Source organism: Rhopalosiphum padi, chromosome 3 (genome assembly GCF_020882245.1).
Source record: "Rhopalosiphum padi isolate XX-2018 chromosome 3, ASM2088224v1, whole genome shotgun sequence".
NCBI lineage: Eukaryota > Metazoa > Arthropoda > Insecta > Hemiptera > Aphididae > Rhopalosiphum > Rhopalosiphum padi.
The window spans coordinates 81,946,567-82,082,294 of NC_083599.1; the positions used below are offsets into that span (position 1 = coordinate 81,946,567).

At 30.3% G+C, this 135,728-nt stretch overlaps 15 protein-coding genes, 1 long non-coding RNA gene and 1 pseudogene across 16 annotated transcripts; 9 read left to right on the top strand and 8 right to left on the bottom strand.

Moving 5' to 3' along the window:
• Positions 1 to 9,305: 9,305 nt before the first annotated feature.
• Positions 9,306 to 17,094, bottom strand: LOC132926213 (putative nuclease HARBI1). The gene is given in 5 exon segments (XM_060990554.1): positions 9,306 to 9,805; positions 9,808 to 10,150; positions 11,259 to 11,299; positions 11,302 to 11,390; positions 17,027 to 17,094. Coding segments are annotated over 5 exon segments (1,041 nt in total).
• Positions 17,095 to 19,867: 2,773 nt separating this feature from the next.
• Positions 19,868 to 20,945, top strand: LOC132927643 (uncharacterized). The gene is made up of 4 exons (XM_060992223.1): positions 19,868 to 20,036; positions 20,089 to 20,193; positions 20,265 to 20,757; positions 20,819 to 20,945. The coding sequence occupies exons 1-4, from the start codon at positions 19,868 to 19,870 to the stop codon at positions 20,943 to 20,945; spliced, it is 894 nt and encodes a 297-aa protein (XP_060848206.1).
• A 3,251-nt stretch (positions 20,946 to 24,196) lies between these two features.
• On the top strand, positions 24,197 to 25,009 carry LOC132926215 (uncharacterized). Its single transcript, XM_060990555.1, has 2 exons — positions 24,197 to 24,287; positions 24,348 to 25,009. Exons 1-2 carry the CDS (start codon positions 24,197 to 24,199, stop codon positions 25,007 to 25,009), a joined length of 753 nt encoding a protein of 250 aa, XP_060846538.1.
• A 1,171-nt stretch (positions 25,010 to 26,180) lies between these two features.
• LOC132926216 (uncharacterized) lies at positions 26,181 to 27,431 on the top strand. Its single transcript, XM_060990556.1, has 2 exons — positions 26,181 to 26,367; positions 26,470 to 27,431. Exons 1-2 carry the CDS (start codon positions 26,181 to 26,183, stop codon positions 27,429 to 27,431), a joined length of 1,149 nt encoding a protein of 382 aa, XP_060846539.1.
• Positions 27,432 to 28,205: 774 nt separating this feature from the next.
• Positions 28,206 to 28,953, bottom strand: LOC132927645 (uncharacterized). The gene has a single exon (XM_060992224.1). It carries the CDS (start codon positions 28,951 to 28,953, stop codon positions 28,225 to 28,227), a length of 729 nt encoding a protein of 242 aa, XP_060848207.1. The 3' UTR covers positions 28,206 to 28,224.
• Positions 28,954 to 29,832: 879 nt separating this feature from the next.
• LOC132926217 (uncharacterized) lies at positions 29,833 to 30,578 on the bottom strand (annotated as a pseudogene).
• Positions 30,579 to 38,112: 7,534 nt separating this feature from the next.
• Positions 38,113 to 38,934, top strand: LOC132926218 (uncharacterized). Its single transcript, XM_060990558.1, has one exon. It carries the CDS (start codon positions 38,113 to 38,115, stop codon positions 38,932 to 38,934), a length of 822 nt encoding a protein of 273 aa, XP_060846541.1.
• A 4,611-nt stretch (positions 38,935 to 43,545) lies between these two features.
• LOC132926219 (protein FAM200A-like) lies at positions 43,546 to 46,595 on the top strand. Its single transcript, XM_060990559.1, has 3 exons — positions 43,546 to 44,653; positions 44,764 to 45,264; positions 45,892 to 46,595. The coding sequence occupies exons 1-3, from the start codon at positions 43,546 to 43,548 to the stop codon at positions 46,593 to 46,595; spliced, it is 2,313 nt and encodes a 770-aa protein (XP_060846542.1).
• A 2,936-nt stretch (positions 46,596 to 49,531) lies between these two features.
• Positions 49,532 to 51,340, bottom strand: LOC132926220 (general transcription factor II-I repeat domain-containing protein 2A-like). The gene has a single exon (XM_060990560.1). The coding sequence runs from the start codon at positions 51,338 to 51,340 to the stop codon at positions 49,532 to 49,534; it is 1,809 nt and encodes a 602-aa protein (XP_060846543.1).
• A 2,548-nt stretch (positions 51,341 to 53,888) lies between these two features.
• LOC132926221 (zinc finger MYM-type protein 1-like) lies at positions 53,889 to 56,226 on the bottom strand. The gene is made up of 3 exons (XM_060990561.1): positions 56,163 to 56,226; positions 55,971 to 56,102; positions 53,889 to 55,429 (listed from the first exon to the last, which is right to left on the bottom strand). The coding sequence occupies exons 1-3, from the start codon at positions 56,224 to 56,226 to the stop codon at positions 53,889 to 53,891; spliced, it is 1,737 nt and encodes a 578-aa protein (XP_060846544.1).
• Positions 56,227 to 57,511: 1,285 nt separating this feature from the next.
• LOC132926222 (uncharacterized) lies at positions 57,512 to 58,920 on the top strand. The gene is made up of 4 exons (XM_060990562.1): positions 57,512 to 57,713; positions 57,800 to 58,057; positions 58,136 to 58,398; positions 58,537 to 58,920. Exons 1-4 carry the CDS (start codon positions 57,512 to 57,514, stop codon positions 58,918 to 58,920), a joined length of 1,107 nt encoding a protein of 368 aa, XP_060846545.1.
• A 16,914-nt stretch (positions 58,921 to 75,834) lies between these two features.
• Positions 75,835 to 78,711, top strand: LOC132926223 (general transcription factor II-I repeat domain-containing protein 2A-like). Its single transcript, XM_060990563.1, has 6 exons — positions 75,835 to 76,022; positions 76,961 to 77,067; positions 77,137 to 77,290; positions 77,404 to 77,729; positions 77,780 to 78,119; positions 78,183 to 78,711. The coding sequence occupies exons 1-6, from the start codon at positions 75,835 to 75,837 to the stop codon at positions 78,709 to 78,711; spliced, it is 1,644 nt and encodes a 547-aa protein (XP_060846546.1).
• Positions 78,712 to 81,085: 2,374 nt separating this feature from the next.
• On the top strand, positions 81,086 to 81,640 carry LOC132924127 (uncharacterized). The gene is made up of 2 exons (XM_060988241.1): positions 81,086 to 81,292; positions 81,533 to 81,640. The coding sequence occupies exons 1-2, from the start codon at positions 81,086 to 81,088 to the stop codon at positions 81,638 to 81,640; spliced, it is 315 nt and encodes a 104-aa protein (XP_060844224.1).
• A 5,308-nt stretch (positions 81,641 to 86,948) lies between these two features.
• On the bottom strand, positions 86,949 to 89,477 carry LOC132924647 (uncharacterized). The gene is made up of 3 exons (XR_009661355.1): positions 88,503 to 89,477; positions 88,148 to 88,272; positions 86,949 to 87,272 (listed from the first exon to the last, which is right to left on the bottom strand). It is a non-coding gene; the product is annotated as an uncharacterized LOC132924647 (long non-coding RNA).
• Positions 89,478 to 92,510: 3,033 nt separating this feature from the next.
• LOC132926224 (uncharacterized) lies at positions 92,511 to 93,630 on the bottom strand. The gene is made up of 4 exons (XM_060990564.1): positions 93,608 to 93,630; positions 93,191 to 93,488; positions 92,764 to 93,074; positions 92,511 to 92,706 (listed from the first exon to the last, which is right to left on the bottom strand). Exons 1-4 carry the CDS (start codon positions 93,628 to 93,630, stop codon positions 92,511 to 92,513), a joined length of 828 nt encoding a protein of 275 aa, XP_060846547.1.
• A 16,191-nt stretch (positions 93,631 to 109,821) lies between these two features.
• LOC132926226 (zinc finger MYM-type protein 1-like) lies at positions 109,822 to 113,081 on the bottom strand. The gene is made up of 7 exons (XM_060990565.1): positions 112,757 to 113,081; positions 111,633 to 111,876; positions 111,518 to 111,555; positions 110,949 to 111,448; positions 110,736 to 110,856; positions 109,964 to 110,295; positions 109,822 to 109,863 (listed from the first exon to the last, which is right to left on the bottom strand). The coding sequence occupies exons 1-7, from the start codon at positions 113,079 to 113,081 to the stop codon at positions 109,822 to 109,824; spliced, it is 1,602 nt and encodes a 533-aa protein (XP_060846548.1).
• An 18,338-nt stretch (positions 113,082 to 131,419) lies between these two features.
• Positions 131,420 to 133,054, top strand: LOC132926227 (uncharacterized). Its single transcript, XM_060990567.1, has one exon. The coding sequence runs from the start codon at positions 131,420 to 131,422 to the stop codon at positions 133,052 to 133,054; it is 1,635 nt and encodes a 544-aa protein (XP_060846550.1).
• The last annotated feature ends 2,674 nt before the right edge of the window (positions 133,055 to 135,728 follow it).

Consider the following 135,728-nt stretch of genomic DNA (forward strand, 5'->3'; position numbering starts at 1 on the left):
TATGCCCAAAGCACCTATCACAGGGCAGAAAACTATGCCCGGGCTCAGGATATCTGTGAATAATTGATTTGATAGAAAAAGTTGGAGTGTTGACCACAGCAGATAGGTATTGAAATAGTGTTTTATTTTTATTCTGTGCACTGCAGTTATCAGAAAATAAATATAATGTTTTTATTCTTGGACTTAGTATGTTTTTGAAATAGTGATGTAAAAAACTTATCACTTCATTCTGTCCTTTTTTTAGCCGTTGATTCATTGTACATATAAAAATGAGATTTGCCTGTACCCGCCGAATGTATACAAAAGTTATATGACCAAAGTTGCCTTTTATAAAAGACATCTCCTGATGGGATGTGTGGGAGTGGCATGTTCTGTTGAAAATCGAAGCTTAAAACATCAATAATTGAATCATTTTGTTTGGCTTCAGCTGATAACTGTTTTAAATAAGTGTAAAATACTTCTGCTTTCCGCAAATGAATTTGTTTTTCTACTTCAAGATTAGCTTTTTCTTCTTCGTTGTTTTCACTGTTAATAATTTTTTTCAAATTATCACAGGTTTGACAAGTGTCAGATCTGGGAGTGCCAAATGATATGTTAAAATTTCTATTGAAATAATTAGCAAAATAGTTGTATTTCAATTTAGGTTTAACTTGTTCACCATTTTCACTGTTTGAAAATGCATATACATCAGGTTCATATTTTTCCAAATACATTCTATATAATTTGGCAACTGAAAGTTCAGGAGACATATATCTTACATTATTATTGTCAGATCTACTGTAATGAGATTGTCTCTTAGGAAATGAATTATTAAGTTTATTATTAATAAACGTATCTAATTGGAAACATATATTGTCAGGTATTTTATTTGGTCGACTGTGATGCTTACCACGTTTATCCACTGGGCTGGGAACATTATTTTTCAAATTGTTTATAATTCTTTCTACTCTAGATTTTCCAACTCCTAAAAGAGAACAAAACGCCTTCTCGCACACTTGGATAATTTCTAAACCAATTTTTATCTCATATTTTACAGAACACGTTTTACTTGATCGACTACCATCTCTTTTCCTTTGACGAATAACAGGGTTGACCCTAATTAATCCAGCCAAATATGTATCTTGTTTATTCTTATCACCTATATTATTAAATGTTACAAGTAAGTTGGTTTTTTGGTCATCCAATACATTAGTGAAACATTCTTTATTACAGTGACAGTCAGGGCCTGTAGTTCTAGGTGAAACAATTTTGTCACGCAAAGAATTATGTACAATACCATCAGACTTACTCTTTTTTGTAATATTACGTTTCCAATTTGATTTATTATTTATTCTTTTCTTACCTTTACAAATAGATATAGGTGGTTCATCTTCACTGGATTCTGATATAATATTAACTGATCCTGAGGGTGTCGTTGGAAGTAGTTCAAAATTATCATCTGGATCAGAATCAAAAGCCAGTATGCCTCCGAGTTCGTCATTTTCAATAATTATGTAATCTGGATCTTGAATGTCATCATCAAATGATGAGTCAGAAAAAGATTCATCATATTCAAGTTGTTTTGCTATATTATCACAGTTCATTTTGAAAAATAATATAACTATAAAGAAAATAAATAACACTATGCCCGTTACAGCAACTAAATAAAAGTAAAAACAATACATTAACATTAACATTTTATAATCAGTCATATTATTTACGACTAGAAGTAGAAACAAAATTCCAAATACTAACAATTAATTATATAGTAGGTAATATTTTATTATAATAATAATTATTATTATAAATGATAATGAGGAAAATATGACTACTATCTACTAACTATATTATACTATTTTTCAGTGTAGCCAACAGTTCTGCGCAAAAACCAGACAAGTCCGGACTTATCAGGTTCTTGCTCATAATATCTTAAACCAGACAAGTCCATTTACTCAATAACTCCGTAGATAATCATTGGACATGTCTTGTTGTTGCACACAATTGTAAAGAAAAAAAATCTGTTTATGATAACATCAAAAAGTGACATTTGAAAAAAAGTGGACTTGTCTCGTTGTTGCACGGAGCCCTTCAATTCTAACGTTTAAATTACTATTTTTCATTTAACCGTTCGCAAGTTATAGCTGCTCAAAGTTGGGTGGTTTGAGGTTTTTAGGTGTTAGTCCCAAAGGTTATTACGGCTGTGAGACATTGATTAGAACACAATTATTAATTGCAAAGACCAGTAGTTCAAATTATAAATCGTTATCGTTCGACCAAAGGTACTAATATCGTTTTAGTTTAATTTATACCTCCTACTACCTACATGAATACAGAATACGAACTATGGACTATCGTGGACTATGGCACTATATCCGTAATATCAAAGATTATGATTAATAATAGGTTTGTTCCAACACACGATAAAACTATCATCGAACTGCCGGGAGCATGCGCAGTAGAATTTTTCCGTTCCAACTCGTCTGAAACGCAAACTCAAACTGTCAGATGGTTGTTCCAACACGTTATTAGACCAGTTGTGTGACTGGTTATTGACAGTCAAAACGATCCGCGGATTTTGACCGGACTGGGAGTCCGAGACACTGTTATCATACATTTATTTATTTATTATTTGTTATCAATTCGGTTATTTGTATCAGTCGTTCGCATTTGAATTTTAATTATTATAATTTTTTAGTTAAAATACTAATCTAACAATCAATGAATCAAACAATGTCGATGTTAATCATCAGAAAAGTGTAACTAAACATGAATTGTCATCCACTACAACCAGTGCAAAAACATCAAACTCTACTACAGTGATTAGTGATTACTAACGAAAGTATCACGGTTGACAGTAAGTTAATATCTATTATTTTATATTTATTTTATTATATAGTTAATTATTCGTACCTAAATAGTTTTTTTTCATTTGTCAGATACCTATATCCACAAGTTTAATAATCAAATGTTATCAACTTATATAGTTTAAATGAACAAATGTGGATAATTGGAGTGGGTAATCAAACAGGTTTTTAATTTTATCTAAATGAGGAATAGGGATAATGGTTGTTGCTTGTTAACTAAAATGTATATATTTTAATGTTAATAAAATAAATGAAATGTTCATGTATATATTGTAGTAATCATACAAATTCAATGCAAGGGGTAAATTATGAAGTGTTAGTGTTGGTTTTTTTGTCAGTCAAGCAATTTTATACCAAGTATCTGGAAATGATTAAAATACACAGTTTGGTGAAGTTTGGTTATTTTATATTCATAAACATTGATGTAAATAGTAATTAATTATTATTACAAAATAGTAATTAATAGTAATTAACTCATGTTTCAACAAAGGGTAGGTTAGGCTTTTCTTTTTCTTATTTTTGCCCACATAATATGTAATATATTAGTGTTACGATTTAATGTGTATACAATTTTTTTTTAGATACACAGACACAGAGCTCCTTGACCACTCATTCAAGTTTAAAATTTATACGTTAGAACACAATTTTAAAAATGGAAGGTATGTTATACATAGTTTTAGATTCTGTACATTACGTTTTGAACGTTTGAATGTTTTTTTATTTATCTTAAGAAATACATTTTTTTTAAGTATACATTTTCAATTTCAGAGTTAAATGAATTTATAGTAATGGCATCTGGGGTCACCACTGCTATCCAAGAAGAATGTAGGTGGAGTATACATAATTCCAAGACATTGATAGATTTATACGGTAAATATAGGGAAAAAGTTGGAACAATGAAAATTAGAAGTTTAAAACAAATGTGGGCAATAATTTCCGACGAAATGAGTCAAACATATAAAATGAAAATTAATCCAAATAACTGTGAAAATCGATGGCGCGTTTTGGAAAGAAATTATAAAAAGTATGCCGAAAACAAAAATAGTACAGGACAAGGAAAGAAATATTTTGAATTCAGCGAAGAAATGGACCAGATATTTGCACATAAAAAAAATGTCCACCCTGAAATTTTACTATCCTCTGAGGAGGTTCATGATGTTCTTAATTTTTCCGAACAAGATGTTTGTCCAACTCAAGGACCTTCTGGTCCATCAACCTCAAAAAAGAACACAAATGAAAACATTATTATTTATCAAGAAGAAGTTACTAAAAAAAAAAAATTAAGAAAGAAAATTAGCACAATTGAAAAAATTAGACAAGATAGATTAAATTACCAACAAAAAAGATTAGAAATAGAAAATGAAAAATTACAACTACTTAAAAATAGGAATGAGCTCATTAAGGAAAGGAATGTGATATTGCAATCACAATGTTGTTTTTTTTTTTTTTTTTTATTAAATGAATATTTACAATCTGTATACATATAATACAATAAGTAAATTTGAGAAAAAAAAACTTAAACGAAAAAAAAAAAACAAAAAAGAACATGAAGGCTTGAGAGAAGGAGGCGTCCAGTGACACCACTTCAAAATGTCATTAAATCATCAGTTTAATAGATCTCTGGGCCAACGTCGTTTTAAACGACGTAGCGGATTGATAGGGTTAGTTAAAGAACGGAGATTGGAGATAAGTGGATTTTGATGGTTAATTATGGCTGTGTGAAGTTTTTTGTAAGATTGAGAGGCTAGTTCAGGAAGAGTTGGGATTTGCAGGTCAATATGAAGGGATTGATTGCTGACGAACCAAGGGGCACCTGTGATGATGCGTAAGCTTATAGACTGGAAGGATTGGAGTATGTTAATATTTGACTTTTTAGCTGCACCCCAAATTTGTATGCCGTAAGTCATGGCTGGTCTTATAACTTGTTTATATATTAGAATTTTGGTCTTAAGTGGAATTTTGGAGCGTAATAGATTTCTAAGAGAATGAAGACGTAAATTTAAGGATTTGCGTTTGATTTTTATATGGTTTGATCAATTGAGTTTTTTGTCAAGATGGATACCTAGATATTTAACATTGTCTTGTTGAGGGATTATGTTGTTGTTGATAGATAGGGGATGACTGTTAATAGAGCGTAGAGTGAAGGTTATGTGGCTAGATTTGGATTCCTCAATTTTTATTCTCCAAAGGCGGAACCAGTTTTGGAGTTGTATCAGATGATCCTGGAGTTGTTTGGAGGATTGATCGGGGTCTGAGTGGGAGGAGATTATAGCAGTGTCATCAGCGAATGTGGCAATAAAAGTGTCGTTAGAGTGAGGTATATCCGAGGTGAAGATGTTATAGAGAGTAGGAGCTAAGATGCTACCTTGAGGTATACCTGCAGTGATATGATGTGAATTTGATATATCATCTAAATAGCGGACCGCAAAAGTGCGACTGGTTAGGAAGGACTTAAGTATAAGAAACAAAGGAGCCGGAAGGAAGCGGAGTTTGTAAAGAAGTCCGTCTGACCACGCTCGGTCAAACGCCTGTGCAACGTCGAGGAAAACAGCTTCACAGTGATTTTTTGTTTCGAGAGAAGAGGAGATAATATCAGTTATTCTATGCACTTGGTGTAGAGTAGAGTGTTTGTTTTTGAAGCCGAATTGCGTATTAGGGATTATATTAAAATAATTAATAATTGGGTAGATTCTTTTAAGGAGAACTTTTTCAAGGATTTTAGAGAGGGTAGGAAGGAGACTAATAGGTCGATATGAGGAGGGAGATTCTGGAGGTTTTCCAGGTTTATGAATTAGTATTATAATGGAATGTTTCCAGGTTGATGGGAAGTATGATAGACGTAGTATGGAGTTGTATATGTAAGTAAGAAAAATTATTGCTTTTTTAGGAAGGTTTTTGATTATTTGGTTAGTGATGACATCGTGACCAGGAGATTTGTTTTTTGGTAGTTTATTGATTATGAATAGAATTTCTGAAGGGGATGTATGCTTAGCTGGAAAGGCCATGGGGAGAGAGGTGTCTAAAGATTGTTTTATATGATCAGTGTGTTCTAATATATTTATATCTGGATGCGGAGAAAAGTTATTTGCAAGATGAGTAGCAAAGAGATTGGCTTTATCTATATTAGATATAGCAAATGAGTTATCAGGATTACGTAGAGGAGGAGCAATGTTTTTTTCCTTAAGAAGATTTTTGGTTGCCTTCCATAATGATTTGTTTGAGTTTGTAATTGATTTAATGTAGTTATGATAAGAGTTAGAATTATGTTTCCTTAGAAGATTCTTCAGATTACAAGTAAGTTGGTTGTATGTAGTTTTATCGCTCGGAAGATGAGTTCTTTGCCATTTGGAACGAGCTCGGCGTTTCTCCGTAATTAAGTTGCGTAAGTATTGTGGAAGGTTACCGTATTTATTAGTGTTTAAGTGAGTAGGAGAAGAGGAACTAAGGGCGGAGTTTTGAATAATGTTTGTAAGGGAGTGAACAGCTGCATCTATTTCAGAGTGATCTTTTAAGGACACATTAAGTGATATTTGGGCTTCGACAGTTTTACTGAAGAGATTCCAATTAATTTTTCCTGGAGTAATAGTCGGGTATGTAGTTTTGTCCACATAATGGTCGTTTAGGCATAATAGTACAGGGGTGTGATCCGATGATAGATCGGTTGAGTTAGTTATTGAATAATTTATGTGATTTGGTAAATTAGTTAAGAAGAATTCTAATGTGTCAGGTAGTCGATTTTGATGCGTTGGCCAATACGTTGGATTTGGGGGTGAAATAAATTTAAGACTTTTGTTTACAGAAATGTTGTAGAGGATTCTGCCTCTAGTGTTGATAATTCTGGATCCCCAGGCAGTGTGTTTGGAGTTAAAATCGCCACCTATTAAAAAGGTGTTTCCTAAAGAGGATAAATAATTTGTAAAATCGTGAGTGGTTAATTTGGAAGATGGTGGGCAGTATACCGATGATATGGTAGTTGGTATATGGTTAATTTGTATAGCTATATTGGTTGCTTGTATGGAGGTACTTTGAAAGGAGGGCAATATAAAATGTTTTATATCGGATTTTATAAGAATGGCAGAGCCTGCGTGAGCGGTTTTGTCCGGATGATCACAGTGATATGTTTGATAACCAGGTATTTTGAAGGAAGCGTTAGGTGTTAGGTGAGCTTCGCTGATTAGGATTAAGTCTAAGTTCAAGGTGTGTAGAAGGGCTTTAAGCTCATTTTTTTGGTGAATTAGACCATTTGCATTCCATAAAAAAAGGGTGATGCGACGTTGAATATTATTTGAATTATACGTCATTGCTTTTTGACAGAAGTTTATTGATAACTGTGGTAAGAAGAGAGATTAACGGATTTATTAAATTTTTGAGATCGTCAAGGAAGGAAGAGATTTTGAGTGAGAGGTCATCAGTATTATGAGTGGAAGAGGGAGGAGGAGAGAAGCCGTTATCTTTTGTCACTTGAGAATAAGAAGTATTATGATGATAGAGTGAGTTTGAAGTGGTGTTTACAGTATCGAGGGACACGTTTTTAACAGGGAGTTTTTGATTCGGAGGACCAGAATGTTGAGATGTCTTGAGACGATGCAGTTGAGAAGATTGGATTTCCTTGTGTTTAGGGCATCCCCTATAATTAGCTGGATGGTAACCTTTGCATAGGGCACATTCGGGTGGTAGATTTGTAGGTTTTTGACAGGTTTCTGAAAGGTGTTGCTCCCCACAGCGGACACAGTTAGGAGAATGGTTACAATAAGATTTTGTATGGCCATATTCTTGGCAGCGAAGACACTGGACAATATGACGTTTTACGCGTGGTTCTTCTATTTTAATTTTTGAATAGCATAAAAATTCGATTTTAAAAACTTCTTTATTATTGTCGGCCTGCTCCAGGTCTATAAAAAATAGAGGGAGAGGGCGCTTAGTGATATACTGGAGAACATTGGTTATGTTTCTGACGGTGTGGCCGTGGGAGAGTAATTCTTGTTCGATGTCTGAAGTACATGTTGTGTGGTGTAGGTTTCTAACGACTATTCTATAGGCTCTTTCTTGTTTTGGCTGATAAGTGTGGAAGTCGGCTTTACTGTCTTTAAGAAACTTGATTACATTTCTATAAGAAGTTGGAGTGCTGGTTGATAGTTTGAGTCCATTAGTAGAACTTTTACAGGTAAAAGCTTCACCATTAGTGACCGAATGAATGGTTGAGCAGAAGGACTTGAAGTCGTTTACTAAACGAATATATATTGGGGGTGGAAGTTTTGGAACTGGGTGGGTATCGTCCATTGTGACATCGGGAACAGACACTGTTGGATTGGAGTTAGTTTGATCGTGCTGATTTGAGAATAGTGCAAAGCGATTTGGAGTTATAAACTGTTTGCTTGATTTGGATGATGCATTTGGAGAGGTTTGATTGCGTTTGGTCGGAGTCGGAGTTATCCATCCGTCATTACTATTGTCTTCCTGTATATTTTCGGCAGGTTGATTTGGCACGCTCTGTATACGTGATTTCGGAATAATAAGAGGAGAAACTGTTTTATTTTTATTAGATAACGCCATGTTGATATAATAGGTTAATTAAGATAACGAAGGACGGGTCGCGTGTTGGACGCGATAAGGTCGTATGCGATTTGATTGCACTGGAGTAACCTACGGGAGTTCCGTAAATAATAATTTTGGTCGCTTACCGTATTGTAAGTATGGTTTAGATTTTTGATGATTTCCGAGGGGTCGAGCCCCCGATGGGCGTGTGCGGAAGACCGTTAAAAAACAGCGATTAAGACGATTCCGTGAGTATAGAATAAGACCCGGCACTGACGCACTGATGTTATTTATTTTTAATAATTAACGGAGCGTAATAAGTCGATGTGGACATGACGACTGTACGTCTGCGAATGCACAATGTTGTTGCAAAAAAAAACAATACTTCATATGACTACTCAATTGTTGGATGCGATAAGACTGCAGTAATGGAAAGCGATGATCACGATATTATTCTTCAGATGTAATCAAAGCATACATTAAAATGTTGTACAGTGTGTGAATATTTTTATGAAAAAGTTAAGATTTTATTTTGTTATGTTTTAAAATGTATTATACTATACATAAATAAGTTGTACTATTTATATTTGCCTGTGATTATTATTATGAAAAAGTGGGACTGAAATTTTATTTTGTTATGTTTTAAAATGTATTGTACTATACATAAATAAGTTGTACTATTTATATTTGCCTGTGATTATTATTATTAAAAAGTGGGACTGAAATTTTATTTTGTTATGTTTTAAAGTATAAATCTATTGTACTATACATAAGTAAACACACAACTTTTAACTTACCAACCTCCTCTACTAATTATAGTTTAAAAAATAAAATAAAATATAATATAATAGATAGGTATGTATATTGTATATAAATATATTTACATAACTAAACGTAACTTAAATTTAAACTCTTAACTAGTAATAATTAAATAAAAAGTGCATCTACTATTCTGTCCCTAATCCTTTTGGCATCTTGGTCTTCCTCAATATCCTCTTCCTCCAAAATGCCTTGGTTTTGTGGTACAGCTTGTATTTGTGCGTTTGATGCAGAGAAATCTTCTGAAATTTCTTCGAGGAATTCATCATCAATGGCAATGTTGTGTAACACACAACACGCTCGCATAAAATGAACAATTTTAATGATGTTTCTGAATTTTAAGTGATACAACTGTCTAAATTTTTGCTTCAAAATTCCAAAGCAGTGTTCAATGCGATATCTGTTTTGGCTCAACTTTAAATTATAATTAAATTGCTTCCTTGTTAATTGCCCTCGGTCCTTGAATGGGGTCATCAATCGCGTTTGTAACGGATACCCACTGTCACCGAGCAAGAAATATGGACCACATTTTTCTTCCAAAGTATTGCAGACTGGTGAATTCCTAAATACCCTGCTATCGTGTACGGACCCAGGATAACCGGCAAAAAATCAATGATTTTGCGGTTGTGGTCACAGACAACCTGCATCTGTATTGAATAATATCCCTTTCTATTTATGTATGAATCTGGATCATTATCAGGTTTATCTATCTTGATATGGCAACCATCGATAGCCCCTATAGCCATAGGAAATCCATTAGCTCTGAATGAAATCTCTGATTCTCGTTTTTCTTCATCGTTAGGCCATTTGATTATTTGTGGCGAATAGTTGCTCAAAAAGTATGTAGGCCGTTCAATAATTCTATGCAGAGAACTTAGTGGAATATTGAAACGGTCTACAACATCACGGAAGCTTGCAGTTTGGTGCCCAACAAACCACATAAATATAAGGACCTAAAATCAATAAATGGTAAAGTGGTAGGTGCATTGTGTGAACTGTTAATATTATATTAAATGCTAGCTAATACCATTGAGTATATCTTTGGTCCCAGGTAAAAAGGGCTTAAGTAAATTTTTCACAAAAATGTTTTTTTTCCGTAGATTTAAAGCTTGATTTTTGCTGATTTTTTTGGTCCAAAATAAATCAGTGATGATTGTTACTGACTTTATTAAATAAATAAATAGGGTATATTTGGAGTTTTTCTATTTTAAGTTTGGTAGAAAAGGCATAACATAACTTATACCTTAATCAGGTATAAAAGACTTAATAAATAATATGAACCATTTAAAACATTAAATTTAAGGAGAAGGAGAACAAGAAATTTAGAATTGATGTTAGAATAAGCATATCATGAGATATTACCTATATCGAAAGAAAAGAAAAAATACTTTAATAGATCTTCTTCCTCTGATATTTATCATGATTTCTACTAAAATTTAAAAAACAATGAAAGTGAAGACCCATCATATAACCCAGATCCCAGTGAATCTGATTAAATATAATTAAATTATGTTAAATAAAACTAAAAGGAAAACTATTTTTTAATAATTCTTATGTTACAAAAGTTAAAATCTATTTTGAATTTTTTTATTATTAAGTTTCAAGACTAATTTATTATAAACTTTAATTCTTATATCAAAATATATATTGTACTATTTAATAAAATTGTATTCTATAGAGTAAACATTAATTTGTAATTAAATTTGATAAGTTTTGATCAAAATCATATAAGTCATAATTTATTTGATCAAAAAGACTTGTCGTAAAAAAAAAGAGTCAGAATAAGTGAAATCCAAATTAAGTAATTAGTTAAGTCTATAAATAATTACAAATTTAAGAATTTTAGGTCATAAATGTACACAGAATTTGATTAATATACATAAATGATTTCTATAATATTTGTAGTTGTGATACTAATATGTGTAGGGAATTTCCAAACTTTCAAATGGCTGAGCTGAAAAGTTGATTAAATTAAGCCCTTTCTACCTGGGACTAAAGATATATTATAATCAATGCTCAAATAGGTACAATGTACATAAACTGAACTAAAACACTACCAACCTGGTCATCCGCAGGTATTTTACCAAATTGGCCATGTCTGTTTTTTTAAAATAATTACTTTCTCTGTACAAATCAGTAATCCTTGTTGTCAAATGACGACTAATCCTGAAATGCAGTTTCTTACAGTTTCTTCTAAACAAAAAAAAAGTAAATTAATCGTTAATAAAACAGAAGCCCGTAAACATCTACTCACCTATAAAACGTTCGTTTTTTATTTTATGGTTATTAATTAAGTCCAATCCGTCGTCAGAGGAAGAACTGGATGCAAAAAAGTCATCTGAATCGTCAATATCGCTCATTTTTAATGCAATTAACAGCAACCACAGACAAGTTTACTAAGCAAAAAGTAAACCATAGAAAAAAGAACTAGTAAACAGTAAACTAAGCTGTATTTACAGCAACCACAGTAATGAATGCCGGTGAGACCGTAAGGTAGGCACTAGGCAGGATCGCAGGAATGCAGGATATGCTTATCAGCTTATCACCTGCTGGCTGCTGGGTCTTCAGTTTTGTATTCATACTCGGGGACAGCGACTCTACTACCAGTATTACGGCACCATACTTTTTATTTTAAATTTGGGCACACTGTAAGCGCAGTCCATCAGTATTCAGTCAGAAACGCGTTCCAACAGTGGTCAAAATCCACGATTAGTCCACGGTAGCGCATGCGCCGTAAACCAATCATGGATCAGTCGGCAACTAGTCCCAAATCCCGTGTTGGAACAAACTTAATAAATCAGACGAAACAGATCTTATCATTTTAAATTTTTATTATCGTGGTTTTATTATGATAACAATATCATAATATCAAAATACCTCCTATATAAACCACGTGACAAATGATAATACTTTAATCACAGATAAACTCTCATCGAACCAAACCGTTGAGTATTCCCAATAAAAATAGATAATACAAATGTTTACTTTTCAGTGCTATGGCCTATGCTAATATGCCAAATAATTTCCTATAACTTTTAAACAAAAAAATATAAAATTCATGTGACATTTAGTTTAATAAGTTTAATTTAAGTCGTCTTTTCTGTGATTGAAAATTCAATTATTTTATTACTTTCATTGCTAACGTAAAGAGTAAACACGTCATACGCCAACATACATAATATAATTAAATATTGAAACATATTTTATTCTCTAATATAATGTTGTTAAATAAGTAAAAATTATAATAAATATGATGGGTAATCATAAGTAGTTTTTTTATGACGTATTTTGTTTAACTATTTATTTAAACCTAAGTTTCATTTAAATTGGTATTATACATGTGAATACTACTTGACGACCTATCAGGAACTTGGAATAATTTATAGGTAAGTTTTACTAATTTTGTAAAAAGCTTTAAAAATTATAGTAAATAATAATAATATATTTAAAAAATTTTAATTTCAGTTTTATCAGTTCTATACAATTTTTGGTCAAATGTATATCAATAGACAATATTATAGATCTATTATGTATTATTTATAAGTTGATAATACATAGCTTGTTTTAAAATCAAGTTGAATTTTAACTATACAGCTATTGGCTTCAATTAATCCAGAATGTTTGTTGCATACTAAAATTCTAAGATAATTACAAGCATGTACTAAGAATATTCATGGACATACAACTTGAAGAATATACATATTATACTACAATTGTATTTAGAAAAATTGAGAACAATGTGAAAACTAAAATAATACTGTTAAAATACTATATTGGATTATAATATTCCAACATATAACAACATCAATCATAGGTGTGTATAAATATTTTTTATTTGTAACATTATTCAATTTTACGAGGAAGTTTTTAGGTTTTTATTATCTTTTTTGTAGATAATCTAGTTAATTTCAAAGAAGCGTAAAATAATCAAGTCTGCCCAACTACATTCCTGAGGAAAACAGTAACCTATCAATAAATAATATGTAAAGAAAATTGTAAATGATAAAAAAATATTGTAAATGTTAGTATACTAAATTGTAATACTTCATATCATGTAGTTAAATTAAATATGGGGCAGCAACATGAATCATTAAAACTTATGTTTAATAAAAATAAAAATAAAAATAATTATAATATTTATAAATAGAGTAAATTAAATTATTAATGTTTTAAAAAAAAAAATCTATCACATATGTATATTATGATTATCACTAAGTACTTGTTTATATAAATGTTTACCCAATTTAAATATTAAATTAAATATATTTTTAAAATTATATTTAGGTATTACTTAGTAGTTAGTAATATGCAAAATAAACATTGTTTTTTGTAAATGGTTGATGTTGTTGCCTATTTATTGCTAATTATTAAGTTATTAATTATTACTATTAAATTTAAATATCTAAGTTAATATATTATTAGTGCCACTTTTAAATGTTACTATTGTTTTAGGTCTGGGGTTAATGGAGAATTTGTTCTGAATTTCTTGAACACATGTTTATCATTACTCATATTTTGCATAACTGCTTAACGAAAATTTTGATTAAACTGTGTCATCAAATTTGGAATAGATTTTTCATAATCCTGGACTTTAAAATGATATTAACATTTTATAGTGGTTACTTATAATATAAAATAAAATTAATTAGGGATTTATTGTTACTAGGGCCCGGTTTTTAATGCAAAAAATTAATTTAAGAATATGAACATATTTATGCATTAACAATATAATATATATTGTTTGTGAGTATTATATTAATGTGTATAAATATTTAAAAAAATATTTAAAGTATTTAAAGATTTATTTACTATGAAAAAATTGAAATGTCATTAATAAAGAGAATTATAAATTTATATATGTATAACTGAGCTAAGTTAAAATTATTTTACTTAATTTTATAATAATTTTAACATATTGAACTTGTATCCAACACCCAATAGGTATTATAATTATCATTACATTAAGATAATACTAACTATAGAAATAGAATTTAGAAATTAGGAAATGTTTATCAATATTTAATCAGAATTATTTTAAGTGTAAAAATATACATTTTGTTAAAAATCGGGCCATAATGACTTGAATTATGATGTTTAAAAAATAACGATTATATGTATACTTGACTCGTGGTGAATTGCCTAATCATTAAATTTATAAATATGTCCTGTTCTAAAATTAACTGTATAATGCAAAATATGCTGATTGCTAAACAATATAAGGTAACTTGTATTTTTATCATTTAATCAATTTTTTTTTTTATAATTTGAATGAATTATATAAATAATATATAAAATTATATATTATACTTATACTTATTATATTAATATTTGTATGCAAATTATAATTACTTAATTATGTGTACAATGTACATGTATGTATAATTTTAATTTATTCAATAAATTATTGTGAAATTAATTTTTTTTTCTATACTTACCTTAAAGGGAATTTCAAATAGTATCAATTCATGGTAATAATATAAATCATACATCTTAAAATTTTTGTCAGACAATAATATTTAACTATACATTTTAAATTTGTTTTCTGTATAAACAGTCAAGTGCCTTCAACTGATATAAATACATTATGTCTTATTCAAATCAAGAAAAAACGGATATGCTTAATTGCTATTATGAAATGGCAAGTAAATAATAAATATCCAATGTTGTAATATTATGAACTTCATACCCTCATAAAAACTTAAAGTGACTTTCATGTAAACATTTTTTTTTCTTGTTAAAGGTTGACAAAACTTTTGAGAAATCTTGTATTACATTTTTTATGAATTTATAGCTCAAAATAATTTGCAAATAATCATAGATTTTAAAAAAAAATTTTAAGAATTTCTAACATAAAAAATTTTTTTTCTTTTTTACTTATTTTATATTTTGTAAATTTGAACTTTAAATGCTTATAAAAAAAATGTGACTATGTATTATTAATATTTTTCAACTACTAATAGGAGCCTTCTATTAAATTTTCAAGCTTTTTTACACAACAAATAACATTTTAATATTTTATTGAAATTTATAGAAAAAAAACCTAAAAAGTTGGAAACTGAGTATATCTGTAAACAGTTCAAATAAATTAAAATATTTTCAAAATTTTATCGTGTATAGAAAATGATAATACAAATTACAATTACAGTGTACTCTCGGTAACTTATCAAAGTTCACGGAAAAAAAGTAATTCGACTAACTACAAATATTTCGAGTCATCAAGATTTTAATGCAGAAAAAAACTTAACCTAACCTGCTAGGGACCTCAAAAAAGATTTGCCCCTGGATTCAGTGAGTCTAAATCTGGCCCTGCATATTATTCAAAAATATTAATTGATTATTACCAAATGTAATACAATCATTAAATGTATTTAAAATTGTATTTGGGTATAAAGATAAGTAAAATATTAGATGTAGTCATCAATATCGTACTTACATTTATAGGTTGTGCACTTGTGCTTGGTGGTAAATACTAAATAAGTCGTCCGTGTAGCCGGAACGCAAAATACAGAATGACACAGCGACCGGGTGACAGCTATCGGCTCTACCTCAATTTCAACATTTTCAACGGCTACGCGGCAAAATGCATTTATAGCGCTTTGCCGCAGACGAATATGACGTGTCCTAGCGGCGAACGTTCGCACTCAATTTTGACAAATTCCCGCGTTCATGATCCGTATAAATGTGGTTTAATTTAATTTGCTAGTTATTTTTAAATTATTTTACCGATTTCCAGCCGTCGCTTATTAGTTGTAAATTAATAATTATATCATGGCCTTATAATAGGTTATATATTATTAATATAATTATTCTTTCTAGTAAGACATTTTGGTCCCGACGATCTTTTATTATTATTATTCAATTGGATCAGTTTTAAATTAATAAATTATATTATCTAAACAGTACCTAATAAAGTTTTATTACTTATTTGTAGGGCCCGAATTTAAATGCACTTAAAACCATACAAATATGCTCCAAAAATTTATACCACAAACATGACCTTTAAAATAAAAAAAACGACCTTAAAATACTGTATATTTATTTATTCGATTTGTAATTTATAAATAAGCTATAATTATTATTTATAATAAATATTATAATTTATAATTATTTATAATAAAAAAAAACTGAAAATTTGAAATGATGACTTGATAAATGTAAAATTAAAATTCTAAGTAAGCCTATTGTACTTACTAAATTTTGAGCATTGCATTGAATAATAATATATTGTTTAATATGTTTAAACACCAAAGATCTTCTATTATTTGAAAGAATATTTTTGTACGTGGAAAAGCTCCTTTCGACGTCCACGTATGTAATAGGAACAAATTTCATGTGACAAATATCATTTGTAGTTAATTCTTCTGATATTTTCGTATGATTTATTTTTAGATAATATTTTGAATAGCCTAAATCTTATCGTATTGAACAAATATGCATTAAAAACCAATAAAATGACCCAATAATGCTAAAAAAGCTCTGAAAATGAAAAAACGTCAATAAATGGAAAAAAATGCAAAATAAAATTTGTAACTTTGAAACCATCGTTACATGAAACGAATTATGTACTTAGAAAGCATTGTGTAAGATCAACCAAAAAAATATGCACTTTGCAATCCGGGCCCTAATTATTAGTTATAGTTATTAGTTTATGACAATGAATACTTGCAGACTGCAGTCGCCTACACCCAGAGTAGATTAAATTTAATCTATTCTGTGGTGACATTTAAATTGTGAAAATACCAATCACACTGTAACCAGCCCGAGCATCGTCCATCGTACGCGGTCGGTTACCTCCTACTACGCGTTCGCCGCGTTGTGGGAGATTTCACCTTGAGCCTCCGTCACGGTCGTAGTCGTGGTGGGAGAAATTCACCTCGAGACGACGGAGCTCCGTCATTTGGATGCGCGAACGAGGTGCGTTCTCTCGCCGGACCGGGTATAATATACCTATAGTAGCATATACGCTACAACTACTGTAACAAAAAATCACGGAGAAAACCACTGGATTGCTATCATAACTGCTACTTTTTATTTTTAACGAGTTGTTTCATAATAACTAGCCTATTAAAACTATGATACGAACAAAATGTAATACCTATATAATCTGAAATGCAAGTAATGTTTATACTTATACAATAAATTATTAAATAATTATCAAATAATTAGAAATTTGAATTTAAGTGATAATGATGTGTATTAAGTATTATAATTTATAAGTTATTCATACATAAATTCAAATATTATACCGTATAAATTAAAAAATAACGTATACATTATTGTATTTTTACCTAACAAATGTTTTATAACTTTTTTTTTCGAGATTTCAACAACGCGTTTATCGCATCGCATTCCGAAAATCGCAAGATGCCCATTGTAATTACGTCCAATGCATACAATGCGTACGAAAAACTATAAACGTACTACAAATATTTTCAGTTCTCAATAAATGAAAAAAATTAATTCATTTATAACCCATTTTAGTTTGCTTAGTTACTGCATTCCATTCTTTATCCTATCCCTATATTTAAGGTGTCATTTATTCCATAAAAATAAAACGCTTCGTTTTTGGACCTCTAATATCAATAACTCTATGATGATTAGGTAATAAAATAAAATATAATACTTAAAAAATTATTATATACCTAATAATTATAATTAAATAATAGTTATAAATATGTAATATATTTATAACGTCATCTCAATGTTCGCATGACCTATGCGATGAAAAACAAAATTATCTGTTTTCAAACTAAATTTGTCCGGCGAGTACGGCCGATGCGATATCGGACGCACTTGCTTTCCAGTTTGGATATGACGAATTATATTACGGTTTTATTATATTTTATTATAATTATAACTATACAAATATGACATTAAAATAAAATATATTTAAAAATATCCCATTATAGTCTCGACACTACTTGTTATTTCTTTTAAATAAAAAAGAATTACTACCTCTTAGGGAATCGACTATAACTTAGTATAAACTTAAAGTATTGTCGTGGGTGGCCGGCGTCCACGTGCATAACACACTAAAAGTTTTTCCTCCACCCGTTTTTGAGTTAATTAAGTATATCTCGGACAGATTTTAACTTAGGGGAACCATTCCTTCACCAAAAGTTTTGTTTTAGGCCCCTCCAAAAAGTTTCCAAGTAGACGGGGTACCTTCAACCCCACCACAAAGTTAATTTTGAAAAACCTTAGTGTTTGTTCGACGTGTCTGGAACTCGAGATCTTGGTAGTATGGAAGTCGGTGATCAAATTTGATCTTGTGTCGGGACCGTAAAAACACTTCCCCCCTAGTATGGTTCTTCATTATGAAGTTTTGGATTTTTAGTTAATCATATCTCGGCCGGATTTTAACCTAGGGGAACTATTCCTTCACCAAAAAATTTTGTTTACGACGGCGTGTTATCTGCCGTCGTACCGGTTCGCCGATGCATGCAGGTTAACACAGCCGCCGTAATTTTGTACAGTCTCCCTCGTACTAAGTCGTCGTACTAAGACCGGTAAAGGTTCGTTACATTTTTACGACGCGAACCATATAATGTGAAGGCGCGAATCGCCACCTTTTTTATATAATATATTGTGCAGGCGCGAATCGCCACCTTTTTTGTATAATATATTGTGCAGGCGCGAATCGCCACCTTTTTTGTATAATATTTATCGCAGGCGCAAATCGCAACTTATTTAATATATTGCGTGGGCGCGAATCACCACATATTTTACATATTTTTATTATTATTGCGTGGGCGCGAATCGCCACTTATTTTATATTTATTTTATTGTTTGTGTGTGTTCAATTATTATATAACTGTCTGGTAGCGGCTGGCCAGCAGTGCACCGACAAATTTATGAGTTTTAAATTATTAGTTATTTATATTTTTTAAAGTTGTGTCTATTGCAATTTTATTATACATTATTATATTTTATACTTAGCTGTATAATATTATTATATTTATTATTAGTTGTATCGAACCGGCGATTTCATATCATATTTTATACATTTTTTCTGTTGGGCCAAAAGGGCCGTAATTGTTTATTACTTATTATACTTTATTTTTTATCATATCTCCAATTTGCGTTACCATTTTTACTATAGTTACCTATATCTGTTTAGCATTTAAGTTTACACACCAACAAATATACACACATACACACACCACCCACATATTATTCTCTGTTCCAAAAGAGAACGGTCACTTTTGCGCATACGACTGACGGCTGCGGCAGTACCAAGGCCAAATTTCCCCCACCTTGGTACACGACGTTTCACGAAGACGTTGCCGGGCTTTTACGATTACCGAAACGCGAGGAAGCCTGCGGCTGCTTTAGCAACTACTAATTACTAATTAGTAAGGCCAAGGCGCTGTAGCTGTAGTGTTGTATTGCGACTGCGGTGAATTGGTGTTGTTTGTCACTACGAAATTTTTGTTACAGAAAAATTTTCGTCAAATCCTAACAATATTTTTTGAGACAAAAGTACCTAATAAGAATATTTAAAATCATAAAAACACAATTATACTGTAGGTAATAATCAAATACACAATAATAAAAATATAATATTAATAATAGTGGAAAACGATAATTCAAATATAATACTAAAAACAATAATACAATTACAATAAATTTAATTATATTACCAACAGTTTCTTTTTTCAGGGAAGACTATGCAATCGAAAAGAAAGGAAATGAAGATGGAGTTGGTGTCGTGTGAGAGACGATTACAAAAACTTATTAATAAGACGACATTTAAACATGCTACCAACTATAACGAAAACCTGAACGCGGTGGCACTAGAAAACAAAATAATCAAATTTGATAAGCCTATATATATTGGTAAATATACTTTAAATTTTCTATTTTACATTTATTAACATATTTTGTATAGGATTTGCTGTTCTTGACATTTCCAAGACGATGATGTACGATTATCACTACAACGTAATGCAGAAGCACTATGGTGATAATATCAAACTTATGTATACTGATACTGGTAAACATATTATAACTAATTTGAAGTATAAACTTAATTTATATATATATATATATTAATTATTATTTCAGATTCGTTGGTATACCATATTAAAACTGAAGATTTTTACAAAGACTTGATTGAGAATCCCAACTTGATGGATAGATTAGACACGTCAGACTTGCCTCCTATCCATCCGTGCTACACTACAGCTAGGAAGAAGGTGCCCGGGTTTTTCTCTGATGAAGCAAAAGGACATATAATGACAGAGTTTTGTGCACTAAGTGCAAAATCATACGCGTACAACATATATACAGGAGAAGAGGATGTGGTGAGAGAGCAGATCAAGGCGAAGGGTGTAAGACAGCATGTGGTTAAAAACCATATGACGTTGGAGGATCATGTTAAGTGTTTGTTCGGAGATGAAAGTCTTGATAAATATACAGAAAATTTATCCATTCGCTCATTCAAACACCAGCTAATTACAATCAAAACAAATAAATTGACATACAACAACTACGATGACAAAAGAGTGGTGCTAGACGATAAAATACATACACTGGCTCACGGTCATTATAGTTTAGAGTAAGTTTTTAAATTATTCTATATTTTTCAAATTATTTTACTTATATTTATAATTTTATAGGGATGATAACGAGCAGATTGTTGATTGGCCAGATCATGAGTTTACTGTAGACGTTGCTGGGCGTGAGTGGGAGGAATCGGATAAAGATTTAATGAGATTACTTCTAAGGGAATGCATGTCAAAATAATTAAATACTATGTTTTTTTTTTTTTGTTATGTATTGTAATTGTAAAATATATCACTTGAATAATTTTTATATATATATATATTAATGTTATCTATAACCATTTATTGGAAATATTAGGTTACCTATGTAAAATAAAAAACAATGTTAAAATATTATTATTGTTATATTTTTAAGAATTATTTATAAACCATTTTCTTATAGCAAAAACTTTATAAAATGTACATTGTTTAGGATTAAATTCCATATGAAAAATACAACAAGGTAAAGTTTCGTCATCACATATTTGATCCAAACGAGGGCAGCCCAAGTCTTCAATGTTGATGAGTGCGACGTGTGGTATATACTCCATAAGAACTTGTTTTTTCTGTTCGCCTTTGACGTAAATACATCTGAATTTTAATGAATTCAATATATTGCCGACTTCTTCGTACTCGACATCACCAAATTCTATAGCTAGTTGATGATAATTGCGTTCAAGCCACTTATTAGTCTTTCGACTTTTGTTGTCTTGCATACATTTTGAATTTTTAAAAACCCAGTGTTGAGTCGCCCATGTTTCTATGTCTACTATAGACATTTCTTTAATCATATATTTATTGTTTACGCCAAGAACGCATTGCATGTCCAAGATGGCCGAAGACATTATGGCTTATCTTTATAATAGTATTAACACGAGTGAGTATAGCAGGTATTATGATTTTCTTCGAGTAAATACTCGATTTTATCTAATTTAGACGAAAACGATTTGATCGACTGTTCGAGATTTGAAATAATTTTATTTGTTTCACCAGACTGAGAACTAGCAAACACGTTTATGTCTGTAGCTCGACTGACACTATTTTCTAATGTCACTTGTATTTATCTATTGTGTGTATTATCGAACCCGAGCCATTTGACAAAAATTTGATCCCCCTTCTTACGTATAATTTTTTCAACTAAAAAGTCATTTGGATAGTTTGTTTTCAATATTTCTTCTGAATAAAAGCAACCAGCAATCGGTTTTCCACTATAATCTTGTAGCTGATAAGTAGTAGGTAACGTTTCATTAATTTTAACAATTTTGAATATTTCTGTAGACCAGCTCGGCAAATAACCTTTTGTAAACACACCTTTATATGTGCTTATACGGACATTATCGCCTATGTTAAATTTATTTTTTCGTTTAATTATTTTACGTTGCTTTATCATCACAGATGTTGGATTTGTATCAGCTTGCACCGGTGTCATGCCTATTGTTCTATGTTTTGAATTATTATATTCGTTGATCAACGACGGTAGAATAGAAATCCATTTGTGCGATCCTCGTGCTGTAAACTCTCTATACATTTTTTCTTTTAATGTACGGTTGAAACGTTCTACTATACAAGCTTTCATAGTACTATAAGTCGAATATTTATGTATGTTGTGCTTCTCCATCAACGCATCAAATGTAGAATTGTAAAATTCTTTACCATTATCGAGCTGTAATAGTTTTGGTGTGCGTTTAAGCAGTATAGTAGACATTGCTTTGGAAACTTCTTTACCAGTTTTAGATTTTAATGCTATGGCCCAGGCAAACTTTGTAAAACAGTCTATGACACATAGAATATATTTATAGCCATTATTTTTTTTCGAATACGGTATCATTTCGACTAAATCTGCCTGCCATAGATCGTTTTTGCCATAAACATTAACTCTACGCCGTGTATAATTTTTTCTTGCCGGTTTGTGTAATTCGACTGCGATTTCGCGTTTAGACATTTGGAATACGATTTATTAACCCTGCTTCGTGTAATTCTTCGAAAATCGAAAGTATTTCGTTTGAAACACCTGTATTACCAGCTGCCTTTGACGCCAATAGTAACTGCAATCTTTCGACTAGCTCGTTAGGGTCGTTCCAGTATACTAAATTATGTTTTTGTAGCTTCATAGATAAGCCTGTGCCCGATTGAAACAAATTTTGGATTATATCATGATATTTGTTTCCACCTTGTTTAATTTTTCTCCCGTCCGCTTTTAGATGCGCCGATGTTTGAGTTAATATAGACTTGTATGCTTTTAAATCATTTTTGGTGTATAATTTTGGATATTTTGAAAATATTAAATTACCAAGTCCTTGTGTTAGTGTGTACGATACATCATCAATAGTCAGCGAATTGTCAATGAGTTTAATTTCTTTTTTACCTAAAACTACTTTTCCATTTTTTTGTACTTTAGGTCCATACGTTTTGTCTATATCGTAAGATTTATACCAGTCGCTTATTTCAAAAGCTTTCGAATCGCCTGTGTCGTTAAAATATTGAGAATCTTGAATATCAATGTCTTGCTGTGTGGGTGGAGTTTGAAATGTTGTTTTATTAATATTTTGTTTCAATGGTTCGATAATCGGACTTAACGACTCTGATACTAGTGAATGAATATCTGCTTTTCCACTTTTTAATGCGATATACTTGCGTTTGATATTTTCTTTGGCTTTAATCAGTTCTCCGAGTACTTCACCGCTAGCAGCCATGACTGTGAATGAATCATTTCCACAATGACAATACTTTATATAACGACAAATGTGTCAAATCCATGACGATATCGACCGTTGTCACGTTCACAGTCTTTGTTTATCACGATAAACTCAAATCTCCCCAGACGCCAACATGAAGTGCAAAAGTCTTTAAACTCTGAGTATGACATATCACCAGAGCAATGTTCATTGTATACATGTTTTAAATTAGTCTCATCTTGTTTGAATAATACAATAAAATTAGCGTTATCGCGCAAAAGTTGTTTTGGGACTTTTGAATAACTCTGAGCCAGATAGAATACATCAATTAAATTATGACGACCTCTGGAGAAGTAAGTTCTTGCAATCTTTTGGTTTTCAGTAATAATATCGTAGAAAATAAATACAGAGTTTGGTAAAGATTTCTCAGGTTCAATAACTTGCTCATTTTCATAGAACGTAAATAATCCAACATCAGTGCCCGATAAAATATCTCCAAGCATTTTGTATTTAGGCTGATCCAATGTTTTAGAGTATATGTAAACATTATGAAATCTTATTCCGTTTATATTTGTTAATAAAGTAAAGATTAAATTCGTTTTTCCACAACCGGAAGGTCCTACAACGAGTGCACGTATCGTATTAGGAAGGAGCGATCCATGTCTATGATTTTGAAACGAAGTAGGTGGATCTACGTTTTCAACTGTTAGTTTTATTTTTTGCTTGATGAATTTCATTATAAATATCTATGTACCTACAAGAATGAGATCAGTACACAATGTCACCCGCTCGAAGAAGCAACAAGAATAAAGGCGGTGGTCTCATCAACACACTTATAAACAAACTGCCGATCGAGCTTCACGTGCCTGGTAAGTCTAGAATAGCGAATCCGATATTATCATAATAATAATAATAATATTTCTTTGTAGGTTATCAATACTGCGGGCCTGGTACAAATTTGAAAAAACGATTAGCTCGAGGTGATAAAGGTATAAACCTACTGGACTCTGCTTGTAGAGACCACGACATAGCATACGAGCGTAGTAACTCTATCACAGATCGTAACGAAGCTGACCATATATTAGAACAAAGAGCCTGGGACAGGTTCAAGTCAAAAGATTCTAGTTTAAAAGAAAAAGCTGTAGCTTGGGGCGTGACTACTGCCATGAAGGCAAAACGAAAAATCGGTGGAGGTTGTGGATACAAAGTGGCGATTAAAGCAGTCAAAAATGTTATCAAGAAAAATATGGGTGAAAAAAACTTGTTGAAATTGACCAAAAAATGTTTAGCTGTTGCACGAAAAACATTTAAAACTAAGAAGACAAAAGTTCCACGAACAATAAATATTCCGAAAAAAGGCGGTGTGTTACCACTCATACCGATTTTCACCGGGTTGTCAGCTCTGGGAGCCCTGACTGGAGGCGTAGCCAACGTTGTGAAGGTTGCTAATGAATTTAATAGAAACACTCCATCGCATTTAGGCAAAGGGCTTTATCTCACTCCGTATAAAGGCAACTCATACAAAATAGAAACACCACAAAAAAGTGGTGGGAGTGTAATAGCGAAAAAATATAGAAAGTCAAAAAACTAATTGCCACGTTACCCAGTAGAGCGTTGTACGATTACGAACTTATAAAATATGCTCGCATGATGAAAATACCTCATTTCGTCGGTGTGTTTACCAGAGATAGGTTATCTAGACGTCCTAAACGCCTAGAATCAGCGATTATTAACTTGGATACAGTAAACGGATCAGGAACGCATTGGGTAGCGTATAAAAAAATCGGAAAAAAAGTCATATATTACGACAGTTTTGGGAATTTGGTTCCACCATTAGAAGTACAAAAATATTTTCACGGGTGTGACATACATTTCAATTACAGCAAAGAGCAGAAATATAATACTACAAACTGTGGACACTTGTGTTTAAAGTTTTTATCATGTTCACATTGACGTTAAACGGAAACTCGAGCGAGTTGTCATGCGAGATCTTTCCACCGTTGGAAGTAGAAAATACTGCACAGATTTGTCTTTTGAGTTTACAGACAAATAATTCTATACCAAACATAGAACCTGGTTGCAATACTATTGCCTTCCGTAATTTGATCAATGAAATTGAGTACGTAATTATACCTACGGGGACGTATGAGTTGGATCAGTTAGAGACAATTATACAAAAAATGATGCCTGACTATGTCAGTATGTTTGAATTAAAAACAAACAGCAGAACATTAAAGTGTATAATATCGTGCAGTCATAACGTTGATTTTGGAATCGAGAATAGCATAGCTAAATTGTTAGGGTTTAGAAATGTGCTATACACTACCGGTGCTAGTCATGAATCTGAAAATATTGTCAACATAATGAAAATAAACTGTATAAAAGTAGAGTGTAATCTAATCATCGGCTCATTCTGTGACGGAGTACCGAGCCAGTTCATACACGAGTTTTATCCTACTGTATCTGTGGGATATAAAATCGTTGAGGTACCTAGGCATCCAGTTTTTTATGGTCTTAATACGACTTCAATAACTAAAGTAAATATCGCGCTAAAAGATCAGGACGATTGTCTGATTAATCTGCGTGGTGAGCCTATCACAATTCGTTTACAAATAACGCGTGGATATGGCACTAAAATTTAATATAAAAAGAACTACAATCAAAAAACCTATCAGTTTACCGTCTGCCGTTAAGAAGTCTACATCTAAACCGAAAAATATCAAGCTCACAAAAAATAATTTAAATTTTCTTCGTTCTTTACAATGATGGATGACTCATATTTAGACGTGACGGCCGACTATGTCGACGATTGTAAAATAACACAAATGCAATATCATTCGTTCACACCGTATTCAAGCACCGCTCTATCATACAATGAAGAAATTAGAATTAATGTTCAGAACATGGATTCTTACACTTTGCCGTGTGAAAGTTATATTTTCATCGAGGGTAAAGTAAACAAACCTACCGATGCTGCTGGAGACGTACGTTTTTCAAATAATGGATTGGCATTTTTATTCTCTGAGATGTGATATGAAATAAATGGAATAGAGATACAAAAATTAAAATCACCCGGAGTGTCGTCTTGCTTGAAAGCGTTCTGCTCCTATACTCCAAATGAAATGAATACATTAGACAACTGTGCTTGGGACTCGGCAATGGACGGTGAAGATAATAAAAATTTTATGACCGGCAATGTATTTACCGGATGCATACCTCTAAAACATTTATTCGGATTTTGTGAAGATTATAAAAAAATTTTACTCAATTGCAATCAACAACTAATTTTAAATCGTTCGTCTACTGATTTGGATGCAATACGTGTTGTGGATGCCGGAGCCACCGAACACGTTGAGAAAAATAAAAAAATTACAATTGAACTGACTAAGGTGACTTGGAAGATGCCTATTATCAAAGTCAGTGATAAAGAAAAATTAAAGTTATTGAAAGTATTAGATTCTCGTAAAACACTATCGTGTGCGTTCAGAACCTGGGATCTATGCGAGTATCCAGTACTCCCTAGAAATACATCGCATTCGTGGACTGTTAAGTCTAGCACTTTGCTCGAAAAACCTAGATTTGTTTTGTTCGGATTACAAACAGGTAGAAAAAACAATATCGAAACTGACGCTGGTCGATTTGATCACTGTCAACTAAAAAATCTTAAGGTACACTTAAACTCTGAAGTGTATCCATATGAAGACTTTCGAGCTGATTTTAAAAATAATACCACCAGCATACTTTACAAAGCTTATACAGACTTTCAAAAATCGTATTACGAAAGAGATTATTGTGAACCATTGTTATCAAAACATGTTTTTCAAACTTATACTCCAATCGTCGTTGTTGATTTGTCGTACCAGAATGATAACGTTAAATCATCGACCGTAGACCTACGAATAGACTTTGAAACAGACACAGTTATTCCAGAAAAGACTGCAGCTTATTGTTTAATACTACATGATCAGATTATAACTTACAATCCGTTTAGTGGAGATGTTAGAAAATTGTAAACCTTGTATATTATAACTCTTATAATTTTAGACCTTGTAATTATTATTATTAATACCTTATTTTTATACCTTATTTTCTAATAAATAAAAAAAACTTTTTTTTGAATATCATGCCTGTTTTTATTTTACACAACATTATTTCACAAATATTATTCACAGTTTACGTTTTACGCTTCGCTTAGTTGATTTTTTCATGGGCTTGCCACCTGTGAAGTCGAGAATAGATGGCGAGTGGTTGAAAGACGATGGACCGTCGTTTTCGTCAACAGCAGGGCCCGTAGATTTTATACGGTTATTATACCATAGGGGGTACTCGTCCGAATCGTGTCCTGTAGAATGATTGTCTATGAGCACCGGTAATGATGATAATGATGGCAGACTGGTAGGAGCATCATTCTGATTGATAAACTAAATAATTATAATCTGTCAATATAAATATAATAAAATTAAATATATGTATATTACCACATTAATTGGTCCATCGTTCTCGTCAACTGTGGAGCTTGCTGGATATGTTGCCTGCGTAAGATTGATCTGCGAACATTCACCATCGAAAAAAGACTGTGAGAATAATTGTCGCGGCGTTATATCCCATGGTTTGGTCGGCGGCGGCTGCGCATCGGTGTCATCGGTATATTGAGGGGACGGTGATGAATATTTTTTCGGAGCCAAAATTATGTGATTGGACATGGACGGCGAATACGATGACGATGTCATCGGCGACAATGGCGAAATGGGGTTAACGATTAACTAAAAATAATAAAAATTAAATAACTATTTAATAGAGCTAGTATTAAGATTTAATTACCTCTGGTGACATTCCTCCGCTCCATCGTTGAGACCATTGTTCAGCTAATTTCCGTGCTGCACACATTTTCAGCTGACTAACAAAATTTAAGTCAATATTCTTGATGATTTGATCGGTCTGAAGGTTTTTAATAAAAATTATCATTTCGTCAACTGTTTTCGGTGGCGATTGCACATTGGTAAATTCCCGGTCTATATAATTTCCAATAATTTCAAATTGCCTTAATACAACTGGACGTATGATGGCTGACTTTCGTGCGAACGTTTCGAAAATACTCTCCTCCATATATTGTAATTTCATTAAATCTGCACGATTTAGCAATACTCGACATCCAGCTTGTGTTTTTGATTCGATGACAAGCATATTTTCCCCTTTATACACCATACTAGATAGTGAAATAATTTCTGTTTCCAGAAATAAATTTCGATTGTATTTTTGAGGTAGGTCGAGTATAAAAGATAGAATGTTCCCCATAAGTGAGAATATACGTCTTAGAAAATCAGATGATATATTTACATATCTCGAAGGAGTGATGACTTGTACTATGGTGTTAAATTTATCTGCAGGATCAAGTCCTACATTCAAAAATTTACGCTCGGTGAAGACGAGAATGAAATTGCTATAGTCGATGAGCTCTGCAGGCGGTGTTGGTGGAATATATGTAAAATTCTTCTTCTGGTAAATTGCTTTCATGTTAGCGATTGAACCGGCCATGATTAAAAGTATACGAGAAATGAAGAACACTGAATAAAAAACGTTTTAAACACGGAGCGCGAGAACGGCTGTGGTGCGAAGAGCTATAAGGCTGGAGAAACACTGAAGAGCTGTCGGCTCTTTCGGTCAGGCTCTTAAATTGATTCATTATATATAATATTCATGCTATTAAGTATCAATACATTAAATCTAGTACATTCTTTACATTTTTGGTGGTATAATTGCTAGACTTTAGCATTAATGTATACCTTAACGACAATCTGGAATATTACAAACAAATTAAGAAGTATAAATACATTTATACATTCGAATGTGTTGGCAGATGTGTGTCGTTTGCTATAATGTTCGGCGGCAGACTCTAATATGTACTAGTATCAATAAATTCTATACATTTAATTAGATGGCTATTGGATGTGCTAATGCGTCTGCCACTAATACATTCTTTATAATACCTTAATGTGTGGCGACAGATCCTAATATGCCCTAGTATTCGTTATAAATTGTCAATATAAAACCATATTATTTTGCTATTGGATGTGCTAATGCGTCTGCCATTAATACATTCTTTATAATACCTTAATGTGTGGCGACAGATCCTAATATGTGCTAGTATTCGTTATAAATTGTTAATGTAAAACCATATTATTTTGCTATTGGATGTCCTAATGCGTCTGCCGCCGCACATTTTCAATCATTGACTCTACTATCTTTCTAGACGATTTTTGTATGGAAATTGTAAATAGTTTGTAGAAAATAAATAAATAAAAAAAAAGTTTTTTTTTTTTAAAAATTTATTGCTGTTTAATTATTTGGCATATTAAAATATAATAATATACATTTTTTTTTTCTGATTCTATTACAAATAAAATATTACATACATTATTTCTGATAACTTAATCTACGTCTTGTTCTTTCACGCGCTACGAATGCCCTTGTCCTCGGTCGGTTGTCTTCAGACTATAAAAAAAAAAAAAAATATTTGCTTTAGTATACAATATTATGTAAAAATATAATCGTATTACCTCGGTTTCAGACGATGAATATAACCATCCTCTTGCCAATTGAATGAGTGCTTTAACCGTCAAATCTGCTATTAAGCAAGTACCTGTGACTGGAATATTGTCTTTCAATTTCTTTATCTCGATGTGGTCCAAATAATCTTCAACATCATTTATGTTTGTGTCTTTGGGTAACGGCATTTCTTTCCCAAGAAACATCGAAATCTTACAGACCTGGAGCAACGCAGCGGGTCGGACGTGCATAATTTTCTTCTGAATATCTTCTTCCATCGCATCCCTCAATCGCAAAATAATTTGGGTATTTTCCTTGGTCAACTTAATTTCCTGCTCTTGCTGCAAACAATAGATTGACAGAATATTGATACCGTTGCATTCCTCAATTCTTATCAATTTAAATTCCTTTAACATTACGTGCGACGTACGTGAAAAGTTTAATATTAAGAACCGCATTTAAAGATTTAAACAACTCAACATTCATGTTCACGCACTGAGTCTTACTTGAAATAAAACAACACAATTAAATAAAAATTCTGGATCTAAGCCTATATGTATGTAAACATCGTTGCCGATAAAGAATGTGTTACAGTCGATTAAATTCTTAGCCATGTTTAATATTTTTGCTGAAAATTTTTGAACACTGTAAAAACACTGTGCAGGACACTTGGACGGCTGCAGGCAAACTGAGGGCAGACTGAGCCAAACTGCATTTGTATATAATTCTGGTGGGAATAATATGTATTAATTAATTATAGTCTGCCAGGTGGTGGAAGTCCTTAATATGTCCAAGTATCAATACATTCTTTATATTATTATAATATGTTTATCGGTGGTACTAAATGTTGGCGGATGTGTGTCGTTTGCTAATGACATGATATGTGTCTATGCTATTAAGTATCAATACATTCTTTAAATTTCAACACATTAACCTAACTGGTTGTGTTTGGGCATATCGATATTGGACAAAACGCTATTGTGTTTGAATCAGGGATACTAATGTAAATATACGTTATGAAGAACTAATGCTTCTTGTGGGCTATGGCGTTTTTCAATAATAATAGTTTTCGCTAAGAAATGTGTTTGAATATTGATATTTAATCGATATCCGTTTGTGGTTGGCGGCAAAATAATAATATATGATAAAAAGTAATAATACTTGATAACTGATTAAATGTATGATAAATGATTAAATATATATCACGCACGTATATTATACCATGTGATAACAAATTATAACTGATAACATGTGATAACTGATAACAAATGATAACGGATAACATGTGATAACTGATAACAAATGATAACTGGTTGTATGATAACAATAATACAAGTCGCGCACGTACGCGATCGGGCGTCGGCGGCCGGTTGCGGTTGCGGCGGCGGCGGGTTGCGGTTGCGGCGGCGGCGGGATGCGGTTGCGGCGGTTGCGGGTTGTGGGTTGCGGGTTGCGGTTGCGGGTTGCGGGTTGCGGCTCCAGAATCCCCTTTTTCTATCTACTTATAAACATTTGGTGAAAATTTCAAGTATTTACAGTGATTACAGTGATAAGTTACAACCAGGGCTTGCATTTGAAAAAAAAATTTTGCTTACGTTATTTACAATCAAAACGTTATACAAATTTTGAGTTTATCATTATTCAAAATTTAAACGTTATTCAACTTGTGTGTTTATCGTTATTCATAATTAAAACGTTATACAATTTTTTTATTTATCGTTATTTAAAATTTAAAAGCATTTAGATACCTGTTTTAAAATGTTATTTATTTATTTATGTTTATCGTTTTCCGTTATAATTACGTATAATACTATTATTTCATTCTCACCGATTAGACGTTATCTCCTATCGATATATTTATTATCTATGTGTGTAATGTAACGACTAATAAGTGTTTATAATCCGTCTTTATTACTCCGATTCAAAGATTATTGTTTTTTATGATTGACAAAAAATTAAGAAGGACAAGTGTAAACAACCACAAAATGATTTTCCTATATTCTATTTTGAATTTGACGTATCTTAAAATCTATTGAATCGTAATAAAAAATTCAAACTCAGAAGTTCTTAAAAAAATAGTATTATAATTATTTGGTATTAAATATAGGTGTTACCATTTAAAAATCCAATGTTGATTTTTACGGAATTTGTTTAACTCGTAAAATTACAGTTATTTTGTAGTTAAAATTTCATAACCTTGTTATATTAATATCTATGATAAATGAAAAGAAATCTAGACTAATCAAATGAAAAATAAATGAATAAAGAATAATTTTTTATTCGACTAATGACCAACTCTGCATGCAATACGACATCATCTAAATAATATTATCAAATAATAATTGAATAGTGAATATTTACCTTTCCTTGAGGATTCCGGTTTTTTGGAGATTCCATGTTCTCCATAGTTTAAAAAAATAAAAAATGTAAAAAATACAAAATACTGTGCACAGCCGTAGAGGTAGAAAAATAGGTCGTACTCCGTAGAAGTCAAACAACAGACAAAGCGTAATGTATATGTGCTCTGCACCTGGCACCTACACGTAAACACTAAAAAACCGTGGAATAAATAAATAAGGGTGACTTTTTTCCTTGGTTTTTTAACGATATAGTCCCGCGTTACGCATGACGCACGCACGCATAGGAGCCACAATCCTACGCACGACGCACGCACCCACAGAATCGCGCAGAGCAGCACCCGTGATCGCACGCACTCCACCACGCGGCGCTCGACCACCCGCTTACAGGTAATTGGTGGGAGATGCGCTGCGACCGACGAAAACCGGTCGGCCAAAATGATTGTTCTCTTTTGGAACAGAGTTTAGCACTCGTTGGTCTTGCTCGGCGACCCCGTCCACTTCCTTTGAGTCGCTATACATATATTATATATACACATTTACACAGGTCGGTCGGTGTGTGAGTGCAGCGCACGAAGTAGTTTAGATAACCGGGCGCGCGTATTAATATATTACGCTCCCAGTCCGTACATTTTGGTGACCTCGACGTGATAGATGTATAATAACTAGGACACGGATGTTGTTGCATTTGCAACTTTTCTTCTACCTTTCCAATTTATTGCTAAGTAAGTAAGTTTTAAATACGTTTCATGTAAGTACGAATTCAAATCTAAAAGTTTTAAGTGCAATTTTTTGCAATTTTTGAAATTTTTGGAATTTTATTGCAATTTTGTTGAATTTAATCATTTTATACTACTATTTTAGTTATATTCGAAACTCAGCAGTCTTATAGATAAGATAATCTTAAATATTTCCAATATAGGTATATAGTAATAATTTATTACTTTATTATTTTTATTATCTTTATTTCGATAATATGAAGATAATAATTTTGTGAAATGTGACTGTTTGACTTTTATAATCTGTTATTCAGTCACTCCGTGAATTTTGAGCTATCGTGTTCTGTTATTATTCTGTAAATATGCCAAAAATAAGGCCAACTAATTCCATTGTTTTAAAAAAATACGTATTAGAATTTGGTGAGAATGTGTTTTCATGTGATGAATCTGTACTTTTCTGTAAATTGTGCGAAACAAAAGTAAATGCTGAACGGAGGTATACAATTACACACCATATTGAAACTGCAAAGCATCAGCGGGCGGTTAATCGACAAAATACCACCAAAATGTCTACATCACAACTTCAGGTAACAACATTTACAAAAAAATCATCATTTTCTAAAAACTTGTGTAAGGCCATGTTATCCGCCAATATTCCGTTGCATAAAATTAATAATTCAGAATTTCGTTTATTTTTGGAAACATATACGAATAGAGACATTCCGAGTGAATCTACGTTACGCAAAAATTACGTAGATGAGGTGTACTCCGACACTTTAAATAAAATAAGAGACAATATAAAGGGAAATAAAATTTGGGTCTCAATTGATGAGACCACAGATGTTAATGGAAGATATGTGGCTAATGTTGTGATTGGAACACTTCAAATAGACCAACCCGGAAAAGTGTATTTATTAAACACAGAAATTCTCGATAAAGCAAATTATTCAACAATAACAAAATTATTCGATAAATCAATGTTCCTTCTTTGGTCCGATGGCATTCGTCATGACGACGTCCTTCTGTTTCTTAGTGATGCAGCTCCATATATGATAAAAGCAGGGACTACAATTAAAGCACTGTATTCAAAAATGATCCACGTCACCTGCTTAGCCCATGGTATACATCGAGTTGCAGAAGACATACGAGGAAAATTTCCAGAAATAGATAAACTCATTGCTAAAATTAAACAAATATTTTTAAAAGCACCAAGCCGAACTATTCTTTTTAAAAATAAAGTACCAGGTACACCATTACCACCACAACCTATTATCACACGCTGGGTCACATGGCTTGAGGCTGCTTCATACTATTGTAAACATTTTAATGAGGTAAAAAGTGTCGTGCAAGAACTTGATCCTGACGAAGCTGTTTCAATAAAAGTTTCACAAAATATTTTTACCCAGATTTCAACTTCAGCTGATTTAGTATTTATTCACTCGAACTACGGATTTTTGCCGGACGCGATTTTAAAATTAGAAAATCAAGGACTTCCGATAGTTGAAGATATTGGAATAATTAAAAAGGTTCAAAATAAATTAGAAAATATATTTTGTGAAATCGGAATTTCAGTCCATGAAAAATTCAAGAAAGTTATTGAAAAGAATATCGGATTTGAAACTATTATTAAAATAAATGATACACTCACTGGTCAAGGAAAATGTTTCGATGGTTTACCAGAAGACTTAACAATAAACGATATAGCTTATTTTAAATACGCTCCACTTACATCGACCGACGTAGAACGAAGTTTTTCGAGGTATAAGAACTTATTGGCTCCAAATCGAAGAGCGTTCGAATTCGAAAATTTAAAACAAACACTTATAGTCCAATGCAATAAGGTTTAAAATTTAAAATATTTAATATGTTTAGAATACGCATAGATTATTAGTTAATATTTATTAATATAAAATGTAAAAAATATATTTTTTTGGCAGAATTAAAATAAAACTTCTATAAATTATAACGAAATGTTGTAATTTTTAGTGCAATACTGCAATCAATTTTAGTAGTTTTTTACTACTACAACATCCGTGCCCTAATAATAACGTATAGCAATATATAAGGTAACGTTTGGCGATAATAATTTATTTATATTGATATTAATATTTTACATAAGTGTCGTATTATATTCACAATGAGGTATTTAGCTATTATTTTATTATTTTAGTCTTATACTATAACTCTGGTTTGTGATGATATACGTTTTCATTATTATTATCGGGGATAAAATATAGTACCTATGCAGATGCGTGAAATTATTATTCTATCAAATTAATTATAATATACTGGAGTTTGATCAGTTTGTTGTTGGGACGTGATCATATATTATATAATATTATAGCATTACCATGTTATTTTACTTATAACTGTATCTCAATTATTCTTATTATCTTCGATTGCATTAGACTGCCGTAATATATATTTTCATATCTGTCATCATATTGATTGATAGCCTACTTAACTATATAGTAACGTTGATTAGTTAATAAATAAAATAATATAGTAATCATGGTGTTGGATGAGGATAATCTAAAACAATTGATAGTACTGAGGAGAAAACGTGGTGTTATCAAGGTCTCACTGACTCGATTGCGCAACTTCACTAAAGAGTTTGATCCAGTTGTGCAGTCTATAGCGTTGTTTGAATTTCGTCAAGAAGAATTACCTCAAATTAGTAAAAAATTCGATAGTGTACAATGCGAGATAGAGATGATTTCCGAGGAACCAGATAAGGAAAAACAAGAACGTGAAGGGTTTGAGAAGGATTATTTTAACGCCAGGGCTCAAATGCAGGAAATAATAAATTTGCAAAAACAGTCAAGCACCGTAGGCCATAATCAGTCCTTTGGGTCCTCAGGAGGTGGAAATGGGTCAAGATTACCGCCCATTCCGCTTCCTGAATTTAAGGGTAATATCGAGAATTGGGAGTCATTTTATGACGTGTTTCAAGCGTTAATACATAAGGATGACTCAATATCACTCGCTTACAAGCTGTACTATTTACGATCTTGTCTACGTGGCCCAGCGTTGGATATCGGGAGTTCGATTCCTATGACCGATTGTAATTACGAAGTTTGTTTATTATACCTACCTTGGAAGCAATTTTTTATAAAATTTAATACAACAAACGGGTAAGTATGCAAATATATTATATACTCGTATACAATTTTTTTATAACAAATTACTACAATTTAATAAGTTAAGTGAAATATTTGTAGAATATATTAATATACCTTGTGTTGACAACTAAGGGTTCTTAATCCATTCTCTTGGAATAACACAGAAACTTTCCAACTAAAAAACCAAAAATGTGTTTTTGTAGTTTTGACTTTTAATTTACGTAAATAGTTTCAATTCACTCTGAAATATACTTTCAATAGGTAGAGCCGAACTATGTTCAATAATCATTGTTTTAATACCTAATATTACCTATATTACTTACTTTACATGTTATACAGAAAACATTTCAATATTAACAGTGATATAATTATTTTGTACATACGTATATAATTCAAATTTTAGTTAGTTAAATAAATGTATTAGTTTTATTTTATGTAGGTATATAAATAAAATAGGTACTTGTTGCAGAAAAATAAATAAAAGCTATTAGGTAGATGACGGTTAGGTAAAAATAAAATAAAAATAAATAATACCGAGATTTATTATCTTTATTATAGATTTTAATACTACCTATGCTTATAAGTTGTAATAATGATTTGTTTTATTTGTAAACACAGTGGCTTTACTTTTACAGAACTATTGGCTCATTATAAAATAATTCATTTACTGAAACCTTTCCCGGGTAGAAATTATTTATTGAAAATTGGTGTTTGGACTGTGTCCTGACCTGATGCTGGACCAGTGGTGTCAAGGAGGTGTTTTTGGTGTCATGAGTGTTTAAATAGTGACATGTACGGAATTTGACCAATTTTCGTGTCCATATCATTACCGAAAATTGAGTTACCAAAATTTGACGGGGACGTAGTCCAATGGTGCTCTTTTCGCGATCTATTCTTCTCGCTGGTACACAACAACCAATTAATTTCAGATATTGAGCGCTTTCATTTTTTAAAATCTTCTTTATCAGGTCCGGCCTTAGCGGTCATCAAGTCGATTCCGCTAACAGCATGCAATTATAAAATCGCTTGGAATGCGTTGCAGAATTCATACGAAAATAACAGATTATTGGTGACGGCGCACGTTGATCGGTTGTTCGCATTTTCTTGTATTAAAAAAGAGTCTACCGTGGCACTCGCTACCTTTGTTAACACGTTCTGCGAAAATGTCGCCGCTATCTATTAGGTGTCGACGATATTTCGGGTTTTTTGTTATTTTATATCGGCGCGCGGGTGCTCGATAGTGAAACCAGAAGATTATATGAAGCCAGTATTTCACATACGCAATTACCAACTTTGGATCACCTATTAGACTTTGTGTCTCAGCGATGTAAAATATTAAAGAACATAGGGACTGCGACGGATAATACAGAACACAATGGTAAAAGCGCAACTAAAAATGGCAAGGGTAGCGTGCCCGTGAAGCACTCTTTAGCTGCGACGTCAAATAACACGATAAAGTGCGGGTTTTGTGAGTATGACCACCCACTTTATCGTTGTTTCACATTCAAACAAAAACCGGTCACGGCTAGGCGGAAGTTCGTCAGCAACAACGGCATATGCTTTATTTGCTTAAAATCGGGTCATCCAGCCAAATCTTGCACATCCACGTTCAAGTGCCGAAATTGTGGCGGCAAACATAGCACGTTATTGCATTTGGAAAATACGAAGCCAACATCGGCAAGTGAGGCCGAGGGTTCAACGGAGGAAATCAAGACGTCTGTTACCGACAATACAGCAAAGTTCTCGGGTACTGCGCGGACGGAAACTACGGTGATTTTAGGCACAGCTATTGTGCGCGTGCGCAACAGCTCAGGAGAGCTACAGACTGTGCGAGTCTTGTTGGATAGCGGTTCTCAAATTTCTGCGATCACGTCAGAATGTGTCACGTGACTCGGATTAAAACGTATTAAAAGCAGAATAGAAGTAACGGGACTTTCTCAACAGCCAGTGATGAAAGTGAAAGGTGTCACTCAATATCAATTTATGCCACTTCATGCAGAAGGCCCGCAGTTCTGTGCTTCGAATGTTATCATTCTCACACGTATCACAACGCAGTTACCCAGTGATAAATTACCTACGACGGTACGTGACCGATATCAACACTTAGTATTGGCCGATCCGGAGTTTGATGTACCTGGGCCGATCGATATGCTAATAGGAAGCGACTTGTACCCACATATGCTACAATCTAAGGCGTATATTATTCACAGTACGGGTCTGCCATCCGCCATGAGCACTCATCTCGGATGGATTGTGGTTGGAGCATTGGATGAATCTCCAACATCACCTATGGTTTCGCTTTCGATAGGATCGACGCCAGAAATAGAAGGATTGCTACAAAAATTTTGGACTATAGAAGAACCAGATATTCCGAATATCCTGACTACAGAGGACGAACAATGTGAGGTGTGGTTCCAAAAGTCAACAACCAGAGATGTCTCAGGGCGGTTTGTGGTGTCACTGCCGTTTCGGTCGAGTGTACGTGCTCTATCAGAACCATTAACAAGTCAGAACCCGGATGATTTAGGTTCATCGCGCTCTCTGGCGTTGAATCGTCTCTACAACCTTGAACGTCGACTAGCAAGAGATTCAGAGATATACACCGCCCATCGTAAGTTTACGGATGACTATATAAATTTGGGTCATATGAAACCGGCATCGGTGCCGGGAAAATATTTTATACCACATCATGCGGTGGTTAAACACGAAGAAAAGGGACTTAAGATTCGTGTTGTCTTCGACGCTTCAGCGAAGTCCACATCGGGAAGATAATTAAACGATTGTCTATGTACAGGTCCAAAATTACAAACAGAAATTAGTGATGTACTACTTCGTAGTAGATTCTACAGATACATTTTCATTGCCGACATTGTGAAAATGTATCGGCAAATCCGAGTACGCGAACAGGATTGCGTCTATCAACATGTTTTGTGGCATAGGTCGCCGGAAGAAGAGGTGCAGGAGTATCAATTGTTAACTGTCACTTATGGCGTAAACTCGGCTCCATATCTTGCGCTGCGATGCCTGCGTCAGCTGGATCTAGAAGACGGTGCAGATTTTCCTCAGGCAAAGGGCCTGTTAACTTATAATACTTATGTTGATGATATAGTTGCAGGTGCCAATAGTGTTGAGGACCTGTTGGCCGTGCAGAAGGTCCTCGTTAATTTATTACAGCGAGGTGAATTTGAGCTGAAAAAGTGGGCAAGCAACTGCGATGCTGTGCTGAGGTGTATACCAATTGAGGATCAGGCCATCGAATTAACTTTTACACCTACTGAAGACACGGCTTTGAAGGTGTTAGGAGTACATTGGGATCCTACAACCGATACCTTCGGATATCACGAAAACACCGACGACGAGTCGATTACCAAAAGGACAGTGTTAAGCCGTTAAGTCAATTTTATTTTATTTTCATAAACTGTTAAGTGTAAAACAGATTTACTCAGATCTTGGTATCAACAATACATTGATTTCGAGACAAGTAAGTTTAGTATTTATTTCATATAATTATTATATACTATCGTAATTTAGTAATTTGTATTGCATTATATTGTGGTCAATGCGTACACAGTTGTGGTTATTGTTTAATTATATTATGTTGGTTCTAATATTTAACAAAAATTATAAGTACCTATTCATATTTGTATAGTTGGTACCAGGGATGGCAAACTAGTACCTAGTATCGGTGTGTCAAAAACAAAACCTATTGATTTTTTATCTAAGTTAATAAGTCAGTATGATATAAATAATATAAAAAAATACACACATTAAATAATATAATCAGCTTCTTATTTAATTACAAAAGCATTTACACAATAATTACACTTATAAGTTATAACATTATTTACTATTGAATATAATATTTGTATTTAATTATAGATTTGTTAACATAATTATGTATATAATTAGGATATAATTAGGAATTGTAATGTTGGTTCTATTTCTATACAATAAAATTGAGAAAATCTATTAGAAAAAAATGTTTAGGTATAATTTGAAATGTTTTTTTATATTTCTTACAATAAATATAGTTTAAATATTTACACACTATTATTATAATAATTGATTTAGTTTCAAAATTAAAATTATCATTGAAGTATGAAGAATTTAAGTGACTGATTTTTCAAACTGAGAAAATATTTAAATCTAAAATATTTTAAATAGTAGGTAGAACAAAAATTATGACTTTTATGTTTAAATCTGCATGTCATCCTTGGTCTAGACAATATAAGTAAAATAATCTTTAGTGAAATTGTTTGGTTCTATTCACTTAAAATGTAATATTATGGCATATATTTAGCTAATTATTATTTATTGTTAATAAAATATATATGTTTATACTTTATATATACCTAAATTCTATACATAATAACAATAACTATATTAGGTACATCTAAAATTCATATTTCATATTAAATCAATTTATTATTTAAATTTTATGACGAGAAAACTGTTGATTTTTTTATTCTAAAATGATTGTTTATTTTAATATGGTATAAACTATTGTTTTTTTTTGTTATGTTACCTGCATTTACTAGAATAATAATTATATGAAAGACTTTATTAGTCTACATTTTAAAAGCTCCTATATAAGCTAATACATTTTGATTAAATTGTTTAATATTTTAAGATAAGTATTAAATATTAATACATTTATTCTATTATGTATTTATTATTTAAAGTATAGTATTATTTGAATAACTTTATAATTTTAGATTCTGTACTACTCTTTTTAATTTTTAGTATTAACAAAATAAGTTTGAAAATCTAATTTGTTATACTTATGTATGTTATTAATTTTATTAATTTAGGAAACTTTGGATCATTAAATATGGCTCCTACATTACAATTAAAAGGCCTTAGCAAAAGTTATCGTTATCATCAGTGGCGGCTCGTCAGGGGAGTCTTTGAGACGGCGACTCCCCACAAAAATAAGAAGTAGGAACGCAATAAAAAAGTTTGAAAAAAATTGTATTATAATTTAATATTTTTATGTTATATCCATTCTGAAAATAATTATTATGGTTTTCGATATTAATATTGATAATATTTTGTATTCTATTTTTACATTAATAATGAGTGTCATTCAATAACAATACAATATAAAAAATATATCGATAACGACGACGGTCACTAGTTCGAGAGTCTGCCGTCCGAAAGACTCAATTATGTATACAAATTTCATATGCATGACTAGGCGGAGGACGGGCATATATTGTATAGATGTTATTCAGTACATTGAGACTAGACTCATTCAAAGTTTTTGCCGTTCGCATTGCGGTCGTCACGTATTTTTCTGTAAACACGAAAACTGCAGCGTGTCGTGCGTCCGTATTAGATTATTAAATTTAGCTATTTGACATTGTATAGCAGCGTGTAGTAATTAAATTATTATTATTTATTATTGGTATTATACAAAACTACACAAGTTACAAACTTAATTATAATATAATAAATTACACTAGAAATACATATATTTATTATATTTTCTACTATGGGAATACAGAAAAAAAAAACAGATATACTAGACTTTTTGTTTAAAAATAGTTTTAATACGTTAACATACGAAGAAAAGTGTCAATTAAAATCAATGGCAAAGGACCCGAAATTTGTGGAAAGTATTATTGATGATTTTGCGAAGAAAAAAGAAAGAAGAATTGAATTAGAATATAAAATAATATAAATTATCTATTCTTATAATTTTTATAAAGCTATCAATTATAATAATAAAAAAAGGTTTTTTTATATTATTTGTATTCATTTTTTTTTTATTAAATTTTCAGTCTCCACAATGAATTTACTTGCGAGCCGCCACTGGTTATCATATTCGCACCAAAGCTCGTAATGAAACCAATACAATAATACCTTTATTAAACACTACCCACCTTGATAACAATACCATTAATATAGTGAATGAATGTGTAATAACTAGTATTGAAGATATTCCTGATCAATGTTACGACAATATAAATATTAATGAAGATCATGCTAGTATAAATAATTATAGTGAGCCGTGCATTTTTGAAATAGAACATAATAGCTAACTCAATAATATTTCTGATGAACTATCTCCTTTTAATCAGTTTTTATGTTCATAGAGTATCAAATATAATATAAACCATGAAGCTTTATCTGAGTTATTAAAAGGCTTACGCCTAAGAGGACATTCAAACTTACCTGCATATGCTAAAACTTTACTTAAAACACCAAAAACAATCTTAATTAAACCAATAAGTGGAGGAGATTACCATAATATTGGTATATCTACCGAGATCGAAAATCTAGCCTTGAAGAATGTTCAACTACCTGATGTATTACATTTAAATGTTGGAATCGACGGTTTGCCAATATCAAAGAGTACATCAGATGAGTTATGGCCACAATATTATTCACAAATGTACCTGAATCAAAAGTATTCTTAATAAGAATTTTTCATGGAAAATCAAAGCCTAAAATATCTAATGAATATTTATCTAATTTTGTAAATGAAAGTATACAATTAATTAATGAAGGAATAATTATTGGTGAACGATTATTAAAAATTAAATTGAATGCTTTAGTGGCAGATGCTCCTGCTAAGGCATTTTTATTAAACATTAAGGGCCATAACGGTTTTGATAGTTGCTCCAAATGTCATATTAAAGGATTTTCGGAGGGAAAGGTTTGTTTTCCCACAACTGTTTCAAAATAAAGGAGTCATGAAAGTTTTACACTATACAGCGACCATGATTACCATAAGCAACCTACTATTTTGGATCAAATACCAGGATTTCTTTAGTGGATAATGTAGTTCTCGACTACATGCATTTGGTATTGGAAGGTGTGGTTCAAAAAATTATAAGATATTGGATTAGTACAAAACATCCAACTAAGCTACCCACTGGACTAATTACAATCATGAATGAACGGCTTTCCAGATGTGCAATTTATTACCTACCGAATTTCAAAGATCAGCTAATGAAAACTCGAGAACACATCCATTTAGTCAAGCTAACCCAGGGGTTTTCAACCTGTGCGTCGCGGCTCCCAAGGGCGTCGCCGGTTATTTTCAAGGGAGCCGCGTTCGCAATAGAAACTAAAAATAAAATTTCGGCGCACCAATACATATTACATGTTGCATGTGTGAGATAACCGTCGATAACCGTGCTTGCGATATCGAGTAATAGCATATTTCGATTACTATTTACAATTAGGTAGGTACTTAATGATTTGCCTCTAATATAATCTATCAGTTGTAAAACGCACACCGCTGTCGCCTGTCTGTTTTGTATTCAGTGTGTTATATGCGCTACGGCTACGTATATCGACCGATATTTATTACGATCTTTTTTTGTTCTGTGTTATTTGTTGTGTATTTTTTCTGTAATAATAGTAGTTATAACTATGGATAAGTTTTTGAATTCTAGTAGAAAACGTGATAATCCAGAAGTAATTTCAAATATTGAAAAGAAACAAAAAATCAGAAAATATGATGATAGTTATTTGAATTTCGGATTTACTATCACTGTTGTTGCAAACGTAGAACATCCCCAGTGTGTTGTTTGTTTGAAAGTAATGGCTGTAGAAAGTATGCTTCCAAATAAAATGAAACGCCATTTGGAGACAGTTCATGGAAATTTGGTGAACAAACCACGTGATTATTTCGTATCAAAATTAAAAGCTATGGCTCAACAAAAACATATTTTTACAAAACAAACTACAATTCCTTCTAAAGCACTACTTTCTTCCTATAAAGTAGCTTGGCGAATAGCAAAGAGTAAAAAACCTCATACTATCGCAGAAAATCTAATTTTACCAGCCGCTATGGATATGGTGTCTATTATGATTGGGGATGCTGCTGCTAAACAACTTCAAAATGTGCCATTATCAGATAATACTATTAGTCGTAGAATACAAGATATGGCTGAAGACATCAATGATCAATTAATTGAAAAACTAATAGGAAATGACTTCGCCATTCAACTGGATGAAGCAACTGACAGCCATAATGATGCCCATCTTATTTGTTATGTAAGGTTCGTAGTAAATGACGTGTTTCATGAAGATTTACTTTTTTGTAAAACTATTGTTGGTGAAACAAAAGCAGCAGATTTATTTAATATATTAGATTCTTTCATAATTGAAAACAACATTGTTTGGGACAGATGTTTTGGTGTTTGCACCGATGGAGCTCGCTCTATGGCAGGTTGTTATAATGGTTTACAAGCACTCGTTAAAAAAAAAGCCCCTAACGCTGTATGGACGCACTGTATTATTCACAGAGAAGCTCTCGCTTCAAAAATTATTAGTCCAAGTCTTAATGAAGTCTTGCTGTCTGTTATTGAAATAGTTAATTTCATCAAAACTCGACCTATAAAGTCCCGGTGTTTTAAAAAAATGTGTGAAGACATAGGAGCTGAGCATACCTCACTTTTGTATTATTGCAACTCCCGTTGGCTTTCACGAGGAAACGTGTTGAAAAGAGTATTTGAACTTCGAAAAGAACTACATTGTTTTCTTCTTGAACAAAAAAAATATTTTGAAAAATTTGAAAATGAAGTCTTTTTAATAAAATTATCATACTTATGTGATATTTTTGAAAAACTCAATGTATACATTTAGTATCTTTACAAGGTAATGAGACCCACATTTTGCAGTTAACTGAAAAAATTACTTCTTTTAAAAGAAAATTAGTCTTGTGGAAGAATAAAATGGATGAAGGTGCTTTAAATGACTGTTTTCCCACATTGTACATGTTCCTTCATGAAAATAATTTAAACTTGATAGAATCTATCAAATTAGTATTCATGGAACACTTATCACAACTTATTGTTCACTTCCAAAATTATTTTCCCGAGGACGATCAACAACGAAATTGGATTAAAGATCATTTTACTACTGATCTACCGTCAGAATTAACAATTACTGAACAAGAACAACTGATAGACTTGTACTCAGATTCAGTATCAAAATCCAAATTTGTATCATTATCTTTACCAGAATTTTGGATAGCTATGAAGAAGCAATATCCGATCGTAGCCAATAAGGCTATCAGGACTTTAATTCCATTTGCTTCTTCATACTTATGTGAAACGGGTTTTTCGGCCTTAGCAGTTATCAAAAGTAAATACAGAGGAAAACTAAATACCGAAAAGGAAATGAGAATCGCACTATCAAAATTTACCCCACGATTTGATGATTTAATGCAACAAAAACAAGCACAGCCGTCCCATTAAAAATTAAAATTATTATTAATGTATTAATTTTTTAATTGTATGTAAAAAAATGTTTCCTATTATTAATACCTAATTACATGTTTATCATTAAATAAAGTTAGATTAAAATTATTATAAGTAATGTAAATTTGTTTATTTTAAATGTTCGTATGGGAGCCGTATATTTTATTTCAAAATCAAAAGGAGCCGTGGACCCAAAAAGGTTGACAACCACTGGCATATACAATTAAATATTGAAAATGTTTGCATATTGCTTAGTTTGAAATACTACCAGACTAAATTTTTCTACCATAAATATAAAAAGAGAATAGATTTAAGAATTTTAAGTGGCTCAAATAAAATTAAAAACATTTAAAAAAACATATAAATTATTGTAAACCAATTTTTTGCTTTACTAAAAATCTAAAATTCATTAATTTTTTAAAACGTATAAAAACTTTAATTTTAATCTCGTCATAAAAAATATACAATACTTGTCATAACAATATGTTTTTTATTTATCTATATTCTATAGATCATTTAAAACGAAAACATCCATCAACTTTAAATACAGCATTTGTAAATGAGGAAGATCCAGATTCCGAATTACAAACTGTCAACAATTTAACGGCCCCGTCATCTTCATCAATTTCTTCTTCTTTACCTAACACTTTAACAACATCAGAACAATCTTTAGAGCCTTTGGTAAAACGTCAACGCCAACTTAGGTTATATGGTTCAGCAAAAAAAAATGAACTTAGTGACGCTGACAATAAATCAATAGATAAGGCGTTAGTAAAAATGATTGTTTCTGATTATCAGCCTCTATCTATCGTAGACAATATCGGTTTTAAAGAATACACAAAAATTTTACAGCCTCTTTATACTCCTCCGAGTAGAAAATTGTTATCGACAAAATTATTACCTACTGAATATGACGTTATAGTTTCAAAATTAAAGGGTATGTTAAGAACTGTTCTCAATGTATCAGTTACTACAGATATGTGGACATCCGACTCTAATAAGGCCTATATTACAGTTACATGCCATTTCATATTCGATGATATTTTATACTCACCAGTTCTTGCAACAAGGGAAGTACATGATTCACATACTGGGGAGAATATTGCTGCTTCACTTAGACTAATTTTCGATGAATGGGAAATATATAGTAAAATTGTCACTATAGTGTCCGACAACGGAGCAAATATTAAAAACGCTATTAACCAACACCTTTAATAAACACCATCATCCTTGTGTTTATTAAGTATTTAATGATGTTTTTCTGATGTTTTATTATGTACTCTTAACTATTTAAATATATTTTATAGAGAAAATTCTGTAACACAATTTTGAACAATAAAGTATTTTATTTACATTTAATCTTAATGTTTAAAAAAGCAGATTAGGTGCAAAATAATAGTTTTAACTATTTTCTTAGTTTTTTCTTCATTATAAAATACACTTATGACGCAGAAATCTTAACTTGGGAAGAAGAAGAAAAACGCCCAACCAAAACATTATTACTATCCTCAGATTTACAATAAAAAATATTAATTATCTGTTTTTTTATCTAGATAAATGTGGTTATCTTTTATCTATTATCTAGATAAATATTTTAAGTGTTATCTATTTATCTCATCTAGATAAATTTTCAACGCATTATCTGTTATCTTATCTAGATAATTTTAAAGTTATCTGTGCACAACACTGATAATATATAAGGTAGACATATTTTAGTCAGTTGTCGACTAGTAATCGTCCCCGTCATACGTGTTTGTTTACTGCCGACGTATCTGTAAAATCGTGTTTTTTTTTACGTGCTATACACATTTCTGTGTTAACAGTCCGAATTATTTAACCATAGTAATAATTTTTTTTTTAAAATGACAAATAATAATGATGATTTGTTACTTCAGTGGTTAAATGAAGAAATTCCTTTAGATAATAATGAGATTACCGACGAAGAATTTTCGGACGACGAAGACAATATTACGAAAGGTAAAGATTTGTTTTCTGTGGTCAATAATGAACATGAATTAAAGTATACAATCATATAGACGTTGTAAGTTGTGCTGTATGAAGAAAATAGAAAAACGATCTAATATGATGTGGATTACCTGTGATGTTGTATTATGTAAAGCCTGATATGAACCCTATCATAAAACTGATTAATTGTTATTTTTAAATTATACAGTGTAAGTATATACATTTTATGCTAATGAGTTTTCTATTTTTAAACTATTATTTTTTATCAAGGTCTTTAATGATTAAAGATAATTTTGATGTAAAAAATTTTCGGCTGCCTGTTCCTAATTTTTCCACATACCACTTTCTTCATATACTTTACTTGCTGAAATATTGTCGCTTTCAATACTCGTTATTGTGTCACAAATTACCTTCAATTGGCTTTGAATAAAGTACAACCATGCTATTGAAACAGGGTTAGCAAAAAACTGTTTCAAAATTGTAGGACATTTATCTTGAGTTAGAAAATACGATTTTAATGCTGGAAATAAATCTAAAATTCTAGTAACAGGTGGTAATAAAGATAACCATCGTGTTTTAACAGTACCCAAAATATTTTCTACTCAACATTTACAAAATCACAAAATTCTTTGATTTGCTCCATGCAGACTGTATATATATATGAAAATATTGAAATATTTTATTAACTATGGAATATGGATTGAATGCCAATTTACCAAATATCCGTACAGGTTTGCATTGCGTTGTGTAAGATATGAGCCGCACAACCAATGACAGAAATATTTGTTTTTAAATTTTTGATGAGAATTGTATAAACATTTTTTATGCCTTTTCTTGCGACGTCACCGAAATTCGTGTTACAACTATCACCCGAAAAAGCAACTATTTGATTGATTGGATAGGTTGTATTTTTTTTAAAACATCCATTATGTATTTAGTTAAAATTTCTGTGGTTTCACCTTGTTGAAAAACGATTCTGTACGTAGATGATTTGTCAATCTAGGATATATTATATTATTACCCTATATTTAAATTGTAATATTTGCAATAATAATTCTATACAATAGAATAAGACCATAGTGATTATAGAGAAAACGTACTATTTTTACACTGATTTCCTAAATACTAGAACAATGGTTACTCATTTGAATAGATGGATAATTGGTTTAGTAGTTATAGATATGAGAATACAGAAATACCTGTTTTTAATGTTGAAACAAGGGGAATTTGTGTTATTAGACAGAGGTTTTAAAAAAAATTAATAGTTTGCTACATAGCTGTGTATCCGTAAGACTAGATAAATTCAGCTCTTGACTTACTGGTCCGTGTTCATAGATTACGGACAGGATGTTCAGTATATACTACATATATATGAAATAAAATTCCCAAAAATATTTTCTTTAACCATCATCATAAGATAAGATGTTTAATATATATGTCGATCCGAAATGACATAGATCTAAAGAGTAATTGGTGTGCGATTCTTAATACAAATTCGAGGATTTTCAATTATTCATGGACTCATTGTATATATTTTCATTGTGTCTTCAGCTTTCTATCATCTATTATCATCTACCTACCTATATACCTATAATTGTTAACTCACTTATCTCTGACATAATATATGCTAAAAGATTACATAATATTCTTAATATACCAAATATATCAAAGTATTTATTTTGTTATCGGCAACGCCTAAGGGTACCAATGGTTATAAATCGAAATGAACATACCTAATTACCTAACAAAATAATATAAATAATATTATATATTATGTACCCATAAACTATAACGAGAATAGATATTTAATTATATTATTGAAAATACAGATTATTGTTATATGTTTGAAATTAGAATTTTATTCCATTATAATTATTATATTTTTTATTTGATAATCAATATAGAATAAAATTGTTTACATAAATATTGGTTTTAATATTTATAACAGGGGTGTCCAACTTGCAAGGCCTCAAGGGCCAAAACTTAAACCGCTGATCTGGTTGCGGGCCATACACTAATTTTGTTAAAGTAACAACAAAATAATGAGAGGTATAAAAATAATTAAAACAAAAAAGTAGTATTATTTCTTTTATTGCTCAACATCTAAATTTTTTATACATATAGAAAATGTAGAGGTAGTTTTTTAAAGAACTAAGACAAACATTGTAATAATAATGAAAATATATCTAATGTGAAGACTGTGGTCGATCGGCTTCATCCACCAATGAAGAAATGTCCACTGCCAGTTCAGTTGTAGACAGTCTCATGAGATGACGTAAGGTAGAATCGGTAAGGTTGCTTCTGTTGGGGTTTTTAATGTATTTCATGTAGGAAAAGGCACTTTCACATATATATATGCTTCCGAACATTGATGTCATTTTCAGTCCAAAATCTCGCAGGTTTGGGAATTTCTCCTTAGACAGCAATTTAAAAAATTCAGGTCCCTTTTCTTGTCTGGTGATTAGGAACATGTCAGCTTGAAGGTCACATAACTCAAGTTGTAAGTCAGGTAGTTGATCTTCAATGGATGCTCCAAGAGGATTATTATAAAGCAGTACACTGCTTTTGAGACTTTCAATATCTTTAAATCGTGTATTGAATTCATTAATAACTTGTTGAATTTGTGAACTGCAGCATGAAAAGTCAATATTTTTCTCACTGTTGGGTTCTTCTGCTAGTTTCAGGCAGCTAGTGAAGTGTGTTAGGTTGTTCTTTTCCAAAGCATGTTTAAACACGTTTAGCTTATTCCGGAATCCGTTTATTATTCCGACCAAATCTGAAACCGTCTGGTTTCTTCCTTGAAGACTCAAGTTTAAACTGTTAAGGTGATTAGTCAGATCTGTTATAAAAGCTAACTGTCTTAAGAATTCTGGATCCTGAAACTTCTCTTCCAGTTCAGTTGTATCGGATGAAACGTATTTATTAAGAAATGGAGAGATTTCCTTTCTTATGGCAAAAAATCGTTCCATGCACTTTCCTGCACTCAGCCACCTTACATGGTTGTACATTAGCAAGTCTCCATACTCAGCCTCTGTGTCCACTAAAAACTGCCTAAGTTGCCTGTGTAAAAGGGATCGATTTCCACCTCTAATCATATTTATAATTTTAATCACGGTCTGAAAAACTTGATCCTGCTTGACTGATTTTCTACATAAAGCTCCCTGATGTATAATACAATGTATTGTCGGACAAGTAACACCATTCTCTCGAAGCAGACCCACTAATCCAGTTTTTTTACCAGTCATTGATGAGGCCCCGTCTGTTGCTATGGCTGAACATTTATTAAAGCCTCCAATTCTGTCAACTGTTTTCTTCAGAGCCTCATAGACGTCTTTTTCTTTTGTTGTTCCATAAAGAGGACAAATATCAAATAGCTCCTCTTTACTAGTAAAATCTTCAAAAGTAGTGCGCACGAATATCAACAGCTGACTAACATCTGATTGATCAGTGCTTTCATCCAGACAATGTGAGAAATACGAACTTTTTTTAACCAGGCTAAGCATAGAGTTTTCTACTTGCTCACCCATAGCAACAACCCTTCTTTGTATGGTTTGATGTGAAAGTTGCACTGATTCAAATTTCTCCGCCATTTTGGAATCTTCAAAAGCTTTGGCCATTTCAACGGCACATTTTTTAATTAAATTGGCATCAGTGAAAGGTTTTTTTGCCTTTGCTAGCTCAAGCGACACGGCATAAGATGCATGCAAAGAATGCGTTTGAGATCGCAATATTTTACTAAACATACCAGTTTGCTGTTTAAGCTTTTTCTTCAAATCTGCAACTAACGCACGCCGACTTTCATTTGTATACGTAGCATACTTCTTTTCATGCATTGTTGTGTAGTGTCTTTTCACATTATATTCTTTAGGCACAGAAACAATATTCATGCACACTAAACACTGCAACTTTCCATTATTGTTAGCAATCAAGTAATCACTCTCCCAACTTTCTTTATAACTCCTGTTCTCAATGTCAATTTTACGTTTTACACTCATAATTGTATTGAAGTTTAAGGAATCAAGACAAAGAATGAACTAATTAACTAACAAACAACACGTCGAAGCACACTGGCGCGTAGCGGCTGACGACGCGACGGACAATTGACAGTTTATTATGACTAATTAAAAATAGAACACATATAAAACCCGCACACTGATAAGTAATAGTCAACACAAAACACTTTTGCTCTTTAGTAAATTCTAGTCATGACTAATCGTGTGTTATTGAAATAGAACCACAGATTATATAATGTTTTTCGAACTTGAATTTATTCGATTATATAATTGTTTTTAAATCGTTTTATATAATTTGTGATAGAACATGCTCTATTCCGTCAGTTAAAACAAAACAATTGTTATCAGTCAAAAGTCAAAACTAGTTGGATCAGTTGGATGCCGTTATCGTTGCAAAACAGTTGTTCGTTATAATATTTTAATATAATTAATAATTATTAAACTGTTTTTGTATATTATATTTTATACCTATAAATATTTTTATTATGCATTTTGTGTTTTTCTTTTATAACATCTTTTTGTACACAGGCGTACACTATAGTATACATTATAGTTAGTTCGATGGTCAAGGACGTCGTTGCAGATTATACTTATATTATATTATGCTCAGTGTGTGCAATAATTATTACGAAGATTATATCTATAGAAAAGTGCATTATTTCGCTGCTTATCAATTATATCATATAACAATATAAAAGACATGGATGGCTGAGCCCGTAACAAATATTAAAAAGCCTAATAAATAATAATATATGAAAAGTAAATAATGGGAATAACAAAAATAGGTTTATCAAACAAAGATAATAATTGATAAACTCTTAGTTTATTTTATAATATATACTCCAAAGACCAAATTAAACGATACCATATTATATTATGTTTGCCGCCGTCTCTCAGTCTCAAGTGTCACCTCTCAAGCTCAACGTATTTTAACTTCTAAAATGTCTAAATTAAAAAGTTGGGTATGGCAGTATGCCAAACGTATTGGAGACAAAGGATATTGTAATATGTGTGATGAAGATGATGTCAACGAATTTTCATGTGCTGGTGGAACTACAGGATCATTAGGTCGACATTTAAAATTAGTGCATAATTTGAAGCCAACAAATTGTCAGCCATTAAGGTACATTTATTTGTTTTAATTTTTGTTACTAAGTAAGATACGTGATATCATAAAGGTTGTTGGTCGACGGTCATACCACAGCATAGTTTTATCATTGATTTTCATTGGACAATGTATATAAAAAATTATAATTTGAATACTTTTTTCTGATTTTTTGGTAACATTATAAACTGTTTACATAAAACATTGCATTAAATTTTTAATCCTTAAATATAAAAAACTGAACGCTTTATGAATTTTGAACAACAAAACCATTAGAATTTCTTATCAAAAAACTCAAACCACTACAAATAATAACGCAACTATTTTGTGATGAAAAGCATTCTCCCGTTTCAATGGTCAGACCATTACTACAAAAAGTAATAGAAAAACATTTATCAATAAATGACACTGAAGATGATATTGAAATATATTTCAAGCAATCACTTATAACACAAATAAAAAGCCGTTTTAATCTCGAATGGACATCCTCAAGTACTGTAAGCCTAAGTCAAAAATCTTCTTTACTCGATCCAAGGTATAAGGACTTAGAACATGAGTCACATGATTCAAGAGATGATATTCGAAAAGAGTTGCAAAATATACTTGAAACTAATTATCCACAGGTTTCAGTTACGGAACATACAAAAAATTCACATACAAGTGCCATGGAGTTCCTATACGGTGACGAAATGATCGATATGAATGATCCAAAAAGACAATTACAAGGTTATCTGGCTGAACCAGTACTAAGATTTGATTTGGATCCTTTTGAGTGGTGGAATACAAGAACAATCAAGTATCCAATCATTTCCGAATGTGCGAAGAAATATCTCACAATACCAGCTACATCAGTCAGCTCTGAAAGATGTTTTTCAACTGCCGGAAATATTGTTACACCAAAAAGGAGCTGCTTACTCCCAGAAAATGTAAACACGTTAGTTTTTTTGTATCAAAATAGACATTTAATTGATTAATATATTTATAACCTTATACAAATTATTATAATTATTGTTTATTATTATTTGTTTTGTTGTTAATGTTTTTTGTTTAATATTATTTATAATTTATAATGTTGTTATGTTATCTAAGACTGGAATGTGAGACTAATATCTTCTATTAATATTGTATATTTATTATTTATTACCTACTGTTAAATTTGTTTTTTTCTATATGCTAAATTTATTAACATTTATAATACATTATCAATTATTATATATCATTAAAAACACGTGTTATATTAAATACAAGTGTAATATTAAACAGGGCTTGAAACCGATTTTGAATAACGGTTTAAACCGTTAAAAACCGAAACCGGAAAAAAATTTTTCGGTTTCAAGCCCTTAAATACACGTGTTATATTAAATACACGTGTTATATTAAATACACGTGTAATATTAAATACACGTGTAACATTAAATACACGGATCAATACACGAGTTTCATAATTACACGTGTACCCGTGTATTTAAGTACACGTGAAATCGTAAGCCCTAATTTAGACAGTGGAGAAGTAATTGAAAATATTTTTTGTATAATAATCATTGTAATAACAAACATGTAAGAGTTTATAGCTGTTTCTAAACCTTTTGCTTTTGATAACGAGTCACGGTCAGAATCATCAGAACTTTGTAAAAACTGTAATGTTTGTACTAATGCTTTATATTTTTCAAATATTACAGTTAATGCTCTATCATGAAAAGTCCACCTAGTAGTCGAAAAATGTTTAAGACGCCGTATAGGTTTATTTGGATAGTTTTTGTGTTGTAGTTCTACAAATTTAGCCGTTCTTTTGCGAGCTTTCATATATTCATTTAATGCCTGCACATCGCCAAAAAAGCTCCTGGTTTCTAAACATATGTCACAAGTGTCTACAATGACTAAATTAAGTACATGTGCAAAGCACCATATATAAATCGCTCGTGGGTTATGGTTTTGTATATGTGTTCTCAAACCAGAATACACTCGCTGCATTGATTCAACGCCATCATATCCTTGAGCACAAAGATGTTCTTTCCAATTTAAATTATTATTTTCAGTTATATTACCAAAAACCTGAAACATGCCAAATCCAGATGAATCTTGGGTAGTTGTTAGAGCTAGAAGACGTTCATAGATTTGTCCACCAAAAACATATCTGACAACTAAACAAAACCGCTCTAATTTTGATACGTCAGTAGTGGTATCTATCGTTACAGAAAATATAACAGCTTTTTTAACTTCATCCAAAATTGTTGAACGAACAATATTAGATAATATACTTAATAGTTTGTTTTGGGTATCGTGCGATAAGAATGTAAGTCGATTCCGTTTGTGCTGTTCAATTGTATTTAAATGGTGCTGTAATGTTGGATGATACTTGGCAAACATTTTAATCAATTCCAAAAAGTTTCCTTGATTGGTTGAAAAAGTTGATTCATCATGACCTCGCAGTGCAATATTCTGACGAGCAATAAATATCAAAGAATCAATAATAACCCTAAGTATTTCCCTGTTTTCAGAAACTTGTATATTAGAACCTTGAATAATTTGTGCATCAATACGATTATGACTTTCATATAATGCTCTACTTAAAACAGATTGAACATGATCATTAAAACTTTCATGATTTTCAATATTTCTTTTTATATTTCTATAATCTCTAGTTCCATCTGAAGCAATTGTAAGTTTTTGAGCATTTGGCAAACCGAATATTTTACAGGTAGTACAAAATATTTTGTCAAGAGATAATGAGTATGATAGCCACGAACGTTTGATAATTTCACCACATAACTGTGTTTTAAAATAATATTTTTCATGAAAACAACGTACACTACCGTGAGAGTCATTTTTTTTTGGAAACTGCCAGTTACTCAACTCCATAGGGGAAGGCTGACAAACACCAAGATTTAAGAAATAACCTCTTAGGCTACTAGGTATCAACTTTGGCCATTTACCAGGATCATTGTCAAATATTAATGTGGTTTCATCTATGATATAAACAAAAATATAGAAGTTAAAAAAATAATCAAATAATAAGAGAGTTTAATCAATAAAATAGGAGTGTGCTGTGTTAATGTTAATCATGCCTTTTTAAATTTAAAGTTTTTTTTAAGTAAAAATGTAAAATTAATTGTTCTTAACTGTTTCTCCCCAATACCTTGAATAACTATACCTATTATTGTTTATTATGAATAGTCATTGACTACTGACTAGTATTGGACTACATTAAATTTACTGAGAAAGTAATAACTTTTTTCTTACCTTTAAATTATAATTAAAAGAGATAAGTTTAATTATTATAAGCAATAAGTTTGTATAAAATATTTTTTGTTAAAACAAATTAATTTAGTCAATATAAATTTTATTTAACAGGTACCTACTGTTAGTTATTTTTTATGTAAACCATTTTGATTATTAAAACTAAAAAAAAATCAAATCACTAAACTTAATAAAAAAATTGGATAAAAAATACACAGCTATCTACCTAATTACAAATTTATAAATAATATGTATGTTTAAAATGAATACCAGATGCCAATGATTCAATATTCAAGTCTGCTGATTCAGTTTCAGTACATATTTTTTTCGGCATTAAAGTTCTTAAATCTTGAAAAGATTTAGTTGGTGTTAGGATTTCAACTTCTAACTCAGGTTTTTCAACTATAAAATTTAAAATTGTATTATTTATTAAAATCGTTAACTTGATAATGTTAACAATACCTGACACCGATGATTCAATATTCAAGTCTGCTGATTCAGTTTCAGTACATATTTTTTTCGGCATTAAATGACTTAGATCTTAAAAATTTAAAACAAATTTTTAATAAACCAACATTGAATTATTGAAATATGAAAGTGTAATATTTTATTTTATTTCTTACATAAATATGTATATAATTCAATAATTGAATTAATAAAACATTGTTTTTTATCGTTACAAAGCACAATATTATACCTCTATATGAAGTGCCTGTTAACTAAATAGAAATACTAAAATAATGTAGGTATATTATAAATGAAAAATAAATAATAAAAATATTTAAAATATAAAATTTTCATTTTTCCTTAAGTATAGAAAATATTAACTAGATTAAATACAATCATGATTCATAGTGCAGGCAAGGGCGTCCACAGGGGAGGGCAAATAGAGGCAGTCACCCCTCTGGATTTTTATTTATCAATTATCATAAACATTAAGATGATTTTAATGTTCTAAAAAAACTTAAAAATGCCTTTTTAAGACTTAATTTTTTTTTTATATATGTTTAGATTTTATATTTTATAAAAATCATGTTAAAGCATGTATAAATAACCTTAAATTATCAAATTAATGGTGACATTTTATCTATTAAAAAAAATTAATTTGCTAATTTAAAATTACAAAACAATTAATTAAAGTTAATACTGTAAGATTAAGTTTTAACTAACAATATTTAAATATAATTCATAAATAGTTTTTACAGTCCCTAACTGTATGAAAGAAAACATATCAAAACAATACTTTATCGCTAATAGTATAGCGAAACAAAAAATTTAAAAAGAAAAATACTTTCCCTCCCCTCGACAAATTCCTGCAGACGCCCTTGTATGCAGGTAACTTTTAGAAGATTAATTTCACTTTATTCTTTTTTGTATAGTACTTGAAATACTTTTATAATTATTTTTTACAACTATTGTCTATCATTAATTATGGGTTGATTTACATTAATATATAATTATATAAATGTATTATGTATACCATTCATTTTATACTTAAGAGGCCGTCCCAGTAGAAAAAAAATCGACCGAAAAACATGCTTTCGTACTTCCAATAGTACCATAGGCGTATCTAGGGGGGGGCTTGGGGGGGGGGGCTTAGCCCCCCAGTGCGAATATTAGCCCCCCCAGAATTATTTGTATTATTTTTGATTATTTCGTCGTAAATGATCACTCTTGTAATTATTTATCGGCGATAATACTTAACATAATATTTTGTGAGTTTATTGTTATCAAGAGTTATAAAATGATATCATTCAAAGTATTCAAAGCAGGTTTTTAATATGTTGGAGGCCATATATGTGCATTTCTCAATGCCATCTAAGAACAAAAAGTTGCATGATATGCAAAAACTTCTAAATATAAAAATATGTACTTTTTCACAAATCAGTGATACTAGGTGGGTTTGTCGCCATAAAAACTGCAAGGCAGTTATAGACAACTTTAAATCAATTATAAATATTTTAAATAAAGAAGTTGAAGATAATAACGACAGAGATGTCTCAAGAGCGATTGGTTTGTAAAAAGTTATTTAAGATATAGCAATATAATATGAAAAACTAGTTAAAAATAAAACAACAATTATTTATTATATTTTTTAGGTATTCTTTCATGTGTGCAAAAAGGATCATTTATTATACACCTTCATTTTATTAGCTATGTTTTAAATATAATCAATATTCTTAGCAAACAATTACAAAACGACAGTGGGACCCTTGGTCAAGCAGCCAGTTTAATAAATGCAGTCATAAAAACTTTTGAAGATAGTCGAAATCAGAGTAAAATATATATGACAATTTGGGAAACTATAGTAACATTTGCTCAACAACATAATATAGAATTAGAAGTCCCCAATAAAAGTAATAAATAGTTTAATTTTAGTAAGGTTATTAATTGATTATAAGTTATAACATATATCATATTTTCATTATTAATAGTATCTAAACGGAAAAGAACAGAGCCTGAATTTCTGAAAAATTTTGTTGTAACTACAACAACTGCAGCTGAACACGAGGACTCTAATAATGAAACTAATTTAATTGATTACTGGAAAGTACATGCTTACTATCCAATAATAGACGAGGTTGTAAATAATCTGAAGACAAGATTTTCTGCGGAGAGTTTGAATTTGGCAATTTCTATTGATCACTTTTTCAATCTGGACTATGAAAAAAGTTCATTTTTTATTCAACAATATAAGGTATGTTAAATGTAAATAAATAAATCAACTTAAGTGAAAACTTATAAAACTAATGTAACCCATAACTGAAGCATGAAAGTACTAACTAACTGTCTTATTACTTAAAGTTGTATTAATAATGTGTTCTAATTAATATAGGATTTACTGAAAGTTGATTTGAATTCACTTCAAGCTGAAATGATGGTTGCCAAAAACTGTATTCAAAACTATAATAATAAACCTGAACCGGGACCTGAACAAAAAAATCAAATAAATTTATTCAAAAAAAATATAACTATTTCAACTTTTCCTAATGTATATAAACTTTTAAATTTAGCTCTGACCTTACCAATTTCTTCAGCATCATGTGAGAGGTCATTTTCGACAATGAGACGTATCAACACATATATACGGTCAACTATGACTCAAGACCGTTTTTCCTCACTGGCAATACTAAATATTGAAAGAGATATTTCAAATAATATTGATTCTAATGATATATTAAATATCTATTCAAAAACTAATAGACGCTTGGAATTATAGTTGAAAACAAATAAATGTCTTATTTTCATTTAGTTTAGTGTTTTTTTTTTCTTATTATTTTTGCAGCCCCCCCGATATATTTGATCACCCTACGCCTATGAATAGTACTCAGGCCTCGTTGAACGTAGAAACATGATTTTCGTTCCAATTTTATATGTTTGAAATTTGTAAAATTTAAAAAATTTAAAAAATCATATAAAATCGGCAAATTTAGATATCGAAAATCTGTTCCAAGAATATTTAGTACAACTTCTCGTGATTATTTTGACACCAAAATCATGTTTCTACCATCAACAAGACCTGAGTATTATTGGAAGTACGAAAGCATGTTTTTGGCAAAAAAATTACGAATTTGCCGTCGTCATGTGCTGCTAAAGCGATTACAGCGGCAGCGTTCTGAAATAGTACTTCTTCCACCACCCCGCTTGCATATGCAGCCGTATCGCACCATAGGTCAAAACTGGTTATTTATCGCAGCCGCGCACTGGTTATAAATAGCCAAGTACGTCAATACGAAAATAATAATTTTGTCAACAAATAATATTATTTTATTTTTCGATGTTATAATTCGTAATTGTATTACTATCGTATTTTACGCAAAATGGAACTACGACAATACTATATCGTAAAATTGTCACAAATCAGCTAGAAAACGTACGATTTAAACAATTTTTTTTTTCAATTATAGACAATTGTTCTATAAAATTAGCGTATTGATATTCAAGACGAAATTTTTTAAATTTAAATTAGTATAACTGTATAAGTAAAAAAAGGTAGGCAAGTGGGTGTCAATCTGCTTTACAGTAGGTTACAAGTGAGTCACTATATACTTACTGGATTATTGTGTTAAATTTGAATTCAATGATATAATATCATTGTATAAGAAAAACGAATCTTATCGAAGACGGAGAGTCGGCCTTGATATATTATAATATATATTTTTAACTACAAAATAATTTAAAATTTGACAAATTTTTTCAAAATTCAAATTTAAAATGCTTATAAAAAAAATGTACCCATTTATTTTTAATATTTTTCAAATGCTATTGTAACGATTTATCTACAGGAGCCTTGAATTAAATTTTCACGCTTCTTGACTCAACAAATTTAATAACAAATTTATTAATAACTATGGAATAAAAAATTGAAAAAATTGAAAATGTCCGTAAAGAGCTCAGAAAGAGTGAAAATGTTTTGAAAATGTTATCAAGTATAGCAATTGATAAAATAGACAGACCTTTTAGGTCCATTCCCACTGCTCCGGGACGTGTCCGGGCCGGGTTCGTGCCGGAATCCGTCCGGGTGCAAGAAAACAATTATCTATTGAGTTTTAAATACGACCGTTCTCACTTAACCGGGACGGGTCCGGGCCGGGCGTCCGTGCCAGATCCGGGCCCGAAAATTATCGTTTGAGACGATTCTCTTTCCGGGTTCTCGGACGGGTTTGAACCGGATCGGACATGCCCTGACCAGTGTGAACGATGAACCGTGCCGGGGACGTGTGGTCTCAGTGAATTAATTTATTACTTCGTCACTGTCGTCGGTACTATCGACAAAAATATTTTTTATTTATTATTTTAAAAAATGGATTCTGAAAAATTGATCATATTAGTGCGAGAACATCAAGGATTATATGACTTGAGTCATCCCAAGTATAGTGATGCAAATTGGAAAGACCTAAGATGGAAAGAGATTGGCCAAGTTCTTAATCAATCTGGTAAGTTGATTAAGTTGATAATTAAGTAATCTAGAAATTTTAAATGCCCTCAAATAATATTTTTAAATTACAATAAATATAACTAAAATTGTTATACTTGGTTATTAACATGTAGCAATAATATAATATATTAAGAGCCTTGTATTAAATTTTGAAGCTTTTTTACCAAACGAATACAATTTTATGGTTATTAATAGAAAAATTTCAAATTTCAAATGTCTATAAATTACTTAAAAATATTTTGAAAATCCCAATATAAACATTTAGTGAAAATTGCATATGTATCTACAGTAATTAGTGTTAGAGTTACACCAAAATCGATTTTCTCAAAAACCTATTTTGCGTAAAAATTTTTAAAAATGATTAAAATTTTTTTAAATGTACGAGTATAACAATTGTATATTAAAAGCTAAGAATTGGAAATTAAATACAAGATTGTCTAGAGACGCCTGTAGGGGACAGGTGGTACAAATACACCACCTGAAAAAAATTATTTAATACCTATAAATATATAAATATAATATATTCAAACAAATAATAAAAAACAAATTTAAATATTTAATTATAATGATAATTTGTATTGACAAATTGTAGGTATCCCAAAATATTTTTGCTTAATGCTTATACCTAGATCATACTAAATACAAAATTAATTTTAAATTAACATAATACTTGTGTGGAAGCTTAAAACTTATACAACGTCATCTTGCCATGAAACTGATCCAGCTGTAGAATTGAAAAATTCTTTGAAAAGTTCTCTCACCTGAAAGGCTGGTTGACTTGCATTTCCACCATGTGTTGGAATATTTTGTAATGTGCGATCTACTATTGGATTGTTATTTTCTTCTCTAATATATGTTATCCTGTCTTCATTTATTTTAATGAAATTATGCAAAATACAAGTAGCTAAAATTATATTGTCAGCATTTTCAGGTTTTGCCTGGATTCTTCGGTTGAAATTTCTAAACTTTTGTGTCAAAATCCCAAATGTTTTTCAACAACTCTCCTTCCTCTACAATGACGATAGTTATATACTCTTTTTGAACTATCATCGAGTTGTTTTCCAGGGTAAGGTCTCATTAAATATGTTTTTAAAGGGAATGCCTCGTCTCCTAAAATTACAAATGGTGCCACATTTTCAGTATCTGAAGGTACATTTAGTTGTTTACTATCTAAGCTTTTTCCTAGTCTTGAGTTCATTAGGATACCTCCATCACTTTTTCTACCATACGCGCCAACATCTACCACAATAAAATTATAATGAGCATCGACGAGAGCCACGAGTACCACTGAAAAGGTCTTTTTGTAGTTAAAATATAGTGTCCCACTATTTGGTGGTGCTTGAATTACTACATGCTTGCCGTCCAATGATCCAATACAGTTAGGTATTTGTTTTTTTAATTACAACAAAATAAGAAAATCGCTAGGTACATGAAAAATCGAGTGAATACTAATGTTTTAAAAATTTGAACTTTTCAAACACTCATAAAAATTCTATTTTAGTTTCTGGTAGAGATAATTTTTTTATAAAATTAGACAAACTTACGAGGAATCTTGTATTAAATTTTTAAATTTTAGATTTAAAAAGAAACATTTTTATGAATTTTTAACAAAATAATTCGCTCTTTTTCTTCATTTGTTTGTATTTTATATTTTGTCTAAATTCGAACTTTAAATGCTTATAAAAAAAATGTGATTACTAACTATGTATAAAATGTATTATTAATATTTTTCAATTATTATAATTTATATAAGGCGCCTCGTCCTTAATTTCTAAGTTTTTATTACCCAACAAATAACATTTGATTGACATTCGTAGAAAGAAAACTAAAAAATTGGAAACTTAAAAAGAAAATAGTTAAAAAATAATTAAGTATTTTAAAAATGTTATCGTGCTTAGAAAATTCTATAATATATAAACAAACAGTTAAAATTCCTTGTATCTACAGTCATTTGTTTTAGAGTCACACCAAAATCCAAAATTGATTTTGTGATTTTGTCAAAAACTGATTTTGCGTAAAAATGTCTGTTTTCCCCTGCTCTTTAAAAAAATTACTAGGAATTTTTAATTTTGACCTTCCCAATGCACCAACTTGTTTTCGTGTATGTCATCACGTTTTGAAGGAGTAGAAATAATGCTTTAATTTTTGACTTCAGCCCCTCTTTGAAATGGAAAATGAATCTAAATGATACTTTGGTGAGTTAAAATTTCCAGTAGTTTCAAAAACGTCAAATAAAAACCTAAAAAAGGAACGGAAAAATGGGAATTTTTAAGCATAATCAATTTTCGAAAATATCGATTTTTTTATTTTGCTGTAATTCAAAAAAAAAATCATTTTAAATACTTGAAATTTTCACCAAGTCTAAATATTTTGACTTTTTTAAGTTATTTATTGACAATTGAAATTTTCGATCTACCTATATCTAAGTTTTTTGTTTGAAATGCCAATAAAAAAAATTTGGCATTTCAAAAAAATTTTAAAATAGATATAATACAGGGTTTATAATAAGTTGCACTTAGCGTAGTAAAAAAAAAATTCAAAAATTGTTAGTCACAATTGTTGTTTATTAGCTAAACATTTAAAGTTCAAATGTTTACTAAATATGTCAAAATCGCGAAAATTTGCAAGCAATTTTTAAGTTGAAAATTCATAATGTTTTAGTGATTTATATCTAAAACAAGGTTCTCTATAACATTTTCTTCAAATCACTGTAAAAAAAAAACTCCAGCGACAATGTAGAAAAAAATGTACGAGCGTATATGAAATTAAATATTTTACGAAATTTCGTAAAATAATAACGATATGTCAATATATTACAATTTAAATATAGCTAATAATATAATATAATCCTAGACTCACAAATTATCTCCATCATCATTGAGAATCGATTTCGTATACAATAATGATACCTGTCATTGCATTCAAATTTAACACATCCATTATAGTGACCTACTCTCCATCACTACTATACAGCAGAGCGATACTCGCTTTTCCACCCTTTTTAAATTTAAATACGGAAATTGTCTTACAAATTTTAATTATTTAAAATAGTAAATATGTTAACGGCAAATCAACGTTAATATATTTTCAATATTTTTGTTTTGTTGTTGTTTTTGATTTTCAATAACTCAAGTTAAAATTATTTAGCCCCCCACCATAAAAAACCCCTGGCTACGATTCTACATTCAAATTTTGATAACTCGAAAAATTTGTAGTTAGTCGAATTATTTTTTTTCCCGTGAACTTTGAGTTACCTACCGAGAGTACACTGTAATATTGTATTATCATTTTCTATACACGATAAAATTTTCAAAATATTTTAATTTGTTTTGAACTGTTTACGGATATATAGGTACTCTGCAGTTTCCAACTTTTTAGGTTTTTTTTCTATAAATGTCAATAAAATGTTATTTGTTGATTTGTTGTGTAAAAAAATTTGAAAATTTAATAGAAGGCTCCTAACAGTAGTTGAAAAATATTAATAATACAGTCACATTTTTTTTTAGAAGCATTTAAATTCTAATTTTGACAAAATATAAAATACAAACAAATGAAGAAAAAGTGCAAATTATTTTGTTAAAAACTTAAAAATGCATAAAAATTTTTCTTTTTAAATCTAAAATTTAAAAATTTAATACAAGATTCCTCGTAAGTTTGTCTAATTTTATAAAAAAATTATCTCTACCAGAAACTAAAATAGAATTTTTATGAGTGTTTGAAAAGTTCAAATTTTTAAAACATTGGTATTCACTTGATTTAAAAAACGAATAACCTTAGACACTTGGAATGTATACCATATGTATATTTATCAATTACTATACTTGATAAAATTTACAAAATATTTTGACTTGTTTCTAGTTGATTACGAACATTTTAAATTTTAAAATTTTAGATTCTGAGCGGAGCAAGAATTAATGTATTGGTTTTACAATGATGCGTTTTTTTTATATACCTATATTTTTTTTTTGGGAGGTCAAAATTTTAATTTCCCAATAGTTTTTAAAAGCGCCCAAAAAAACAAAATAAAAATTAAGAAAAAACGAGAATTTTTACGCAAAATCGGTTTTTAACAAAATCGATTTTGGTTTTTGGTGCAACTCTAAAACAAATGATCGTAAACCAGGGCCTGGCAAGGTGGGCGTCTGCCAGGGGCGCAAAATATCGAGTAGGAATGGGGGCTCAAAATTTGATATCATAAAATTTGAATTTAAAAATCTAAGCCAAAATATTTTAATATATTAATATCTGTTATTAGATGCGAGTTGATTAATACTGTGTTAATTCATTAATTGTGCTATATATTTAACACTTAATTTTTATAATTAAGCAACAAATTTACTACAGAAATTAATTTTCATACACGACGATCGACGATGGCTGTTATTGAATGGTATCGTAAAAGGAATATTATATTTTATTTATAATAATGTAAAAAATATTAATGCGTTTCCCATGCCCGACAATTATAAAAATAGAACAACTATGATATATTATGTATATAAAATGGTTATCAGTTTTAAATCGACCAAAATAATATTTTCAAAGATTATTATAAAGTATTGAAATAAGCTATACAATAATAACAATACACACACAATCGTATTATTATATTACAAATTACAATAATAATTATTCGGTTATTTTACAATAGACATTCGATTGAATGACAACGCGCATTACGGAGTTATACCTACCTAATCTACGCTCTTAAACAGTGAAGCCTGAAATAGAACAAGGTAATTAGGTAAATATTCTAATAGAATTTATTTAAAATTTAACGATTATGAAAAATTGTTAGCATTAATATTGTATCATTTTTCCCATTATTTTTTCATTATTATTTTATTCGCACAACTTTGCGTACTTTTGGATTAAAGGACATCAAAACACTATTTTTTTTTTTAATTTTAAGTTTATTGGTGTATTATTGTAGTTAACACAATGAAAAATGTTTTGATTAAAATCCGAAGTTAAAAAAATGATTATTTAACCAAATAATGAGAGTATAATGAGTAGATGGATAGCCATGTGACGTCATAGTGCCGACGATCGAGCAGCCGCCTATGTTTTACGCGTAAAAGTAGTTTGATTTACACAATGATATTAATAACTTAAAATTGTATTTCAGAATTTTTTTTTCATAATCCGAAGTATATTTATGTGCCTAAGACGATAGTGTGATTTAAAATTGAATATATTTGTTGTTGTATATATATTATAAATTAAAATGTAGTAAAATTATTGAGTTCACAACTCGCATTGAGTTGTTGCGCAAACCAAATTTTACGAAATTGATTATAATAATTTTATCTTTTATAAAAAACTAGAAAGTATATCAAAATTATAATCACACCAGTGTCATTAACACAAAAAAACACTTAAGGTTACATGAAAAAAATTTATAATCATTAATTTTTTTATTTTGTGAAGGCGCAAATTTTTATTTCGCCAGAAGCGCCGCTAATGATCAGCCCGGCCCTGTCGTAAACATATGAAATTTTCACTAAATGTTTATGTTTATACTAGCCTTTTCTATACATGAAAAAATTTTCAAAATATTTTGATTTGTTATAGTATAAAAATCCAGTCACTTTTTTTATAAGCATTTAAAGTTAAAAATAAAAATATTAACAAAATACGTAAAAATGAAAACAATTTGCAAATTATTTTGAGTTATAAATGCATAAAAATATTTCTTTTTAAATCGGAGATTTAAAAATGTAATACAAGATTCCTCATCAGTTTGTCTACCTTTATCAAAAAAAAAAGTCACATTAAGTTTTTATGAGGGTATGAAGTTCATATTATTACAACATTGCAGGATATTTATTCGGTCTCTCATGTAGCGATTTTCTTATTTTGTTGCAATTCAAAAACGAATAATTGTAAATACAAGACATTTTCACTGAATGTTTATATTAGAATTTTCTATACATGAAAAAAATTTCAAAAAATTTTGATTTGTTTTGAGTTGTGTACTGATATACTCAGTTACCAACTTTTTAGGTTATTTTCTATAAATGTCAATACAATTTTTGAAATTAATTTTTTATGATTTTTAAAACAATAAATTCACAGCCCTGATTATAACATTTTTTATACTTATTTTATGTAGGTATTATATGTTTAAAATTAAAATAAGTAAATACACCATTATTTATTAATCAAAACTATTTAAAATGTTGCTAATATTTATTTAGGAGATTAAATTATCGTACAAAAATTGTTTCATGTCACTAATAAGTTACAACGTTAAATACGCAACACTATTGCTAAACAATCTATTTAATCGTAATTAAATTATTATTTTACACGTATTTTAAAAAGTAATTGGGTTAGAAATATAAATCGAGTTCTGGTGTATAATAATTTGTAGGCTTAATTTATTGGTTAATATTTTTAAGCAAACAGGAGCTTTAATTAAAAAATATGATGATTATTATTTATTACCATACATTCTTTTTTTTTTTAATAAAACCAAATTTGTTTTTAATAGTATACAATTATTAAAGACGGTCTTATTTTTTTTATTCGTACGAAGCGAATGCAATTTATTGGTGTTATCACTGTTATCAGATATAAGGTAGTCGGTAGAGACACTATTAGTGTTGATGAAATGAGTAATAATGCGTCGATAATGGAACTTAAAATTAATGTTAAAAAAAAATAAAGTGTGCATATGCATATGTATTTTTGATGTTTACTTATGTTTAGGACCTTAAATTAACAAATGGATTAAGACTTGTGAATTAGGAGCGAGCGCGTAGCTCGTTGTGTACTACATTAAAAAATGTGTGAACAATTTACGTAACGGCCTGTAATGATGCGAAACGCTCTAAACGACCGTCCGTGAAATAATAATGTACCTCTCCCGCGATTACAACACGCGGACCCCGTCGCGTACACGATGGGCGTGGTTACAGCCTACCGCGACGGCGGCGAGATGGAATTCAAAGCCATCTCTTGAGCGTTGTACACGTAACACTTTTACCACGACGGCCTCTTAATCTGAACTTAAAAAATTAGTTATCTTTTCAATTTTAAATTCTGAATTAGAAACATATTTTTTAAAATTTAGAAATAAACCAGAAAATTTGATATTGTCCTGTATACATATCACTACAATTCTTTGCTTTTTTATTAAAAAATCTGTCCAAGCTTCCTTTCTGTCTTTTGTTGCACATTTGTGTTTTTTTTTTTACAAGATTCAATATGTCCATTCCAGTTGGTGTCATTTTGTTTAACTTGTTCACGTTTACAATACTCACATAATATAGGTTTCATATTTAAAAAAAAAATTTGATAAATTTCGGTTAAAAAATTGATGTTTTGTAAGATACCAAATGGCAAATGGTATGTAAAATACTTATTAACTGCACAAAACCACAGGTGAATAATATTTATAAATGCACGAAGTCAAGATTACCATTTAACAAAATACAGAATAAAACGTAAAGAATAAAATAATAGTATACATTATTAACAGTGTTACTGTGTAAATAACCGACGTTCGACCATAATATTTTTGTTATAGTAGTGGTGGGACGGCGTCGCTGTGGGTCACAGGCACAATCGAGTATCGACTAGTAGTAGCATATTGGGTTTTCCGTGGTTTTTATATAAATAGAATAGCATATTACTAAATTGCCGAATGTCTATAATTATATAACATTTATGATATATTTTATACTATTGAGTTTGTATTTCTTATTATAATAATTGTTGTTTGATTAGATAAAATAGAACTAAAATAACTACGAAAACATCAAAATCACACGCAGGTCGGCACAGCGACTTGGTAGCATACCAGCAGAATATTATATTTTATTATAAATATATTACAGCCACCTCTGGCTGTAAGATTATTAAAAATTATACAAGTGCTATTTCAGTGGCGGTCAAATTATTTTGTCATGGGGAGGGATGTGGCTGATTTTTTAATATGTACTACTATTAGTCATTAAAATATAATTTATGGTTATGCCTAATATCAATTTTTTAAATGAAGGTAAATTGGTACTTTATTTATAACAATGTAATATTAACAATATTTGTATTGTATTATTAAATCAATTTTTTTTGCCAATTCATCTAGTACTTCATTGGAGGTTATATTTATAATACCTAACCTAACCCACGATGAACAGCCATAGTGAACAAGTCATTGAGAATACATAAATAAAACATTTTACACTAATTATTTAAACAAATATTATCGGCAAGTCTACAACTTCATTTTCTGTAATGATCTTAGGGATCAAACTATTTTTTTTTCATTCGAGTCCGAGTGTTGAGTAGTAGAGCAAGTAAAATAGGTGGTAATTTTCTTTTATTAGACATTATAAAATATACTATAGACAGGGACGAACCGAAGGGTGGTCATGGGGGGTGACATCTCCCCCCACTCGGTAATATTTGATTTTCAGTCGGCATAATGGAAATTATTTTCGTCTGAATTAAACCAAATTGTTTCAAAACGAGGAGAGGAAAATTAAATAAACTGTTAAAATTGTATTATTATTTTTATTTAATATTTCCGTAACGGGTTCTGGAGAGCATGGAACGGAGTTTGTTGACGCCGATATCGATCCTACGATTGTTGGTGGTTATCGGCAATGACTTGCGTATGTGTTACGACAGGAGTGGATGAGATTGCATGTCCATTAAATCAGCTTGCCAAAGGTCATCCTTAAATCGTGTTATTACACTACGTCTAGGAAATATTTTTCTTGCAGGTCGATGTAGCTCATTAGCTATACACTCTAATGTAGACATTATACTATTATATTCCTTTCACGTAATTCTTCTAAAATAGATATGATTTCATTATTTACACCAGTATTACCAGCAATTTGAGATTATGTTATAAGATTTAATCTAGTAACTAATTCATTCGGATCATCATAGTACACTAATTGTGTTTGAGGGATTACATCTTTATATAAACCAGAACCTTTCTTGGTCGTTGGCGATAAACTAAATTTAAATAGCTAAACTGTTGGAGGTTCTGTAAATTTAGAACTATTCGTAGGAGAAGAAAAATCAAATGAAGCATTTCTTATGTTCAAATCATCAATAACGTTTTTTCATTTAGCCCTTGAACTAGATAAAAAGTTATCAAATTGTTTTAAATTTAATCGAGAATTTCGAGTTTTAATTTTTGCGTTATTAATTTTTAATATTTCCTCGTTTATTTGTTTTTCTTTAATTTTCATTCGTTCATAAAGAGGTTTTAGGTTTCCGTCTGCTTCTAAAAAGACTTTAGTTATTTTTAAAATATTATAATATGATTCCATGTCTTACATAGTCATATTTTTTGGTACTTTTTCACATAATAAAGACCAAAGTCCTTTAGTCCAAGGATAGTAATTATCGAGCAAGTGTAATTTACCGTGTTCGAAAGTAACAAGTATATTTGATATTTTAAGTTGATTATTAACCGCATCGTAATGCATACCATAAGATTTATCGTAACGTTGTGATTTAGGATTTGAAATTAAAAAATTGTCAAACGATGAATTTAGTACACTATTGCTATCTTTATCACTAGCGTACACGGTTTCTTCTTTTTTGATAGTGTCGGAAATATGTAAAGTGTTTTTTTCTGACAGTGTACTCAATGGTTCTAATAAAGGTTTAAATGTATCACGAAAATAGTTATCAGAATCCATAATACCACGCTTCATATCCATTATTTTACGTTTGATATTTTTTTTTGATGTTACCAAATTTTCTAACAAAACTTTGTCTTTATTCATATAGAAATCCATATCTGCCGATGAATAGTCATTGAATATATGGCGTAAATTCGTATCATCTTGTTTAAGTATTATTAAAAAGTTTGAGTTATCTCTTACTAACTGTTTTGATATTTTAAAATATGTTTGTGCTAAATAAAATATAGAACTAGCACCTGAATGTCTACACATTGAAAAGAATTCTCTAATTACAGATTGTGGATCACAATTCACGTCATCAAAAATTATGATAGAATTTTTCTGAGTTAAGTTTGGTTTTATAACTTTATCAGCACTTGAAAAAATTAAAAATGGGCACCTTTTATATCATCTATTATTATTTTTTAGTAAAACATATTTTTCTTGATTAGAAGTTTTAGAGTATAAATAGATATTATCAAATCTTAATCCGTTTTCATGTGTGATTAGGTTATACATTATATTTGTTTTACCTGAACCACTAGGACTATAATAGCACGTATAGTATCAGGTAATAATGGTCCGTGTCTTGATGGTTTCTTTATTATTTGAGCATCTGCGTTTAAAATATCTAATTTATCTTTCTGTACAATCAAATCCATTTTCTTATAAATACTCTAGAATTTTCAAATTATAATCAGTTACAGATAATGCGTTCAACCCGTAAGTGGAAATCAGATAAGACTGGCAAAGGTTTCGTAAATTTCCTTATAAATAGTCTCCCGTTTGAAGCCCATGTTTCAAAATATCAGTATTGTGGACGTGGTACGAAATTAAAAAAGAGGTTAGATCGTGGCGATAAAGGAATAAACCCATTGGATACTGCATGTCGTTATCACGATATTGTGTATGCGACTAGCAAAAATTTAGAAGATAGACATAACGCTGATAAGGTGTTAGAACTCCGTGCTTGGGAAAGATTTAAAGCAAAAGATACACCTAGAAAAGAGAAAATTGTAGCGTACGCAGTAGTTAACACAATGAAAGCTAAAAGAAAAATAGGTATGGGCTGTAAAGGTAAACGGGGACGTGTTAATAAAATAAAAAATGGGACACGAGCTGCGATAAAAAAAAGAAAGGTTAAGAAAAATTATAGAGGTAAAAGACTGATTTTAGCACCGGGTCAGACAGGTGGTGCAATTCCCTTAATACCTATTTTGCAGGATTATCAGCAATTGATAGTTTAATGTCTGGAAGTGCTAGTGTATATAATGTAATCCAAAATTCAAAAAGAAAAAAAGGTAACGGATTAAAAAATAAAGGATCGAGAAAAAAAAACTGATGAAAATGTTACCTAACAGACCACTTACATCTAGAGATATTATAAAATATGTTACAAAGTTTAATATCAGTCATTTCCGTGGCGTCTTTTCACAATATGACTTGCCTAAAAAACCTCATCAGATTGAATGTGGTATATTAAACTTGGACGTATCTTCAGGTGATGGAAGTCATTGTGTAGCGTTTTATAAAAATAAAGATAAAGTTATTTATTTTGATAGCTTCGGTGATTTACCTCCACCAATTGAATTACAAAAATACTTTAAGGGAAAAAAAATTATATATAACTATTCAAATTATCAAGATTATAACACATTTAATTGCGAACATTTATGTCTTGATTTTTTACAATGTATGAATCAATCACATTAAGTTTGACAGGTAATGATACTACATTATCTGCAAATTATTTTCTATCTCTAAATGTCAACGAGGACTCGGAAATAGCTTTGATATGTTTACAAACGTTTAATTCATTTCCGAACATAAATTTAACTAATAACAGATTGGAAATAAAAGTTATCGGAGACACAGATCATAGATTTATTGAAGATTTGAAATTTGTATATGAATTTGAAGAAGGATATTATGACATTCGAGATATTAACAATAAAATTGCTAAAGAGTTATTAACCTTTAATAAACTAAACAGAACATATTTATCATTCAGTATTACTATGGATCATATAGATTTTAGATCATATATAAGATGTGATGGAAGGCTATATTTTGATATTCCTAACAGTATAGGCTCTGTATTAGGGTTTGAAAAAAAAATAATAATTTTCACGCAATGATCTTCACCGATCAGAAAAAGCTGTAAATTTGAACACAATTAATTGTATAAAAGTATTGTGTAATGTTTCACAAGGTTCATTCAACAATCATCTTCAAAGTCATTCAATTTATGAGTTTTTTCCGACCGGTAGAACAGAAACAAAATTGACTCAATCACCACTAAACCTTATATATTATAAACTTAACAAAATAAATATCGATTCAATAACTATTCAATTAGTTGATTAGAACAATAAACCGATTGATAATTTCAACGAGACATTGACAGTTGTTCTACATATTAAACATCACGGATCTTAAAATTAATTTAAATTTAAAGGTTTGCTAGAAATAAATATGTATGAATCAATCACATTAAGTTTAACTGGGAATGAAACCACATTATCTTCAAATTATTTCCCGTCTCTTAACGTGTACGAAGACTCTGAAATAGCTTTGTTATGTTTAAAAACGTTCAATTCGTTTCCAAACATAAATTCTTCTAATAACAAATTTGTGATAAAAGTAATAGACGATAATAATAATGATGAAAACATATGTTATATTGCATTAAAAACGGGATGTTACGAAATTCCAAATATTGACCGTCAAATTAACCCTACAATGCATGATTTTTTTTTTTTCAAGCCAATAATTTTTTTTAAGTTTTTTAAGGCCTAAATAACATGGGAAAAATGATAAAAAAAATTATGAACTTAAATTGATGATTTATAAGCTCATAAAGTTGGTTGTTGTTCAGGAACGACATCATGCATTTACACTATAACTGTTTTAATTTCATTATTTTATAAAAAATATGGTTATTTTTAATCTATAATTTATTTATTTACATTGGCAAGTCAATAAAATAATTAGATACAATAAAATATAATACAAATCTAATTTAAGTTTAAAAATACTTTATAGTCAATAAAAAAAAAAATAACATTTAAACACTTTTTATGATGTATGATATTTAAAAAAACATATTTTTCCTTTACCAACACATAAAGGCAAATTACATTTTGTACATTTTTGCCAGGTATATGAAGAACATCCTGGCATCTTACATCGGCTTTGCTTGTTGGTATCTGTCGACCAGTGACTTACTTGATCCAAGCGAACGTCTTTAGGTAGCTGAAAAGCTGCGTTTGGTTTATTTCTCCTTATTTCAATAACACTTTCCAATGTACTTGCAGGGCGTCCACGTTTTGGTGTTATTCGTTGCCCACTGGCACAATGAGATATTCCAAGTTCTTCTCGAAAATCCGCAAGTGAAATATGTTTTTGTGTTAAATCTAAGTTATTATTTTTTTGAGCAATGATTCGCTTGTGTAGTAACCATGAGTTCACTATGGTCATGTCTAATAAATGGTAAAATAATCGCATGTACCATTTCTTGGTTCTCATTTTAATTTTGTATCTACCTAGCAAGCTGTCAAGTAGATCCACACCACCCATATGTTTATTGTAAACTTTAACAATATTTGGACAAGTCAATTCAACTTTTTTCTTTTCAGTTTTTGAAAATCTAATTACTTTTTCAACTGGGTTGGTACTCACAAATGTTGATAGTAATGTTACTATTTTATTGTCTCGCCAGCTTACTGCAACTATATCTGTATTTTGTAATTTTGTCAAACAACTATCATATGCTCCTCTTGGTTTTTTTAGCATTTCTTTTTCTTGGGGTAGTAAAACATTACAGAGTCTATTTCTTCGAACTGTGCCCAATGATAAAATTCCTCTTTTTTTTAGATAAACCAATAAAAGTATTGTTGTGTAATAGTTATCAAAATAAATTTTATAATTTTGGTTTTTCGGTACTACACGACTTAGTCTAACTACAACATTTGCTGCCGCTCCAAGGTCTGGTTCACATGAAGGTCTAAATTCATCATTATTTTCTTGGCCAGTAAATATTTCAAAATTATATGAAAACCCTGATACTCCACTAAGGACAAACAATTTATAGCCCCATTTGTGGGGCTTCATTGGCATATACTGTTTTAGGTAATGTCGAGCTTTTGTGGAGCAAAGCTGCTCATCGATGGACAAACTTTCTTCAATCGGAATTGAACAAAATTTATTTTACAGTGTTTCTACTACTGGCCTTATTTTATATAATCGGTCATATCCAGGATGGTCCTTAGGGAGCATACTATAATTATCAGAAAAATGAATTAAACTTCTGATTTTTTCAAAATTATTACAACACATTGTATTTTGAATTATTTTATTTCCAATATTTGTAGACCAGTATTTTCGTACATCAGACACATGAACAATACTCATTATCGTACAAATACCCAAAAATTTTTTTATATCATCTCCAGTCATTGTGAAGGTATTATTGGGATCAACTTGTTTACTATAACGATTAGACTCAAAAACAATATGTTCAATAAGGTCGTCAGAAAAAAAATATCTGAAAATTTGAAGTGGTGTTTCTAAACACATTATTTCGTCTGGTAATAAAGAATAACCAGTAAAAGAACTATTTATAGCAGGCAGGTTTTTTTGTTGCCATTTTATATTTTGTTTTTTTGGTTTAGATTTTAGTGTAGGTTTATGTACTGTTGTTGTGGCAGCTAAAAAAGTAGCAGATTTTTTTCTTTTTTGTGACCTAGTTATTTTCACAGGAATATTATTTGTAATACTGGTCGAAAGTGGAGCCACAATGGTTCCAACGGTAGGATATTCTTCAACATTTATTAAAGAAATATTTTTATCGAGTGGATTATCGAATTCAGAAATAATTTTAGTAAAATCTACATTGTCAATATTTTCCAAAAAATCGTCTAGTAAATATTCGGTACATAAATTTGAAAAATTATCAAGGTCACTAACCTCTTCGTCAATAGATTCAAGATCATCTTCAGAATGGTAAGGAACTTCGTTACTTAAAATTTGTAAAATTTCACGATCTGTTAATTTGTTCATTATAAAAATATACTTTTTGAACGTTTAAAAACAAAAAAAAATGCGAAATGCGTATATCGAATAACTACGGGTAACTGCACCGTATAATAGTGAAGTGAGTACTGCATGATGTTGTTCAGAAACGACAACCAATATTATCGTTGTCATGGATTACAGTAATTTAGATACTGTGAGATAAGTAAATAAAATTAAAGTACATGTCATTTATGATGCGATAATAATTTTTCTTTCAATAAAACCACATTTTAAACCTATTAATAAACCATCACAAATATCACAAAGCAGGGCACATAGCACGTCGGAATATTTTTCCAATAAAAACGCGTTTTTGAAATATGTGCTGCCATCTACCAACAGAAAATTCAATTAACTATCTACATTTTAGTAAGCCATATGCCTTGTATGACTTTTGATAAATAATATTAGTTATTTTTTTTTTCTGAACATGTTAAAGTGGTTGTTGTTCAAAAACGACACTATGCATTGTAGGGTTAAGAAGCAAATAAATTCTTACGATAAAGAAAATGGTACAAAATTAACATTCGATATTTCAGTTGACCATAATGATTTTAGATCATACATAAGATGTAATGGTATAATTATGTTTAATATGGTTAATGGGATAGCACCTATATTAGGATTTGAAAAACGAGACTATCCTCCGGAGTACCTATGCAATTCATCGATCGAAAAAAGCTGTAAATTTAAACTCAATTAATTCTATAAAAATGATGTGTAATATAGCTCAAGGATCATTCAACAATCACCTTCAAAGTCATACGATTTACGAGTTTTTTCCGAGTGAAAAGACTGGGACAAAAGTTATTCAATCACCACCAAATTTAATATATTATAAATTAAATTAAATAAATATTGATTCAATAACTGTACAATTAGTTGATCAGGATTTTAATCAAATCGAAAATTTTGGTGAGACATTAACAGTTGTGTTACATATTAAACGTTACGGTTCTTAAGATGGGATTAAAATTCAATATAAACCCATTACTTCACGTTAATTGAGCTAGTTACACGAACAAAGTATTACCGATAACATCGACTAAAATAAAAAAATTAACGGTGAAAAATAAAAAAATTCTAAGGGCTCTTGGTTATAAACTAAATCATAATGCCTGAAAGTGATACGTATTTGGGATATAAGTTCACAGTTCAAAACGGATTCTAAAATTACGAAAATTGAATATCATTCATATACACCAGTGATGCCCAACCTTTTTTCCTCGGCGGGCCACTTTGGTAAACATTTGTAATCGAGCGGGCCACCAAATATAAAAGTACTCATATTCTCAATCTTAATATAATTTAGTTACACATCGTAGGTTGCAATATAATATGGAGGTACATGTTGGACTGGTTTTCTTATCTTTTTTATTGACTATAGCACAGATTACAAATTGAGGTACACGATGTAGGTACGCATTAACTTGATCACTACGCTCTTTATAGTGCACGGGTGATATCGATTTTAAATCATAAAATTTCTATTTTAAAATGTCCGACAGAAAAAAGCGCAAATACAATGATGATTACCAAATTTTTAACGAAAAATGGTCAATAAGTTACTTTTTTATTGAAATTAATAGAAAAGCTGTTTGCCTTGTGTGTCGTGAAACGGTTTCAGTTTTTAAAGAATTTAATATCAAACGACATTATGAAACAAAACATGAAGCAAAATTCGGCAATTTAAAAGGTAAGCTATTATTTTCATTATAATTAAGTTATAGGTACAAAAACTTAATGTGTAATATTATTTAATTAGGAGAATTACGTGTTACTAAGTTAGAAGCATTCAAAAAAGATATCCACACCCAAAATGTTTCAAATTTATTTAAAAAACAAAATTCAACTAAAACAAATGTTGTACAAGCGAGCTATAAAGTAGCGAATTTGATAGCTAGTGAAACTAAACCTGTGTTAGTGAGGGAGATTTTATAAAAAAATGTATTTTAACTGTGGTTGAAGAAATAATTCCTGAAAAATTAGAACTTTTTAAGGAAATAAGTTTATCACGAAACACAATTACCAGACGTGTTGAAAATATAGGGAATAACATACTTACACAGCTACAGAACAAAGCACGAGATTTCAAATATTTTTCGCTAGCACTGGATGAGAGTACCGATATCACCGATACTGCCCAGCTGCTAATAATTATTCGTGGCATTGATATTAATTTTAATATAACAGAGGAGTTGGCTTCTTTAAAAAGTATGCATTATCGAACAACAGGGGCTGATATATTTGAAAAAGTAGATCTTTGTCTTCAAGATCTTAAGCTTGATTGGAAAAATCTAAGTTGCATAACAACAGATGGCGCTCCAAATATGAGAGGAGAGAATATTGGTTTTGTTGGTAGAGTAAATAAACTTTTAAAATTGAAAAATATTGAACCTCCTATTTAGATTCACTGTATTATTCATCAGCAGGCTCTCTGTGGAAAAGTTATAGGTCTCATGGCCTTACTCATAGACAGTTTCAAAGTTTTCTTCTCGAAATAGAAGCTGAGTACAATGACGTGGTGTATCAAAATCACGTTCGATGGCTAAGCAGAGGAAAGGTTTTGAAACGATTTTTTGATCTACGAAAAGAAATTGAAATGTTCATGATCGACAAAGGAAAACAAATTTTAGAACTTAAAGATGATAATTGGTTGTGGGATTTAGCTTTTCTTACAGACGTAACAACACATTTAAATATTTTAAATCTTAAATTACAAGGACCTGGAAAATTCATATTTGACATGTATAATTCTATTTAAGCATTTGATGCAAAATTAAAATTATTTATTAATCAAATTGAGCGCAGTGATTTCAGTCATTTTGAGAACTGTCAAATATTTAAGAATAACACAAAATCATTATGTTCAACAAATCGATTTGTATGTATGTTAAACAAATTGCAAACCGATATTTCATCTCGATTTTCAGATGTTAAATTACACGAAAAATCGTTGCGTTTATTTGAAAATCCATTCAATATTGATGAAATTGATGTCGATACTTCTTTTCAACTTGAACTTATCGAGTTAAAAACAAATTCATTTTACTATGATGAATTTCAAACAATGAAAAAAAATGATATTTTAAAATTTTATTCAACGCTTTCACACGAAGATTTCCCTGCTTTGAGAGACATTATGATGAAAATGGCAACTGTATTTGGCTCGACGTATATATGTGAACAAATATTTTCACGGATGAAACAAACAAAATCAGTTCATAGATCGCGACTTACGGATGAACACCTTCATTCAATTTTGAGGATTGGAACAACTAAATTCCAACCAGATTTTTCATTATTAGTCAAAGAAACACAAGTTCAAATTTCACATTAAAAACATTTTTATACACTTTTTATTTTTATTTTTATTATTGTATTTTTTATTTATAAATAATAATTTTACTTTTTTTGGAATATTTTGTTTTATTTTAACAATTTGTAACGGGCCACATGGAATACCTTGGCGGGCCACATGTGGCCCACGGGCCGCGGGTTGGGCATGACTGATATACACCGTATACGACTTCATTTAATAATAATGATGAAATACGTATATCAATCCAGCAAATCGATGTTTATCCGTATCTGCATGAAAGTTTTATATTTATAGAAGCTTCAAAAGTGCTCAGAACATACAAATACATACTACTGAATTGTTAAATTACCTGGACTTTTAGTCATAATTTTTTTTTGTACAGCTCGGATGTAGTTTTTGGAGTTGTATGCAGCCACAGCTGCTTCAACTCTAGTCTGATAGTTGTGTCCTTGTGTAAAATTTTTTTTTTTTTGCACCAATATGTTTATTTATGATGGAATTGAATTGCTCACATGGATGATTATCCACGTTTAAATAAAGACAAATTTTTGAAAACAAAATTATATAATTTTGGTCATATTAGTTATTTTTGTATACAAGTATATTATGTTAGCTCAGAAAATATACTTAATAGTTCACTGTATTCTGCATTTATCTAATTATCATGGAGTGAATATATTTTATACTATTTAGTGAATATATATAATATATATAGACGTTAAAATTTGTAATTTTGTTTATTATTCAAAATGGATTCAAAGAAGCAGAGAGCTTTAGAGGAAAGAAGAAAAGTAGGTATAAAATCCCTTAGGAAATGAATGAAAAATTTACAAAAATGTGTGAAAAATAATAAGTAAGTATTGCTAATTATAATATTATTACCTATTTGAATAAGTGAATATAAATATAAAAACTTTTAACTATATAAATGTCTTGTAATAAACAATTATTTAGAAACCTAACATCAACTAGTACGGAAAATAGTTTATTACCTCAACGTAATGCAATTATTGATAATCAAATATTACTGAGTAAATTTGTATGCTTTTTTTATTTAAATAATTTAAAAAATAATTTGATTGAACACTTATGGTTTATGAATTATTTAGGGATTTTTCTCCATCAATAACGTGTACTTCCACTCCTAATATTAACATAGAACAAAAAAATGATTTTGGTTTTAATGAATGTTATTCATCAAGTATTTCAAATCATAGTTTATGCACCGAGGAATACATTTCAGACGATACAGTTGTTGAATCAAAGTAATTATTATTTTCATGAAAATTAATAATAATTATGTTAATTGTTATATTATTATACAATTATTTATAAATATATTATAGATCTCTTGAAGGCCGAAGAATTGTCGACATACAACATTTATTTAAACAAATTCAAAATAGTCGTGCCGATCGTTTCGGTTGTTCTGTTTTAGATATGGAATTCATAAGTGAAATTAGAAGAAGACACAGTTCAATATTTAAATATAATTGTAAAATGTGTAGTACAAAATTAAATATAAATATAAATTAAATATCATCAGAAAGTATAAACTCTAATAAAACTTATTTGCCAATAAATCAAGCATTAGTAAACGGCAGTATAGCTATAGTATTGGTAAGAACAGAATATTTCGAATATTATATTATTTTAATTTAGTATTTTAAATATTAATTATTCTAATCAAATTATAGTAGGATATATTTAAAAAATAAATAACTTAATATATATTTAGTCATGTAGATGAATAATAATTTACCTGCATATAATATAAATATATGTACCTATAATGTATGTATTATATGATATAGAATCGATTTAATTTTTTTAATCTAACTTAAAAACGAATGCATTTATACACTTATAATTAGAGCACAGATTTCATTTTAATAATAAATAAAATGTAAAAAATGTATAATACCTTTTTTACATTATTTAAATATAAGTACCAATATTAATATTTCTATTAATATTGTAAAAATTCGTCATGTAAATAATTAAAAATATCTTGCATATTTTTACGATTTTAACTGTATATTTTATGGTATAGTACTTAAATATTTAGTGAAATAGTATGTAAACTGCTTGGTTTAATATTCAAAATAAGATTTTAAAGATGCAAAAAAAGGGGTCAAAGTAGGGTCGATATTATGTATTTTTAAAAGCGGCGGGTTTCCCGCCATTTAATTGTGACGTCACTCCGCATGTTCTATATCAACCGCGCGCCATGCGGTCATGCATTCGCGCTCAATATTATTATTTGTAGACTGTTGTATTCATGATTCATCAACATCTCCGACTTTGAATGTGCTTTAAAGAAACTTAAAACACTTTATTTTTTAACAATTTAATTTTTGTTATTTAATATTTATTTTAATAATTTTACACAATGGAAACAAACAAACTTAAAAATAGCGTTTATAAATACTGCTTTGTTCCACTTTGTAAAAACACAAGTGTAAGTACACCAGATAAAATATTCTTAAATGTGCCCGAATCCAAAAAATTGAGAAGAAACTGGTTGAAAGCTGCAAGACGTGACAAGAAGGATGTTTCTGATAAATCACACTTATCTTGCTGCGAAGATCATTTTGATGTTAGTAAAAATATATTAAGTATAAATTAATATTTTTATCTAGATTAAAAGAATATGTAAAGTCAATTTTTAAGTATCTCCTAGATAAGTTTTATTTCTTGGCCATAATAAGGCTCTAAAATTGTATTAACAATTTTTGATTTAAATACTTCATATAACAATATTTAATTATGTTTATCAAAAATAAAAATATATTAATAGAATTTCAAAGTAAATGAGTGATTGTCCTGCTTTTTTCAGATTGAAAATGATCTTGAAAATTATGTTCAATTTAAGTTAATGGGACTAAAAAGACTTATATTGAAAAAAGATGTTATTCCACATAAATTTGAATGTCAGTTGAATTGAAAAAGATCTTCTACTGTCCTAAATTGTCCATTATTTTTAAAAAAGAAAAGAAAATTAGATGTGGAAAATGCAGTTAAAGAATAAAGTTTAAATAAAAGTAAAGATTTATAAGTTTAACTAATTGTATACATTTTAGATTCAAATTGGAAACTTTTACAATAATTTATTGTTAATTATAGGTGGTAATATCTCTGAAGACATCTGTATTGATGATCAAAATAATACAATTGATTTAAAGCAAAAAGAATGTATGATGGATATTATAAAAACTAGTGATGTTGGTGTACAAGTCAATATAAACAGTTTAAGAAAAACAAGATCCAAAAAAATCCAATGCAAATTATCAGAGAATTCAACTAAGTTTAAAACAGTAGCTTGTTCACCTATTAAAGTAAACTTTTTAGAATCTTGTAATACTAAAAATCTATATGTAAAAGAAAACTATTGTTCAGTCTCAGAATCTAGTGATAACAGTTCAGAAATATCAGAGACTTTAGCTCTTTCTAGTTCTATCGAAAGTGAAAATTAATTTAACTTAGGTTTTGAATATGCTAATGAACGATTTAAAAAAATGGCTTATGAAGTAACTTTAGACAACATTAGTAGTAATCCAAAAGCATATATAGGTCTCAATAAAGAATGGTATAAATGTAATTTAATTAAATTAATAAGTTCTCATATAGAACTTGAAGAGAGAAATATATTTATAACTTTAATGAAAATAAAATTGAACGATTCATTCAGAAGATTAGGAGATATGTTGGGGATATCTGAAAGTTAAGTCTGCAGACTATTTCATAACACATTACTTAGACTTTCTGTTTTTTTTAAGCAATTTATATACTGGCCTAGAGAAAAATTAATAAAAGAACTTTTACCTATTCCTTTTCGTTATCGTTATTCATCTGTTCAATCTATTATAGACTGTTTAGAAATAGAAGTACTAAAACCATCAGATCTTATTAAACAAGCACTAACATGGTCAGATTATAAAAAATGTAACACATTAAAATATCTTATATCTTCAACTCCAGATGGATTTATTAATTTTATATCAGAAGGTTTTAATGGTAGATGTACTGATGTAGTGATAGTAGAAAAAAGTAATTTTTAAATCTTGTTCCTGAAAATACATCTGTAATGGCAGACCATGGGTTTAAATGTATTGATGTGTTATTCAATAAAATAAATTGTGTTCTCATAAGGCTCCCTAGTGTTTCACAAAAATCTAAGTCAACAAAAGATGATTGTTCGCGCCAAACATGTTGCTTAACGCTTATGCGCGACGATGACACTGTCTTAATTACTTCTCTCCCGTCTCCTTCACTCCACTCCGTCATTTATGTTTAAATTAAACCAATCACTGTTTTTTATATAATCATTAACCATGTATATATTTATTTTGGGTATATTACTAGCACAAGCTTTATCAAACAGTTTAGTTGACATTGTAATTTTTAAGATAGAAAATAAACTGTTTTATACCATAATGAATTATTCACAAAAAAATAAAGATTGTAAATATTCATAAAGATTTAATGTTATATAGAAAAACAATATTTTATCACTGCCACACATTAAAACAAAACATCAATAATTATTGTTATACTAATAGTGTTGACGTGGTGGTGAGTGGTGAGGCTAGCAGGGCCTTTGCCCGTGGCCTCGCAGCTCAAACCATGTACTTTTTTTAATATAAAAGGGCCTCGTAGTATATTTTGCCCAAGGATTCGCAAAAGCTAGCGCCGGCCCTGAATACTCGTCTAGATTAAGTAACTATTTGTATTTCTATTCGCCATGGTCATTGCGACACTACTCCTAATAAATTAAATATTATTTGTTTTATACCTAATATATGTGTATATTTAAAATACCTACTATAAGTTATCAATAAATAGTTAAACACATATACATCTTATATAATAATGCAGTCCATAAACACTAATTTTGTTATTATTAAGGGTTTTTTTGTTATGTTATATTATGTAACTAATCAGCCCCATCAAAAAATATTCCTGGATTCGCCACTGAATTTATATGCAGTAGAATAATATTATAATCGTATAAAAGTGACATCCTAGCACCTAACTGGGCTTAGGTTGCTTAAACAAGCAACTTGCTTTGCCGGATTGCCGCGTAAACAATGCCTCGCCGCGCTGCCGCGGCAGTCGTCATGCGGAGTGACGTCACGGAATAGACACGCCTACTTATTTTATACTACAGCCGCCCGCGACATTTCGAAAGCCAGTATATCCATACAAATCTAAAATAAAAAAAATAAAAAAATACTGTTCTCTATAATTTTTCACGTAGATTTAGAAAAGTACAGAAAAAAAAATTGTTCAGATACTAATTGAATAATATGCCGCCTATTACCAGTTTATACTTTATATATTCTAAGAATTGCGATAACCATTAATTAAACCGGTGTTAACATACGGGCGATGGATAGTAATATTGTAGGTCTCCACTGGGGGCGCGTAAAAAGAAATTAATTAATTATTTTCGTTATTTTTCAGATCAAAAAAAGGGTTTTGTGGGGACAGCACCATTCAGTATACATTTAAAGTGGAATATTCAAATTTTCAGAGTTCATAAATGGAAATTTTATCTATGATGTAGCGTTTTTATTTTTTCGATAGCTCAACTCAATAATTTAATAAAATTAAATGAAAATTTAAAAATTTGATACTTTTTTACAGATTACTAATTTCATATATAATTACACTATTGTTGTATAGGCATATATATATATGTATATGAGTATATACGTGCGTAGGTGCGCGTGTGCGTATACACGTGTGCATATGTGTGTGTATGGGTGTGTATGATCATGTGCGTATCTGCGTATTGTGTATGCGTATAGTTATATAATTTTTTATTATATTGTCCAAAAGACTAGTGTATATAATGTTGGCATGTGTTGACTTGGGCAAAATGAGTGTGAGAACACTTAGATTCCCACGATGGTCTACGTGACCAAAAAGGGCTAGATCAGCACATCCTAAGAGCCTCGGAGAGAACGTGACGACGGGCCCTGTTGGGGGTCAATCAGTCGAGTCCGGTCGAGAGTGTGAGCAACAGCCGTGTTGTTCAGCAGAGCATCTTTTTAATAGTCTAAGCCAGTGGTTCTCAATCTTTTTAGTACCGCGGCCCAAATTTACCCTGAAAAATCTTTCGCGACCCACATGGTTTGACTTTTCAAAAAGTAGTTATAAAAAACAAAATTTGTATTATATAAATATGTATAAATTTGTAATATATATTTAGTATTTTATAGGTTTATAACCAATTTATTTTTATAAATGTACTTTTAATAATGAGGTGTATGCGAAATATGTGCTTGTTTTCTGTTATGGTTAATAACAGCATTGACATCATAATTCAAAAAATTGTTTACGACCCACCAGTGGGCCGCGACCCACACTTTGAGAAACGCTGGTCTAAGCAGAACCTCTTATAGTTTTTAATCAGAGCCTCTCAGAATATCTTATAATTATTAGTGTGCAAATATACAATTAATTAGTGTTAAATTCAATAAAACAGTAATATTTTAAATCACGCAATTCTCGTGTTCTTTATTGATACCAATAACAAACGTTTGAACGTCTTACGTCGGTGAACTACACTTCACTATCAAAAAATACGAACGCTACATCATAGATAAAATTCTCATTAATAAACTCTGAAAGTTTGAATATTTCACTTTAAAAGTATACTGAATGGTGACTGTCCCCACGAAACGTGTTTTTCCACTAGAAATATAGATGAGTGGCGTCCACTTAACCTGTATTTTATAATATTATATCGCCACTATGCGTGCGCAACTTTAAAACTAATGATTTCCGAATAAAACTTTTTGCGCCATCATTTTTATAACGTTAAAATACATAGGTTTCCGAAAAAAAAACCAAAATTTCGAGAGGGAGTTAAGCTAGATTTGTTCCATAAATTATTGCACCTACCTACCTACCTATATATATATCAATAATGGTAGTATAATATGTTTGTGTTGGATGCCAGGATATTATATAATATAAATGTCAATATAATTGACAAACCAGTCACTGAAACACTTATTATACCTATACATAATATTTCATATTAATTTATATTACTTGCGCCCATTTGATTATTTATGTACTTGGCAAGTATACCTGTCGTTAGAAATATACATTGGAAATTTAAATCTTTATAATCTATATTCAGTATTCTCATATGTATAATATAAATTATATCAAAATATAAAACATTAGTTAATACTTCAATATTTACAATGATTTATTGTAAAATGACTATTTTAACCTTAATTACTTTAAATACAAAATATTTTTTATACCTCCCTAATTGATTATTTTTATAAGTTTTTTAATTTAAGATAAATACTTGACTGGATATCTCATATTAAATGGATTATTTCATAATTATTTTAACCAATAGGAATCAATCAAATGTACTGAAGCATCTATACCTGTAGCTATTGCAATATCACCTTTAGTGCTGGAGGTTCTTAAAATATTTATTTTTCTTAATACACTTGAATATTTTTATTTCATATAAATACCGAGGTAACTATTTATTTTAATTTGCATAAAATATATTTTTTAGGCCCGGTTTTTCAATTGTCATAATAACTGCCAGTTAGTTAACCACCAGATAAATTAAACCATCGTTTAAAGACGAACGTCTCATTGTAGCTTGGCAAAATGGCTGCTGCGCGCGCAGCTTCTCTTATCACACCATTATCACTGTTATTTTCAAATATGATAATCTGATTATGCGCGCGTGAATTTGAATTATTAAATTATTAACTTTTATATGAAATCACAATAATAATAGAAATTTTTTTTTTTCATCTGATTGATTACTCTATTTATTTTATTATTATTATGAATTATAAAAACCATTTATTTGAAATTATTATGTCAACTCATTTAGTGTCTTTATAATATGATGAAAATACTTTCATATTAAAGAATTTAAAGTAAACTTAAACTTAAGTATAAATTATTTTTTAAAGGTAAAAATACCAAGTTTACAATTTAAATATATATAATTTAGTTTATCTTAAATCATGCTACCAACCAATAAGAATGCTTTAGGTCAAACCATAACAATAATCAAATTATAAAAAACACATAAACACAAAAAATAAAGAGTACAATATCATGTACTTAACACTATTGTTAAGGACACTAGGACACACGTCAAATAAGAGTACTGTCCTACGAAAAAGAGTACGTCTGGTTACCATACTTATAAGTAATCTTGGATTGTAAAATAAAAACAAAACTGACAAATGAAAAAATTTAAATAAATACAATGTATTTTATTATTTTCATTTTTATAAATATTAGAAATAGGAAATGTTCCTAGTTACTTGTGTATACATATTTAGATATATGACATTTATTTTATTCAACTCCAAATACAATATCATTGATTGCTATATAAAATATTTGAACATTTAAAATATACATAATAACAAGAAATTTCCAAGTCATAAATCTTCTAAAAATAAGTTATTAATCTCAGGCTGACATAGGTGTTTATACTTATTGTGATTTTCATTTAGCTAGTATTTTATTTTTGTTTGTATCTTAACAGCTGAGCATCATGTCATCTAGTGCATCTGAAATTAAATGTTCAATTTGTGATACAAAGTTTACACAAAAAAAAAATTTATATGCACATTTAAGAAATATACATGGTAGTGATTCTTTAGGTATAAATAATTATGTTTGTAAAGTTTGCGAGAAAACATTTAAAGTTCAGAAAACTTTAGATACTCATATAAAAAAATATCATAAAAATGGTGATGCAATTAGAGAAACAAGAATAATTTGTCCTTATAATGAATGTAACGAGCCTTTGTTTAAATTTTCAAAATTAAGAAATCACCTGTTCGAAAAACATAATATTACTATAGAAGTAAAAGAAATAAGTTTTTCGACCATTGCAGGTAATACTTTTATGAATAATAATAAATTAATAATATCATATTAATATTAATAATACTATTTTTAATTTTGTTTCATAATAACATGTTTTTATTAAAATTATTTTTTAACATAGAACTTGAGAAATGGAAAACAGAGAAAGAGCAAAAAACATTTTCAAAGTATATACTTGATAGAGCAGCAACAAAATTATCTAATGGCTGTACAAGGTCATATTATTATTGCCATCGATCGTTTAGCAATCGAAAAACCAAAAATGAAATTGATAAAGCAAGAGAGACAAAATCTATAGGGACTAATAAAATAAATGGAACATGTCCATCAATGATCAAACTTACAATTCCAGAATGTGAAGGGACAGTACAAATTGAATTTTGAGAAAATCATTATGGTCATGAACAAGAAATTGGACGAATTGGATTAGACAAAGACATAAAGTTAAATATTGCAGGTATATTATACAAATTATAATTATTACCTCTTTTCAGTTTTCTTGGAATTTTAAATATTTAAAATTTTTTCTAGCTAAATTGAAAGAAGGAGTTACCTTTGAACACATCATAGATTCGATTCGTGATGCTGAAGTAACTGATGATACACATCAAAGATCTCTTCTTTTGGAACGGAAAGATCTACACAATATTTCACGTAATTTTAACATTGACTATGCTACTAAACGTCATAAAAATGATGCAATTAGTATACAATTATGGGTTGAAGAAATGAAAATGCTAGAAACACAATGTCCAGTTTTATATTACAAGGGTCAGGATGAGAAAGATTGGATCGGAGAGGAAGGAATCTTGAATAAGCATGATTTTGCATTAATTTTATAGACAAAGTTCCAACAAGAAACATTACAAAAATTTGGCCGTGATAAAATTTGTGTGGATGGTACTCACGGAACTAATGCATATGACATTCAATTGTATACTGTTGTCACTGTAGATGAATTTGGATCTGGTTGCCCAGTTGCATTTTGTTTATCGAATCGATCCGATGAGCGCTAATTTTTCAATTATTTTTTGAAAAAATCAAATTCAATGTAGGAGTTATTGACTGTAAAGTTTTTATGACAGATGATGCTCCTGCATTTTATAATGCTTGGGTTACCATAATGGGATCAGTTGAACATAGACTTCTGTGTACTTGGCACGTCGATAAAACTGGAGACAAAATTTATCTAAAATTAGTGGTGGATCAGAGAAAAAATCACTTGTCTATAAAACGCTGAGATTATTATTACAAACCACATCCATTGATGAATTTAAAAACGATCTCCAAATTGTCATAAGAGATTTAAAACAAGACAAAGACACCAGTACATTTGGGGCATATTTCGAAAAATATTACTCAAAACGCCCAGAATGTTGGGCATATTGCTATCAACTAAGACTTGGAATTAATACCAACATGTACTTGGAATCGTTTCATAAAGTATTAAAACACATATATTTGGAAGGAAAAAGAGTAAAACGTTTGGACAAAACAATTAATGCTCTTATGAAATATTCCAGAGATAGCCTATACAAACGTTTGATTAAGTTATCGAAAAATGTCCCTACTGAAAAAGTCCAAAGAGTACGTCAAAGTCATAATTCAAGTAAATTAATTAAACTGGAACAAATACAAATTGTGGAAAACAAAAAAGTATATATTATCAAATCCTTATCCAATCCCTCGCAGCAGCACTAAATTATAAAAACTGATGAAACATGTTCATATTCATCATGTTTGAAATGCATAAAGTGTGATATTTGCATTCACACCTTTCATTGCACTTGCATTGATAATGTTATTAAAGCGAATATTTGTAAACACATACATGCTTGTGCTCGTGAGTTTATAAGTTTAGACGACAATACTAAACACACTGTTTCGTACTACTCAAATACGACAGAGCAAAAAAAGGTAATGGATATGGTTGCAACTTCTAGTCATCATAAAGCTCACAAAAATCAAACAATCATAAGCCAAACAGAAATTATTTTAGGTCTGAGTTCAACAAATGAATATAGTAATGAAAACTTACAAAAAATTGAAAAAAAGTTGGCAGAAATTATAGCAATAATGAGCGAAAGAGGACAAGCACACTTAAAAACAGTTGAAGAAATCAATGTTCAAAGGAAAATAGATCCACAGCTTCGACTTTATTCAACAAAAAAGAAACCCAGCAAAACAGCAATAGCAAAGCCTTCTGTAAATGAAGTAAATGCAATTATTTCTGGACTTAAAGATGAAAATAATGAGACTATAAATGTTCATAATGTATTCGATCATTCGTATTCTTAAAAGTACTAAACAATATTACTAAATCTTAAAACACTTACTTATTAAATCATGACAAAATAAATTACCTAAATTACAAATTAACTTTTAATTAATAAATTTGTTATTTTTGCTATCAGTATTGAGTATATCACGCGCGCGCGCATAATCAGATTATCATATTTGAAAATAACAGTGATTATGGTGTGATAAGAGAAGCTGCGCGTGCAGCAGCCATTTTGCCAAGCTGCAATGAGACGTTCCAGAAATTCGTTACTTGTAATCGGTGACTATTTCCCCTTAAATTTAGGATCGGTGAAAAAAAAAGAAATTCGATTTACGTAACCGATCACTTTGGTGACAAACCGGTCGCTCATTTTTGTGACCATCTCCAGTAGACGGTTATAATTGATAATCCCCTCTATAATTATTACTTCTCCTAATTAATGAAACATGTTATCAATAACTATTTAACAAACAATGATAACATAATAATATACAAAAAACAAATTTCAGACTTCAGTAGTTCAGTTTTAAATAAATAAAATAATTGCCACTTAGATGTGTGTACAGTAATTTTTAAAATGAGTTCAAATCAAAATCTGTTTGACAATTTTATTGAAGGTGAGTACAACATAAAAATATATTATATAATATAAGTTAAAGAACCATTTTTCAACCTGTTCTCAGTGTTGGCCTGGCACACCATAGGCTCATTTCTGATTATTTTGTAAAGGTGCCATAAACACAAATCCTGTAATAAAAATATTTGACTGCTATGAATTCTTTTTATCGTAGGTAGTAGATACTTATATGGCTATATAATATGATTTATCATAAAATCCAAATTTAACAAATAAAAACCTATATATTTCAAAAGGTATTTTTCAATAGTTATTTTGTTGTAATTTAAAAACATAATTTGTCGTCTTGTGTGGACTTAAAAATTGTATATATATTATACATTTTACAATATTCAATGGCATAAAAATATTTGGATTCGTTTAAAGCTATTGCCTATTATCTATTAATACCATGAACTCATTCTCACTTTTTACAATAATATAGTATTGACTCAAAAGTCTACATCCATTTTTAGCTGTATAACTGTACTTCACCTATGAAAAAATATAAAATATAGTGCTACATATGTGTTTCTTGGTTATGGTGTACCAGTCAGTAATGACAATATTTTATACCCCAGGCACAGAAATGGGCACCCATGGGCTAGGCCAACACTGCATAATCCATTGGTAGTGACATTATAATATATTTTAAACTAATGTTTTCTCATGGTTGTAGAGTACATATTTGAATCAGATACTGATGTTACAGTTTTTGATGACGAACCTATTGGCTTTGACAACTTAAATAGTTCTATTAAAGAAAGTAAGTAGGACAAATAATAACATACCTATGTAATGTAGTATCCATTAACTAAATTCTATAAATATAGGTTCACCATGGAATGATAAATCAATCAGTTTACTTTTAAATTTAAGACTAGCTTATGACAATAAATTTAAAATGGGAGGTCAAGGAAAAAAAATTATTTTATGGAAACAGATTGCTGCAGAAATGTATAAAAAGGGAATTAATGTAGATGGAAAAATTTGTGATGAGAAGTTTAGAAGAATGAAAACAAATTATACTAAACTTCATGATCAATCGAAACAAACTGGAAGAGGGCCTGTAAAATGGAAGTGGTTCAAAGATATGGAAAATATTGTACATACAAAGGATACTGCATCCCCTCCAAAAGGTAGTATTTCATGTATTTTTATGTTTGTTATTTTTTCAAGTTTTTACAAATTTATCTCTTTTATTTGCAGACATGATTTATGAAACACATATTTCAAAACCCATACAACAGCTCCCACAAATAAACACAAGCACAGAGTCTCAAACTCCAATTTCTCCATTACAATCTACACAAAAAACAAGTCCATTATTGAAAACTACTAAGCCCAGTTGGGTTAAAGAAATAATGGATGCTAAGGAAAAACAATTTGAGTTTCTAAAAACTCATGGGGAAAATATGGAAAAAAGGTAACTTCATCAAAAAACTTTTTCACAGTTGGGAGCTTGGTTTTATATACATTTGGATTTTGGTGATGAACACACATAATTTTAGGTTTTTGAAAAAATGATTATTTTTACTTAACCATTAAGTAATTTGAAATATTTTTAAAATGTATATTACAAACTTTATAAACCGCTGATTTTATAACTGTTTCAGAATGTTAGAGATAGGAGAAAGGATTGAAGAAGATAGGGAATTGAAAGTCAAGCTATTAAAATCATTAGATAATTCTAATCAAATTGAACAACAAAAATTGGATTTTTTTAAAGAAATCTTCAAAACAGATAAAAAAAAGTAGTTCCTATTATCATTAAAAAAAAAATATTCTTATTATGTATTAATATTGTAATTTGTTAAATGTTTTTACTGAATATTAGTTTTTTTAAATGTACATTATATATTCTGTTACAAATAATAATAATGTTAATAATTATTAGTTTTTTACATTTGAAAGACTGAAAGGTTCTAGTCTGAAATTAAATAAATGTGATACTTAAAATAAGTTCTTTAAAATATTGTTTAATTATACCTTTGTTATTTAATTTTAACTATAGATTTGTTATTGTTCATAATTTAATGCACATAATTCATTTCGTTTATTTATTCCATTTCCTGTATCAGGTACTGCAGGTGGAATATATTGTTCATATTCTTCAACTTCAATGTCATCACCATGAGACATGCAAATATTGTGGAGAACACAGGCAGCTGTTATTATCAAACCACAAAAACTTTTATGGTACACATCTAATAATCTAATATTGAAATTTGTAAGAATGTGATGTTAATAAATACCAAGTCAAAGTATGTACCTTAATTTTCGAAACCTGCCAATCAGTTTTCCAAAGCTTTGTTCGACGACTACTCTAGAGCTACTGAGAGTTTGGTTAAAAAATATTTGAGCTGGAGTTAAGTGACCATTATTTTTATAAGGTGTCATAATCGCTTCAGTTAAAGGATAAGCACTGTCTCCTAAGATATATGATTCTTGGGGTAGTATTTCCCAGGGGTTTCCCAATAGTTGGTTCCCTATACTACTTCGCCTTAAAACTCGAGCATCATGTGATGAACCAGGCCATCCACAAAAAATGTTGATGAATTTCTGATCAGCATCAACTATGCCCTATAAAATAATATGAATAAATCTAATCAATCATATTAATATTTATAATTGAGTCAAAAAATAAAATAAAATTGAAAAATAAATAAATATTAAACATAAGAATAATTTAAATGTACTTGTAAAATTACGGTAGGTACTTGTTTCCTATTATAGAACATTGATTTGTTAAGTGAAGGCATAACCTTTCTTTTTACCCATGGTGCTAATATTTTAATATGACATCCATCTATAGCTCCAAATACTCCAGGTAATACTTTATTTCGTAGATTCTGGAATTTTCTTAATGTCAAAAGTTGTTCATTACCACAAGGCCATTTTATTACATGAGCTGATATATTTGTTATGTATTTCAAATTATTTTGCACGATTTTATAACTTGTACTATTTGATATATTGAATCTAGAAGCAATTTGCCTAGAGCAAATTATATCAAATTTATGAATGAATAAAGTTTGTATTAAATTATAGTTCAACATACTTTATTTAAAAAAATATATAAAATATTTAGTTATAGGTACAAATTTAAAAATTACCTATGAGTTTCACTGTTAGCCATATACCATAAAGTAACTAATACTTGCTTTTCCATAGTAATTTTCATATTGTCCAAATGGAACATATCACCAATCATAGAGAATAATACCTAAATAATTTATAAATATTTGAAATGAGAAAATCTTTATTTTTATTTTTAATATAATACTTCAACACTGGTCCTAGTTAGACGGAAATGTGTCTTAAAATCAATTTCTCTCATTGTTGGGACAGTAATTTCAACAAAATTTTGTACCTTTGATAGTTTTTGACGATATTCACTATTTAAGCACATAACTACCTCATCATCTTCCATTCCTTGTGAAATTAAATTATTACTCCAGTTGAAAATAATCTCACTTAAATGTCCTAAATAAAAAATGAGAAATAAAAATGTCTTAACTGGTTAGGTCTACAGTCTACCATTCGGCCAATGGGTAGGTTAGGTTTACTTGTTATGGTATGATCTTCCCCCTTAAGACCCCTAAAGTTTGTATGGTAGCTAATCTACAATTGTTCTGAATTTAAATCTAATAAGCAAATAATGAAATAAGTATTTCTTAATATAATTTATAAATAATTAACCATTTCTAACCATTTCTTTCATCTTGTAAGGCAAACACTGGTACAACATAATCGATTGAATTATTTTTCTTAAGAAAATATTCATTTAAGATTATATTTCTCTGCAAATCGGTTAATTGATCCATTTATAAATTATAGTTTTAACATAAAATAAATTGTGAAATTAATAAAAATAATGAAAGTTCTTAATCGTATTCGTATATTTATTACATGATTATAATCAGCAATTGATAAGAATAAATATTTGATAAAAAAATTATTATTAGGTATAGGAAGGGGTATAGGAAGGTATGGCTATTATTGTCAAACGAATATCAAACCTATCACCGGTTAATTTTTGGTTGCAACCGTTCACTATTAATTTGTCACCGATTTAATCTAACGAATTTCTGGGTTCGTACGGATAGGGGTCACGTGACACCCACAAAATTGACGTACGAAAAACCACGGCGGGTGGACGATCGGGACAGAACGCAGTCCAAGTCGCGCCGAAACTGGACTTGTAAATTACACCGGAGAGCTCGTTAATAACGTACGTGTATGGATCGGCCGACTAAGACACAGGGTCTGAGGACGGGTGCCGACGACTGAGACCTCTAAATCGATAGTAAACAAGTTAAGGAAACACTGATCGAAGTTGACGACGACGACGACGACACTAATAATATAATAAAAACGCATCGACACGCGCGAAGTAACGCATATACGATGACGAACGACACGTATAGCGTCGTACGGAGCGAAGTGAGGGGTCGAACAAAAAACGAATCCGTATCCGTATACCGGAAGGGAAAACGAACTCCAGACGAGAGCGCAAGTGTTTTCAACCAGAAATAACGGGCGTGTGTAGGGAACTGGTATGCAAGATAATACTAATATTTTACAAAAAATTCTTGATACTGATATTTTAAAAATGGATTTAATTTTGATAACCATAAATACACATTTAAGAGGAGAACATTGGATTTTAGGTATAATTCATTTTAAACTTAAAATGATAATTATTTTAGATTCGCTTCTTTCTCTGGATGAAAGGAAAGAGCATTTTCTTTGCTTACTTCAAATAACACATTTATGCTATAATGCTTCAAACTATTGCAACGAAACAAGTTTGAAATTTGACTTGAGTGAATGGCAATGTGTATATGCTAATGATTCAATACAGCAAAGCAACATGTTTGATTGTGGTTTGTATGTATGTTTACATGCATTTTGTTACATAACTGATACATATTTCTTCAACACACCTTCAAATGATGGCAGAGAATGGCTCTATTATAATTCTAAAAATTTTCAGAATTAAACAATCAGAAATTAATACAAGATCATACATATTTCAAAAAATATGAAACCAAACTTTTGAATTTAGAAGACATTACAAAATTAAAAAAAATAACAAACGAACAATTAGAAGACTTTTTTTACAATTCATTCTATTCCAATTCAGCCTTTAACTATTAAATTAAAAATAAAATAGGGTCAATTAATATAAATGATATAAAATTAGACCTATTTACTTACATATAAAAGAATACTATACTATTTTAGTTAAATATATTTTTAGTTTTTACTGTTTAAGATTATTTTTATGAAATGCTATTATAACACACATACACATAATCTAGCAACTAACATTAAACCAATAATAAACATTTCATATACAGTGGTTAAGATTTTTTAACAAAACCTTTTGAATGTTCCAATATTTAATATATGTATATATTTGCTATTTAGTAATTCATGCTAGTTGTGTATAAAGTTGTCAGACGCTAAAGCAATTAATAGACTTATTAGTATTTGTAAGGCAGCTGTATATTTTTCACTAGTTTAATTAAATTAAATATCTGGACTTAAAATATTTTTTGTAAATAAAAACACTTAGAAATATTTCATCGATCTTTATTTTTCAACTAATCAACCTCAAACTCTACATCTTATTGTTGCTCATACGTGGCATGCTATAGTTAAATTTCTAAAAAAAAATTGTATAATTTTGAATAGCACCCATAAGAAAAAAAATTAAAGAATAATACTACAGAAATGATGTCCAATCAAAGTTCTAGTTCTATTAGACTTTTAATGCATCATTATGATCTAAATTTTTTAGATAAGATTCTGTAACTTGAATAATTTGCAACTCAATTTTTCTGTCATGTAGATCAGAATCTTTTATACAATCATCTGAATAAATTTAGTTTTAGAAAAATATCACTTCAAAATAAATATAAATTACCACCAATAATATAATTCTTAAATAAGAATTCCGTCTTTTTCTATGAAATAAATTCTACAAATTCGACAATTTGTACTATGACAACTTCCAGGATCCAGGTTATTCTTTTATAAAATAGAAGTACAAAATAATTATGTAAAATGTAAATGGTGAACTTAATCAAAGAACATTTTTATTTTTTAATAACAATAATAAATTATATGATTTTTATCTGTTTTAATATTTTGATAATAAAAGTGATAATTACTATTTTGTGATGACTGATATTATTTTCTTTTCGGTACCACTGTTCAACTTGTCCATTCAGTCCATTCAGTCATTCAGTACAGTCAATTAGACTTACCCGTTTATTATAGGGCGAAGTGCAACCTGTATATCTTTAATCGTGGATACCATGTGGCTGTTTGTTGATAATTGATAACGCTTGTCACTTGTCACTTTATAATTTTTATATGACAGTTAAGACAATAAGTTAAACTATATTTAAATACGTGTCTATACTTATATTGCATTAAAAACGGGATGTTACGAAATTACAGTTATTGACCGTCAAATTAAGAAGCATATAAATTCTTACGATAAAGAAAATGGTACAAAATTAACATTCGATATTTCAGTTGACCATAATGATTTTAGATCATACATAAGATGTAATGTTATAATTATGTTTAATATGGTTAATGGAATAGCACCTGTATTAGAATTTGAAAAACGAGACTATATCCTCCGGAGTACCTATGCAATTCATCGATCGGAAAAAGCTGTAAATTTAAACTCAATTAATTCTATAAAAATGATATGTTATATAGCTCAAGGATCATTCAACAATCACCTTCAAAGTCATACGATTTATGAGTTTTTTCCGAGTGAAAAGACTGGGACAAAAGTTATTCAATCACCGCCAAATTTAATATATTATAAATTAAATTAAATAAATATTGATTCAATAACTGTACAATTAGTTGATCAGGATTTTAATCAAATCGAAAATTTTGGTGAGACATTAACAGTTGTGTTACATATTAAACGTTACGGTTCTTAAGATGGGATTAAAATTCAATATAAACCCATTACTTCACGTTAATCGAGCTAGTCACACGAACAAAGTGTTACCGATAACATCGACTAAAGTAAAAAATTAACGGTGAAAAATAAAAAAATTCTAAGGGCTCTTGGTTATAAACTAAATCATAATGCCTGAAAGTGATACGTATTTCGGATATAAGTTCACGGTTCGAAACGGATTCTAAAATTACGAAAATTGAATATCATTCATATACACCGTATACGACTTCATTTAATAATAATGATGAAATACGTATATCAATCCAGCAAATAGATGTTTATCCGTATCTGCATGAAAGTTTTATATTTATAGAAGCTTCAGTATCAGATGCTACAAAAGTAAAACTTTCTAAGAATGGTTTTTCCTATCTTTTTGAAAAAATACGACTTGAAATCAATGGGATAGAAATAGATAGCACACGTGCACTTGGTATTACAAGCTCATTGAAAGGTTATCTATCAGGTACGCCAGATAACTTTAATTGTTATGAAAATGCAGGTTGGATTTTTAAAAATAATACAAACCCTGTAAATGTTAATGGTGAATTTAGTGCCTGCATTCCACTGGAATATTGGTTAGGTACCTATATTTGAAGACTTTAAAAAAATATTAGTTAATTCTAGATTAGAACTAATATTAACTCGAAGTCATAGTGATTTAAATGTGCTAAACGTAAAAACTTGTGGAAGTGCTAATTCTGGAAAAGTTGTTTTGAATAAAATTGTTTGGAAGGTACCACATATCACTGTTGATGACGAAGAAAGGTTGAAATTATTAAAACTTATAGAAAAAGAAAAAAGTGTATTTATCCCTTTCGGATCTTTTGAAACCTTTGAATATCCTGAACTAGGGATCACTAAAAAAGTTGTATGGAACCTGAAAACTGCTTCGAAATTAGAAAAACCTCGTTTCATAATAATTGGGTTACAAAAGGGGCGTAACAATTCAATAGAAAAAGATTGTAATGTATTTGATCATTGTAATCTAACAAATGTAAAAGTTTTATTAAACTCAATAGCTTATCCGTATGATAACTTAAATTTAGATTTTTCTAAAAATAATTTTACCTTATTATATGATATGTATACATCATGTCAAGAATCATACTACGAAAAAAATATTCGAAACCCAATATTAAGTCCTTCTACTTTTCTAACAAACGCCCCAATTGTAGTTATCGATACTTCGAAATAGAATGATTCAGCAATAGCTTCATCAGTAGATGTTCAATTAGAAATAGAGGCATCAGAACAGGTGTAACTGCTTATTGTTTGTTAATTCATGATCGTATTGTAGAATATGTACCTTTCACTATAGAAGTAAGAAAACTAGTATAAATAATTTAGAATTAAGGTTGCATAATATTTAATGAAACAACATATATTAATAAATTATTTTTTATTTTAATCAAACAGTGTTCTTATTCAATAAAAAAAAAAACAATTATTTTTTAAAAAAATGTGTGTAAAAATCAATTTTAGATGTTTTTTTTCGTGTTACGGGGAAAAAAAATGGCTTGAGGTGGAAACTTCTACTTGAATTTTTAAAATCTCCCTGCCCAAAAGTTCTCAGACCATATAAATACATACTACTTTTAGAGGTCACAATGAAAAACAAGAAAGTTCTAACAAAGGAAATTTTTTAGAATTATGTGAATTATTTTGCAAGTTTGACAATAATTTTAGAATAAAATATCATACATACTTATCATATACAAGCTATAATATACAAAATGAAATTCTCAATATTATATCCAATTCAACTATAAAAGTCATAACAAATGAAATTAGAACATGTGAAAACTATTCATTAATGTGTAATGAGGCACGTTCATTTAAAGAAGAAAAATTGAGTTTGTGTGTGAGATATTGTAATTGATTTGAAGTATGTGAACGTTTTATAAAATTTATTGATTGCTCTCAGTCAAGGGATACAGAAAGTTTGAAAAATATTGGAAAACTGATGTTTATAATACAATCATTGATAATATCATTAGTAGAATGAAAACTAGGTTTTCTGATGAAAGCTAAAATTGGAAAAATCAATTGATAACTTTTTTATGCTTGATTTTGATGGTTCATTAGAATTCATTGAATATTATAGTGATAACTTAAAGATAAAAAAAGATATATTAAAAGCTGAAATGATGATTGTAAATAATTATTTAAATTCCAAAATCAAAAATTGGACTATTCAAGATTTGTTCTCAACAGTTACATTAGAACTGTATCCTAATTTACATAATTTGTTATAAGTGGCACTAAGTATACCAGTAAGCTAAGCTTCATGTGAGCGGTCCTTCTCAGCTATGAGAAGGATTAAAAATTGGTTAAGGACTACTATGATTCAAAATCAATTTAGCAATTTGGCAATAATACACATAGAAAATGAATTAGTAAAGACATCAATTGAATCAAAAAAGATTCTTGAAGACTTTGTCAAATGTGGTTCAAGAAGAATTCAGTTAACAATTTAACATTTTAAAGTAATTTATGGTTCATTACTCATTTATATTTATTTTTTAAATTCTTATTTTATTATTATAAAAATTGGAAATTGGAATCTTTTTTTTTTTAATATAAAATGTATAATATTATTTAATAAAACAGTTAGTTATTTCTTTTACATAAGTTATTTTTTTTTATTTTACTGTTTATTTTTGTATTTGTAGTAATATTGAAATACTATACAATACATCAATAAATTGTAGTTTATTTGTTCATATTTATATTGATATATTTAGCTGCAACACACTGAACACTGAATTTTTATTAGTAGTTTTGCCTGTGCACTTTTTGGGTGTCTTTTCACTCACATAAGTAATTTCTAAAATTATAATTAATAAAAATTATAACAGTACTAAAATGTACTTACTTAGATTAGTAGTTGTTAGTTAGTTAATTAATTACTTAAAAATTTTATTTAAGTTCAACAGAAAACAATTTTTATATAGGATGGTTATAGAGTTAACAAGAGTAAAAATTACAACAATATTAAATTACAAAATGTAGTGTGATAAACTGATAACAATAATAACCTGTACAGGATCTGATGGTGAAGACATGAATGTCACTAATTGTTTAGATAATGGAGTCTTTAATAATGCTGGCGAATAATCATCCCAATCTTGCTTTCCAGGATTACTGAATACTGAAGTAAATTCTAGTTTTGATGTTGATGGATTGTTTGAAATTGCATTATTATGATTATTATAGGTAATATCTATAAAAAAAAATTATTATATTATATTATATTTTATTATACAGCTATAAAATACAACTAACCTGGTTCATTGTCCCCATCGCAATCAAATACTGCATAATCTCCAGTTGCTTGAATGGTAAGATTATCAAGTGTTTCCAATTCCGATTGACTATACACCAATAAATTTTTGGCTGGTCCATCACCAGTTCCTTTAAGATATGATTTTTCAGCAGTCACTTTTTTTTTTATTTTTTTTTTTATAATATCCCATTTCTTTTTTAGTATATTCACTGGAAGGTGTTCAAGAGATTTACTGTTGCAATTATATTCTTTAGCTAAGTCTTCCCAACTAGACTGTTTTTGTTTCCATGTTAATAAATCCGATTTTTTGCATTCAATTTTGTCCCATCGTTTATGTATTAATGTTTTCAGCAACTTGATTTCGTCTGATGAAAAATTAGCACTCCTCTTTGCTATCTTTCTTCTCTAAACAACTATATACAACTATTATAATATTTATTAGTTAACAACTTTGAACTTGGTTAAAACAAAATGCATTAACTTTTACTTACTGTCTAAAACAATTTCACAAATTAAATTAAAATATTAAAAAATGATCATATCATTGTATCAATAATTGTGTGGTAATAACAGACGAGGTACGGGTAGTTTCCTCCGCTATTACCAACAGTTATTTACGGTAGTCGTATGTGACGAATACGTCGAACAAGAAGGCTATTACCGCCCGTACAAGGGTAGGGTAAAAAAACTTAACGCGAATGTTTAAATGTTGTGAGCATCTGGACATAATATCTATAGATTCATCTTCGTTGCTCTCATCTGAATCAAATTCTTCATCGTGATTGATAACATGCTCTATATCTGCATCTGATTCTTCATTTTCAATAGCTGCTGGTTCGGGACAATATTCGTCTTCATCAGATGCATGATAAATTTCAGCTTCATAATCAGATTCCGACAATACTTCTCTTATTTCATCAGAAGGTAATCTTAAAAGAATATAAAAAGTATATTGTGCATAATATTATATCATATAGCATTGTTATACTGTGAATATTATAATATTTTATAATTATAATTATTCATATCAATATATATTATGTATTTATTCTATATTACCCAATGTATTTCTGTCAAACTAATTATAGAAATTTATTTACATTTTAAACAAAACAATAAAACTGAATTAGGTATAAAATAATATAAAAAATGTATGTCATATAATATTTTAAATTTTCTAAAATGTATATTTGTACATTACATGTTTGAGAATGTTTCTAAATATTGTTATAACTTACCTAGATCTCCGTAGTCTTGCCGAACGACGTTTGTTATTAGCCTGACAATCAGTCATATTATTTCATATAATTCACTAATAAAGTATAAAAAACACAAATACTTGTGTTGTAGACACGAGTTTGAATAAAAATTAAATTACAGTTGAGATGTGTGCACATCAATATACATCGATATACTAAAATGACGATCGTAGAAAAATCATTGTTATAAAGTGTTTGATAAAAATGCTATATCATAAATGTTTATTTATAATTCAAACAATATATTTTTTTTTTTTATTTGAACATTACAGCTTCGGCAGCATAGGCCATTAGCTTTGAGTTTTATACAATTATATACTTAAAAATATATACTTAGAATAGGAAAAAAAAACAGTTTATACAATATTAGTGACTTATTACAATTAATTATTATATGCTTTTTTCTAAATTTAATGCCTTGAGGAACGATATGATGGTTTCTGGTAGGCAGTCGGGACCGATAATTTCGTACAGGTTGGATGGTATGTTATGCTTTTTTCGTTCTTCCTCATTGGATCTGCACTCGGTCAGCAAGTGTTTAACCGTGAGGGTCGTTCCGCACGAGGGGCATTCTGTTGGTGTTTGGTTGTTCATAAGGTGTCCATGGATGATGAGGAGGGGTGTGACCGATCCTTAGACGGGTTATTATTGTTTCTGTTTTCCTGGTTGTTTTTGTTTGTGGCCATTAATATTTTGTTTTATTTCTCGTAATTTGTTTTTTTGGTTTACTCAGTGGTTTTGCCATATGTTCCGTGTTAAAATATTTATATGATTTTTTGTGTCTATTATTGTGTTGTATTTTTGTTTGGGGGCTTCAGATAATGTTGGTTTTTTTGCGTGTTGGTCAGCTAGTTCGTTCCCGTTTATTTTACAATGACCTGGTGTCCATATGAATTTGATATTTTTGTTTAGGTTTTTTAATTTTTCTACTTGATTTATGATGGTGGTGGCAATGTCGTTTGTATGAAATGTATTTTGGATGGAGTTGATGGTACTTAAGGAGTCCGTGAATATATTGTAATACTGATGAGTATCATTTTCAATAAGTTTTAATGCTGATAGTATGGCGAAATTGAGTGCTATTTTGATTCTTCGTATCCAGAGAGAGGGTTCACTAGATATATTATAGATACTTTCTACCGGGCTGGATTTGAATGCACCGATGGCTAGACGGAAACAGGTGTTATGTATTGGGTCTATTGTTTTTAAAGCTCTGTTTTTGGCTGATAGGTATACTTCTGCGCCATATTCTAGTTTTGACTGGATAAGTGTTTTATGTAATTGAATCAGTAATTTGTTTTTGGAACCCCAGGTAGTGTGTGCTAGTATTTTTATGATATTTGTTCTTTGTGATGTTTCTTTTTTTATGAGTTTTAGATGAGGTATCCATGATAATTTTTTGTCGAATGTAATACCTAGAATTTTTATTGTATCATTTTTTGGGATAGTTATTTCGTTTATTTTGAAAGTAGGAGGTTCATGCTTTCTTTTTTTCGTAAAACAGATGCTTTGGGATTTACTGGGTGAAAATTTAAAGCCTGTGTCTGACGACCATTTTGCTAGATTATTTACGCATTCTTGAAGTAATATTTGGATTGTGCTTGATTGTTTACTTCTGTAAAAAATATTTAAGTCATCTGCGAAGAGGGTGTACTTGATAGGTTCCGTTATGCAGTTTGTTATATTGTTTATGGCTATTTAAAAAAATGTTGGGGATAGACTTGAACCTTGTGGTATTCCATTTTCTTGAGAAAATGTTTGCGAAGTTGTGTTGCTTAATTTTACTTGGAATGATCTGGTTTGTAAAAAGTTTTTAATATAATTTAATAAGTTACCGTTGCATAATATTGTGCTTAATTTTGAGATTATTCTATGTTTCCACGTGAGGTCGTAGGCTTTTTCTATGTCTAAACTTATAAGACTCACAGATTGATTTTCGGAGAATGTTTTATTTACTTCAGTTTAAATATATCCTAAGATGTCGATAGTGGATTTGTTTTTTCTGAACCCGTTTTGGAAAGTTGATAGGTAATTTATTTTTTCTAAGTACCATGATAGTCTTGAATTTGCTATTTTTTCTAGTATTTTGCTAATATTGTTAATTAGGGAGATTGGTCTGTAGCTGTCCACTTGAAATTTAGATTTATTTGGTTTCAGTAACGGGATTATTGTACAGTTGCACCAGTTCTTGGGGAAGAAGTTGTTTTTCCAGATAACATTGTAGATATGACATAAAAGGAGATTTCTATTGACGAGGAGGTGGTGGATAAAAGAGTATGGTATTCCATTGGGGCCGGAGTTTTTACTTTTACATTTGGATAGGGCATAGAGTATTTCATTGATTGATATATCTTCGTTGAGTTGTATTTGAAGTGGATTATTTTGGTTAATTTTGGATTGGATCTGTGATTTTTCTGCATTGAGTTTTTTATTTTTAAATTCGGTAGTATAGTTTGAATTACTGCTAATTTTTTGAAAATATTCTCCTAGTTGTTTTGCTGCTTCTTGCTGAAGGATTATGGTGTCATTGTTGAGTATGTTAATTTGGTTGTTACGTTTTAGACCTTTTAAAGATTTTATTCCAGACGCTGGATGGGTCCACTTTAAGCTTAGATTTGATGTGAAATCTTTCCAAGAGTTAATTTTGCTATTTTTGATTAAGTATTTGGTACTGGCCCTGAGTTTTTTAAAAACAATGAAGTCGTTGAAATTTTTAGTTTTTTTGTAGTGATTTAGTGCGGTGTTTTTTAGTTTAATTGCTGTTTTTATATTATCGTTCCACCATGGCACTTTTGGCTTGTAACTATTTGTGCATTTGCCGATTGTTTTATCGGCGGTGTTTATAATTAGATTTGTGAAAACTTCGATTAGTTGTTGTGGTGTTGAATTATTGATTGTTGATTTTTCTATTAGTATTTCTTTTTCTATTATATCTGAGTAGAGTTGCCAGTTTGGATGTTTTAAATTTCATCTTGTGCCAGGGATGTCTTTTGTGTCATATTTCCTAGGTATAATTGATATTAAAATTGGGATATGGTCACTACTGTATATTTTGGTGTCAACTGTCCAAGAAATTCATTGGGCTAATGCTGAGTTGGAGAAGGACAAATTGATTGCTGAGAAGTTTCCGTTGTGAGTATTTAGTCGTGTGTTGACTCCTGTGTTTAAGAGGGTTAGATTGTCGTTTTTCTATTGATTTGCCGCGTTTGTCCGTTGTTAATGAGCCCCATATTTCATTGTGGCTATTAAAATCGCCAGTGATAATGTACGGTGAAGGAAGTTGACTAATTATTTGGGCTAGGTCATTATCGTTAAAATGTGTTTGCTTAGGTAGATATATATTGCATACTGTAATTATTTCTTTTCCGTGAATTGTTATCGCGATTGCTTCTAAATTAGTTAATAGGTTTATTTGTGTACTATAGAGAGTGTTAGAGATATAGATGGCTACACCACCGCTGGACCGAAGTGCATTTGTACGATTTTTATGGTATCCTGTATATGCTGGAACGTTTCCTATTGAATTGTCATTGAAATTGGTTTCTTGTAAACATAATATTTTTGGGTTGTGTTTTTGAATGATTAGTTGTAACTCGTTGTATTTTTTGTAGAATCAATTAAGATTCCATTGTATTAAATTAAAGTTTTGCGATGTCATTAATGGATTGAATGTGTATTTATCTTGATTGTTTGAGTTATTTATTATTGATGTTCTAATTTGTCATTATCTTCATTAATAGGTATGTCTAATTCGAATAGTGCATTAGACAGCCGTGCTAACCTGTTTTTAATTGCTTTGCTGTTGATAAGCGGGTAAACGAGTTCGATAATTTTAATTAGGTGGTTGGGTTCGATATTATAGTTGTTGCATAATTCTTGTTTATCGTTACAGGATTGAGCGTTTTCTAAAATTTGTTTTGCTGGTTCTAGTATAGTGTTGAACTCGATGGTTACTTGCGAGTTGGGTCGTATTATTTTTGCTTTTTTAATGGTGAGGTCTTTTTGGATTTTTGTAGCGACTGTGTTTTGTTCATTATCGATTGTTGTATCTTCCTCGGAGTTACGAGACACCGTTGGAGAGGAGGGCGCGGGCCTTTTGTTATCGGTAAATTATAGGTCGATTTCCATGTTATCGGTGGATTTAATTGGGATATCTATAGGGTGTTCTTTTAGATCGTTGCCTGCTTGAGGTGTTGTTATTGCGTGTTGTTGTTGAGTGATTTGAGTGTCGTTTATTCTTCCTAAATCATTTTGACTTTTTATGGTTGATTCTGTGAATTCGTTGCAGCTGGAGGATGTGTGTCCAATTTTTTTACATTTGAAGCAAGTAAGTGAGTCGTCTGAGAAAAAAATTCTGTGATTTGATCCTTCGTGATTAATAAGTAGAGAATAAGGAAGATTAACGGTAGTTTCTGTGGATATAAACATTTGTCTTCGGAAGCTTAGAATGTGAGCAAATTCGTCTTTTTTAACACCGGCTCTGAGGTGGATTATTTGGCTGGTGGGGTTTATACCTATGTTGTTGAGTTCGCTTAGAATTGTTTCATTTGGGATTGTTGGGCATACGTTTGATATAATTATTCTTTTATCTGGGTTAAAGTATCTTCTTATTTTAATTGGTTTTTCGTTGATTGATATTGGTGTTGGATTATTAACGACACAGTCTACCAGTTCTACTGATGATAGGAATATGCAGAATCTATCTTTAGATATGCGTGACATAAATAATATGTTTTCTGGTTTGGTTATTTCTGCTATTGCATATACATATTCATGTTGTTGAATGTCGTCGGTTATTTCGATTATTATTGCTTGTTCTTTTTTGGGGTTTCGAGTTTTAGCTGCTGCATTGGCGAATAAGATTTGGTTTTCATTGGCTTTTAAATTTGGAGGTGCTTGATTTATTTTGGTTTGGTTTGGATTATTGTTGAGCTGTGGAGTTGAGTTGGTTTTGGGGTTTGTGGTTTTGGATATGGTCTTTGGATTATTATTAGGTGTTTTAATTGTTTTATTGTTGATATGAAGATTATTTGGTGCTTTAGAGGCAAAGAAGTTGTTTTGGCCCTTTTTTATGGGCGATTTAGTGTTAATGCTCATTGTGGGTTTGGTGTGCTTTACATTATTTTAAGTTCACTAACCTTAAATTTGCAGTCTGTGTATATTCGAGTTGAGCCGTTAGAGACGTTATCGATGTGCGGTTGGACTTTGCTATGTGCGACCGTCTCGGTTGAGCTGAACACGCGAACTGAAACAATATATTGTACAATAATATAATACTTATAAGCTCAAGACAACGAAATAATTTATCGTAAAAACACAGATAATAATATTATGAGTACCCGGGTACCTAGACCGTCATTAAAAGAGGAGTAACCAAATTGGTTCCCGTTTGGCCGAATTGGTTCCCGTTTGAAAAAGGTATTTTATTAAGTTGAGCCGAATTGGTTCCCGTTTGCGTACAGGTAATTTTTAATTTACTACAAATTGTTGCAAATCGTTCCATTCAAAGCTGAATAAAGAATTTACAAGTGCCCATCCTAATATATTTTATTTTATGGAAACTTTAAATAGCATTCAAACATTAAATTATATAAAATTTCGAAGTAATAATACTAGAAAACTAACTAGCAAACAACAAAAAAACAACAAGTACTTGGAAAATTGTATGACTGATTATATTAATATTACTATAGTTGACTTCCAAATCAACGATTTAAAATTGTATATATTCTATCTTTTTTTTTATAACACACATTAACGCACATTTTTAACCAAGCCTACTTTTAAGTTGACAGTCCTAAGCTTGTAAAATTGAGAAGGAAAATGTGCGTAATTAAACGGGAACCAATTCGGCTTAACTTAATAAAATACCTTTTTCAAACGGGAACCAATTCGGGATGTGGGGTTGGAGCTCGGGAACCAATTCGGTACCAGCCATTAAAAGGTGTTTTTTGTCTCAGTCACATAAAGGTTAAAACCGAAACATCACTTTTTGATCCACTATCCAACAATAATAACGAATTCAGGCCCTACTAGTCATTATTGGTGTTTTCGTTATGAAGGTAAACATAAAAAATTAAAGATGTATGCTAGGTCAACAACTTTCAGGAAAATATTACGCCAACTTTAGCAAAAAAAATGCAATTAAAATTTGCCCATAATCTTATGGTATTATCTGATAAATAAATTATTGTGAATGATAAACACAAAATTCAAAGTAATTATACAGAAAATATAATAATGAACTCAATGTAACTGCGTTAGACTATGTCTGTTATACTGAGCTAAAATTAAATGGAATTGTGTACAAAGCCGGTTATTTTTTAACAAAAAATTGTAATAAAATATGTGAAATGTTGTTAGTTAATAGACAAGATGGTAAAGTTTATGTTTTGGCTAATGAAATGAAGTTAAACGATTTTAAGTCTCATTATGAATCTTTTAGTGTAGATTATATCGAAGAAATGGTTAATTATGGTTTTATTTGTAATGTAGATGAAATTAATGGACCTCCAATAAATATTACTAAAATATCATCAGGTCAAAACATGATCCGTCTAAGAGAATTTTATTAATTAATTACATTTATTGAATTTAATTATTAGGGTACATTATTTATTTTTATTTAATAACTACGCTTTAAAAAAATTATAAATGTATTATATTTAAAATTGGAATGTTGTATTTAGAGCTGTATATTATTTTTATTTTTTTTTAAACTATAGATTCTGTTGTTTTTAAAATGTGGCAATATAATTATTAGTGAGAATTTTAACCATTAACCAAGATGGAAATATTAATAATTCTATCACAGGTTATGGAAATTTGTATGACAATTCTTCTTGTAATGTATGTGGTATTTAATTTTTGTAATAAAAAATATAGTTGGTATATAGAATATAGAATTATTATTTCATATCTTGTTTAGTTAACCGAAATTTGTCAGATATCTGATTTCCCAAATAACGTTCATGTTGAGAGTGATATTATGTTGGATTATAATTACCCATATGAAGATTTACCAAAACTTAAAAAGAATTACTTGAAAAATGGGGTTTACAATGTGTATATCAAACTTGTGTTGGTAAGAAATTCAGATGTAGCTAATAACTTTTATAATCATTTTTAACTTTTTAAGTTGTTATTTTTGTTAAATTGAAAGTTAAAATTTAAAATATTCTATGAATTAAGATAACTCTTTACTTTAAGTTAGTTGATTTACTTTTAAATTTAGTATACTTCTTACAATAAAACATTCTTAATATAAATAAACACAAGCACACCCGCAGGATAAAATTTCACCCTGGACAAGATAAAAATGTCTTAAAATCAAATATTAGTTATAGCGATATTAATACTAAACTATAATAGTACATTCAGTTACAAATTCCCTGGAGGGATGCCCCCCTGAGCTGGTGCCTTTGAATAAACATTATGAACATTAGTTAATATATTGTCAATGAATTTATTTCAATTTTTTTGTAGATCAATTAATTGACATTACAATCCTTGCTACTATGAAATTCGAACATGTGGAGAAACTATTCTCAAAATTTCCTTGGGGAATAATTTTTAAGTTCGAACATGAACTTGCGAAATGGCAAAGTAATAATACAAGTATTGTAAATATAAATAAAGATCATTAAATATCGCATCAATTATCTAATCATGAAGTGAAAGTTGATGAAGTTTTGAATTCAACTATACAAGGTGCTCTCATATTGCATTATTATGAAAAAAATAATAAACTAAATGATAGTATTCGATCCATACTAGTAGACATACTTATTGGATGTGTACTAACATAGTTAATCCATTCATTCGATCCTGTTTAATAAAAAATAATGATTGTTAATTAATTATTATGAAAATGTAATGATAATCATTTTATGACAATTAATAAAAAGTTAATGATTTTTAGTCTTACTTCAGACATGGTATTTCTTAAGTATGTTTTTATTCTTTTAAGGGATGAAAACATCCGCTCAAATGTTGTAGTGGATACAGGCAATGTACATAAAATTTTGATTATTATAAATATATTAGGAAATATATTAGCTTCACATTCAATAAGCGCTTGAAGAGCTGATTTTGGTTCATTATTAGATGATCTGCTTAGTTTGCGCCTCCACAACTTTAGCTCAACCAGTAAAACGTCTAATTTTTCTACATCTGGTTGGTAAAATTCAACTAATTTCTTAAATGAAGTTTCTTCAACTTCAGTTAAAACTGTATTAGAAGAAAATAAACTCTCAAACCCTAAAAATTTAAAACAATTTCAAATACACTAATAAATAATATTTGTTAATATTATTATATTACACTATTATTTACACATTAGTTAATCTTTTATATTAGACTACATAATATTATATTATTATACTACCTTTGAAAATGTCTGAGTGTGCCAAAAATCTATTTTCCTATTCAGTTATGAAATAATCAACATATGGTATAAAAACAGTTATTTTATAGTAAGATTCCGCATCCATTTTTTGATCAGACAATGGATTTGCTCGATTTGTTTGTCTTTTATTTAACCGTTTGACTGTCAACTCAATATCCATTTTAACAGCCACTACCTATTTTTTTTTTTTAATGTTTATATCAATAACTAGTATATACAATATACTTAACATATATTTGTGTCATTTTTTTAACCTTTGATTGAAGGAATATTTTTTTAAACTCGTTATCACATTCGCTTCTCATAGATTTCAATTCTGAAACAATGTCTTTTGTCAGGTCAACTGCTTCCTTTAAATCAATCCTTTCTTTTTGTAATTGCTGACATAAAGGAAGACCAAATGAAAACAACAGCTAAATACATAAGAAATGATATTTTTAATTACATAATTTTAACCTATAGGTACTTGTTTTAATTTCAAGATTTATAAAAAAAAAAAAAATACCTTAACAACATAAACTGACACTATAAACTCAGAATCCATAGCTTTCAGTAGTAAATTTGCATCTGTAGTGGAACCTAATGAATCATTCCACTCTGAAATAGTCTCTAATGCTTCTAAGACAAACTCAAATAGCTCAACAAAATCGTGAACCGCATCATATCTTTGTACCCATCTTGTGGCACAAAGACGTTTAAGAGTTTTCACTTTTATATCGGTATCACTATTTTCAATACAAGACAGCAGAACATTGTTACGTTTGGGTGTATTGAAAAAAACGTACAACTTTTCTATAATTCCTAAACAATTCCTTATAGGTTTAATGTTACTAGGTGTCGAGACAGCCAAGTTTAAAGAATGAGCTACACAATGTATGTACAAAGCTTTAGGATACATTGCTCTAACATGGGCTTGAACGCCTTGCATGTGGCCTGCCATATTACTTGCACCATCATAACCTTGTCCATATAAATATTTGCAGTCAACCCCACAATTCATCAATCCTATTATACCAAATTAAAATATCAAAATAAATTGTTTCAAAAAATGTAAGCCATATTTTTTTAAATTACCATTCAATATAGAATCTGCTAAATTTTTGCCTGTCAAACTTTGAACAGGAATAAATTTAAAAAAATCTTCATTCACATTTTTATTTTTGTCAACATATCTAACACATAATCTAACTGTTCAACCACTGATATATCAGTGGTTTCATCAGCCAACACAGTAAAACATTTTGAGTCATTGTCTTGATTCACAATCTTTTTCAAAATTACATCACCACACACTGAAATTATTTCATTCTGAATTTGGGGACAAATAAATTTATTTCTTCCTTCTTTTTGCAAAATACTTTTTAAATAGTCATCACCATCAGCACGGTATTTTAAAATGGCTCTAAAATTGCCTTGATTTATATTATCACGATCTGTAATATAAATGACTTACAGTTAAGTGATACAAAAATATATCAAATATAATATATACAAAAAGCTATGGCAAAATAAATAAAAGTATAAAACAAATACTATAATAACCATATATGCTCCCAGAATCATTATGTCCACGCAACGCTAATTCTTGACACAATATTACGATTCTAGGACATTTGACACCCAATAATAGGACAATTGACACCCGCTGATAGGACAATTGACACCGAATATAAAATTTATAAATACTGAATAATCAGCGTATAATATAATAATATAATTAACAAGTTTATTCTAATAAAATGAAAAGATAAACGATTTTGTATTAATTTTAATAAAAATTTAATGTTTAATTACGTAGGATACATTTTTAAAAAAAATAATAATTTCACTATTTGTTTTGAATTGAGAAGTTTTACATATGTTTTTAAGCCGTTCTTCATTTGATTTAATTTTACAATTTATTAGAATACCTGTATTTAGTTTTAAAATCTCCATTGAGTAATGGAGTTCATCATTTGTAAAGCTTCAATAAATATATATATATGTGAATGTTCAAATCTAATTAAATGTTGGAACTTATTGTTCCAACCTTCTGATACATTATTAGTCCTACTATAACCTAATTTTGTGGCATTGTGGACATTCCACATATATGGAGCAAACATAGATGGTCTCCTTTTGAAGCACATAACTTGCGTATTGTTAATTAATTTGTACGGCCCATTAACATATGTTACATCGAAGTATGTTAAAATATCATCCACATCATTATCATATGAAAAAATGTCATATAATAAGCTCATACCTATAAAAAATATATTTAAATTTAAAAAAAATATATGTATATATTATGTACGTGTATGAGTATGGTACCTTTTTTAATAATATTAAGTGGTAAAAAGGCCAATGCATTGATCATTCGTACTGAACAACGGAATTCTTTGTCTTTTGTATATTTTGATGCCAAACCAAGATTTTGGACTTTACGCCACACACTTTGACTAAGATGGTAATAGCACAAATGTATGGAAACGCTGTCTTCAAAACCTTCTTCAATCGCTTTTATCAAAGCAAGTTCAAAATCAATAGAAAATGACTTCACTGATGAACACGTGTCTTTGAGAGTCATCAAAAGTTCTACATAAACTGTCTGTGTTTTTTTTGGTAATAACGCATAAACGACAGATAAAGGTTTCATTTTATAAATTACGTGTAGTACATAAAGTTGATAAAATCCTTTAGGGCAGGGCTGGCCAACTTTGATAGACCTGCGATCGACCTCCGAGTTTTTCTAGGTTGTCGCGATCGACCAAAAAAAAAAAAGGTTGTCAATAAACAAAAAATATATTATATGTACAGGCGTGTTACACTTGTATGATATACATTACTTTTATATTATTTTATTTTATTATTTGCTATGTATGGCTGTGGGACGCTATTTTAGTATTTGGTAATCGTCGCGGGCTTATCGCACCGACGACCGAGCGATCCCACATCCACTTTTATATATATATATTATATTGTATGTACGGCGTGTGTGCGCGGGGTGGCCCGACGTAATATTCTATAAATATTATTTGTCAATTATTATTTTATAATATCTTTTACTGTCGTAGTGTCGTTGTCAGTTAGTTCTCCGCCGCACTGCTAACATGTCTTGTTAAAGTAGAATAAAGAGACGCACATTGATGTGTTACTGTATTTCGTATGAACCTTCTTTTTTTTTATTTACTCCATCGGCCTTCCAAGAGTTTTGACTCTTACAGTTTTCAGAAGTGGGATTCACGAAATGCCAATGTTAACACGGAATGCGAGTAAACATTGTGCGACTACCACAGAATGTAATGATTTGAATGTTAATGAATTGGAGGAATCGAACGAAATGAATGTACCGGAAGTAAATTTATTGGAAGAAAATAATAAATCGAATGAAACTGACAATATGAATGAAGAGAATGGATGTACGTCAAACCCTCCCACGTGTTCAGTAGATACGAACACTTTAATCGATACACTCGTAAAACAAAACAGTATGCTTATGGAACTATTGAAAGGACAACAAAACAGTAATAAACCATCGAACGACATAACTATCGCACCAGATCTGAACAAGTCGATACCGGTATTCAATGGATTGTGTACGGGTTCACAAGCTCTCGATTGGTTACGGACGGTAAACGGTGTTGCAAATTTGCACCGTTGGCCAGATAATTTCAAACTTCAATCTGTGCGGGCCAATTTAGAAGGCGCGGCTCGACACTGGTTTGCATCTCGAGAAATAGAACATTGGTCAGATTTTGAGAGACAATTTCATAAAACTTTTATTGGTGTGGTTATGATTGGCGACCGTTGGAAGGAAATGTCGCGGCGCGTTCAGTTACGAAACGAAAATATACGTGAGTACTACCACGAAAAAGTATTTTTATGTCGTCAAGTCGGTATGTCGTTTTATGAAAGTAAAATTCAGATACTGGAAGGGTTATATTCGAAAGACTTAAGTGTGTATTTGCTCGGACGTAATCATGTGGATGAAGATGATTTATTAAGCGATATAGTCGAGTACGAACGGCTCGATATATCCCGTTCTACACGTGTTCGGCAAATACCAAGCGTTAAAGAAAGTGTGTCACAAAAATCGACTACACTGCATGGTCCAAACAATGTCGTGTCTATTAAACAAGAAGATACGAAAATGACCGTAGAACGAAAGGACGAATCGTCGCGTTTATGTTATAATTGCGGCTCAAAATTGCATTTATCACCGCAGTGCCCAAAACCTAGACGCGAAAAGGGAGCATGTTACGAATGCGGGTCGACGACGCATCAACGAGGTTCGTGCCCAGCACTCAAGCGTAGGAATGACGAGGGGAAGAAAGAAAAATCGGCCAGTTTGATGAGTATCGACGTCGCACGAGACCACCAGGATCCGCTCGACGAGTATTCAGCACCGTACGAGGTACAATGCCAATTCAACGTTCCGGTGGAGGAGTCCGAGTTTTGCTGCATTTCCGTCAATGCTGTAGTCGACACGGGAAGCCCGATCAGTTTGATCAAGAGTGAGTTGGTTCCAAGTAAATTATATACTACGCAAATGGTGAGTAAAAATAACTTTTATGGTATTAACGGCGCGAAGTTAAATGTATGCGGTATATTTGATACGAATGTAATAATTAATAATGATGTTGAAATGTATTTAAAATTTTATGTAGTGTCTAATTGTACTATGAATGCGAATGCTATTCTGGGAAGGGACTTTTTAAATAAACCGGGATACAAAATTGAATTTAAAAATAATATTGTAGACATAGCACAATTAAATACGGGAAATTCGGACGCAACCGATATTAATTTTAAAGAAATATTGTGTATTGATTACGACGATTGTGCGATTAAAAATAATGATAATAAATTGAACGTAAACCCAGTATTAAGTTTAGAATTGAGGAACGCATTTAATGAGTTATATAGTGTTGATTATATTTCGAATAAGAACACACGGGACGAGGACAATAATTTAGACTTTGATATGAAAATAATTCTTAAGCATGAGCAGCCTATTTCATTTCGTCTCCGACGTCTTTCGTATAGCGAACAACGTGGTCTACGTGTTATCATTGACGAATTATTGGCCGAAGGTATTATAAGAGAGAGCAACAGTCCGTATAGTAGTCCTATTGTGTTAGTTCGGAAAAAATCTGGAGGTTATCGATTATGTGTAGATTATAGGGAGTTAAACAAAATCACGATTAAAGACAATTTCCCGACTCCGCTGATTGACGATCAGTTGGACAGACTAAAAAATAAAAAAATATTCACGTCTATTGATTTAAAAAACGGTTTCCACCATGTCCGTATGAATGAAAAGTCCGTACAGTATACGTCTTTTGTTACACCTTTAGGACAGTACAAGTATTTAAGGATGCCATTTGGCTTAACAAATTCCCCACGAGTGTTTAATCGATTTATTCAATTCATTTTCCGTGAATTAATTGGCCGGGGGGAACTAATGGTATATCTAGACGATTTATTAATAGCGACCGAAACTTTTCCCCAACACTTAAAAATATTAAAAGAAGTTTTTTGTTTGGCTGCAAAGTATGATCTACAATTTCGATCAGACAAGTGTTTTTTTGGTTATCCGGAGATTGAGTACTTAGGTTATTTAATTAACGAACATGGCGTGCGACCGAGTTCGAAACACGTAGAGGCTATGCTCAATTATCCCGTACCGAAAAATTCGAAACAAGTTCGACAATTTCTTGGGTTGGCGAGTTATTTTCGTCGCTTTATTTTAAATTTTTCTATAATTGCAAAGCCGTTATATGACCTAGTGAAAAAAAATGTTAATTTCACGTTCGGCGAAGAAGAACGGAACGCGTTTGAATATCTAAATTTGGCATTAACTAAATCGCCCGTGTTGGCTATATATTCGCCTACTGCCGTAACAGAGTTGCACTGCGACGCGAGCTCGACCGGTTTTGGTGCTATATTATTTCAAGGGCAAGCTGACAATAAGTTTAAGCCGGTGTTCTATTTTAGTCAGCGTACGTCGCCTAATGAATCGAAATTTCACAGTTTTGAATTAGAGTGTTTAGCTGTCGTTTATGCGATTAAACGATTTCACATATATTTATCAGGTATAACATTTAAGGTAATCACAGACTGTGATAGTTTTAGACTCACGTCAAATAAAAAGGATATTAATCCACGCATTTCCAGGTGGGCGTTATTTCTACAAAACTACGATTTCGAAATTTTTCATCGATCTAATAAGAATATGCAACACGTTGACGCTTTTAGTAGATGTCACGCTATACTTATTTTAGAATCGAATACTTTTGAGCAAGTTCTCGCTATTAGACAAAATACCGATGATAAGATTGTTAAAATTAGAGATAAGCTACAGAATGGTGACAATAAATTCTATGAGCTCCGTAATGGATTAGTTTATCGAAAGGAAAACAAACACATTAGGTTTTACGTACCAGAATCTATGGAAATAAATGTTATAAGGTCATGTCACGACGACATGGCGCACGTAGGTCTATTTAAGGTGATTGAAAACATTTCCCGCGTGTATTGGTTCCCGGGTATAAAGGCTAAGGTACGACATTATATTGATAATTGTTTGAAGTGTATCGAATTTTCGAATCCAAATGGTAGAAAAGAGGGTCTACTCCATAATATTCAAAAAGGAGACAAACCGTTTTTAACTGTACACATTGATCATTTAGGACCACTAGAGAAAACAGGAAATAGAAATAAGTATATTTTTGTTGTCATTGACGCTTTCACAAAGTTCGTCCGCCTTTAAGCATGTCGTACTACTAAATCTGAAGAAGCAATCAAACACTTACGCGATTATTTTCGAACCTACTCTAAACCACGTCGAATAATAAGCGATCGAGGTACGTGCTTTACGTCTAAAAATTTTTCGGAATTTTTGGAAAGTGAATCAGTAAACTTGGTATTAATAGCGTCAGGTACACCTAGGGCAAACGGACAGGTCGAAATCGTAAACAAGTCTATTGTGCCTATGCTCGCTAAACTAGCGGATGCCGTAAATAAATGGGATCGAGTGTTATATAAGGCTGAATTTGCTATTAATAATACAATACACAGGTCCACGGGGAAAAGTCCAAGCGTGTTATTATTCGGAATTAATCAAGTAGGTGAAGTCAACGACGAGGTACGTAGAACATTGGAAGACGCGGTAACTGAGAACACGGTTGATTTTGAGAGCATGAGATTAGAGGCCGCAAATCGTATTATTAAGACCCAGGAAGCGAATAAAATACAATATGATGCGAAACATAAGGAAGCGACTAGGTATAAAGAAAACGACTACGTAATGATCACTAATACGGACGTGACAGTGGGGCGTAATAAAAAATTGATTCCAAAGTTTCGAGGGCCGTATGTCATAAAGAAAGTTCTAGATCGAGATAGATACGTGGTGAGCGACATTGAAGGGTATCAGGTCACACAACGTCCATATGAAGGTATCGTAGGACCGGATCGTATGAAAAAGTGGGTTAAATAAATTCAATTAATTATTTGTATTATGTTTTCTTTTTTTTTAGTATTATAATACTATATTTTATGTGTATTATACATTAATATTGTTTTGGTTGTATCATTTTTTTTAATTATTATGTAAACATGTTCGAGACGAACAAGTGTCAGAATTGGCCGAACTGTATGATATACATTACTTTTATATTATTTTATTTTATTATTTGCTATGTATGGCTGTGGGACGCTATTTTAGTATTTGGTAATCGTCGCGGGCTTATCGCACCGACGACCGAGCGATCCCACATCCACTTTTATATATATATATTATATTGTATGTACGGCGTGTGTGCGCGGGGTGACCCGACGTAATATTCTATAAATATTATTTGTCAATTATTATTTTATAATATCTTTTACTGTCGTAGTGTCGTTGTCAGTTAGTTCTCCGCCGCACTGCTAACATGTCTTGTTAAAGTAGAATAAAGAGACGCACATTGATGTGTTACTGTATTTCGTATGAACATTCTTTTTTTTTTATTTACTCCATCGGCCTTCCAAGAGTTTTGACTCTTACACACTTATTTTATTAATATCGATTTTTAACTGCTCTGTTACGTTTTGGCTCGATTTTTCAATTCGTCGCATTACAGTGTTTCGAGATAGTTGTAAATCAAGGATTGCTTTTTTTATTTCTACCTTATTCTTGAAATTTTCAAACAAAGGATCTGCTATTTCTTCCAAGACACTTTTTATGAATTCACCGTCTGAAAAAGGTTTACATTTTACCGCTATTTTATGACTTACAATAAAGGAAGCGATAGTTGCAGATCTTGATTGATTTTGTGGTTTTAAAAATATGTTACGCTGTGCAATTAGGCCACATTTCAGTTCTTGCAATTTTTGCTTTCTCTCGGTGGAATTAAGCGGATAATCATTTTCGTACTTGCCATGCATTGTGTTGAAATGCCTCTCTAAATTTCCTTTCTTTGGCATTGCAACAGAAGTATTGCAAATTAAACAACAACATTTTTCACTCACCATAGTAAAGAAGTAGTCTATTTCCCACTTTTCGTTAAAGTGATATGTTTTGGCTCTTTTGCTCATGTTGATACGATTGTATTAGAAAATAATTCTATATGCGCACTTAATACATACAATTCACACACACGATACACGAGTCACGAATGCGATACTACGAACAACTGATCGTAGAATTAAACTAAAATGTGTTATAACTTGAAGCGCAATACTAGAATAAGATAATATTAATTTATACTAAGTATATATGTATATATTTATTATATTTATCGTAACTGTCATTGCAGACTGGTTCGATTTATCAGTTTATACGAACGCGATAAAGGCCATTAATAGGAAGTAATGCGGGCTATCCATCCTACAATACGATAGTTAATAGATATCAGTGTATAATCTTGTTTTTATAGTTATTTATTGACTTTTTCTAAATCTAATTTATATTCGTGGGATATAAAAAGATACACAAATTTACAAAAAAAAATATTTTATTTGTTTTCTGAAAAAAGTTCAAAAATTTAAGAAAATGCGAAAGGGTGTCGCGATCGACTTGAATTCATCTCGCGATCGACCAGTCGATCGCGATCGACCGGTTGGCCACCCCTGGCCTAGGGCCTCGCGCTTGTAGGGGCCTCGCAATTCGCACTTCATAACAAAATATTATTCAAAATAATACATTTTTTAGTTTTGAATTAGTATTTTTTTTAATGCGATGATTATACAATGTATATTTGTAATTTGTATGATGAAAAATATTATGTTGTTGGGTTTTAATTTGTCTTGGGTATTGTATTGTGATTTTATTTTAAGAGGACGCTACACATAAATCGAAACGTATACAACGGCCGAGAGAACGCGCTGTTAGGTGTTTTCGCGATCCGCAAGCACGCGACGTTTAAACCACGCCCACTACAAGTAGTCGGCGGCTGGCCGTCGATTTTGTTTATTCGGGAGCGATGTTTATTATTATATGAACCTTCGTCTGTAACGGATCTAGTCAATACAAAAATGTATATTCAATAAAATGTATCGTAATATTTTTGATATCCCTGACTTTCTAAACGATTTGTATATAATGCGTTATTAGATAATATACTACTTAGTACTTCATAAAAAGTATATATTAAAATAATAATAATATAATATAACAATAACCTAAATTAATATTAGCTAAATATCTAAATATTAGTTTTCTAATAAGTAAATATATTGCGTATATTTTACGTTATAGTTTTGAATATTGTAACTACTTACCATATACACATTTTATATGATAGCTATTGCGTATTTTTTAATCATGATGTAGTAGTAATAGTAGGTACAAAGAATTTCAAAATATTAATAAATACTTTTTTTTTACCTTAATATATAAATCAGCTGAATATTTTAATCGAATGTTATACGTAATACGTTAATTTTATAAAGCATTTTAACACGTTTCATATTTCATGAATTTTATTTGTGTGTGAATATTTATTATACAGTAAAACCTCTCTATAACGGAATCGCTTGGGACCAACAATTTTTCCGTTATAAAGAGTTTTCCGTCTTAGAGAGGTAAAAAAAAATGTTTCAAGAATTTATGTATGTATACGTATGTATTAAAAAAAATATATTTTAGGTAAATACCTCGTAAAACGTAAATTTATACAAGAAAATTATTATACATATATGACTTAATATTTAAATTTGTTTTGTGTATAATACTAAAAAAAAATGAAAGTAATGTTTGTACCTTTTTTATAATTAAGAAAAATAGTTTTTAATATTTGATTGCTTTTTGTGTTTAAGAGCAGCACGTTCAGCACATTCTCGGGCTTTTGTTGTAAGTTCTAATAGATTTGTATTTGAAATGGTGGCTGAAAACCTTTGTAATTCTTCTAAGTATGAGATTGCAGTTTTAAAATCTTTTATTTTTGGCTCATCGTTGGTCTCACTATCATCATTATCATCGTTTTCTACTTCTTTTTCTTCTTCTTCTAAAAAAATCGCCGAATCGTAAGTTTGGTGCGTCTCTAATTTATTGTCAAATGTAATAAAATCTTCTACATCAACATTGGCTATAACGCATTCCTCATTAATATCGTTCAAAGCATTTTCTGGTAAATCTATACCATTGGTATTGGTTCCTTCATTTGAAAGAAACCCGGCTTTATGAAAACAATTTTGTACACATTCAGCTTTTACATTATCGCAAGCCAACGCTATCCAATTGACTGCATCCAAAACACTTATTGATTTAGCGAGCTGATGAGCTGAAGAACAATTATCCATCTTGCATAATAACGATTGTAGCAAAAACTTACGATAGTAAGACTTGAACGTGTAAATCACTCCTTGATCCATTGGTTGGGTGATCGATGTGGTATTTGGGGTCAACATAAGTATTTTCGTATTAGATAGTTCGATCTTTGGGTGACATGCAGCATTATCTAAGAATATTAGGACGTTTCTATTCTGAGATCGCATATCTGCGTTAAAATAACGCAACCACTGCTCCATTATCTCTGTTGTCATCCAGGCTTTTTTATTAAATTTCCATATGACAGGTAACGAAGAAATGTCCATGTTCTTAAAACACCGTGGTTTATTAGACTTGCCAATTACCAATGGCTTCCTAATTTCTCCAGCCATACTACCACACATGAGCACTGTTAAGCGATCCTTTGCTATTTTCCCTCCAGAACAAGACTCACTTTTCTGTACTAGTGACTTAGTAGGAATACCTCTGAAAAAAAGACCCGTTTCGTCAGCATTGTACACGTCTTTTGCTTCATACCCAGCAATGAGTCTTGATATTTTTTGCTTCCACTCCACCACAGTTTCTTGATTAACGTCATTAGCCTCACCACTAACTTGTTTCCAAACAATGTCATGCCTTTTTTTAAATTTTTCTAGCCAACCGTTCGAAGCCTTGAAATCTTTGACATTCATTTTTTCAGCCAATTTCATAGCTTCTGTTTGTATAATTGGACCGGAAATTGGCAAATTTTTTGACCGAACGCTGACAAACCACTCATACAACTTTTGATCAATTTGTTCAAATGAGGGAGTTTTCACTCTTTTACTCTTTCCCGAGTTTTTGCTATTTACCCATTCATCCATAATCTTTTCTTTATTTTTTATCGCGTCGTAAACTTGAGTTTTTCCACATTTAAATCTAGTAATAAGTTCCTTCGTACTTATTTTTTGTGTCTCCTTCAACTCGATTAGTTTAACTTTATCTGACAAAGTCAGAGCTGTACGTGGCATATTAGCGAGTAAAAACTAAAAACAGTACGAAAACAAACCAAATCACAACGATAAAACAGACGGTGAGGACTGCACATTTACTAAACGATATGAACAATTCAACAGAAAAAAGACGACTGAGCAGTTCATACATATCTAATCTTTAATAATAAACAATAGTATGACAATCGTGAAACGATACCGTCGAATGATATTTCAGATAATGACAGATAAAGTTTAGATTATCTAGTTACCAAACATATATATTATATACATACATATAGTTTATACTTATGTAAGTGTATGTAATTTATCTTTAAATAATTCTATTTTCCGTTTAACAGAGGGTATTTTTACTAATTGGATTACGAACATTTTCCGTTTCCGTTTTGTAGAGGTTCCGTCTTAAAGAGTTCAATTTTATATATTATTTGAACCGGGACTATTGACATTTTCCGTTATAAGGAGGATTCCGTCTAACAGAGGGTCCGTTAAAAAGAGGTTTTACTGTATCTATATATACCTGACTGGAATAAATTTAATTTCAGACCAAATACTAGCCCGGTATAATATTTCTGCGTGATAATTATTCTATAAACGACCATTATTATTTTTTTGTAGTTATAAATTAGTATAATAATTATCATCATTCATCAGGGACAGAAAATCTAACATTTCAATAACAACACATAATATTTGTAATAACAGTAACTATTTTATTATTATTTTTTTTTCGTTTGAAATAATACTATTTTTTATTCTATCCGATTCTCTTATATCTGCTTTGAGCATACGTTTAGGATATAATGGATCGACAATCTCGGGGAGTAAACATTCTACATAAAATCTGAAATAAAAAAATAATTTCAGTAGGTAGGTACTATAAAAAAAAAAAAAAAAATTATGAATTAAAAATTAAATTATAGTATGAAATAATATAACAAACGTTTTTAATTTGTTCACCATTTTATTTTCCCAAAATGAATTGTCATATTCAATTATTTCAATATTCATCCAATTCGAAGTGTATATCACAAAGTAGCACATTTGTCTTCGGGATATATGCAATTGGCCCATTATTTGGAAGTAGTATGCATGGTCTAATTTTAGCTTAATTGATCCATCGATTATTTTACAATACTGTAGCTGTACATTTAAATCAAAATACAATTGATTGTATTTCATTAGGTTTATACATTAAAACATTAAATGTTAATTATTAAAAATATATAATATACGAACAAGTTTATTTTGCACGGCATCTATTGCATTTAAAGTATTCTTGGCAGCAAATGGACATTTGATTTCCACAATGGCATTATCTTCTAACAGACCATCTAAACATTGATTGCAAATATTAACTAATAACTTCTATAAATAGTAAATACTTAATACTTTGTTACATCTAACTATCTAAGTTAATGTAATGATGAAATATTAGTTACCTGGACTCGCAGCTAAATATGGGATTATTGGATCTATCAGTAAACCGCATGTTTCAATTTTTTTATTAATATTTTTTTTTCAATTCTGTACGAGCTATTGCCTCCATGTCTCGTCCATATTGTAAAGACTTCGCCTGCACTTCACATGCATATAACAAATCATAAATGGTATTTTTACAACTGGTAGTACTTCTCATTTTGCATATTTGACCAAAACGAGAAGCAGTAAGTCGGATCCTACGCTCTTTAAACCACGTTTGACTATCGCTCTGTTCCCTCGTATTAAACTCGATGTCAGTTTTGTTAGCAGTTTCTAATGACATAAGAAATTTTTTTTTGTTTTTCTAAAAAAATTTCTGGTAACATATCATTGACCAAAGGTTCCGCCAATCCATAATCTTCATCAGGTCCATTACCTGAACTATGTAAATAATTTCTGCGTTCTGGAAATAGTTGTCGTCTTCTCGCGGTGTAAGAAAGTTTTCGATTATGATTTTTCAAATATTTTTTCCCAAATTTTCCTATATTAAAAATTTTAAATTAAACCTATATTTTTCAAATGTCATTGTAACAATATTACAGTATTAATTTTTCAAGCTTTTTGACACAACGAATACAATTTTATTGACTTTTATAGAAAAAAAAACTAAAAAAATTGTAAACTGCAAATGTTCGTAAATAGTTCAAAACAAATCAAAAATATTTTTAAAATGTCATTGTGTATATTCCCGACGCCTTTGAAAACTTTTTTATACGGTTTTAATTAATTCAATAAAGTATACCTATATTTTTATTTATATTTCATTACCTGGACTGTGATTATTAGTAATTTTTTTGTGGATTTTCCGTAAGAATTCTTTTGTATTAAATGCCACAACCGCTGCTTCTATTCTAGTGTTATAGTTTCCCCGACTAGAAAAGTTTATTCGTTTGCCACCAATATGTTTATTTATTACAGAGTTAAACTGTTCGCATATATTATTAGTTTTGTTTTCTAATAAACTGGATGATTTACTAATTAAACGCGATACACAATTTTGAATTTCTGACATCATCCCACTACTTATGGCCTCTGGAACTAGATTTAGTTCGTTTTTTTTTCACCCGGTTGGCAAAAATAACTGGCGCAATTTACATGTTGGCCCAACCGGTGAAATGGAGCATTGGCCTTTTGAATTTCTGAAATAAAAATTTTTAAATTTTATAAAATGAACTGTTTAAAAACTTTAAAATATTATTAAAAGTAAAATTTATATAACCATGTCCTATAGGTACCTTTTATTTTCTGTAGCTTCGTTAGTTTATCATCTTCTATCCAATGCTTTACAGATTTTGTAATATCAGAACGAAATCGAATTATATTTGTAATAATAAATTTTCGAATACGAAGCGGATATTTTGTAACTTTGGCCAATGTATTAAGTATAGTAGCGTAATTTCTAAGCAAGTGATTTTTACATTCAATTTTTTCGATAAAAAAGTTTGGTCCATATGGTTGTACTTCTTGAAGTCGTTTCATAACGCTGCTGTCCCCATCTCCTATAAATAATATAAATATACGATAATAATATAATATAATATTCGTATGCTTGATATATTAAGGTAAATATCATAGTAAAATAAATCATTCTAATAAATTATAATTATTCGTTTACCAATAAGTTTATTAAATTTTAGTCCATGTAATTCTATACTTTTCGAAAATCCCTCTATAACACCATCTGCTTCCATACTTGTTGATGCTTTTTTCCAGTTCAAAAAGCATTGGTGTTCTGGTACAATTTCTTTTTTAATATTTGATCTTTGACATATAACACAGTATTTGTTACGAATGCCAATAAACAGAACCTTTTTTGTTCTATATCCAATTATTGTTGCCTATAAATATATTATGTTTGTTACTGATGAGTATACCTCATAAAAACAATATGTAATGTTGAATACGATATGTTGTAAAAAAAATAAATTAAATTTTAAGCTTCAAACAAACAGATTCATTAATCTTTAATTATGATTATTTGTGTTTAGAATATAGCAATTAAACTTACTACTCCAGATGACGCATTATAATTCGTTTTGTAACTTCTTTTGGACCATTGTCCATCAGCCACTACCGTACACATCGGAATACCATCAGTGTAGACATAACCACATTTCAAAGCAAGTTCTTTTTCTTCCTCGCCGGCTTTTCTCATCTCTTCCCATGCACTATCCGAAATAACTTTGGCCAAAGTAGACTGTATTTTTATAAAACTACTACATGATAATGATGGTATTTCAAGAAATGAAAAAAATTCCGACAATTGTGTATGTCCAATACCTAGAAATAATAAAATATTAATATTAAAAAAAAAAAGCGGGCTAGTAGGTACCGCTCTGCTGTACATTAGGTGCCGTGTGGATCATTATTATATAGGTATTATAGGAGTGTTAAATTTGAATCAAATGATAGTTATAAATCTTGTATTAAATTTTCAACTCTTAGCTACTTATACAAAAATTTTTATGAATTATACTTACAAAATAATTTGCAAATATTCAGGAATTTGACGAATTTTTGTCAATATTTGAACTTAAAATACTAATAAAAAAAATTGTGCCTATGTATTCTTATAATTTTTTAATCACTATAAGAATAACTTATGAGGAACTTTGTATTAAATTTTCAAGTATTTTGATAGGGCCAAAAAAATTATATCGACACTTCAAAACATTTTTTCAGAAAAATTGAAAATTTCTATGGTCTATAAATAGCTCAAAAAAAGTCAAAATATTTTGAAAATCTAATATACATATATGTAGGTAAGTACATATACCACAAATTATATTATATGTGTAATTTATATGCACAATTGAAAACTCCATGAAATATTACTCTATTCTATGTATTTATGCGTTTGCATAGATATAAAAATGCATACAATCTGTAGTCTAATAATGTATTATGTATTTATATACTTATAACTTATATAAAAACAAACCTATTACCTATAGCTTGACACGCATTGACAGCAGCATTGTTGGTTGTTACTGTGTCGGTTTTTTTAATATTTTCAGTGTAAAGTTTCTCTACAATATTACAAACTTTACATTTAAAATAAAAAACAGATTGAAATCCTTTTATAATTTCAGACTGATACTCCATATCTATAAAGGAGCAACCGAAACCAATATCATGTTTTTTTTTTGGATTTGACTCATAAAATATAAAATATCGACAATTCTCCTTCCTTCTAGTTTTCTAAAAATAATTTTTTTGATTTATTAAATTATTATAATCAAAATTATTAAAAATTAATTAGTATATAGGCGACAGGCGTATAATAAATGTATAATATACTCTGAAACTATTGATTCATCTGATGTTATACACAGCTCATGATCAATAATCGAATTCATAGATAAAGATGTGCCAAATGACGAACTAGACTCTTTTTCTGTACTTGATAAAATTGACCCGATTGTAACTTTTGGAGTACTAGTAATTCTTTCTACTGATTCACTAAAAATAACAAAAATTATTCAGTAAACATTTTTACATCGTTTTTTAAGCTTTTGATCTTTTATACTCCCAAACAATTATTATTTAGCTAAATACATTTTATTACATTTTACTTGAACATTTTTAAAAATATCTTACATTTCCACGTACCTACAAACTAACATGTCATTAGAAATTAAATCTTCTGTTTCCGTACTATTACTTTCAATTTGTTCAGTTTTTTTAACATCTGCATTCGTCGATTGTTTTCTAAAAAATTAAATATAATAGTGTTATTTCAATATTTTAAAATGGAGTAAACAAACTTAACTAAAAAATCAAAATTGTTGACTTACATTTTTAACTGTACATTTTTCATACGTTGGCGCAAAGCTTTCTTCCCAATAGGTTTATTTTTTGCTCGTACCTTTTTTGGTGACATATTGTATTAGATATTTACAATAGTAAATGTAAAAAAGTACAAAAAAAAAATTTCACATATGAAAATATAAAAACACTCAATATTAATAAATTACTCAAGATCACTATAATAATAAGTAATAACAGTTCGTGTTCAGCGCCCGACCGTGCAACACGTCCGTGTCGCTCATTATCGCATTTATAGCTATCGATAGCAGTAACACGCATCATTCGATTCAACGTGCAGGTAATATGATTATCGTTTTTACGTTAATTATACCAATTAAATAATATCCCAAACCCAATGGGCGATAAGCCTATTTCAACAACCGATATGAATAATTCCAACAGTTCTTCACAACCCACACACAGTAATAAGACATTCGCTGAAATAGCTTCAAATACTAGTTTACCGAAAATGAATCAAGCTATCGTTTTTAACTCCATAAATAACATTAAACAAATCGATTATGTCACCGCAATCAGCAAAATTATTCCCGCTAAGAATATACAATTTGTTTCGCGTATTTCCAATAACAGATTTTGCGTCTTCTTCAATAGCCAAACCGTTATGGAAAATTTACTTAAGATTCAGTCATCAGTTCAAGTTAATGGAATAGAAATCCCAATTCGCAGACTTATAAACACCTCTAAGAGAATTATTTTATCAAATGTTTATCCGACTATCCCAAATCAACTCATAATAGACGCTCTTCATGAGCTAGGAATCAAAACTGTTTCGCAAATTTCTCACATGAGAGCCGGATTCGCCACTGAACAATTTTCTCACATATTAAGCTTTAGAAGACAAATTTATATTAGTCAAGATAGCGTGTCTAAACTACCTAGCTCCATCACTGTCACAATAGAGAACACAACGTTCAGAATTTTTATCACTGATGACACTGTAACCTGTTTTCAATGTCACCAAACTGGTCACTTCTCAAGCCAATGTACAAATAAACCCAATTCAATTAATGTAACTGAACAGACAGAAACTGAAATGGAAACCCTTATAGACCTATCATCAACAGCCAACAGTATAATAAATGTATCTTGCCCTTTACCTATCGCCAATGCTCAAAATGTGAATACCTCCCAGGATAGAGATACTTCATTTATAAACCTATCCGTTGAAAGTACCAATGTCACTTCTTTGGAGCAGTTTATAAAACCTACGCTAGCTGACAAACTAATATCGTCAGCTAACTCAAATACTAAAGTAAAGTCTATTCAGACAGGAAAACGCCCAGCTCCGTCTACTGTAACTAATTCTCAGCCGCCTTCACCTACATCATCAAGCTCGTCTCTCCCATCCAGCTCACCTCCAATCGTGAGGCCCCCAAATACACAAAACGGCCATACTCAATCAGCAAAAATAACCAAAGGAATTACAAGCAAAAAACTAAAAACCGAGCCTAGTTCCAGCTCTAATGATGAAGTACATTCAAACATCGATGAATGGTTAGAATCCACTCATGAACTTTTTAACACACACCCTGATTTTTCCTTAACCTATAACCAATTTAAAGATTTTCTTGAATGTTCAAAAGGTTGCTCCGAACTCGGGAATTTATGTATCAAATATTTAACTAGTCCAGATAATATTATAGAAATCATTTCTACAATTTACCCCAATGTAACAGTGAAAAGCGCCAAAAATCGTCTAACCAGGTTATCCAATGCATTAAAAAAAATTCAAAACTTCACTGACAGTCAGACTTACATGATCGACTGTGAGGATTACGAAACCTTTTAGTTAAAATCCAAACCTCTTTATAAACAAGTATACGTAAACAACTCTAACTTACCATGATCAATAACACCTTTCAAATCCTCCAATGGAATCCAAATGGATTCTATTCAAAAATTGATGAAATAAAATTATTAATTAACAAGTTCTCACCAGTAGCTCTTAGTATACAAGAAACCAACTTCACTATCAATAAAACTGGGTCTTTAAAAAATTATGTAACCTTTTTTAAAAACAGAGACAATCATAATAGGGCTAGCGGTGGAGTGGCTACCTTTGTTAGTTCACAGTACCCTTCAGAAGAAATCCCTCTATCCACAAATCTAGAATCAGTTGCCGTAAGAGTTTCTCTCAAATACAAACTAACTATTTGCAATATTTATATACCCAACTCACAAATCCTCAATTACATAGATATTCAAAACATTATCGACCAACTACCTACTCCTTTCATACTTCTGGGAGATTTCAATAGCCATAATATCTTGTGGGGTTGCAATGACACAGATCAAAGAGGCACAATCGTACAACAAATACTCGATAATAACAATAACATAAATATCCTCAACAATGGTCAAGCAACAAGAATAAGTGCTAGCACCGGTAATCTCTCAGCAATTGATCTCTCTCTTTCGTCGTCAACTATATCACCCCATATTGAATGGGACACTATGCCAGAGCTCTCGAGTAGCGACCATTTTCCAATTAAATTAACACTTAAGTATACCGACTCTGGTAACAAACACACTCGCAGTCTCAAATGGAAACTGACCAATATCAAATGGGATACCTATCAAACTGAAATAGAAAAAAATATATTAAATTATGATTTTTCCTTCTCAAATAACAATAATGTGGAAGACAATACGGAGAAACTTAGTAATTTAATTTATAATACGGCTTCTAACATTTTTGAGCAAATTAGTTATTCCGGCAAACGACCCCCAGTACCATGGTGGAATAAAACTATCAAACATGCAATAAGAAATAAAAAAACAACCTTCAATAAATTTAAACGTACACACGATTTCCACGACTTCATTGAATTTAAAAAGAACAAAGCATTAGTCAGATATTTAATTAAAAACGAAAAAAAAAAAGCTTGGGAAAAATTCACGGCAGACCTCAATAGCAAAGAGTTAACAACCAATATTTGGAAAAAAATTAAAATCATTAAAGGTATTCCTATGACCCAAATTAAAACTATTCTATCCGAAAATGGCATACTTACTGAACCTCAGGAAATAGCTCAATCAATAGGCCAATACTTCTACTCTAAAAGTAGTGACGCTTCATTAACCAACGACTTCCTTAAGTACAAACAAGAAAAAGAAAAATATATAAATACCCCAACAAACTTACAACCCAACCATGGCCAAGGCAGCATCTTGAATGAACCGATTACCTTGCCTGAAATAGAACTATGTCTTCGTGGTAAAAAAAGCAAAAGCTGTGGGTCCGATAAAATTCCTTTTATTTTCTTACAAAACCTACCATCAAGTGGCAAAATGTTATTACTTCATCTCTACAACCAAATTTGGGAAACGGGCATAATCCCAATCAAATGGAAAAATGCCATCATCACCCCTATTCCAAAAAAGAATCAAAATAGATTTAAACCTACAGGGTATCGACCAATATCAGTACTTTGCTGTATGAGCAAACTATTAGAAAAAATAATCTACAACCGACTTAATTGGTACGCAACTCAACATAAATTCCTTTCACCAAGTCAACATGGTTTTAGAAAACACCACTCAACCACTGATTGTCATGTAAAAATTGAAACTGAAGTCATAGAAACTCTAGCAAACAAACAATCAATGATCTTAATAAGCCTCGATTTGCAAAAGGCATACGATACTGTTTGGTGATACAGAGTTATCAATCTACTTAAAAATTGGAACATACATGGAAACATGATATTATTTCTAACTAACTTCTTAAACCAACGATCCTTTCAAGTAAAAATTAGAGATCTAACTTCTACTACTTTTATGTTAGAAAATGGAGTACCGCAGGGCTCCCCTCTCAGCATTTTTTTATTTCAGACAGCAATCAATAACCTTCCCAATACTATTTCAAAGCCTGTAAAATCAATTATTTTTGCTGATGATACCCACTTATACATTCGAGGTACGCAAATTTCTGAAATGACTAGAATACTCCAAAAATGCCTAAACGACCTTTCCGAATGGTGCTTCAAAGCCGGCTTTATTTTCTCGCCTCAAAAAACTAAATGCATTCTTTTTTCTAACAAAAGGAAATTAACTAAACCGAATCTGTTTCTTGGTACTACTCGTTTAACATTTGTAGATGACATTTCAATACTAGGTCTTAATTTTGACACAAAGCTTACTTGGAAATCTCATATTATGTCACTAAAAAAAAATGCATACAAAAGCCTTAATGTCATTAAAACCTTAAGTCACTATGAATGGGGTGCAGAAGGCACTATACTATTAAATGTATATAGATCGCTGGTTAGATCCAAACTAGATTATGGTTCAATTTGTTATGGCAACTCAGACTCAAAAATCTTAAAAATAGTCGACACAATCCACAACGCAGGACTGAGATTGTCAATTGGAGTTTTTAAAAGCAGCCCGATAATAAGTTTGCTTTCCCTGACTGGAGAACCTCCACTTCATTTCCGTAGACTTAAATTATCTCTCAATTATATAGCTCGTATCTTATCTACACCAAATAATTCAACCATTCATTTTTTAAATAAAAATCGTTTTTCCAATATATACGAACATAATCCTAAATTAAGAAAACCATTAGGACTAAGACTACAGCAAGAGATGATGGAAATTAATATCGTAGCCAATGAAATATGCCAACGTGAAAACTGCCAGATACCTACTTGGAAACAACCAAATTACCGAGTTGATACAAGCCTAACAGTTCACTCGAAAAAAGAAACTTCAAATATTATCTACCATAATTTATTCAACGAACTTATACATAGTTCCAGTACCAGTACTCAGATCTACACCGATGCTTCTAAAACTGAAATGGGAATAGGACTTGCAATAGTCCACCTCAACGAAACTAAGCAGTTCAAACTTAACATTTACAACAGCATTTATACAGCTGAATATCTTGCTTTATATAAAGGAGTCCAATTAGCTCTACAGATTCAAGATACTAAAATAGATATATGTTCCGACTCACTCAGTGCCTTAGCTAATTTGCAATCAATAATACTTTCAGAGCCATTGGCTATACTAATTAGCAACCTTCTTTCAAAATCAAGCAAAGATATTCAATTCGTATGGATCCCTGGTCATTGCAACATAAAGGGAAATGAAAAGGCAGATGAAGCAGCTAGAAATGCAATTATGAGTCCAAACAGTGAATTAATCCCTTTTTCCTCACTTGTTGACATAAAGAGGAATATAAATAAATACTGCGTTGAATGGTGGAACACAAAATGGCACAACACCACGGAAAACAAACTTAGAGAAATTAAACACTCTGTCGAACTCTGGCCAAAATACACCGACCTAAATAGGAAAAATGAGGTAATTCTTAATCGCTTAAGAATCGGCCATACCAAATTCACACACGGACATCTCATGGCTAAAACAGATCCACCCCTATGCCCAACATGCAACATTAACTACTCTATCAAACACATCATTGTCCACTGCCCAAACTTTAATGCAGCCAGAAGAGACTTCAACATCCCTGATAACCTGTATGATGCTATTGGTCCTTTTTCTAACTGGCGAAACATAATTTTATACCTTAAAGAAATTGAATTGTATAACAGCATATAATAAGTTTGTTTATTTGTAATACTTGTTTTTAATTGTATATAATCGAATTGTCCAATAACTTATAATACCTAAAATGTAAAAATGTAATACCAGTAAAGCTAATAACCTTGTAGTTGATGCTTAAACAATAATATAAAAAAAAAAATAAGTAATAACCCATGTGTAAATATCGAGTATTTATTACGTAGGACTGTCTTAGGTACTAGGTAAAATGTTCATTTGACACATCCATCTACCAACTGACATTATATTATCAACTTATTCATTTGTAAACCTTTTATTCATTATTCCAGACTAATGTGTTTTTCTATATTTATATTATAGAAATTAATTTTAAATCATACGCCGTCAAGGCATCAATAATCATAATTTTATAAATAATATGATCGCTTGTAGACAACCAGACAACCGTGGTCATTCACCCAGACCCCATTATGTAAGTCGATAACGTTGTTAGTACTTGTCTTAGTACTTGGTATATTTAATTTTAAAAATCATATTATAACTATTATTATTGTTATTTTTATATATTATATGAAATCGCGTATTCGCGTCGCCGTAATTCCGAGAACATATTATTAAGTTGGGCAGTGGCGTGCGCGTCCGAGTGGGAGAAATCATATTCGCTTACGCAACAACCGTTCGTAGGTGGCAGCACTTTACAGCCAAAAATATTCAATACAATTTAAATTTTTACATAAAAACTGTCTTGCGCGGAAAAGAACCGAGATGGGTACAGTTATAACTAAGAAACCAATTTTTTACCATCAATAGAGGAGAATTTTAACTGTGTCGTAGCGTTTTTATTTTTTCGATAAGACCAATATATCAAAAGTTATTTAAGTTTGTAAAACGTAAAAATATCAGATTTTTTTAACCATAATAACTTTTTTCTTATTAATGATATCAAATAAATAAAAACGCTACGACACAGAAAATATTATCTTTTATATTGTATACAAATTTGGTGTCTACTCGGATTCCAGACTCAGTGGTTCTTACCCGCGCAAAACGGTTTTTAATACAAAATTTACGGAAGTGTAGCGTCCTCTTAATGCAGTACCTATTTAAAACATTATATTTTTTAGTTTATTATTATCGTTGTAGACGTCTGTGGCCAACCGCTCACACTCCTTCCAGTGCCATGTGAAGATAACATAATAATATAATCGCTAACGGCAATACGCCGCGCTGTACTCGCGTAGATATTAATAGCTATTAGCTAAAGAATAGCTTTATATATATATATTTATTTATATTTGTTTATTTTAGTAAAATATAAATTATAATATTAAGTCAATAGAATTCGACGACTTGACGACGAGTTATTTCTATTTCGTCAGTCGTTGCAAATAGACCCGGACTCATTATGTAAGTACATATTATTTGTATAACCGACGTTAATTAATATAGTTAAGCAACGTGTAGTTATTAAAAAAAAAATAACTTTATCATAATATAAGTACCACAGAATAGATTTAATCAATTTTGTGTAAGTACCAAAGTACCTTTTATATTGAAGAAAAATATGTTTAATTAACATTCAATGAATCGCGTTTTATCCAGTGCCGGATCAAGTCTCAGGAGACTGGGGTAAAAACTATCAATTGGAGGCCTCTTTAAAAAAAATTGTTCGATTTAACACTTAACTATTTATTATAATAATTATTAATTATACATGTTGAAATATTAAATAACTTAAAAACACGAAATTTAAGTACCTTAATAGGTAAATTATCAAATACACATTATTACATTACACTCACTATACTAATACCTATATCTCTTAGATATGGTGTACTGATATATGCTACAATTGCTACCTACTATGCTAGTCTTATATTATAAAATATAATATAAATTGAGTCAATCGAAATCATTAATATGATAATGATTAATGAGTAATAATTGCATTCTCTACATCATGCTAAAATGAAAGGACATAAATATGAAAAGTTTGAAATAAATCAAAAATAAATGAACAATATTATAAATGGTTTTTAATTTTTTAAATTCTTAAATACATTTATTTCAAAATCTATCTAAAAAAATAGATATGTAAAACGGACAATAACAATAATAAATAGTATTATCTGAAATTCCAACCGTCCAAAATAAATGGTTGTCAGTAATTTCTTTATGGACCTTCTACTGCGCCAGTGCGCCACTGCATTGTAATAATTTATAATAATATAATTGTTATTATTTGATTTAAACCAAAATGTGATATAATTAAACGAATAGAAAGATTTTGAGTACTCTTAAATACATCGGTAAAAAAAAAAATTAGTTCATTATTTAGCAGTTATTTTACGTTAAACTAAAAACCGAAATTGCCGTGTATTATACCAGTATTTCTCAACCTTTGTATTATGGTGATACACACACACTATTAAAAATTTTCATACTTTGTGACACACACAGAAAAAAAAAATAAGAATAATACCTATTAATTTTTGTAAATTTAGTGTCAACAAGGTTCGTATATTTAATATTAGTACTTCCCGCGACATGTTTGGACTTACCGGCGACATCAACCGTCATTGCGGCGAACGAATCCGTCACGTCATGCGCAATATTAAAAATAAAATCACTAAAAATCACTGTAACATAGCGAACTACTGATAGCCACATACGAATTTTAGTGGTATAATTTTTTTCGTCATAGTATATA

Excerpts from the sequence above, each read along its gene's own strand:
- LOC132927643 (XM_060992223.1), top strand. The coding sequence starts at position 19,868 with ATGCAATCGAAAAGAAAGGAAATGAAGATGGAGTTGGTGTCGTGTGAG. Across the intron at positions 20,194-20,264 it reads ACTTATGTATACTGATACTG|ATTCGTTGGTATACCATATT; the intron begins GTAAACATATTA and ends TTATTATTTCAG. Across the intron at positions 20,758-20,818 it reads CACGGTCATTATAGTTTAGA|GGATGATAACGAGCAGATTG; the intron begins GTAAGTTTTTAA and ends ATAATTTTATAG.
- LOC132926215 (XM_060990555.1), top strand. The coding sequence starts at position 24,197 with ATGTCACCCGCTCGAAGAAGCAACAAGAATAAAGGCGGTGGTCTCATC. Across the intron at positions 24,288-24,347 it reads GATCGAGCTTCACGTGCCTG|GTTATCAATACTGCGGGCCT; the intron begins GTAAGTCTAGAA and ends ATTTCTTTGTAG.
- LOC132926216 (XM_060990556.1), top strand. The coding sequence starts at position 26,181 with ATGATGGATGACTCATATTTAGACGTGACGGCCGACTATGTCGACGAT. Across the intron at positions 26,368-26,469 it reads AAGTTATATTTTCATCGAGG|AGATACAAAAATTAAAATCA; the intron begins GTAAAGTAAACA and ends TAAATGGAATAG.
- LOC132927645 (XM_060992224.1), bottom strand. The coding sequence starts at position 28,953 with ATGGCCGGTTCAATCGCTAACATGAAAGCAATTTACCAGAAGAAGAAT.
- LOC132926218 (XM_060990558.1), top strand. The coding sequence starts at position 38,113 with ATGAAAGTGAAAGGTGTCACTCAATATCAATTTATGCCACTTCATGCA.
- LOC132926219 (XM_060990559.1), top strand. The coding sequence starts at position 43,546 with ATGGATAAGTTTTTGAATTCTAGTAGAAAACGTGATAATCCAGAAGTA. Across the intron at positions 44,654-44,763 it reads ACTTCGAAAAGAACTACATT|TATCTTTACAAGGTAATGAG; the intron begins GTTTTCTTCTTG and ends GTATACATTTAG. Across the intron at positions 45,265-45,891 it reads GGCCTTAGCAGTTATCAAAA|ATCATTTAAAACGAAAACAT; the intron begins GTAAATACAGAG and ends TATATTCTATAG.
- LOC132926220 (XM_060990560.1), bottom strand. The coding sequence starts at position 51,340 with ATGAGTGTAAAACGTAAAATTGACATTGAGAACAGGAGTTATAAAGAA.
- LOC132926221 (XM_060990561.1), bottom strand. The coding sequence starts at position 56,226 with ATGCCGAAAAAAATATGTACTGAAACTGAATCAGCAGACTTGAATATT. Across the intron at positions 56,103-56,162 it reads TATTGAATCATCGGTGTCAG|TTGAAAAACCTGAGTTAGAA; the intron begins GTATTGTTAACA and ends TAAATTTTATAG. Across the intron at positions 55,430-55,970 it reads TATTGAATCATTGGCATCTG|ATGAAACCACATTAATATTT; the intron begins GTATTCATTTTA and ends TTTATATCATAG.
- LOC132926222 (XM_060990562.1), top strand. The coding sequence starts at position 57,512 with ATGCCATCTAAGAACAAAAAGTTGCATGATATGCAAAAACTTCTAAAT. Across the intron at positions 58,058-58,135 it reads ATTAGAAGTCCCCAATAAAA|TATCTAAACGGAAAAGAACA; the intron begins GTAATAAATAGT and ends CATTATTAATAG. Across the intron at positions 58,399-58,536 it reads TTTTTATTCAACAATATAAG|GATTTACTGAAAGTTGATTT; the intron begins GTATGTTAAATG and ends TAATTAATATAG.
- LOC132926223 (XM_060990563.1), top strand. The coding sequence starts at position 75,835 with ATGCATTGTAGGGTTAAGAAGCAAATAAATTCTTACGATAAAGAAAAT. Across the intron at positions 76,023-76,960 it reads AAACGAGACTATCCTCCGGA|AAAAGCTGTTTGCCTTGTGT; the intron begins GTACCTATGCAA and ends TGAAATTAATAG. Across the intron at positions 77,730-77,779 it reads AGAGAATATTGGTTTTGTTG|ATTCACTGTATTATTCATCA; the intron begins GTAGAGTAAATA and ends CCTCCTATTTAG.
- LOC132924127 (XM_060988241.1), top strand. The coding sequence starts at position 81,086 with ATGGAAACAAACAAACTTAAAAATAGCGTTTATAAATACTGCTTTGTT. Across the intron at positions 81,293-81,532 it reads GCTGCGAAGATCATTTTGAT|ATTGAAAATGATCTTGAAAA; the intron begins GTTAGTAAAAAT and ends TGCTTTTTTCAG.
- LOC132926224 (XM_060990564.1), bottom strand. The coding sequence starts at position 93,630 with ATGGCTAACAGTGAAACTCATAG. Across the intron at positions 93,489-93,607 it reads GCTAACAGTGAAACTCATAG|GCAAATTGCTTCTAGATTCA; the intron begins GTAATTTTTAAA and ends AATTTGCTCTAG. Across the intron at positions 92,707-92,763 it reads GGCAGGTTTCGAAAATTAAG|ATTATTAGATGTGTACCATA; the intron begins GTACATACTTTG and ends TTTCAATATTAG.
- LOC132926226 (XM_060990565.1), bottom strand. The coding sequence starts at position 113,081 with ATGAAACCTTTATCTGTCGTTTATGCGTTATTACCAAAAAAAACACAG. Across the intron at positions 111,877-112,756 it reads ACTTAATATTATTAAAAAAG|ATCGTGATAATATAAATCAA; the intron begins GTACCATACTCA and ends TTTATATTACAG. Across the intron at positions 110,857-110,948 it reads TGTCAGTTTATGTTGTTAAG|CTGTTGTTTTCATTTGGTCT; the intron begins GTATTTTTTTTT and ends TTATGTATTTAG.
- LOC132926227 (XM_060990567.1), top strand. The coding sequence starts at position 131,420 with ATGACTAGAATACTCCAAAAATGCCTAAACGACCTTTCCGAATGGTGC.